The following is a 137,382-nucleotide window of genomic DNA, read 5'->3' as shown; positions in this document are numbered from 1 at the left end:
AAAAGACCATCATACACCAATCTCGATGCGTTAGGAAGATCATACACCAATCTTGTACTCAACCCATCGAAATGAATCACCAAAAGAAAAGCTTTTCCATCCAGCTGGTTGCACTGGAACAGTGTCTTTAGTTGGTTTGATGAGTACAGCCAATTTTGTGCTGCCTGCAAGTCGAGCCCCAGGTTTGATAAATTATGTCTTGCCTAAAGGTGTTTTTTTTAACACGTCGATCTTACTTTTCAATAAACTTAACTTGTTGGATACATAACTTGCCTAAATCAACCCCGTCTTAAGAATCTTGTGTGGCAATTCATGAAATCGACCCCAATGGAAATGTCCCTATAGGTCTCCTATTTACGGCCATGATCTTCTATACTATACGAGTAATGAGATTCTATCCCCCCCCACCCCCACCCCCACCCCCACCCCCAATATTATTCTATACTGTGTGGTATTGGGAGAAATGCTCGTTAGATCACCATGTTGAAACCGAAACGTGTACGTGTTCTGGAGGCATTTTACCCGATCAAAGCCAGCAAACCGCAAACGTGGTTATAGCAAGGAGATCGAACAACGCACAACAACGCACAATCGTCTACAGAGTTACGTTATTGATATCTCAGGGCTGGTACGGCTTTGAAGAAACAGAGAAAAAAAAAACTAAAAAAGTTCCACAAACTAATGTGTCATCTTCTCGTGTAACACCTTTTCATATTTATCTTCTTGACAAAAAATGAAAACAAGTGTGACATTATTATATTATTTATAAACCCTGTTCATAATACATTGTTCAAGGGAATTTCTCGTTACTTTTCATATCGACAGTCGCAATATCGATTACGAAACACTTACCATGTTGCTTCCAGTAATCTGCCATCGGATTGATCCACTCAGGTTCGGCTATCTCTGCTCTCTGATGTTTCAACTCATCGGTCGATATGTTGTACTTCTCATCTCTGATCTTAACCAACTCCGGCCTTAATACCCCTTGTGGTGACATCATCAGTTCCGGTGCACCCACTGGTAATTTGTCACCTACATAAACAGACACACAGATGATTGTTCAACCCAAAACCGGACAAATCCAACCTGATTCACAACTATAAATTTCGTGATTCTGAATAATGTTTGATTGCTTTAAATGGTTTAAACCGGATAGTTAACTGTTTAACCATAAGATTAATTGCTAATTGCTATACTAGCTTATAGAAACGTAACGTTCACATTGAATTGGTCTGGTTTAGAGAGACATATCATACCTCGGTCTATCTGCCAGGTGCACCAAAATTTACCGTACGTTTTGGCTATGTTCTTGAGCTCTGGAGTAGCTAAAATCTCAGGCAATCGTGGATAAGCCCACGAACCTGACTTAACCTCGTAAGCATGAGAGTGCCAAAGCTTTTGCTCATCTTGAGGCAGATTTTCATATAACCGGTCTGATATTACATATTCAATTCCTATAAAATAACAAATTTAGTATAACCCTTCAAAAGATTGAGCTTTAATCTGAGTAAAAAAAAACAGTACCGATGAGAGGTGCATCAGAACGGTCAGAGGCGTAAACCGCACACTGGAGGAACTCGTCGTTGACTCTGTGAACATAGTGGTGAGTCTCTATTTGCCTGGACATATCTCCACTGTAAATCGCAAACGTCGAAACATGACAGTTCATTTGCTTCACTGGTAATCTCCTCTGCATGATCGTAGTTCCGGCATCAATCATGCGTGTGGAAACCGTCACCGGATCTCCAGGAGCCACCTGATTTTCGTCGCCACTCGAGGCCATCTTTGCTTATTTTGTATTTGGTGTCACGCTTAGATAAGATTCTCTTCTTCTTTGTCACATGGTTAGATTAATTTATGATGATAATAAAATACAAGACATGCAAATATCATAGACGTGTCATGGAAAGGCCGTACATCGACCATGTGTTGAATTCTACTACAATTTACATTTCTGATTTAATAAATAAGTTTGCAAAACCAAACCGTATCCAAACTTAAAAATTAATCAGTACAAAACCAAACCGAACGATTCTTTTAAGCAACCAAGCATGTAAAAGAAGATTAGCTGTAACACAAAAATCATGTATATACACATGTAAATTAAGCTACTGTAAGGTTTCAGACATCTTACTTAATATAAGACAACTTACAAGCCTTTTGTCTCTCGTAAGACACAAGGCAACGCACACAGCTTTACAGTGACGAGGAAGAAAAGTCCACTGTGGAGTTTAAGATCATGGATTCAGGGTATAATGGGTAGAGATCACAACCAGAAACCGACGATTTCATTGTTGTTGCCGTTTGATCGGTTACAACAGACGTGCTCAAGCCACCATCTGTATCAATGTCCCTGAGGTTTGAGATGCTCCAGTTATGTCCATATAAACCAGGATCTGAAAGAACCTGTGTTATTTCTACCTCTCCTTCCAGCATTTGCACAACCTCTGACATGGTTGGTCTTAAGGAAGGAGACGAGTTTGTGCAAACAATAGCAACTTTGATCATCCTTGCTGCTTCTTTGGTGTTGAAATCACCTTGTAGAACTGGATCTACTATCTCCGTTATGTCCCCTTTCTGTTGCAGCTTCACTGCCTGAGATTTGTGGTAACATGTGGTTTAAGTAAAACAATAACACATCAAATGGGCTAAAGAGAAACAAAAACAATTTTCTCAGTTACCCAGTTGATAAGCGAGACGTGATCAGCACTTCCCTTTTGTTTCGTATTACTCTGTCCACTAACAATCTCCATTGACACAATCCCAAAGCTGTACACGTCTGCTTTCTCTGACAACTGGCCCCATAGTGCATATTCTGGAGCCATGTATCCGCTGCATAACGAAGACTGAGCTATATTTCTTTGGCCACTGTTTGAAATTTGTTTTATAATCTACACTTACATGGTTCCTGCAATCTTGGTGCTAATGTGACTATGTTCTTCTTCATGGAGCCTAGCCAATCCAAAGTCAGATATCTTTGCATTTAGGTCAGCGTCTAGAAGCACATTTGTGGTCTTTATGTCACGGTGAACCATTCTGATCATTGAACCTTCGTGAAGGAACTCAAGCCCTCTTGCAATTCCAACACATATTTTTTGTCTTGCCTTCCAGTCCAGGTTCAAGGAACTCTTTTCTGGAAATGAGTTTTAACCAAATAGAAATAATATCACTTTTAAATATGGGAACATATGTGTACACTTGAACTAGACTAAAAACATATTTTTTAAAAGAAAAGCTGTATGACTTTGATATACCATGGAGCATATGAGCAAGGGAGTTATTTTCCATGTACTCATAAACAAGCATCAATTGGTTCTTCTCGACACAACATCCATAAAGCTTGACAAGGTTGGGATGGTTCAGACCTGAGATCATTCCTATCTCATTCACAAACTCGCGGTTTCCTTGGTGTGACTTGGAAGAAAGCTGCTTCACTGCTATGATAGTTCCATCTGACAGCTCTCCCTACATTAAGTGTCTCATATCAGAAATCATATTTTCTCAGGTTTCTACATATTGAGAAGAACTTGACATTTATTTTAGCATACTTTGAATACGGATCCGAAACCTCCTTCTCCAAGTTTGTTGGCTTGATCAAAATTGTTTGTTGCAGCTTGCAGTTGCCTCCAAGTAAAGCAAACCGTTGGCAGACCCTGGACTCTTAGATCTATGTGATCATGTTCCCAACAGAAAATAATTACTAATAGCTGAAACGAATTGGTCATGTATCAGAAATGGATTCATACACTGTGAAAATATGATACCTTGTTCGCTTGTATTCTTGTCTCTTATGCATCTTCTCCAAGCATATATTCCCAAAGCCAAAAGAATAATTGTTACCAAGGCAGCTATTGTCCCAAAAATTAGGGGATAATTAGTGTGATGTCTTATTTTTTCCGCTGTAAATAAGACAAACAGAAGTGTAAATATATACATGATAGATCATATATACACCAAGCTACAAAAATATATTTTCAAGTCTTTTGACCTCCACATTGTGGCTCCATACCTGAAATTTTAAAAGAACCAGTGTCATTTAAAGTTATGGCCACTTGAGTGGGAAGAAAGCAATATGATAAAGAGCACTTACTGTGGTGGCACAAGGAGATTGCAGAGATAAGAGGACCATAGTTTCCTCTTTTAGGTATGAGGGTTGTCCCTTTCCCTGCCCAATACAGCTGAATCTCTAACATATGATTGGTCACATTTACAGCTTTCACTTCTTTTACAACAGGAGTCATAGTCCCATTAGACTCCTCTTTGATGTTAAAATCCTTCAAGAACAGTTCTCCCTAGAAATAGCAAAGAAAATGAACTTCAATCTTCCATGGTTGATTCAAGAAGACAATTATTAAGTGACAATTCACCTGAACATAGACATCAAATATGCGTCTGCCAAGACGACTGAATGGTTCTTCGTCTGAAAACTGAATCTCCATAAAATGGAGTTTCACATTGTAGGGTCCATTTTCCAAGCAAAACGCATAATAAACAAGTGAGAGAGCAGATCTACGTGCAGTCTTATAAAGATTAGGAGAATCTCCAGGTAATTTTGAACTAGCTGAAATGATGTATGTATCATTCTCACTATGTTCATCCGCGGCAAATACACCTGTGTTACTAATTCCCCATGTTTTGAAGTGTTGATTTGTCGTGGAATAGACAGTACTATCATCAGCTTCGTAGCTGATTTTATGAGAGGAGTTTTTAATGACTGTGTTTTGTCCACCACAATTTATATGTAGTGTTCGCTGATCTGCCAGCCATAATTGAAAGAGATAAATTAACATGCAAAACAGACAGCAACATAAACATGTTAGAGACGTTCTGTACTTACAGCTTGTGCAGTTGATTGGACCAGCACATGGAAGAATCCCAGTTCTGTATGAAAAGAATACCAAAATAATTAGACATCACAATGGCACAACATGTTCAAAATATTCTACTGATACGAGATAAAGCAGAAGAGTATATACTTACAAGTTGTTCTTCAAATATGAGCTCTGGTAGGTATTAATGTTACTGATTGAACACAAAGTGTAAATAGAAACTTCAACATGAGAATGCTATCAACAAAACAGAGAAGATGTATTACATCTACCAAGATTTCATATTGGTACCTCTTTTCCTGACAGCTAGACGACCAAGAGAAATTATTGTACGAGATATCACTGTGAGAAATAACCATAATAAAAAGATTAGTTGACATGACGAAAAATATCTTAAAAATAAAAAAAAATATAGACAAGGGAAAGCTTAAACGTACATATTAGATTTGCTATTGAGAAAAACACCTGATCCAGCATCTCCAGAAAGTCTATTTCTAGTCAAATAGCTGAACAAACATGTCCGAATGATACATACTTGATCATGATACTATGGTATTGACAATGTTCGGACTTCATCTCTTTAACATGTTTAGTCTCAGATTGTATACTACTTACGTGAATTTTGGTGCACTTTGTATTCCACGAACTTCGCCAGTCAAGCTGTTAAACGATAAATCCCTGCAGTAAACATGTAATAAAAAAGTAAACGTTTGCATATGAAGATCTACAGATTCTCTAATACTTGAATATCAGTTCACAAAGTGCGTACCCGTTAAGTCCATGACAATCTATATATACAAATAATATAGTCCATATATGAAAAATGTCATGAGTATACACATCTGATGATACTCTAATTCCTTTGTGGGTAATGCTGGGTATATTAAACTAGCTTTGACAGAAAGAACTTACAAAGTCTTTAGCTCAGGCAAACTCCATATGTAAGAAGGAATTGCACCAGACAAGCTCACATTCCTCAAAATCCTGGAACAGGGAAGGGGGATTTTAGTTCGAAATTTTCAGACAGAATCAATCCTCAAGACGATAAACTGATGACTGAAGTAAAGAAAAATACAGTTTCCTGATGGCTTTGCTGGACATATTTGGAAAGGAGTTTATCCCAGTTGTATCACTAATACTCCTGCATTTGGATATATCGCTTAAAACATTATTTTTGTTTCAATTGTCATTTTGTTAATACGTATAATGAAGGTAAGTTCATTACATATCAATAAGATTTTCTAGGCGAGTGACTGCATCAGGAATAGGACCTTTCAGTCCGCTTGCCAGTAGACCTCTGTTGATTATAAAGAACAAAGCTTAGATGGTAGATAAACAGAAACCATAAGAGAAATGAAAATTAATAATGAAGGACAAGCTTACAGCCTTTGAAGCCGAGACCAGTTGCCGATATATTCTGGGATGGTACCATTGAAGTTATTGTCACTTACCCTACTATATAATGAAAACGAACAATTATTTAAGAGTTTTGTAAAATTTATCTTCAAGGACTAGTTTATAGGTTCTTGACTAAGGTGAGAATTTTCGTGACTATATAAATCAATTTACAACCATGAAATTCATACTAGGGAAGAAAAAAAGCATATGAGAAGTCCTGGAAGAAGTTCAACAAGGAAGCTTTGAATCAAATAGGTTGTACTTCAATGTAGATGCCAATAAAACGAAACCTTAGGAAATTTTTAATTTTTAGTTACAGAAACAACTTACAAATCCTCAAGGTTCATCAGTTTAGCTAGAGAGTTAGGCAAGCTTCCTGTAAATTGATTGGAGGTAAGATGCCTGCAGAAACCAGTTTGAGAAGATTAAAAATAATACTCCCTCCGTTTTTTTATATAAGTCGTTTTACAGCTATGCACGTAGATTAAGAAAACCATCAATTTCTTATATTTTCTAAACAAAAACATCATTAATTATTTACCTAACCACAATTCAACCAATAGAAAAATAAAAAATATATTACCATTGGATACAACATTAATTACTAATAAATTTTACATAGAAAATCGAAAACGACATATAATTTGGAACAAAAACATTTCTCTACAACGACTTATATTAAAAAAAGGGAGGGAGTAATGGTTTCTTTTGGATAAAATCTGGTGCATAAAACTAAATATTCATGTGGTTTTGAAAAATGGTTAAGATGCAAAGGGTATTACAGTCGTATTAACTTGGTCAAGTTACCAAGCTCCTCAGGAATTGGACCAGAGAACTGATTGGCTTCGACCCCTCTGGAAATTTCGTCAAATCAATATATGGTCAAATCAAAATGAATATTTGGAATAAGAAACAGTTTGAGACGTACAAGACTGTGAGATTCTTGAAGTTCTGTAACCCAGTTGGTAAAGGCCCAGACAAGTTATTCGCGCAGAGCGAGCTGCAATAAAATTTCAGAAGCCACTCTGGTGAATTATGAATAGTATGCATCGGCAACAGAGAAAGAGATGGAACTAACATGGAAGTGAGGTATGGCAATGAAGCCCACTCCATTGGGATTGAGCCCGTAAGGTAATTTCTGCACAAGTCTCTGCAAAGTAAAGCAAAAACTCAGCACTCATGGCTCTCTTTGAAGATTATCTCGCTACATATTTGACAACATCTCCCATATATGAATTTGCGTGGTTGAACTCACTCACATCGATTGGAGATATGGAAGGTCAGCAAACTCTGATGGCAGTTTCCCTGGAAGGCCAAGGGTCTTGAGGTCTCTATTTTTGTCCAAATAGTGTAACCAGAAAATATATCAGGACAGAGAGGAACACATCTACTTAAAAAGAAAAAAAAACAGAATAAATTAGTAACACTCACATGCTTGTTATATGGCATGTGGTACTTTTGTTGAAGCTACAATCACAACGAATGGTGCTGTTTCCAGTGTCCGGATTCGAAATAACATCAACGTCTTGCATCATCTTTAGGGTTCCTAAACTGCAAGGGTCTCCATAACTTAGGTTCAGTCCCTTGATTCCAAGTGTAGTAGCTATCTTCTCTAGCGCATTCACTGCTTACAATTGATATATAAGCAAATAACAGATATACAAATGAGGATTTAGACCTTCATTTAAAAAAATGGAATAATTAGCAGTGGTTTATTCTCATACGCTCATCTGAATGGAGAGATGGTGAAACAGATGTTGTTGAACTTGCTAAGAAGCTTGTGATGATGATAAAGAAGAGAAGAACTGAGAACACGATCGACATATCTCATATAAGGCGATTCTTTGTATGTGAACTTGCTTTGTTATTCACAAATTACAATATTATCATCAGTGATCAGCCACATACAATATTGGTTATATAATTGTACATTTAGAGTTTTCGTCTGGTCGTCTTCGGTGGCTATATCCCTAAACATTGACTTTGGAACAATACCTGGCGGTCACGGTGACAGGTGAAGACTAATTAAAGATACGAAGGACTAAAAGTCAATATGTCCATGGCATCTTTCATTTGTTTTTATTTTAAATCAAGTATATTAGCGAATAGGAGACTGGTGCTATTTTTCCTGGGATCTTGTTTCCCATTACGCACCTGCTTCCAGGTTGTAGAAATTCAACTCCATTATAAATTGAAAAGAAAACATAAAAAAGGTCGACTTTATTTGCCTAAAAGTCACATGTCTTAATGTTTGATATGTCGAGTTTTTTTTTGTTTTTTTGACTAATATGTCGAGTTACTTAACCAAAGATGATAAAAATAGGATATGTGGCAAGTTCATGAATGATTGATGTTTCATGTCCCTTTATCAGATAACGCTTACGTATACCACTTGGACTTTTTTAATGCATGAGCCCCTCTCCACACAGTTAACGCTGTACGTATATCACTTTCAACTTTTCCCTTTTCTTGACGTCTCTCGCTCTCTTCCGTCGTAATTGCACGACCTACTGTTTCCTTATAGCATCTCCAATAGGACACAAAATTTTTCTCTATATTTTACATTAAAATAAAATAATTCTATTATAAAATTGAATTTACTTCAATAATTCACTTTATAAAACACTAGAGATGTACCATTAGAGATGGTATTAATAAAACACTATTATATCTATAACAGGAAAAACAGATTATGATAAATGAGCCAAAGTTTTTAGCTTAGTGATTTTTTTTTATGGTAAAAAAAGCTTAGTGATTTTCTAAGAACATCACACTTAAATTTGGCAATCCAATGAAAATAAAAATTCGGCAATGTTCGTATGTGAGTTGTAAACAAAATAATAATCCTACTATATATTAATTGAGAAGTCACTTTAGTTATTTTTGCTTACGTACCGATCATAGGTGAACTCTTACAAAATTGTTATAATTTGATTGTTCGATGATTTTTAATTTTTATTTATTTTAATTAGATATAAAAAGAAAAGGCAAGTCTATAACCAATTAATATCACTTGCCAAATATAAAAAAAATTAGTTACCATATGGTAACTCTTAAATATAAAAAATGATCAATTTATTTATTTTTCTATAATTTCAACAATTAGTTACCATAAGTTAACTATAATTTCAACAATTAGTTACCTTAAATCATTATTTGTAATATTACTATGTAATATTATTTAAAAGTAAGCAAAGTTATAATGTAATATAATTTCAACAATTAATCACTTATGATCGACACGTTAGCAAAATTCACTAAAGTGTTCAAAATACAGACGTAGGTAACCAATTGTTGAAATTATTACAACAATGATTTATGGTAACTAATTGTTGAAATTATAGAAAGAGAAATAAATTAGTCATTTTTTTATATTTAAAAATACATAAAATAATAAACGACAAACCGTTTATATAAATCAATATAATAATTTTATATTCTTATTTTAAAACATTATATTTTATATAAATTATCATAATAACTATGAACATCTCCTAAAGTTCATATTATATGCTTTATAAATTATCTATAAATTTTTTTTTATCAAATTATTTATCTTGGCTTATTGTATATTTTAAATTATTATAAGAATTTGTAAGTCATCTATAAGAGCTTAAAATCAAAGCTATATATCATATTATATATATTAATTGAAAAGTCATTTAAGAGATTTTTGGTTATGTGTTGATCATTTATGAAATCTTAAAAAACTGTTATAAATTGATTGTCGGTAATTTATAATTTCTATTTATTTCTATTTATTTTAATTAGATTTAAAATAAAAAAATAAGTCTATAAACAGTTAATAACACTTGCCAAAAATCTACATAATATTACAAATAATTATTTATGGTAACTAATTGTTGAAACTATAGAAAAAGTAATAATGTTTGATCATTTTTATATGTTTATAAACTACATAAAATAGTAAAAAAAAAGTTTATTAAAATCGATATAATGATTTTATATTCTTATATAAAGCCTTATATTTTATATGGCCTTATATATGTATATAAAGTATTATAATAACTATAAATATCGAATAAAATTCATACATGCTTTATAAATCATTTAAAAACATTTATAAATACGTTTATAAAATTATTTATCTTGGCTTATCATATGATTTAAATTATGATAAGATGTTTTAATTTATTTATACAAGCTCATAAATTAATTTATAAAATATATTTTAAAATTTTATTTTATGTTAAATGATAAATCACTTAATTGATTTTTTCTTAGGTGTCGATCATATATAGAGATTGAGAAAAAAATAATATAATTTGATTTGTTAAAAACATTAAATTTTTATTTATTTTATGAGTACAAAAGTTAGTTCTAGAAATAGTTTTATCAGTATCCAAACGACCTAAATATATTGCACAAAATAATTTATGGTAATTTAATATGTGATTTATATAATATATATAATGCTTCATAAAATCATTTTTAGCAATCAGGTATTTCTAAATTATATAAAATATTCCAAAAGGTTCAATATCATATACTTTCAAAAATTAAGTAATTTTATTAAAAACTGAATCATAAATATTATACATAACTAATTTTAGTATAATTATTAATACAAAATATCAAAAAATATTGGCAAATTACCACAAATAGCACATTTATAGTATTTTTTTCATGTTTACACTAACCACTTTTATCCTCACTTTTAATGAAGGGTAAAAGACACTTATACCCCTACGGTTAACTAATCTAGACTTAGGATTTAGAGTTGAGGGGTGGAGTAAGGCTTTTGGAATGTGAAATTTAGGATTCTAATAAATATATAAATAAATACTTAAAAATATATAAAAAATTTAAAAATAGTTTCAAACATAATTTTTGATTTTCAAAAATAAATTTGAAAAAAGATAAAAATAAAAAAGTTTTCGAAAAAAAATTCAAAAAAAAATTATTAAAAATTTCGAATTTGAAAAAGTATAATTCGAAAACATAAATTTATTTTTTTATTTATTTTATTTTATTTTATTTATTTATTTTATTTATTTATTTATTTTTTTCATTTAAGTAATGATTTATTATATATATAGATAACAAGGATATAAGAGTCTTTTACCACTTAATGAAAAAATACTTTTGAAAATGTTCGTTTAGTGATGTTAAAGATGAAAAGTGGTACCTTGAAAATGGTAAACATATAATTTTCCCAAAAATATTTAATTTAGTCATATTTATCCTTTTTAAACAATTATTCTTTGAAAAATATTTAACAAAAATATTTAATGATAAAAAGATATTTTAATTTGAAAAAATATAATAAATATATTGTTACAAAACATTCAAACTCGCGAACCCGCGGGCATCCACCAAGTGACAAATTAAAAAAAAAATCATTTAAAATACATTTGAAAAAGCAACAAATAAAAAAAAATCGAAAAAAACACATGTCATTCACACAATTGCTAACTGACTTATGTTTAGTGTGAAGGATGTTTTATAACTCGTCTTTTTTTCTACTGTAAATGATAATTTTTATAAGAGTAATTCCTCACCAACCAAATTTTATGAATGAAAAATATGTGATTAGTTTTCTTTCTCGGAAGTGTAACCCAATAAATTGAAATTGCCAAATTGACATGAAAAAATGACGTCGGTTAATATTTAGCCAGAGTGGAAAAAGAACCGGTTCGGTTTATGTTGGTATTGTAAGAATCCAGGACCGGTTCGATTACAAAATCCACCGACTCAAAATTAAAATATAACTGTTAGGAGAAACGCGTGTTTATCAAAGCACTTCCTGCTTTCCTTTTTTTTCCCCAAGAATGTGCTCGATCGAAGTCGACTCTATAAGAGACGCGAGTTCTCAAACGAAACTTTTTTTTTGGTCTCCTAATGTTTCTTCGAATAGTTTTATCGATCATCTCTTCCAGAAACAGAGAGCCCTCTACGTTCTCAGATATGTAAGTGTTTCGATCGCTGTAAATCGTGAATTTGTATCAAGATTTCTAAGTTTCCCATGAAATTTTTGATTTGCGATTCGGATTCTAGGGCTTCAAAGTTTGTCTAATCGGTTAATTTGATCTATTGATCTTGCTCAGAGTTTCTTTTTCTCGTTAGTCTATTTTAGGGTTTCTAAGTTTCGTGCAAATACTTTTGCGATTTACTTTTAAGTTGTTTTCGTTGGCTAGAGTTTAAGTTGTATTCTCCGTCTGTGCTAGAGTTTCCCGTTTTGTCTTGAAGCTTTATTTTGGTTTTCGTTTTGAGATTCTTTCTTTCTTTCATGTTCTGGGGATTTTGATCAAGCTTTGTTTTTTTTTGGTTTTGTTTTGTTTTTTTTTTCACTTGAAACCCAAAAAAGATCATAGGCAGACACTGATCTAATAGTGTTCTGCCAGATTCTTATTTGGGGACATTGTCCCGTTGCTGCCTCTATAAGACCATCCCCTAGCCAAGATTGTTAACTGGGATAATATGGGTTTGGTAGTGCATTGTATTAGGGGATGGCAAATAAGATCCACTCGGCTCTATAGTCTTTGAGAAAAAAGACTTTACTTACCCACGGCTTGACTCAGAATAATCTGTTTTCAGTTCTTTGAATGTGACGGTTGGAGAAAGTCTTAAGACAAAGACTTGAGAACTGAAAACAGATTCTTGAAGGATGTTAGGGAATGGAAAATAAGATCCACTCGGCTCTATAAAGTCTTTAAGGCAAAAGACTTTACTTACCCACGGCTTGGTTCAAATAAGTTTTCAGTTCTTTGTATGTGACGGTTTGATAAAGTCTTAAGACAAAGACTTAAGAACTGAAAACAGATTCTTGAAGGATGTTAGGGGATGGCAAATAAGATCCACTCGGCTCTATAATAGTCTTTAAGGCAAAAGACTTTACTTACCCACGGCTTGACTCAGAATAGTCTGTTTACTTACCCACGGCTTGGTTCAAATATGTTTTCAGTTCTCTGTATGTGACGGTTTGATAAAGTCTTAAGACAAAGACTTAAGAACTGAAAACATATTCTTGAAGGATGTTAGGGGATGGCAAATAAGATCCACTCGGCTCTTTAATTGTCTTTAAGACAAAAGACTTTACTTACCCACGGCTTGACTCAGAATAATCTGTTTTCAGTTCTTTGAATGTGACGATTGGAGAAAGTCTTAAGACACAGACTTAAGAACTGAAAACAGATTCTTGAAGGATGTTAGGGGATGGCAAATAAGATCCACTAGGCTCTATAATAGTCTTTAAGGCAAAAGACTTTACTTACCCACGGCTTGGTTCAAATATGTTTTCAGTTTGTATGTGACGGTTTGATAAAGTCTTAAGACAAAGACTTAAGAACTGAAAACAGATTCTTGACTTACCCACGGCTTATAAAAAGAGACAATGGATCGGCTCTATAGTCTTCAAGACAAAAGTCTTCACTACCCAAGGCTTGGTTCAAATCTGTTTTCAGTTCTTTGAATTGGATGGATTTTAACGACCAACGGTTTGAGAAAGTCTCAAGACAAATACTTTAAGAACTGAAAACAGATTCTTGACTGTATTACCCACGGCTTATAAAAGTTGACAGTTGATCAGTGAAAAGACTTTTTGGATGGAAACATTATAGGAAATACAATGACAATGGGGGCAGTTTTAAGGCTGGATGAATATTAACGACCAGTGGCTTAGAACATATCATTATGGTTGGCAAATAACACCATACGACTCTATTGTCTTAAAGACAAAAATACTTTACTTACCCACGGCTTGACTCAGAATAATCTGTTTTCAGATGTTAGAAGAGAATGGATTCAAAGACCCAACGGTTTGAGAAAGTCTTAAAGACAAAAACACTTTACTTACCCACGGCTTGACTCAAAATAATCTGTCTTCAGATGTTAGAAGAGAATGGATTCTAAGACCCAACGGTTTGAGAAAGTCTTAAAGACAAAAAGACTACAAACTGAAAACAGATTCTTGATTGTACCCACGGCTTATAAATTCTCTGTCTTTGACATATTCAATGACAATGGGACAGTTTGGAGGCTTCCCCGATTCTAAGAACAATGGCAAACAAAACACACGACTCAATAGTCTTAAAGACAAAAGACTATACTAAAGACCCATAGCTTGACTCTCAAAATCTGTTTTCAGATATAAGAAGGGAATGGAGTTAAAAGATTAACGGTTTGAGAAAGTCTTAAAGGTCCACACGGTTCAATAGTCTTAAAATAAAAGACCCACTCAAAATCTGCTTTCAGATATTACAGAAGGGAACCGAGTTAAAAGACCAAAAAGTGAGAAAAATCTGCAAACTGAAAACAGATTCTTTACTGTACTACCGACGGCTTATAAAATCTTTAGAGAAAGCAGGCATCTGTTAAAAGGCCAGACAGATTCAGTGACAATGACCAGTTTGGAGGTTTACTTGATGGAATAAACGAAAGCTTCTTAGAACAAGTGACTGAAGGCAAACAAACCCACACGACTTAAAAGTCACTAGACCCACGGCTTTACAAAAGTACACGATTGATCGGTTAAAAGACTTGCTGGTGTATGGAAACGTGATAGGGGCAGTTTCACGACTGGACCAGCTTCTTGGAACAAGTCATTAGGAGATGGCAAGGAGAACACCACACGACCCTTATGGTCTTTAAGACAAGACTTTACTTACCCACGGCTTGACTCAAATATGTTTTCAGTTGCTTGAATGAGATGGAGTTTAACGACAGTCGGTTTAAGTAAGTCTTAAGACAGAGACTTTAAACTGAAAACAGATTCTTGAAAGTAAGTACTTACTTACCCCCGTCATATAAGTCTATAGACAAAGACACCTATCGGTTAAGATTCTTTAGACAGATTCAGTGACAATGGGGGAGTTTGGAAGCTTGTTCGGTGGGAACAAACGAATAGCTTCTTAGAACAAGTCACTGAAGGATGGCTAATAAGACCCACACGGCTCTGTAGTCTTTAAGACAAAAGAGTTAACCCACGGCTTGACTCGACTCAAATCTGTTTTTTCAGTTACTTGAATGAGGTGGAGTTTAACGACAAGAAACGAAGACGACAAACTGAAAAACAGATTCTTGACTAAACTACCCACGGCTTATAAAATCTCTAGACAAAGACAATATCGGTTAAAAATCTTTAGACAGATTCAATGATATTGGGGAACTACCCACGGCTTATAAAATCTCTAGACAAAGACAATATCGGTTAAAAATCTTTAGACAGATTCAATGATATTGGGACCGTTTGGAGTCATTTGAGGATGGCAAATAAGACCCAGACGGCTCTCTGTAGTCTTTAAGAAACAAGACTTTACTATACCCACGGCTTGACAAAAAATTGTTTTTCAGTTATTTAAAGATCAATGGTTTGAGAAAGTCTCAAGACAAAGGCTTCAAACTGGAAACAGATTCTTGAATGTAAGTACTTACCTACAGCTTATACAGCCCTATAGGTGTTCAGCTTTCAGCTTGTTGGAAGGAACAAACAACCAAGGACAAAGATACAATCGTTTCTCTACCACAAGGCTTATAAGTGGGGTTTTGTTAGATGGAAAAAAAAAAAGAGAACGACCAAGAAAACTTCAAAATATTACGCATTAAATGTGTTTCTTACTGTACCACTTATGTCATGAAGACAGACTAATTCATGATCTGGGAGGTCAGCAAGGGGCATACTACTTGATCTAAAGACTAATTACATTTTTATTTCCTCAGGTTTGTGCTTCAGAAAGGTGTTCAAATCGTTAGAGATTCTGAGGACATTCCAAGTGTATCAGACTTCTGCAACAGGTATATGCTTTTCAAACCTCTTTGTAATTAGTTGAGTCTCATGTAGTTTGTAGTTTTTATTTGCTTAACTACAAAAACTCTCTGGGTTATCCATTTAACCCTTTGATTTCCTCTTGGCAGTTTTTTAATTAAAATTTTGGTTGTTGTATGAGCGCCTTACATTTTGCATTATGCATTAATTTTGGTTGTTGTATGTGTCATCTGCATCACCTCTTATACACTTCTGAATTTTTCATTTTACAATACATTTTACATTTTACAATACATTTTGCATTATGCATCATCTTCTTGCAATCTTATAGTTAAGTTTGGATGTTTGAGAAATTATGATATTTTAGTTTTATAAATTATTTTTCTTGTTGTATGAGCGTCTTACATTTTACATCATGCATAAACTTCGGTTGGTGCATGCACATTCTGCATTATGCATTAATTTTGGTTGTTGTATGTGCCATCTGCATCACCTCTTATACACTTCTGAATTTTGCATTTTACAATGCATTTTACATTTTACAATACATTTTGCATTATGCATTATGTTCTTGCAATCTTATAGTTAAGTTTGGATGTTTGAGAAATTATGACATTTTTGTTTTATAAATTATTTTTCTTGTTGTATGAGTGTCTTACATTTTACATCATGCATAAACTTTGGTTGGTGCATGCACACTCTGCATCACGTAATATATTCTGCATTTTGCATTTACAATATATTATGCATTATGCATCATGTTCTTGCAATTTTATTGTTAGATTTGGAATTGTGAGCAATTATGACATTATGCATCATGATTCATATATGATTTATGATCAGAACTTTGTAAATATGCTATCACGATGATCAAAAATCTCTTTTATATTATTTTAGAAAGATTTTAATAAATAACCTTAAATGTGTATCTTATTTACACCATGCCATTACTGAGTTGTCAGCACCACATGCATCCTCACATAAAATTTAAGTTAACCCATCCCTTTATATAACAATTACGAAAATTGCCACTCAAACATTACAACTTGGATCAATCTTTATATATAAAAGAGGGTTGTATCCCTCCTCCTTGTGCCACATGGGATGCCACATAGATAACTCGTGAGCTCTCGCGACGACACGTGGCAACGCAGCGTTTCATTAAACTTGAAATCTGGGCTTAATTCATTCGTCGTGTATTGGGCTATAGGTTTGTTGTTCCCGGCCCGATAGACGTTGCCAGCCTCGGTGACTTCTGATCTTCTTCACGTCTTCTGGAACGGAATGTGTTATGGCTTTTTTCCGTGATAAATCTCATTAATTCAGATGCCCACTACAAGTTCTTCAATGTGTTATTGCGTCGGCGAGGCTGTGGGATTTCGGGTATAAATATGTCAGTATTTCTCTTCTGGAAATCATCCTCTCTTCATCTCCCTTCTACTCATCTCTCTTATATAGTGTTCTTCTCCGATTTGAAGTCCCGCAAGTGTTCATCCGTTGAATAGCCAGAGAGAAGATTAAAAGTGAAGAGAGTAATAAGGATTCTGCTCTGATCGATGATAAGCCTCCTACTGCAGCCTCTGTGAACGTTTTTCTCAGACAGGCATTGCATGCTGATGTTCGGTCTCTTCTGCTTGATTGATTGTACAACCGAGATGAACAGGTTCCGAAAATAGCCTTCTACCTGTGTTTCTGTTTACCTTTTGTTTAATGGCTTATTCATCGATTTTTCTTACTGATTTGAAGGCTGGCAGCTATTCTCTCTCTTTCTCTTATGGGTTTTTGTTGTTCGCAGGAATCCAGATCGTAGCTCTATAGGTTCACATGATCCATCAAGACCCAAAATGTTCATATTCATCTGTACATCCAATTGTTCCCATAAAGGTTGGGTCTATCTAATTCTCTCCATCAGATTTCTGGAACAGATGATTCTGTTTTTTCTATTAATATAGATGATTTTTTCAGTCTGATTGAGATGTTAACTAGATGTATATATACTCTGGGAACAATTGCTTTTGCAGGAATATAATGAAATCATCTAAGCTGTTCGTCGGTCAGACTATCTTGGAAGACCACTGAATATCGAGAGTAGTTTCCACTGGCTGTGCTCATGGCTTTGGTTTCTTTTTCTTTGCTGGTCCCAGTGTTGGTGTGATAGCCATATTGCTCATTCACATCACTGATGTTAAAACTGTAAGTTTTCATCACATCCCTTTTGAGCGATTACTTCATTGCTTCAGTACAATCAATCTACTTCCTACAATATTTAGTTGTTTGGAACAGAGGTTACTACTACTGCTCTTCCAAGTAAAGCTATTCTTTTTATTCATTCTTTTTTTCCCCATGTCTTCTATATTGTCGCAAAAAGCATAAGCGATAGTCTCTTGAAAAATATTTCTCTTGATCTTGGTCAAAAGTTTTTGTCTTCCGGACAGAAATAATAAAGAGAATATTATAAGTTTTTGTCTTACTCTAACTCAGCTGCTTTCTTGAATTCATTGGTCTGATTTTATTCACAAGTATGACTATGCCTTTATCATACTCAAATAAATTGGTTGACATGATAACAAAATTCCAAACATATGAAACATCTGGAGTTTATTATGTATTAACAAAATACACTTTGGCCAATGATATTGTGCAGATAGTTTTACTCGCTAAAAAGTTAAATGTGGAATGGTTTGTCGACCAGTGACATGGAGACGATGGATCTGGGACTATTCTAAGGATCACCGCTATTCTATTTAACTAGAGCATGTGTCATTCAAGTTCATGGAACCTTGGTAACATTCGGAGTTGGTCATGTGCTCAAACTCTGGTATCCAAAAACAAAGTAGCGATGGACATTGCAGGTAGTGTGACGTGAGAGCACAGATTCCAATCTTATATTGCAAGGTTTGGCCCAAGTTGGATACAATAACATCTGCTAACTGAAGCTCTTGACTAGCATGGTCTGAAGGGATTAAGGGTGAATTTCCATTTTCATGTCCCTTATGCCATTGCCTAATTCGTTTTTTCTTTATATTTTTTTTTGTATGGAAACAGTTGAATTTATCAAAAGGAATCATTCAGTGTAAAAAAAAGAGCATGCGTCATTGGTATCAACAAATTTCAGGATTTGATTTTCGTATTTTTTATCATAGTTGTAAGAATATTTGTATCCGTTTGAGATTTAAGATTTCACATTTTGGTTTCAACCTTAAAAATCTCTGACCACAAACTCATACCAAAACATGGAGGACTTTTTTTACCAAATGACACTCTTTTTTTCCTACAAAAATATGCTTTGTTTTCTATACGTGCAGTGACTACAATTTCATTTTTGAGGTGTTTTACCTTTGTATTGGTTTGTTGATACTCCATTGATGGTAAACAGAATGCTCCGGAACGGAAAAGTAAATCTATACTAATACCAAAATATTTTGCGCACTAATATATTTTTGTTTACGATGGAATAATATTATAAGAAATAAGAGAATAAGTCATGAGAATAACAACATAAAAAGTATACACTAAACTAGGGATTAGAAAAATATCCAAAATCCCACCTAAAAATATCTACCAAACTCGAACGAAAATGGTAAAATATTGGAATGGTTTCGGAATTTTTATTCGAAGAACTGAAACTGAATCTCACACGAATCAAAATATTTTAGGTACCCAATTTTTTAAAATTATAATTATATATTTAAATATAATAATTAATTTAAAATATTATATCCAAAATATTTAAAATACTCAAAAATACTCGGAGATGTATAAACATTTTAAAATGTTTAAAATGTTTGACGCAGTAAAAAAAATCAAAACACTAAAATATTTAATGGTTTCCCACTCAATTACTCTAACGAACCATTTTTCATGATAGTTTTATGCATTTAGTTATACATAATTATAATATATATATATATATATATTACTTTTATTGTGTAATTTGAATATCTTAAAATATATTTGGGTTTCAATAAAATAAACATAATTTAAATGGGTAGCCAAGCCCGTTGAACCGAACCCGAACCAAAACTAATAAATATCAAAATAAATTTTAAATCTCTAGATCCTAAAACCTATAATCTGAAAAGACATGATCGGATACCTGAGTATCTACCCATGCATAAAATTAAATTTTAAAAATATCAGAACAATAATTACATTGTTTAACTGCACTTAAAAATAAATCAACAACATATCATTCTTATAGTCACAACCATTAAGATATCTCAAACAATATTATAATTTTTTTTTAAAAAATAAGAATTTAATAGTAAAAATTATGAAAACAATGGCGTTTCACGTCACTAATTCGAGTCTTAAGAAGCCGGCACGTATCCGCATCTAAAACATGGCGTTTCATTAACTTGGAGTTGGAGTTGGAGATTGTGTGGGCTTTTGGTGTAACTCATAAACATGCGGGAATATTGTTGTGTGGGTCTTAGATCAAATTAAAAATAATACTTTTAACATTATACTTTTATATTTTAGTAAACAAATAATGTCGTGTTCTTCGTTTTATGAATACGCCATAAAAAAGCTCTCATGTGATTGTTGATATTCAATCCGATCATACCGGTATGACAAATTAATGTAAATCAACAGAACCGAGTACGATGATTTTAATTGGATTTACATGTGTCGAAAATACAATAAAATTTTTTTATTTATTTGAATGTGTAAAATAGCCTGTAAAAACCAAAAAAAAAAAAACTAAATGAACTAATAGGTTTATAGTATATTAGTGAAAGTACATATAAAATGTATAATTTTATGTAGTGAATGCAAAATTGAATTTACTAATTTGATATACATATACTGAGCATTTAACATATGAATAATGTTTTAGCAAAATAAAAACATAGGAATAATTATTTGCTTTATCCATTTACATCAATTTATTTTTTAAGGTCCATGATTTCACGATAAATAGTGTTCCTAACTTCTTCTTTTTTCATACAATAGCGCAAACATATTATTATATATTACTCCTACTTAGCTATTTGAATAAACGAACACTCTGATATTTGAAAATTTTGAACGATTACTTTTGTACGGTAAACGGTTTTATTTCAAAGTATTAATACACCAATGCAAAAATATATTTTGCAAATAATTACACGCATCTGCAGCATAAGCTCTTTATTACATACGAGCATAGATTCTATAAAAATACGTATATGCAATATTATCATTTAATTTAAATATATTGTTAATTTATAACGCAAGTTTCCACAGTATTAATAACTTCTTAATTAATAGTAAAACATCTCTAATAAATTCTAAACTTATTTAATAACGATAGACCGTATTCAATTTAAAGAGTGGCAGAGAAGTTGAAGTATGACTTTCATTAATAGAAAACTATCACATTTTAATTAAAACATGCACAGACCAAGGTACTCACAGTAACAAAAGGTTGTTTTGGCTTAGATAATATAATATTTTCCTTAACATATTTCTGGCATGATCATTGCATAACGGTATGTGGACATTATTGATTTTATTTTATTAGTTCTTTCTTCATAGAATAATGAAAGTTACTATCATTTTAATTTAGTCTAAAAATATTTATTAAAAATAACAACATGATATCCAAATTCTATTTTTTATTGTTTATAATATCATTTTCAATCTACAATTTTTTTAAAAAAAATGCTTTATAAAATTAATGTAAATTCATATAAAATAGTTTTTTTTCTAACTTCCCGCCCGTAGGGCGGGCCGACCCTAGTATTTTATAAAGTGAAACCTACAAAACGTGGAAGTTGCTAGTCATTATTATTCGGTTTTGGTAAACCAGCTTCGACATATACGAGAAGAAAAACAGTTCCAGTTTCATTGATAACAAAAACCTGGTTCCATGTATCTGAAAAATACACACATTAATTTTCTTTTGATGCATAGTGCTTAGAATCCATGGTCTGCATGATTTTTATGATATGTAACCTCGATAAACCATGAAGAACAAAAAACTGATTTGTGTATCCGATTTAAATTGCTTATATATTTTTTGTAAAGCTACAGTTTATCGAATGATTTACAGAATGTTCTATCTGCTATATAATGAAGAGTAACCAATAAAAACACAACATGATTTGTCAGTACGGGATGAATTTCTTATATAGTTTTGTAAAACAACATATATATATATATATATTACAATGTATATTATCATATAATTATTACACATTTATTAGTTTTATAAAGCAACATTTGATTCAATTTTTTTATTCCAAATATTTATATATATTAAGTTTTATGAAAACCATATTATAATGTTAAGCATAGAACAAAAATTCAAGATCAAAACTATATGTTCGTTATATAGACTTTTTTAACCTATCTCAATGGGTTTATAGTTTGGCTTTGATTTAGCCAAGGATTTTAGGTAGTGAATATATATATTACTTCATCACAAAAGATAAATATGAAATATATAAGAGATATAAGAAATTTCATAGATATTTGAAAAAAGTAAAGTGTTATAAATTTAAACGAACGTTAGCTCCAATATTTATGCAAAAGTAGTTATTGTTTTAATAAATGGTGATGCAAAAGTGTATATATTGGTCTACGGTCAGTTACGGTATTGAATATTAATTGTTTTCCATAGTTAGGAACGATAATATAATACTTATCCAATTTGCTTAACATTTCTTGTGTGAATGTTGGGAAATCTAGCAATGAAACATATTTACACAATATTTGTTTATATTCAATTAATGTGTCCCTATACCTTAAGTTTGAGGACTATATATAACAAACTAAACTCATTCCTCCAGCATCACTACCAACCTAAATCTAAACTGCGACACCAAACAAAAACGAGTTCTATGAACTCCATCTTTGATTTGAGAACGTAAGCAGGTGGTTTTCAAATATGTGAGGAGCTATGAATGATGTTCTCACATTTTATTTCACCCTAAACTTCCAGAGAACGAAACTTTCAAAAAAGTAAGAAATAAGAACATTTTAATCCTTCTTAATTAATTCACTTTTATGGTTTAGGATATAGTTTTTTCCTGACGACATTAAAAATATTTTTTTTGTAATTACTATTATTTATTTATTTATTTTTTAATCTTTTATTTTAAAAATATAATATAACTTGACAATATTTTGTTTCTTTTTATAAAATATATCGGATAAAAAACAACACACTCCTATTGGTTGGTGAACCCAAGAATAAGTATTTTCTGAATAATTGAGTTTTTTTTTTTGCAATGTGGTGTTGATGTTTTCTGTTTTTATGATTCTGCGGTTTTTAGCCTTCTATCTTCGAGTTTAATTGAGGATTATCTACTGTTAAGTTATCTTGACAGAAATAAAGAACTAACCTAACTTAATCAATTTAAAAACATAACATATAAATCTAATTAACTTGAAACCGTTAGATACGATGTCGACTTATTTTGGTGCAGAATCATTTTATGTTTTGTGTTGATTATGCCTTCGGTGCAGAATCAATTTAGAACAGCACGTATTAATCCAGAAGACGAACCTGCGATTGGTTGATATGAGCTTAAAAGGCATAATCCATCTTCTGAGCTTCAGCTCTTGAGAAACATGAAACATGTAATAGTTTATATGTAATTTTCTTCAGTCGGAGGCTCAACCTCTCGGTAGTTTATAGGTTGTTATATTACATGCAAGCTTTTATAGGAGTGCATATAGTTTTGTCCTTTAATTTAAACTAGGATCGGCCCGCCCTACGGGCGGGATATACTTTACTTGTGATCTAGATCATTATTTTATGTATAATTTTGTGGTTTGTGTTTTAGGATTTTATTTGTAAGAAATGTATATGATAATGATTTTTTGATGCAAAAGTTAACATATGTTGTTAGAATAGCGAGTGCAAAACATTTGGTCGAAAACCAAACTACTAAATAAAAACAATTCGCGCGGGGGTGCTGTGTTTTTTTTTAATTGTGTGTAGTACGTTATGCAAAAAAAAATTGTGTAGTATGTGAAATTATTTTTGATTTGGTGATGAATGGGTTAGTTTGTCTTATTTATTTTGTAATTCGTGAATTATTTTTTTTTAAGTTAATCCCACGCGGGAATGTGAAAATGAATAGTCAGATGTATATTGTTGTTTTGTATTTTGTCTATACGCTTCTGTTTTAACTTTGTGTGTGTCGTGTCTATCGCTACCAATCATGTGATCTTTACCTTTTCGATGTTTTCTTCTGATGTGTAGGGAAACAGTGCTTTGATCTTTTTGTTTGCAGTTGAGGTTGTGTTGGCTTGAATTTTGTTTTCTTATTGATCTGATAGTGTGGGAATCATCATGGTTAAACTCTGTCTCGTAAATAATATATCATTAGACGCAGCTATTATATCAGGGTTAAGGGTCTAATTACAATTATTATCAGAATTAATAAACACAGAAAATATCATGCATCACGACGTCAACCCTATAAAATGAAAACACATTTGTTTTTGATGGTCTTGTATAACACTGATCCCTCAACAGCTCTTAGCAATTCCAAGCACCATTAGCTCTCCAAATCGTCAATTTAAGAAGAAAACCAAAGAACAAATCGGAAATAAAGATTCTACCAAGATAGAACATCTACTCATGGAAAACAAATCTAACAAACATTGACTTACAGAAATCAGAAACGTAAAATGAGGCAGCAGAAATTCATAAACTCACTGGCGTTAACTTTTTATGTAACCAATGGCCCGAAGTCTCTCATGAGCATAATTCAGTGTGTTCTCTAGCCTGAAAAATATGAAAGTAGAAATAACAAATCAAAAGAAAAAATAGAAAAAACAAACCAACTGTGAAAATGAATATAAGAAAGGATCTCATGTATCCAAGGCGCAGTTAAGTTAAATACCAAAAAAACATCATTGCTATGTTTATTGATAGAAGAAAGGTTTTAGATAAAACTCTCGTATGTCGTAGCGTGCCAAATGCCAACAGTGCCATCCTCAAAACCTGTGAGTATTATTGGAAGTTCCGGCTGGAAACATACTGCAGATACATTGTGGGTGTCAGATTCCTCATCTTCTCTTGGACCTTCATCTTGGTCAACAACCAACATAACAATCAATCTATAAACAAACACTTGATTGACAATTGGTTTATCACTTAATAACACAATTCTGAGTAAGTATGTACACCATATGTCAAGAATTTTCTTGTCTGCAACAGCTTTTCCAACTTGTTTATTCATTAAAAGTTAGTTTAACGTTAGTATACCTTTGAAGATGAAGAACCTGAGGTACATAATAACTTTTAAGGTGAGAAGGAGTAACTCACAGCAGCAACAGATTTGTTTTTGGGAAGCTCCTTCTTGAAAGTCTCACGGAAATTTTCACTTCAGATCATAAAAAGTCGTAAAAAGTCAGCGCCAATATTGACACACAAAGTTGAGCTAGAAACAATAATGAAAACCAAACAAATCATTACAATCAAATTAAAAAGAAGAATAATCGCAACACTGTTTAACATGTTCATGTAAACATTGTCAAATACCTTTGGCATTATAACAAAAAACACATGATTCTACCCATGTAAATGGTAACAAAATTCGCAGTAGCCAGATGAACCTTTGGTAGTGAGAAGTTTAATCCATAGTAAACTACTAAATTGAATAATATATAGGCAATGATTACATGAAAATGAAGAAGGCACTGGCTGGCTGGGCTTTTTGGTTTGTTTGGATTCTTTGTAGACGCTTTGCTACGGCATGCTCCTTCTTCGGCTTCTTGGTCACAGAAAGTATTACCTAAAAAGATCGAAAATCGAGAAGGTAAGAAGTGGCTCTGATAGATTGAGGAGGTAGGGAAGCTGAATTTAAAAACACTTACTGAGCGTAACTGAATCGATTAGTAACTTAGTCCCTTGGAAGCTGGGAGAGACGTGTCGACGACGGTTACGCAGCGTCATAGAAATAAGAATATGAGTCGCGAGAAGGCGTTACACATGGAAGCTGGGAAAAAAATAGCTGGCTGTACAACAGAATGATCTTCATCGGTGGTTTGATGAACATGCTATATTGCTATGCACTTCGGCGGCGACTTGGTCTTTGGATTGATTGTCGTAGATGGAGATTATACATTAGGGTTTAGATTAAAAGTATACGGAGCCGGAAATATATGAGAGGCTGTAATAAAATTAGTAGACATGTATGTAAGAAGCCCAAAACACGTAGCAAAAGCCCGTAACAATTAGATTCAAAGTTAAATGAAACTGTGCGTTTAGTAAAAAGGCCGCGTGTCACCGCGAGAGGAAGCGAATTATCTAGGTGGCAGCTGACGTGGCGCAACCAGGAGGGAGTAAACCATTCTTTATATATAAAGATATGTACGTTTTTGCGCGGGTCATCACCTAGTAATAATTAATTAACGAGGAATGCAAAAATGAAAGAGTATAAGTTAAAGCAAATAACTAAACAGACTAATATTTGTAATTAGGCTTGACTCTCTTGTGAACGCAAGGACTTTAGGTATCTATGTAAACGCAAGACAATTAAGGATTAAGAAAACAAGTGAAACTGTTAGAAGGAGCTTCTAGATTTCTTTTTCTTTTTAACTAAAATTGAAATGGTACTCGCACTGGCCACCAGGGAATTTACATGCGGACTTGCTCTGGCGCCCGAGACCGAAGACCATTGCCTGGCCATGACCCATCCACGGGTGTGCGTCCGCGCCGCTAAAGGGTTCGGTCTCTAGTCTGGACCACCACGGTGGAGCCAGGACACTCGGTTATCAAAAAAAAAAAAAAATTGAAATGGTGCAAGTGTTGGAATTTAACCTTTGATTAAACATATAAAGAGTAGAAGAATCAAGCGAGAAGAAGTGGCCCTTGCCAGACAAGAAAAAGAACAAGAAGAAGTGACCAAGGAGTCACGTAGAAGAAGAAAGTCAAAGTGGGAGAAGATGCCACTTGATACTGGTTACAAACCAAAGAGGAGTTGAGCTGTGATTTGGTCACAACAAACAAAGTCAAGATGCAACTAACCATTTGTTTAGACAAAGCCTTCAAGTCTACAATAAGGAGTGTTGGTGTTGGTTAAAGTCGACCTAAGATATAGTTGTTAGAGTTGTTAAGAGTGGTTAGTAGAAGTAAAGCCTAGAGTTGTACTAGTTAAAGTGTACAAGTCTAAGTAGGCGAGTGTGGAGTTGTTAGTGAGAAAACAACTATATGTATGTGTAAGTTTGTATGTAATGAAGAAAAAGGGTTAACAATGTAGACATACAAAGTGTTCTCTCTTCCCTCTACAAGAAGAAAAAAACGTGAGAGAGTCAAGAGAGTATGAGTGTGTGCTTGTGCATTGTTACACAAGTACGAAACAGATAGTGAGTGAGTTAACAAGAACAAATCCTAGCGCACGGAGAGAGCACTTGTTTAAAGAGAGAGACATAATGGAATGGTCAAGTATAATGGACTCGTTACTTAGTATGTACAGATCATAAGCAGACACAGAGACTTGGTGTATTCTGATTTCATTGTTATTTGCTTCAGGCGAGCACTAGGGACATTCCAGTGATGAGGAAGGATACTGGTAGAGATCAAAACCAGAAACAGAGGATTTCATTGATGTTTCTGTTTGATCTGTCACACCAGAGGTGCTCGAGCGCCCACGTGTATCAATGTGCATGAGCTTTGACATGCTCCAGTCGTGTCCATATAAACCAGAATCTGGCATAACCTCTTTTATTTCAATCACTCCCTCCAGCATTTGCACGGTTTCTGACATTGTTGGCCTCATCGAAGGAGATGAGTTTGTGCAAACAAGAGCAACATTTATCATCCTCACAGCTTCTTTACTGTTAAATTCACCTTCCAGCATTGGATCTACAATCTCCAGTATGTCCCCTTTCTGTTGCAGCGTCAGTGCCTGACATTTGATGTATAAAAAAATATACATTTCATTACACTTTATAAGTTTTGAATCAAATGGGATAAAGAGAAAGGAAAGCTCCAAGATTTTACCCAATTGATAAGGGAGACTTGATCATCATCACTTCCCTTGTGTTTAGTATTACTCTGTCCACTGACAATCTCCATTACCACAACCCCAAAGCTATACACGTCTACTTTCTCTGTTAACTGACCCCATAGTACATATTCTGGAGCCATATATCCCCTGCATTACAAGATATACCAACACTGAGCTAATGGTGCAGCTTTTTGTTTTTGTTTCATGTTCTAAACTTACATGGTTCCGGCGACTTTGGTACTAATGTGAGTGTTTTCTTCTTCATGGAGCCTAGCCAATCCAAAGTCCGATATCTTTGCATTAAGGTCGGCATCTAGAAGCACGTTGCTGGTTTTTATGTCACGGTGAACCATCCGGATCATCGATCCTTCATGGAGGAACTCAAGGCCTTTTGCAATTCCAACACATATTTTTTTCCTAGCTACCCAATCCAGTTTCAGGGAGCTCTTTGCTGGAAATGAATTTAAACCAAAGAGAAATGATGTGATTATATAAACTTGAAAAAAAACAAGCAGAAAAGCTGAATGATTGTGTTACTTACCATGCAGCACAAGAGCAAGTGAGTTATTTTCCATGTACTCATAGACCAGCAACAACTGATTCTTCTCAACACAACATCCATAAAGCTTGACAAGGTTTGGATGATTCAGGCCTGAGATCATTCCTATCTCATTCACAAACTCACGGTTTCCTTGGTGTGACTTGGAAGAAAGTTGTTTGACTGCTATGATAGTTCCATCTGGCAGCTCTCCCTGCATTAAAATTCTCATATCATAAACCAAAAACAGCTTTGCATTCTCAGATATTGGCATATAATTAAGCATACTTTGAATACAGCTCCGAACCCTCCTTCTCCAAGTTTGTTGGCTTGATTAAAATTGTTTGTTGCAGCTTTCAGTTGCCTCCAAGTATAGCAAACCGTTTGCAGACTCTGGGATCTCAGATCTATGTGATCAGGTTCAAAAGAGAAATTATCAGTACTGCTAAAGGGTTCATATTATTTGTGAACTCTGATACCTCTTTCTCTTCTAATATTGTCTCCTCTGCGTCTTCTCCAAGCATATATTCCCAATGCCAAAAGTGTGGTTGTTACAAACGCCCCCGTTGCCCCCAGAACTAGGGGATAATTAATGTGATGTTTTATTTTCTCCGCTGCAAATATTAACACTAAGAGTGTAAATATATACATCTACATCATATATAAGTCATTCTAACAAAAGACAATGTTTTAACAAAGTAGTTTTTGTTTTGTCTAAGAACCTCCGCATAGTGGATCATGACCTGAAATTTGAAAGATGAAAAATTATCATTAGAATCAGTGTCAAGAAGATGAAGGTTACGAAACTCAATCTGAAGAAAGCCACAAAAGGAAATACTTACTGTGACACAAGGAGATAGCAGAGATAAGAGGACCATAGTATCCTCTGTTGGGGATGAAAGTTGTCCCTTTACCCGCCCAATACAACCGAATCTCTAACATATGATCAGTCACATTAACAGCCTTCAATTCTTTTACAACAGGATTCAGAGTCCCGTTAGCGTCATCTTTAATGTTAAAATCCTTCAAGAACAGTTCTCCCTAGAGAAAGGACAAAACATTTCAATCTTCCATGCATGATTGAAAACATATATATTCTTACGTGTAACAAGTAGTGACGCTTTACCTGAACATAAACATCAAATATGCGTCTGCCTATACGACTGTATACTTCTTTGTCTGAAAACTGGATTTCCATAAAATGGAGTTTCACATTGTATGCTCCATTTTCCAAACAAAACGCATAATAAACTAGAGAGAGTGCAGATCGACGTGCGGTCTTATATATATCAGGAGAACCTCCAGATATTCTTAAACTAGTTGAAATGATAAACGTGTCATCATCACTTGTATCATCGGTAAAGTCACCTGTGTTGCTGATTCCCCATCCTTCCATGTGAAGATTTGTTGCCGCCAAGACCTTATTGTTATCAGCTTGATAGGTGATTCTACGAGAGGAGTTTGTAATCTGTACAGTTCCTCCACCGCAATTTATATGTAGTGATCTCTGATCTACAATAAGAAAAAATATGAGTATATCAACCATTAATAAAAAGTGAAAAAGCTCAAAAAGTGTCTATATTAAGCTCAATATGTACTAACAGCTCTTGCAGGTGATTGGACCAGCGCATGGAAGAAGACCAGTTCTGTATGAGAAAGAGATCAGAATATTAAGCTATATCATATAAGCACAAACATTGAAACATGTTCTTTGCTGTATACAAAAGCAAGAAATACAAGAATTTAAACCATTCTTGTTCTTACAAATTGTTCTTCCAGTTTGAGCTCCGGTATGTGTTAATGTTACTGATTCATCAACAAAAACTTCAAAATGAGCAGGATGTACTATATTAGATATATAAAAAATGTTCCATTTCATGTTGATACCTTTTATTATGACAGCTCGACGACCACGTTAAATTGTTGTAAGAAAGATCGCTGTGAAAACTCGCCAAATTATTTTTTTTTTAAAACACAAGAATATTAGTTGGGATAATTGCAACTTTCTCAAGCCATGCAGGTAGGAGGAAACATACATATTAGGTTTGTTGTTGAAGAAGAAGGCAGATTCAAAGTTTCCGGTAAGCATGTTGCCAGCCAGGTAGCTGAAAGTCAACCAATAAATCTGACTCTCGGATTAAAATATCCAACATGGATTGTAACTACTTACGTAAATTTTGGTGCTTTATGTATATCTTGCACTTCACCAGTCAGCTTGTTAAACGATAAATCTCTGCATAAGACAAGTTGTATAATATCCTTTCATACTTGCATACAAACTCTCACGCTCTAATTAAACTCTTTCCACATAACATTAGAAAGAACTCACAGTCTCTTTAGGTTTGGCAAGTTCCAGATGTAAGAAGGAATTGGACCAGACAAATTCAAATTCCTCAAAATCCTGGAACAGAAAAGAAGACATTATTAGTTTGAAATGTTGGGATAAAAATGAAAACAGAAGAAACCTTGAGATTCAGTGGAAAAAAAATAAGTACAGGGTGTCGATGACTTTGCTGGATAGGATTGGAAATGAGTCTATTCCTGTCGTGTCACTAATTCTCCTGCGCATATGAATGTGTGTATAGCTTAAAACATGAGTGTTGTTTCAGTTGTCCTCTAGCTAATCTATTTAGAGATAAGTCAATTTACAGATCAGTAAGATTTTCTAGGCTGGCCACTGCATCAGGAATAGGTCCTTTTAGTCCACTCGCGTATAGATATCTGCTGACCACAAATGATACAGGTTAGACTGTTCATAAGCACAAACAATATAGGGAGACTTTAAATTAGCAAGTGATCCAAGCTTACGTACAGCCTTTTAAGCTGAGACCAGTTGCCCATATATGCTGGGAAAGTTCCACTAAAGTTATTGTCACATATCCAACTACAAAATAAAAACAATCAACTTGTTTAGAGATTCAAAAACTATTTTTTATAGGTTTTCTGGACTATCTTTCCACACATGTAACTAAGTAGAAAGTGTCAAAATCAATTTCACAACCAAACTACACATACTAGTACGAAGTAATAAAGCTTGTATATAAAATGTGCTCAGCAAAAAAATGGTTTAAATACGTTTCAGTTCTATCTAGGTGGTCATAAAACAACTTTTACAAAAGAGGCAAAAAGCTTTTGAATTTTTTTAATTTCAAAGGATAGCAACAACTTACAACCGCTCCAGGTTTACTAGTTTAGCGAGAGTGATAGGTAAGCTTCCTGTAAATTGATTGGATGAAAGATACCTGCAATACCAAGATTTAGAAACGATCAAACTCTTTACACATTTTTTTCATAAAATCAAAGATTTGGGTGCAATCTAACAAAACTGATTAGATGCCTAGAAAGCCAAAGATTGTCTTACAATCGTTCAAGGTTGGTCAAGTTACCAAGCTCATCAGGAATGGGACCAGAGAACTGGTTTCCTTCAAGCCCTCTGAAAATTTCAACACGTCACCGCAATATCAGTTCAGATGAAAAGGCACATAAGTGGAAAAACTATAGAGACGTACAGGAACTTCAGATTCTTCAAGTTTTGCAACCAAGTTGGTAAACTCCCAGACAAACTATTCCCGGAGAGCGAGCTGCGAGGATATTCAAAGTTACTAGTAAATCATGAAGATGAAGCATCAGAGAGGGAGGAAGCTAACATGAGAATGAGGTGTGACATTGAAGCCCACTCCACTGGAATCGTGCCAGTAAGGTAGTTTGCGGATAAGTCGCTGCAAATAAGAGAAAAACAAAACTCTTCTTATGGTGGTTCTCTTTGCAGTTCGTCTCTAAACTGTAAGTGTGACACATCCAACAAGTCTCTCTTTAATCCTATCGCATATAAGACCTTTTTACATCTCTGTTTCCCTCTTTACTTCTACTTTAAGTTCAAAAAAGTGTTTGTTAAATGTATCAAACCTTGGACTAGTCATCGATTTGATTAAAACTTGTGCGTGGTAGAACTTACATTGACTGGAGATATCGAAGCTTGGCCAAGTCAGGTGGAAGTTTCCCCTCGAGAGTAAAATTCCTGAGAACTCTGTATTTGTCGAAATTAATGCAAGTAAAGAAAAAATTTAATAGATAAGAGAAAAAAAAGGAAGAAGTAAATGAAAAACAACACTCACAATTCTGTAATATGACATGTCGTGTTGTTGTTAAAGCTACAATCACAAGCAATGGTGTTGTTCACCTCCGGATTCCAAACAAAATCAACTTGTTGTGTTATCATTAGAGTTCCGGAACTACATGGGTCTTCATGACTTAGATTCACTCTCTTTATACCAAGTGTAGTAGCTATCTTCTCAAGCGCGTTCACTGCACAGATTATCGAGTATATATATATGGAAACGTTATGGATGTTGTCCACTGATATTATAGAAAGTAAGCTTATATGATTTAATTACATTCATCTGAATAGAGAGCCGGTGAAGTGGAGGTTGTCTGAATCTGAATCACGGAGAAGCTTGTAATGATGGTGAAGCACAGGAGAGCCGAGAAGAAGATCCCCATTATCGACATTAGATTAGTCACAGTAGTAAGAAGAGATTGTCAATTATATATTTTAAAAATGGGGTATTATATAACTTCGGGGTCTTCTTAGTTTGTCGGCTAGTAGAAAGTAGCCCGTACATACATTATTTTGACTAAAAGTTAAGATCGAATTATGGATTGAATTATTGTGCAAGTTGCCAAAGCGAATACTTACAGATTCATGAATGTCACATGTTTCATATCCCTTTATGTGTTTTTTTTTTTTGACAAACCCTTTATGTGTTTCGTCGCTATATTTAATCTGACCAGGATTCTTTAAAGGAAACAAAATTGTAATTGTAATTGTAATTGTAATTGTCATCTGTTTAAACGTTGATCAACTATTCTTGCGTGTGCAGTTGAAGCTACCCAAATCAACTCTGAGAGAGAGAGAGAAAAAAAAACCAATACGAATATCTTTAAATTTCTGGTATTTATGTTCTGTCCGGATCAATATTTTTTCTGAATCCAAACACTCCATAAAATTATTGGACTATCCTGTAAAATCTAATTTTTAATTGGACTGCTCTATATTTTTTTAATAAATAAAATTTTAAAAATCAAGATTTCGTAAAGAAAATACATATAAATTTTATAGAAAAAGTTGACAGTAAAAGAATTAATTCAATAAATTTGTGTATTAGGTGAAGATATATATGAATATATAAGTATTTATATTTATTATAATAAGAGCTTTTAATGATTTAAACCTTCAAGTATTTATATTCTTCTTTTTCAAGAACCATCGAAAATAAGATAAGTTAAAAAGTTCTCTTGTCTCTAATCCTAATTTTTTTTCTCTCCTATCACCTTTTTAATAAATTTTAGGTAAAATTTTTAATGTGAAAAGATGTATAACCTAGATTACTTAACATTCCAAAATTCACCTTTCCGATAAATAAACAAACATGAGAAAAAATAGTATTAGAAACAACATGAGAGAAAAATAAGATTTTCGTGTCGTTTATGTCATTAAATAAACCGTTGCGTTCCAATTAACCGGTCATGTTCAGAAAAGACGATTTTTTTTATGGAGGGTTAAAGGCATTACAGATTCGATAGTTAATGGTTTAAAAATACAAAGTCTTAGTTGAAGGTTTTCCATCTGATTTAAAAATAGTTGGGGATTTAAATTACTAAAATATCCTAAGGATCTCGTGTCCTTTCTATGATTATATGAAATGATGCGTTTCAATTTAACGAGTCTGTGACGACTTTGTTAACGGAAGGTTAACGAAATTAACAGTTTAATAATTAAAAGTTTTAAAATATAAAAGTTTAGCTTGAAGTTTTTTATCCGTGGTTTAAATCACTAAAAATCTTTATAATAATAGTATATATATATATATTGACTTTTGTACGAAAGAAGAAGAGCAACGACAAGGAAAGGGAGAGAGTGATTTTATATGTTTCTTTCTTCTTGTTACTAGTTTCATAGAAATGAGTGAGTTTACTCACTTATATAGTACATGAAAGTCTTTGACCAAAAAAAAAAATAGTACATGAAAGTCAAATATCTTTGCCGACATCAAGGAAATGAGTTGAAGATTGTGTATTTTATCTTTCCAAGAATCAAAATTTTTCCAGCCTTTCTCTGAAACAGAAACAGAGGCTTTGAAGCTGAGAAAACTTCCATTTTGGTAAACTCTCTTTGAAAAAATTGCGATCAATTAAAAAAAAGATAAGTCTTATCATCTATTTTACCAAAGAAAAAGGTCCTATCATCTAAAAGAATCATTATTCTAATATTGTTCTTGATTATCTATTTTATATTACTTACTGTTTCATTAAAATCTAGAACCTAATTATAGAAAACTAATGAGATAAAAAATTATAACATGAGAACAAGAATATAGTGATGTAATTTTCCTCTAAAAATGCTAAACATGATTTTTTTTTCTTTATAGGTTATGTAGATGGTGCATTCCAATACCATAAACATATTTTTTAGAATGTATAGTGAAAAGCTTTTTGTAAACAAATATCTGGAATGAGCGACTGAGCGTATATATTCGATGTATATTTCTTAGGGTGTAACTGGTTATTCATAGAAGGAATATTATGAATTAAAGGAATGATTATTTTTGGAATAAGAAAAAATGGAATGATAGATTAAATGGAATAAAAACTGAAAATATTTTTGGAATGGCTTTCCACTCATTCACGAAGGATTATGATCCTGAATAAAAGGAACAACATTTACAAAGGATTTACTTTTTTGTTCCATTCCAAAAATGGAATATATGGAATTGTTTTTAAAAAGTTTTCATGGTAACTGGTAAACATTTTATGGAAACATGTGGAATGACCCATTCCAAAGAGTTTTATTCCACAAAATAGCATTCCAGTTACACCCTTAGTTTTTCTCTAACTTTCGTATGTAGAAAAAAATATTTGAAGAAAATTCTTTGTTCTGTTGCTCTTGATTATTGATAATGACAATTTAAAATATCTGAAATAAGTTTGTAGCACAAATCATTCAAACTAGAAAATACCAATTACATGGGAACACTTTGGATTAGATTTAGAGGCTTCAAAAGTGTGACTGAGAAACATCACTGGTCATTTCATATCTTTTAATTTTTTGAATTTCCTCAAGATAGCTAATCAAGTTTCAATAGATGCTAGCATAAAAGACAAGGAAATGTTTTCATGATGTAAAACTGAAAGGCTTCAAATGTATGAATGCAAAAGATAACTGATTTCATTACATTCTGGCTTCAATTGGTGACACCATTTTAGGAAAAAAAAATGATGAATTTGTTATTCCTTCGAATTGTTACCAATTGAGTTGAATGTTTAGTCAAATTGTTAATACATGGGTCCCATTATATTCATTTGTTTTCCTCATAAACGTGGGAATTCTTTAACAAATATTTCCTCCTCTAATCTTGATGAGGAACAAGTGGAAAACAATAATTAAAGTTTTAAAAATTAAGAAAAAACAAAAACAAAATATAGATAATTCAAAAAATGGCGCAAGACACTACTAAAGTATTAACTCATCGTCATCCAAGATCAATTAACTGCATCATATACCCCAAAAGAAGGAAACAAAAAAAAGTTTGAACTTATCTTCTTAATCTTATGATTATCCTACTAACTCTATAAATACTTAAGTATTCTTCCTCCTTAGAAAATCTCATTGACGAAAGCAGAAGCAGAGTTAATAGATTTATGCTCTATATTTTCTTTTAGAAAAAGTGAATTTCTAATAGTTTGAGCAGCATCAAAGGTATTATTATAGAGCTATAAAGTAAATAGCGATCAAATTGTTACAATTTTCTTTTTGATTTGAGTTTTTGTTTACTATATTTTTGTTTTTAGGATCATGACAAGTTCTCGAGGAAATAATGCATCACGCTTAAGAGACGATGGTCTCGAAGCTGATGGTGAAAGCGATCGCGAAGGATCGGTAAATTAATTTATGTACTTTTTAAACAAGTTAATATGATGAAAACAAAAATTTTGATCCTTAAAACATGTATTTTTAGTATATTTGGAAGGATGAGAATTGTCAAATTCTGCTTGAACTCATTATTGGGGAGTTAAAAGCAAATGATTACTCTAGTAGAATGCCTAATGTTGCTGGTAGAAAAAGAGTTGAAAACAAATTGCTTGAGTTGACTGGAGACAAGAACGTCTTTTGGGATCCTGAGATAAAGAGCAAGATCGCTTACTTGCGTAAACTTTGGCAAACAAATAATCAGTTGATGAACCGTACTGGTGTTGCGGTTGATCCGTCTAGTGGACAGATAGTGATGCCTTCATCTTGGTGGACAGATCTGATTGCGGTGATTACTTTTTTCTTTACCATATAAAGAAATATTTACATGATATACAGAATTTATACTAATGTTTTGTTTAATCTACAGGAGTATGGAAAATCTGGAAAGTTCTTTAGTGTTTTGCCATTCAAAGATTTATTGGATAAAATATATGATGAACATGATGTTGAGCAAGATTAACGTTATTCTCCATTTACATATTCGGCACACCTGAAAGAGACACAATCCCAAACACAAGAAGGCAATCAAGAAGGTACACAACCAGTTTCAGATGCGAGCAACTTGTCCGCATCTCATGATGAAGTACCCAAACAAGCAAAACGGAGAATATCAAGCAGCCGTCCTCCAAAGAAGAAAAGCTAACTTTGAGGCGCAAGTCGAGAGTGGATTTCGACATGTGATAGATAGCCGTAAAGATTTGCTAGAAGAATTACGCTCACGCAAAATTCAAAAACTATCATATGGTGATGCAACAGCTATCTTGGAAAAGTTACCGATTCAATAATATAGGAAGGATCGAAAAGAAGGTACACGATATCATCTCCAAGAATTTATAGGTGGTGAACCACCAAGAAACAGTAAGGAAATGTTTACCAGATGGCTGATAGGACTGTATTATATAGTCTACGGAGAACTGAGTATTGTAAAAAATAAAATTGATAAAATTATACCAAAGATTAAGAAAAGAATGATACAACTGCAGAGGCGAGATATTATATCTTTTCTTAACTCAAAATATGTTTCGTAGTGTGACGGTTCGATAACGTAATGAATCCCAAGATACAACTGCAAAAATCTTCTGATTTGCGTCACTCTATCAGAAGCCTGGCGAAACAAGTTTTGTGTATACTCTCAGACTCAAAAGAAGATCAAAGAAAAAAAATCAAATAAATAAGGAGGATTGTATATTTTTCTGTATATTCTTTGCTACACAAGTGCTCATATTTAAATGGAGAAAGTATAACACCTTGTGAAATCATGGAGACCACTAACGTACCAATGCTTTCAATTGTAGTAAAGGAATTTAATTCCCATGACTCATTGTACATTAGATATCAAAGTCATAATGCATATTTGACCAAATCAAATACACCAATATACTTTACTAGGTTTATATTTTTATATTTAAGAAACATAAAAATATTTTATGAATAAGATTTAAAACAGGTTAATTGATATAATATCTAATTAACCTATTAAATCTAAATTCAAACCCAAATATCCAAAGTGACTCATTTGCTAAAATTCTATATTAGCCAAACTAAAAGCTTTGCAAGCTTTGTATGTTATTCACTTTGGACCTTCATTTCTCATTCAATACAACTCTGATTTTGACCAACAAATATACTAACTTTTAGTGTTCACGGTGACGATTACATCGTACCCAAATTCTGGTTATTCCGACAGACATCTCCGTCGTAAATTCCATCGGAAAATGGTCTACACCACTTTGCCAAAAACGAGTTCCAACAATCCCCCACATGAATAAAAATGATTCTATACTCATGAAAAAGAGGATTGAGAGTATGAGCGAAAAATCCAGTGCATGATGAGTTGGTAGCAATTTTTCAGCCTTGAACCAGTCATTGTTAATATATAGCTATCGGATTTACTCGAACATAAGGTGGCCATGATGTCTTGAAACCCCCAGACTTTGGTGTAAACCGAGAGAATAGCTATAACACAGCTTCATTCTCTCACAAAACTAATTTCTCTATTGTGTTCATTTTGGTGGTGAACATTCTTGGTAATCATGAGTGAACTTGGAGAATATAGCATTTCCTTCATTCTCTTAGAAACGGCTCTATTTCACACTCACAAGGTGATTTGCCATTAGTTTTGTTTAGAGGAGTATCATGTACTACTCCATTCATATTTCAAAACAATGGACACAAATCATTAAAAACTAATGCTTATCATGTATTCCTTACATGTAGCACTGTTTAATCATCATAGGAACTGGGTATAGACCAATGTCTTACCGTGCTTTGGACAGATTTAGTTTGACTTAGTTGTCTCCTTGAACCTATTTCTTGGGATCTCCAGTCAGTTAGGTAGATTTACCGCCAAACCTCATCTTAATTCACAGGCTACCCATTTCTTTTGATGATATAACAATTTGATCTCATGACATACCTTTAATAAAAGGATCCTAGGTTGTCATCACAATGAACATAATCTCTTGAGATTAGTCGAGATCAATTGTCTAATGAGTTTTTTCATCTCTTTTCAAGATACAATCAATCCTTGTACACAAAACTCAGTGCGTGACACTAGTTTTTTTTTAAGATCATATTGTAATAACTATCACTAAGTTTATTTGGCCTCTTGCCAATAACTTTATATGGTAAGCAAAGCTTCCTCCACATTTCTTGAGATAGCTAAAAAAAAATGCATATTTACATTTACCATTTCTTAAGAGTTTAGAAAGTTAATCTACAATTTCTTTAGATTTAAATGAAAAAGCAATTTTCAAAAATTATTATAATTTTCTTTAAAATGTATTTCAATGTTAGAAATTCACATTTTACATACAACTGTATCATCGTTTTCTCAAGTTGATTAATAAATCCAACTTGAATGTTTTGGATTTTTCCAAGAACATATTTTGCTTTTTAGCAAATATACTTATCAGATATTATTGTGCCATCAAAGCCACCATTTTATATGGTTATTTTCAACCATATTGACTTTAGAAACTACAATATACATGTTAGTTTCAGTTATACTGGTCTAAAAATTCTCATTGGTTTTGCATGATAAATCTTTTTACAACTTGTATTTAAGCATTGACGAAATATAAATGTTTTGATCACTATCAACAAACATTTTATTTTTTATGGCAAATGATTTATATATTTTTTAAGACTTTTAACCAAATCTGATTGAAATACCGTTTAGAAATATCAATACAGAAGCGTAAATTGCAGAACTATATAAAAATAATCCAATAGGTCCTGCAAAAAATAACAAACGTAATAGTATCAACTTTACGCAAAACCAAATTTCTAGATGAAGGAGACACGAATCCGATTCCAACACCCTTATAAAAATATGGATCAACACCTTTTCTTAAAAAAAGTAACTTTTACAATAATAAGTCTGGTTAGTGCAAAGCAATAAATGGATATTTTGAGTTAAGACTAATAGGACCGTATTATATAATCTACGGAGAACTGAATATTGTAAAGAATAAAATTGATAAAATTATACCAAAGATTAAGAAAATGATGATACAACTGCAGAGACGAGATATTATTTCTTTCCTTAACTCAAAATACGTCATGTAGTGCGACGGTTCGATAACATAATGAGTCTCCATATACAACTGCAAAAGTCTTTTGATTTGCGTCACTCTATCAGAAACCTGGTGAAACTAGTTTTGTATATATTCTCAGACTCAAAAAAAAAGATAAAAGAAAAAAAAATCAAATAAATATGGAGGATTGTATATTTTTTTGTATGGTCGTTGCTACACAAGTGGTCCTATTTAAATGGAGAAAGTGTAACACCTTGTGAAATCATGGAGACCACTAACGTACCAATGCTTTCAATTGTAGTAAATGAATTTAATTCCCATGACTCATTGTACGTTAGATATCAAAGTCATAATGCATATTTGACCAAATCAAATACACCAATATACTTTACTAGGTTTATATTTTTATATTTAAGAAACATAAAAATATTTTATGAATAAGATTTAAAACATGTTAATTGATATAATATCTAATTAACCTATTAAATTTAAATTCAAACTCAAATATCCAAAGTGACTCATTTGCTAAAATTCTATATTAGCCAAACTAAAAACTTTGTATGTCATTCACTTCGGACTCCATTTCTCATTCAATACAACTCCGATTTTGACCAACAAATACATTAACTCTTAGTGTTCACGGTGACGATTATATCGTACCCAAATTCTGGTCTTTCTGACAGATATCTCCGTCAAAAAACTTATCGGAAAATGGTCTACACCACTTTGTCAAAAACGAATTCCAACAATGGCATGCGTCATTGCGTTCGGTGATTGAACGTACGTTTGGTGTATGAAAAAAAATTGGAGAGTTTTGAATGAGTTTCCAAGATATGATATCTCTACACAAATACAAGTAATTTTTGCTACAATGAGATTGCATAATTTTATTCGTTGGAATAAAATTAGAGATTTTAATTTTGAGGAAGTTGAGAGGGGCAGTAACTTTGTGCAAAACAACAGTGATCAGTCATATGAAGATGACGGGGGTACAAGTAGATGAAGATGACGCTCAAGGAGTGTATATGAAAATCGTTCGAGACCAGATAGCTGACCAGTTATGGCGTGCAAATAGACGTGGTACACGACGCCTATAGTTGTTAATTCTTTATTGTGCTTTAATATTAGTTTGTGTTTTACTGTGTGGTGAGCAAAGGTCGGTCAGTTTTCAATACGTGGAGTTAACTTGTATTAGAAGTTTAAAACTTGGTTTTATTGTGCGTGTATTTTAATACTAGTTATATCCACTTTAAAATATGAAAACACATGTTCATCTCATTTTTTACCATTCATGTTTACTTTTTGTTCAATTCTTTTTTTTTCCTCTTTATTCAATTTTTTTTCAATTCAATTCATGAAATTTTGTTCAACTTTTTTTTCATTCATTTCATTTTTTACACGGTCACCAATTGAAGTTGGTTTTCCACAAACACTCAGTCCCTAACTAATCAACAATTAATATGATGCAAGAAAAAAAAAAGTTACAGTAACTGGACTCTAGTTGTGTAATAGACTTCCAAAACATATTACAAATTAACAGTCAGATAATTTAATTAAAAAAAAAAAAAAAAAAGAACAGGAACTATAAACCTCTTGATCAGCTCCTTGGCTCTTCTTGCTTTGTTTCTTGTCCAGCCACATTAGTATCCACATTATTAGTGGAAGAAAAAGAAGAAGAAGGATAACTGTTAACAGAACACTGCGTCTTACTGTCGTTATCCATGCCTTTCCTTACATCTTTGAACGCCTTAAACCTTATATCCCCTGATTTCTTGCTTGTTCCAGGGGTTGAATCAGGCACTGGATAGAAACCTTCGAGCATTGCAACGACCTCTGACATTATAGGACGATCTGTCGGAGAAGCGTTCGTGCACACGAGAGCCACTTTTATTACAGCCTCTGCTTCCTTTTTGTTGACTTCAGGTCTCAGTCTCTCATCCACAACTTGCATCAAGTGTCCTGACTCTTCACACTGAGTAGCCTGCATATATAAACCAAAAGTGCTTATCAAGAAAACACATTCAAAAGCAACTAAAAACTTGGAATCAGATTATAATTACCCATTCTAAGAGGCAGACTTCATCTCCTGCCGCCATAAAACTACTGTTGTTAATGCCAGCGACGATCTCTAGAACCAAAACACCGTAGCTGTAGACATCTGCTTTGAAAGATAAGTAACCCCAAAGTGCGTATTCTGGTGCCATGTATCCTCTGCATAGAGTTTCCTATGGTTAGCAAACAAACCATAACTATAAAGAAGCAAAAAGAGAGCCTCTTACATAGTCCCAGCGACTTTGGTGCTAACGTGTGTATTCTCCTCCTCATCTAGCCTAGCCAATCCAAAGTCAGATATCTTGGGAGTTAAGTCCTTGTCCAGTAATATATTAGTGGCCTTGATGTCTCTGTGCACAAACTTCAACGGTGATTCCTCATGGAGAAACGCGAGACCTTTTGCAACCCCACAGCAAATGTTAAACCTCGTAGTCCAGTCCATTGGAATCTGTTTATCTTTTGGACCTAAAACATTACCAAAAAAAAAGGACACATTTTGTTTTAGAGATGAGAAGCTTTCAACTTAGCCATTTTGGTGGAAACAAAAAAAAACACTCACTGAATAACGCTTGAGCTAAACTGTTGTTCTCCATGCATTCATACACAAGCAACATCTGAGCCCGCTCGACGCAGAAGCCATGAAGTTTGACAAGATTTGGATGTTGAAGACAAGATATTGCACCTATCTCGTTTAGAAACTCTCTGTTCCCTTGTCTTGATTTAGATGAGAGCTGCTTAACTGCTACAACTCTTCCATCTGATAACACACCCTGCACAATGAAACTCTACTATCAGCATGCATGCACTGCACTCTTCAAAGAACAAGAATCATTCTTTACCTTAAAGACAGGACCAAAACCACCTTCTCCAATCTTGTTAGCTGGACTGAAGTCATTAGTAGCGGCTTTGATTTGCCGTAACGTAAAAGTTCCAGATGGCAACTCTTCTTCATTAGGATCTGTGGGAAAAACTCATACTCAATAAACAAAGAAACACTTTCTTGTGGCTAAGATGCAAGTTAGCTACTTCATATTCATAATAAGCAGACTGGTCTATGTTATCAAGTCCATATCAAAAGCAAAAGAGAATGCTAAAAGAGGCAATGATCACCTTTTCGTCGCCCGAAACATGGAAGGCAGCCACAAAACCAAAGAAGTCCTAGTAGAAAGATAATAAGACATGCGACTCCAATTCCAAGTCCAACAGATGCTCCAGTGCTCATTCCACTTCCAGCGAGTGCGCACGGCTTAGAATCTGTACATTGAAGGTGTTACTATTAATAGAAACTACTGTAGTGATCATAACTGGTTTCTACTATAAAAGAAAGCTACCTGAAAGTATGGAAATAGCCGATATGATAGGACCATAAACTCCTCTTTCTGGAATCCTGGTGGTTCCTTTACCGGCCCAACCCAACCGGATAGCTAAAAAATGGTTAGTCACATCAACAGTAAATGATTTGGTTATAGGTTTTTGAGCTTCCTTTGCTTCAGCCATGATGTTAAAGTCTTTTAAAACAAGTTTCTCCTGCCAAAAAAAGAAAGGCTTAAAAACATACCGGATCTGAGATTTACGGAGCCTTAAACAATTTTTATGTTAATTTTAATAAAAAGAACATTTTGACAATTTGGAGGTCAATAGCTTTCTAAAACTTGGGGGTTAAGACGACTGTTTCACCCGGTTATGCTCGAAACTGGCCTTGCAACTTAGTGAATTCAATTTCAACAGCTGAGGGCAAAAACTAACCTGAATATAGATGTCGAAAATACGCCTTCCAAGATGGCTATAAGTATCATCATTGGTGAATCTCATCTCAGCGAAGTCTAGGTTCACAGTGTATTTTCCATTTTCCAAGCAGGCATGGAAGTAAGTGAGAGATGTTGGAGCTATTCGTGCGGTTTTGTACCGTTCAGACAGGTTAGATGTGGGGACAAACATGGTGAATCTTGTGTTTTGGAAATTGTTGTCGTCCATGTAGTCCCCTGTGCTGCTGAATCCCCAGTAAGACTCAGGATTCAGATAGTACTTAGCAGCACCGCCTTCAACTTCTCCATCTCCTTCATATATTATTTTGCTATTGTTTGCTTCTACTGTTACATCGTTTCCACCACAGTTTATATTGAGGCAGCTATAATCTACCAGATAAAACAAAATTTGCATAAATGAGAGAGAACAAACGAGTCAACTTTCTATATCAATATGTTGTATTATATAATAAGAGACTTTTGTTAGACGAGCTACCATCACTAGCTTTTTTAAGTAGGCAAGTGTACTTACATTTAGGACATACAAAATCTTTGATGCATGGCAGAAACTTGCTCCTACAAAAACATCAATTGTGGAATGTTTTTTTTTTTTTTGGAAATGTTCAAATAATTTCAACTGCATCTAGATGCTAAAGATGATCAAAAGAAAGAACCTTACGATTTTTTTGTGGAAGTACTCTGAAACAAGTTTAGATTCAGATTCCTAAACACAATAAAATTAGTTAAAATTCCAATGACGTTAACCGAAGAAGAAAACATGACGGTATCCTCACATGTGTGGTCGACAAGAACTACTTTCAGGACTTTGCCACTTGAGGTTATTATAAGAAAGATCTCTGCAGCAACAAAGTGAATCGGCATCAAAATGGATTCATATTCTTCTGAGAAAGCAATTTAGAAAACTGAATAAATATACATACACAGTGATTCCATCTCTTAGTAATCCATCTGGAGCCTCTCCCTCGAGCTTGTTTCCAGTCAACATTCTGCAAACAAAAATAAGATTAAATCAACTCAAAGTAAGGTAGAACATTAAAAGTATGTGACAACAGATTCTTTTCACTCACATAAACCGTAGATCTTCTGCCTGCGCAAACGCGGGAATTGTCCCAGCCAACTTGTTAAAACTCAAGTCCCTATCAACAAAACATACAATGAACTCATCACTTCTATCACTGTTTATATGTACAAGCCTAAATGAGACTTGATAAAAATGTCGGACGGCATGCTTACAATGTCTCCAGATTTTTCAATGATGAAAGATAGGTAGGTATTTGTCCAGCAATGTTACAGTTCTTCAGTATCCTACAATGTAGTATAAACAAAACTCAAGAGATGAATGGAATAAAACAGCTTCGAGAAGGAATATAACTTACAGCTTAGAGAACTCTGTTGAGTTCTTTAAGGAAGGGAATGGTTGGACTGGTCCACCTATATCAGTGATCCTCCTGATAAAAAATTTAGGTCACTGTAAGAATTGCTTGTTTGCATTAACTAAGTTTGTGGAGAACATCAAAAGAGTTGTGTTTACTAACAGATTTTTCATTTTGTCGAAAGTTGAGATGACCGATGGGATTGGACCGGTAAGACCAGATGCAATCATTTCACTACAACATATTAAAAAGGATTAACATCATTGAGTGCTAAGCTAAGAACAAGAAAGAAGAGTTCAAAAGAAGGATCTTACAGTCTCTTGAGTCCCTTCCAATTTTGTATGTAACTAGGTATCCTTCCAGTGAGTTGGAGATCATTAATCCTGCTGCATGGTGCAAAAACCAAACAGGCATATGAACAAAGGAGGAGACCAACATTATATAAGAAGTTAAGTTAGGAGAAAACAGAACAAAAGTTTTACAAATCTTCCAACTTCTCTAGTTTAGCTAATGAATCTGGCAAACCACCCGTCAATTTGTTGGAGGAAAGTAACCTGTGAAACCCCAAGAAACATCTCATCTTTCAGACAAAATAACATCTTCGTAAGAAACGGGAAGGGAATCAAAGAAACTCTCACAGTTTTTCCAAGTTGGCTAAGTTGCCTAGCTCCTCAGGAATGGTTCCAGTAAACGCATTTGACTCTAGATCTCTGAACAAGAAATACAAAAGTAATATGTAACCAAACAAATGTTCCAGGACAAAGAAGGTTGACCAATGCTCGAAACTTACAAGGAAGTTAGTGAAGTCATGTCTCCGACCTCCTTTGGAATTGGCCCTGACAACCGATTTACAAGAAGAGAGCTGCATGCAGAGACATTCTACAACTGTTACAAGAGAATTTAGACACATAAAGCTAAAACATTAAGAAGGAATATTCTTACATAGTTGTTAAATTTGTCATAGTCCATTCCAGTGGTATTGTCCCATTGAGGTAGTTGTAGGCGAAGTCTCTAATGTATATCAAGAAACGGTGGTCAAAATTTTCAGCTTACTAAGAATTGGTAAAGTAAGGTTGAGGTACTTTTATGAAAACACTTACATCTCCTGGAGGTAGGGAAGTTTTTGTATTTCAGGTGGAAGAGTTCCTGGAAGATTATGATCCTTGAATGCACTAAAGAACAAGTCAAATAGCCATTTTAAGACAAGGTCACATACCATATTCAGACGTTATGCATATGTACAGACCCCAAAAAAGAAAGAAAGTTATGAAGAGTGACTGAGTATTCTTACACTTTGATAATATGACAATCAGTTTCGTTAGTAGGACTACATTCGCATTCTATTTCTTGCTTAGCTGTCGGAGGAGGAGTCTCTGTTAGCCCCACTGTTTCGACTTTACAATTTTCAGCATCAAATTTCCAGAACTTAGAGCCCAGCGTTTTGGCGATTTGCTGCAGAGCATCCACTAAATCACAGAAGCAAACACACAGCATAATACATGAGTGCAGTTACTTGAGCAAAAAACAAAGATTATACTTTTGGCCACAACAAAGAGTAGAACATTAATAAAAGCAAGATAAACAATTTATCTAAACCTTTTTCTAACCTAGAACCAAAAAACATATATGATGATCCATCTATCCAACAATTTAAATGATTTTTGAAGAAATTACCGTTTTACATGTTACTATCGTCGTATGAAAAACATAACTAAGAGTTTAACTCAACGGTCAAAGTGACCTAATCAATGCCTGGAGATTTCGGATTAGCTACTTCAACAACGTCACCATTAGAAAAAACTATGGTAAGCAATCAGAAAAAAAAACTCATGTTCAACGGAATTGAAGCAAATAATGGAAATCAAGAAAATTTATCAAATAAAACTTTGCAAAAAATCTGTAAACACAGAATCCAGAAGGGAAAAAAAACTATACAAATATGAAAGGGAAATAACGTAAACTAACCTTCACTCTTTGGTAACTTGACAGCATTTACACTGTAAAACTTGAAGCAAAAGATGGCAAAAACAGAAAATGCAAAGATATTAACACCCTTCTTGTTTTTCTTATCGGCAAACATTTCATGCAGAAGCGATGCAACCCAAAATCTCTTAAGAAAATGCAGACGAGAGACTACGTAAAATCAGAGTCCCATCAAAAACGATAAAAATCGTGTGGAAGATCTGAAACGTCTGGGTTAGTTTGGGTAAGTGTGATGATGATTAGTGTTTTCTTTGTCGAATTATGAAAAAAAACTACATACAAACAGTGTTTTTTCGTCCCTTCGTTTTTTTCTGGTTTTTCTCTTTTTACAAATCTTTATTCTTACAACCATAAATTATTGTCAGATTTGAAATTACGGAGAAGAAAGAAGAAAAAGAATGGTACAATCCCCACAAAGCGAAAAAGCAGTGACCCTATAAAAGTTGAATGGTCTCCCATGGTCTCTGTGTGTGTTATTGACGAGATGACCACAATAGTCGCGCAAAAACAAAATCCAAAAATAGGAAAGACACCATTTTATGTTCTTAATGGAAGTAGACCAATTAAAATTCATTAAGTGTGACAGTGACTAATGGTTTAAACTTTAATCGATGTTCTAATTGGCCAAATATAAAATAGTTCAACTAGGATATAACTTTAATTGATGTTGTAATTGGCGAAATACAGTACAAAATAGTTCAGCTAGGATATAACTAAAACTCATTCCTCTAGTAACTGGCCAAATATAAAATAGTTTAGGTAGGATATACTCCACCCGTTTCATTTTAGTTGCCGTTTTAGACTTGTGCACAATATACTTCGTCCATTCATTTTAGTTGTCGTTTTATACTTGTGCACACTAATTAAAAATAATAATTTTTATATTTACTAAATAAAAATATTATTACCAATATACCTAATAATATTTCAACCAATGGAAAAATATATTAGAAGATATAAAGTCAATAAATTTTGTATTGAAATTGTAAAACGATATTTATTTTGAAATAATTTTTTTTCTCTACAACGACAAATAAACTGAAACTGAGGGAGTAAAATAGTTCCAGCGGATTTTCATGTTGGAAACTAAGAATGTCACTTCGGTTCATTCGGATTAATCGATTTGGTTTATTCGGCTAATCAGATAAATTGAGTTCGACATTCTTTACTACCGAGTTAAACCTTGGTTCTGTTATCAAATATTCCAACTATACAAAATTAAACAAAAGTTTCCAAAAAACAACTTAAAATGAAATTCAGTTAAATTTAAATAAATGTTGGTTAATTTTGTGTATTCATCTTTTGATTTAACATTTTTATATGTTTCTAGTATAATTTGTTGTACATAAGTTTATAAATCTTACTTATTAAAACAGAATCATTCTCGTGGACCCAACTTTTTTTTTTGTAATTTTTTTAATTAAATAGACATTTTTATTACATAGTTAAATACATTCTTCTAGAAAATAAGATTATAGAACTAAATGTGTTTCCAAACAGCACAATAACTAACCGTATTTCCAAACAATATATGAAACATTAGGTCATACCTTTTTAATAATTTTTTTATTTATCTTCTATTAAACTATTTGATTAAAAACTACTTAAATAATTTATAAAAAGTTGAAAATAAGTGTAACTATTTTTGCAGGTTTATATACTACAAAACAATCATTTAGTATGAATTAATTAAATTAATATGCGAGAACATATGTGACTGGTAACCATCATAGGAACAATAAGAACGGATAGGAAAAGAATGAGTAGGAATAAAATTTTAGGAATGATGAAAAATGATGGTTCTTTATCAAAATTAGCGAGGAATTGATTTGTTCTATAATTCTCTACAAACAAAGGAATGACGGAGAATTAAAAGGTAAACTTATTCCTCATGAATGGTAAAAAGTTTAAGGAATATTAAAGAACATAGTGTTTCTTCTCATTTCCTTGGTCACCAGTCACACCCTAAGGGTCTGACTGATGACCATTCGGGAATCTGATATCTTGCATATTTGCATTGTTTTATCCATTCATCCATGAGCATTTTCATCATATAGATTAGGTTTCAGACATGTTTAGGTTGCATTTTGCATACATGAGTCTCTATTAGGTACTGGAATACCACATGAGGCTATTTGGAGCTCAAAAGAGGTGAAAAGGTGACCATTGAACGAACCGAGCATGGGAGCGACCTCCCGGAGCGACATCCCGAAGTCGCTGTGTCCCACTTCTCAGAGCGACCTTCCTAAAGCGACGCCACGAAGTCGCTCGCGTTCTCATTACTCCGAACAGTCTTAGATGACCCTGGAGCGACCTCTCAGAGCGACCTACCAAGGTCGCTCCCGATCCAGAGCGACCCGTTGGAGTGACTGCACAAAGTCGCTCGCGTTTTCACGTCCGGAGACACACAACTCGCTCTCGGAGCGACCTCTCGCAGCGACCCAGCGAGGTCGCTCCCGAAGCTTGGAGCGACCTGTCCAGAGCGACAGGGAGAAGTCGCTCGCCATCTTGGTTCCCGGAGATAAGAAATCGCTCTCGGAGCGACCTCTCGCAGCGACCCAGCGAGGTCGCTCCCGAAGCCTGGAGCGACTTGTCGGAGCGACGAGCCGAGGTCGCTCCGTGTTTTGGTTTCTGCTCGAACTTGTGATTTTTCAAGGGCATTTTGGTCATTTCATTATGCACGTTTTTATTTTCTAAACCTATGTTTTATTACTCTGTAAGCCACCAGGAGGCAGATCATCTTTGTTCTTAGAAAAACCACCAAAAACCTTTGGAAAGGGATCTTTTTGAATGAATTGATCAGTTTATTATTGAGAATTCTGTGTTCTTATCTATTTCCTGTGTTTCTCTACATGATTAATCTGAAATCCAATATGGGTTTAAGAGGAATCATGGAGATTAGTGAGTAATCACCTTTTGAATTCATGGGTTAGGGAGATTAAGGGTGATTAGGTTAGAGCTAGGATGTTTTAGTGTAGATCATTCATATTTCCTTGCTAGTAGAGTAATCATAATGCATCTTCTGAGTTGGCCACTCAGTTGTTGATCCTTAGGCATTTCTCACCCGAAAGGTGTTCGATGAAATGCCCGAGACAACTCTCCTAGGCTTTTAGTATACTTTGCCAAAGACATTTGTTGTTAAAGGTACTAAGATAGCTAATAGACTTGTTAGTAATGATTGCTTTCATATTATTCAACCAAAGACATTTGATGTTTGAGATATGTTAGCAAATGAGCATTCATCTAGACATAGAGCTTGCTTAGAATTGTGTCTAGGCTTAAGGTTGATAGTTTGATTGATCATTTGCCATCCTTAGTTCGATACTTGATCACCCAAGGTCTAATCCCTATACCCATGAGTTCTCTTTTCCTTTAGTCAAGAAAGTATCATTCTGTTATTGCTTTCTAGTTTTAGTCATAGTTTAAAACCCTTCTAAATCATTGGTTGCACTTAGATTAAGTGAGTACTTGCATTCTCAGTGCTTTGATATCCCTCAGAACTGGTTCGACAATCTTCTATACTACAACATTTGTCTTAGGAGCCTTGAAAACTCCTAACATCAAATTGGCGCCGTTGCCAAATTCTGAGTAGATTTGAACATTGAGATTTAGTCACTTGCTTGAGACTAAGTCATTTTTATTTTCTTTTGTTACTGATTCTCTTTCTTCACCTCCCTTTAATCTACAGGTGTATGAACTTGAGGAGCAGGGGTCCATCAAAACTAGTTCCAATAGCTGCAGACATCAGAGCTTTAGAGAGAGAGTGTGCTAGAAATAGAAGAGAAGAAGAACACCAGGCTCAATTGCAGAGACTGAACACTGACATGGGAGACGTTCATCAAGAAGATGCAGGCGTCAATGGCGCTAACAACAATGGCCCACCTAACCAACAGCGAGCAGCTCGCCCCATTGGCACTTACGACCGTCCCAACATTCATGGTCATAGATTGGGAATCCGAGCACCCGCCGTGGCAGCCAACAACTTCGAGATCAAGTCAGGACTCCTCAACGTGATTGAGAACAACAAGTATCATGGCTTGGCTCTAGAGGATCCATTTGATCACTTGGACAGGTTCGACAGCTACTGTGGGTTGTCAAAAACCAATGGTGTGTCCGAAGATGCCTTAAAGCTCAAGCTATTCCCTTTCTCTTTGGGGATAAGGCACGTCAGTGGGAGAAGTCTCTACCCAGCGACTCCATTACCACTTGGGATGACTGCAAGAAAGCATTCTTGGAGAAGTTCTTCTCTACTTCAAGAACTGCTAAGCTGAGAAACGAGATCTCGAGCTTTCAACAGAAGGGCTTGGAAGGTTTCAGTGAAGCCTGGGAGAGATTCAAGGGCTATCAAGCTCAATGCCCACACCATGGTTTCTCTAAGGAGAGCTTGCTGAGCACATTCTACCGTGGTGCTCTCCCTAAGTACAGAGCCAGACTGGATACAGCTAGTAATGGGTTCTTCTTGGGGAGAACTGAGGAGGATGCAGAGGAGCTGGTTGACAACATGGTTAAGAGTGATGCAGTCTACAGTGGAGACCACGACAGAAGCAGTAGAACTGAGGATAAGCAAACGAGGAAGGAGTTGAAAGCTCTACAGGATAAGATAGACATCCTCCTTGCTGATAAAGCTACCCAAGAGCAGCTGCACTTTGTCGGTAACCCAAGCCAAGAGACACCAGCTATTGTCCATGAAGTTGAGGGTTTGGAAGGTCAGGAAGAGCTGTGTTTCATCAACAACAATGGTAGCTGGTACAAGAAAGAACCCAACTTTCAGTACAACAACTACCAACAGAAGTCCTATTCCAACAACCAGCAGAGTAGCTATCCGCCAAGAAACAACCAGCAAAGCAGCTATCAGCCTCAGCAAAACCCCTCGTCTGGTTCCTCTGCTCCTCAAGAGAGCAGCACTGATACCTTACTGAAGCAAATCTTGGAGTCTCAGACTAGAAGTGAGAAGCAAGTTGGTTATGAGTTGAAGAACCTTCATTCCAAGATTGATGGGAGCTACAATGAGCTCAACAACAAATTCTCACACCTTGCTTCTACAGTCAGGAATTTAGAGAATCAATTTGCTTCCATGAACACTCACCAGAATCGCCAGCAAGGATCTCTACCTGGAAAGTCTGACCAAAATCCCAAGGAGGCCAAAGCTATCACCCTTAGGAGCGGTAAGCAGTTACCTCCTAGAACCCTCACCAAGGATGCTGAGAAATTAGGTGAGGGGGTTGCCATCAACATAGATGATGAAGTGGTGATTGTTGATGAGAAGATCAATGACGAGATTTTGGAGAAGATAGTGGAAGCCAAAGGTAAAGGAAAGGTTGGAGAGGAGAAGAAGACAGTAAAGGATGGTGAAGTTGTTACTCCAGCAAGTGAAAGTTCTTTTGTTCCTCCTCCCTATGAACCCAAACTTCCATTCCCTGGTAGATTCAAGAAGCAGCTGCTAGAGAAATACAAAGCTCTGTTTGAGAAGCAAATGAGTGAAGCTCAGGTTGCAATGCCCATCATCGATGCTTTCATGTTGATTCCTCAATACAACAATTTCCTGAAAGATGTTGTAGCTGCAAAGAAGAAGGAGATGGAAAGCATGATGAATCTTACCCATGAGTGCAATGCCATCATCCAGAGGCTTGATGTTCCAGAGAAATTAGAGGATCCAGGAAGCTTCACACTACCTTGTGCTCTTGGACCTATGGTATTTGAGAAAAGTCTCTGCGATTTGGGAGCTAGTGTCAGCTTGATGCCTTTGTCTGTTGCAAAGAAGCTTGGATTCACTCAGTACAAGAAGTGTAGACTCTCTCTGGTGTTAGCTGATCGTTCAGTGAAGTATCCTGTGGGCATCTTAGAGGACCTCCCTGTGAAGATTGGAAGGTATGAGATACCTACAGATTTTGTGGTGCTTGAGATGGGTGAGGAGGCTCAAGATCCATTGATTCTAGGAAGGCCATTCTTAGCTACAGCAGGAGCTATTGTTAATGTGAAGGAGGGCACGATTGATCTCCATTTGGGTAAAGAGAACATCCTCCACTTTGACATCAAGAGGAAAATGAGGAAACCAACTGTGTTCGGGCAAGCCTTCTACATTGAAGAGATGGACACCCCTGCTGATGAGCACCTTGAAGAGTTACCACCTGAGGACGACGAGGAGGGAGCATCTCCCTCTACTCATTCCCTATAGAAGGTAACCCACCACACTCCCTTGTATATACCATTTCATTTTTGCATATTAGTCTTCTTTTCGGTATCTCTCTCTACTTGACGACACAGAGACTGTGTAACTCAAGTTTGGGGGAGGTACCAAGTATTTGATCATGTTTGCTTTGATGTTGTTTCATTGAGTCATGCATGGCATACCTATTTGCATAGATAAAAAAAAAAAAATCAATCATTTAGTTTGCATCATTTGCATTTTTAGGAGAGTCTAGAGCATATAGGTTGCATTCACTTGCATTGGGAGCAATGATTTGAATGCCTTGTAAAGAACACTACGTTGCACTTGACTAGCTTTTGCACCTCTCAAAAAGACTTGTATGTTTCGAGCCTTGAAAACTCTTCCTGAAACTTGTTGATTGCTGAAACTCAGTCTTTGAAGCCAACTACAACCTTATTAGAAATGAATGAACTTAATGCTTCTTGCTTAAGGTCCCTTGTGTACTGAGTCATGGCTATACACACTGGAGTTGTCACATCTTTTATGCCAATCTTTTTGACAAACTCTAGTGGTAGACCACTCCCAAAACCTTTCCTTCCTTTTAAGCTTTCATTGTTTGATGAGTGAGACCTCCTTCGGAAAGTCTTACATGCGCATAATGTTGAGAGTATCGGGAACGACAATGCTTGATCTTCATTTTTGCTAGATTGGACACTCTTTTGTCTAGCTATAGGTGGGAGGGTGAGTGTTGTGATCATGATTTGGGAGAAATGAAAAATAAAAAGGATAGACTCTTTGTGCTTAAGTGAATTGATTTTCTGGGATAAGTAGAGAACCTCTAGCTCTAGTTTTGAAAAGTCTTGGCCCCCAACCTAAAAAAAAAAAATATATATATAAAAAAAAAAAAAAAGAAATCGAAAAAAAAAAGAAAAGAAAGAAAAGGGGGCTAGCAAAGTTGTTAGGAGCTAAGAAATGTTTTGAGGTTGTAGAAAAATCCCTTGTAGATTTCAAAAAGAAAGAGTTAAAGTTCTTAAGATCTTTTGGTGAGAGATGTGAGTTGGGTTTGACATTTGGGAATGATTGTGTAATTGTATGTTTGGGAAAAGGGTAGAACAATGGAGATTAAGCATTGTATGCATGAGTTGGTCCCTTTCTTAGATATATTATGTGCAATGTCAAGGCTACTTGTTTTGAGAGTAAACCACCTTAAAGATCATATGTTTTGAACCTCTTGAATCACTTGAATAAAAGCCTTCCTTTACCCAACCAAATGACTTGGACCAACTGACCATTTGCAAGAATTCACCTGATGTTTTGTCCTTAATGAATGTGAGAGTTGGTTGATTTGAATGTGTGGATGCTTGATGATGAGTGTAAGAACAAAAAGAGTTAAGATAGACCTAGAGAAGCTAGAGTGTAATAAGAGAGTGTGCTAGTTGTGTTTCTTTTGGCTATGTGCTCCCTCCTTCAACCTCTCTCCCTATGAGTTCTAGAAAGTTCACTTGTGGACAAGTAAAAGAACAAGTTTGGGGGAGTTGATATCTTGCATATTTGCATTGTTTTATCCATTCATCCATGAGCATTTTCATCATATAGATTAGGTTTCAGACATGTTTAGGTTGCATTTTGCATACATGAGTCTCTATTAGGTACTGGAATACCACATGAGGCTATTTGGAGCTCAAAAGAGGTGAAAAGGTGACCATTGAACGAACCGAGCATGGGAGCGACCTCCCGGAGCGACATCACGAAGTCGCTGTGTCCCACTTCTCAGAGCGACCTTCCTAAAGCGACGCCACGAAGTCGCTCGCGTTCTCATTACTCCGAACAGTCTTAGATGACCCTGGAGCGACCTCTCAGAGCGACCTACCAAGGTCGCTCCCGATCCAGAGCGACCCGTTGGAGTGACTGCACAAAGTCGCTCGCGTTTTCACGTCCGGAGACACACAACTCGCTCTCGGAGCGACCTCTCGCAGCGACCCAGCGAGGTCGCTCCCGAAGCTTGGAGCGACCTGTCCAGAGCGACAGGGAGAAGTCGCTCGCCATCTTGGTTCCCGGAGATAAGAAATCGCTCTCGGAGCGACCTCTCGCAGCGACCCAGCGAGGTCGCTCCCGAAGCCTGGAGCGACTTGTCGGAGCGACGAGCCGAGGTCGCTCCGTGTTTTGGTTTCTGCTCGAACTTGTGATTTTTCAAGGGCATTTTGGTCATTTCATTATGCACGTTTTTATTTTCTAAACCTATGTTTTATTACTCTGTAAGCCACCAGGAGGCAGATCATCTTTGTTCTTAGAAAAACCACCAAAAACCTTTGGAAAGGGATCTTTTTGAATGAATTGATCAGTTTATTATTGAGAATTCTGTGTTCTTATCTATTTCCTGTGTTTCTCTACATGATTAATCTGAAATCCAATATGGGTTTAAGAGGAATCATGGAGATTAGTGAGTAATTACCTTTTGAATTCATGGGTTAGGGAGATTAAGGGTGATTAGGTTAGAGCTAGGATGTTTTAGTGTAGATCATTCATATTTCCTTGCTAGTAGAGTAATCATAATGCATCTTCTGAGTTGGCCATTCAGTTGTTGATCCTTAGGCATTTCTCACCCGAAAGGTGTTCGATGAAATGCCCGAGACAACTCTCCTAGGCTTTTAGTATACTTTGCCAAAGACATTTGTTGTTAAAGGTACTAAGATAGCTAATAGACTTGTTAGTAATGATTGCTTTCATATTATTCAACCAAAGACATTTGATGTTTGAGATATGTTAGCAAATGAGCATTCATCTAGACATAGAGCTTGCTTAGAATTGTGTCTAGGCTTAAGGTTGATAGTTTGATTGATCATCTGCCATCCTTAGTTCGATACTTGATCACCCAAGGTCTAATCCCTATACCCATGAGTTCTCTTTTCCTTTAGTCAAGAAAGTATCATTCTGTTATTGCTTTCTAGTTTTAGTCATAGTTTAAAACCCTTCTAAATCATTGGTTGCACTTAGATTAAGTGAGTACTTGCATTCTCAGTGCTTTGATATCCCTCAGAACTGGTTCGACAATCTTCTATACTACAACATTTGTCTTAGGAGCCTTGAAAACTCCTAACATCAGAATCAAGAGGAACGAATAAAAAAGGAATGTACGGGAACAAAATATCAGGAATGAAAAGGAATGGTTGTTCCTTATCAAATTTAACAAGGAATATTTTTGTTCTTAAATTCTCTACAAAAAAGTGAATGAAAGGGAATGAGAAGGAATTATTATTCCTTGTGAATGATGATTTTTTTTAGAAACGTTAGAGAATGCATTATTCCTCACCGTTCCCTGGTCACCATTCATACCCTAAATTTTTTTATTTTTAAAAACATATAACTATATATGTGATATTATAGTTGGTTAGAGACAATAAATTAAAATCAAGTAAGTTTTATAACTAAAAATTTATCAAAAAAATATATATCACAAATTTAATCAAACAAATACCATAGATTTTATTAATCGTAGTGAAACAAGTTGAAATAATTAAAAGTAAAATCAAATAATATTTTAAATATTGTTCTATTTAATATAAATATAAAATAATATAATTATATATTTTCAAATATGCTAAAATAAAAATGTTAAAACATTACTTATCAAAAAAATGTTAAAATCCAATGATATTACAAATTAGATTTTGTTACAAAAATATTTCCATAGCTTTTAAGGACGGATCATTATTTAGTTTTTATTTTGAAACAAAAGGTTGATACGATGTCAAAAAAAAGAAAAAAAAAACAAAAGGTTGATATCCGGTATAATTTGTGGCGCCACCGAACTGCAAAGAAAACGAATAAAAGTTTATAAAGATCAGTTCGTAACTAAACCTAAATCAAACCGAGCTGAACCATTAATATCCGGTTATCAGATAATCCGGTTTGATGGCCCGCTCGGTTAGGATCCCGCCGATTAAAAAAAAAAACAAAAAAAAAGAAAAAAAAATATAGTTGGGTCATGCCATTTGTCAAGTATCATGCTTATCGGCACCGAGACCTTGAAACCCGTCACCTTCCCCATCATCCTCTTCTTCTAACTTAACCATCGATGCACCACTCCTTCGATCCATTCCTCGGCGCCTCAGACGAATTGCATCCCAATGACCCGTCGCTTCCCCCTCCGTAAACCCTCCGCCTTGGGTCTCCGTCGACGAAGGTCGGCACCCCGCCGCAAGTTCATTTGCTCCGATGTAGAAACGGACTCGTCTTCTTCCTCCTCCTCCTCCTCCTCCTCCTCTTCCAATGGGTTAGCGAAACCCACCTACGAAGAGCTCGCAAGCGAGATAGACAGCGAGGCGATTGATTCAACAGAGAAAGAGACCGACTTGGTTGTGATTATGGATATGAATGGAGTTGTAACCGATTCGGGTCGGGTTGACCCGGTTCAGGAAAGTGGAGAATCCACCGTGAGCGATGCAGTATCTCCACCACCACCACCACCGAAGAAGAAGCTCTCAACAGATGGGTCTCTCCTCGGGCTAGTGTTCAAAGCAATCGGGTTTCAATTCAAACTGATGAGCAGCCTCGTAAAGTCTTCTCCTTTCTTGCTCAACTGCTGCTTCCTCTTCCCTTTCGACCCCTTCACCACTTTCAAGCTCGTCAGACGATTCTTGCTCACGCAAGTTTCCGTCTTTAGTGAAATTTTATTTCGAACCCTTAAGCTGAGTGGGTTCAAAGATACCAAACGTGCGGTGAACGTTGCTTGCAAGTTCGGATGGGGTTTGTTTAGAGCTGCTTATGTAGGCGTTTTGTTGTTTGGACTCTTGGTTTTGGCTTTTGTGCTTGGTGGGTTTGCGATAACCCGTGTAGCCGATAGACCGTTTGTGATCAAGGAGGTTTTGAATTTCGATTACACCAAGAGTAGTCCTGAGGCGTTTGTGCCTATTACGTCATGTGCTGGTGTTGCGTGCGATGGAAGCTGTAAGGAGAGTAATGAGATGATGAAGATCAGGGGATTGCGAGCTATCCCTCGTGGCCACAAGCTAGAGATCACTCTTTCCTTGACGTTGCCTGAGTCCTATTACAATAAAAACCTCGGCATGTTTCAGGTTATTAACGTTATCTAGTAACATTCTAAGTATTGCATTAGGTATTGACTTATGTGTTTGAAGGTTCGGGTGGATTTGTTATCTGCGGATGGTCAAATGCTTGATACTATAAGGCGTCCGTGCATGTTAAGATTCAGAAGCGAGCCTATCCGTCTCGTCCAGACATTTTTCAAAGTGGTTCCGTTGGTCACAGGATACGTCTCTGAGATCCAAACCTTGACCTTGAAGTTGAAAGGCTTTGCGGAAAAGGATACTCCCACCGCTTGCTTAAAGGTGATGATCGAACAACGTGCAGAGTTTCGACCAGGGGCAGGTATTCCAGAGCTGTACGACGCGTCCCTCTCGCTTGAATCAGATCTTCCTTTCTTCAAAAGAGTTGTTTGGAAATGGCGGAGAACTTTGTTCGTCTGGATCAGCATGAGCTTGTTCTTTACGGAACTGCTTTTCGCGTTGGTTTTTTGCAGATCTCTCATCATCCCAAGAACACGACTTAGAGACATACCGGCTTCAAATCGGACCGGAAGTAGATGATGATGATGATGATGAGGATGAAGCAATAGTTGGTGCACATCATGTTTTCTAACACTCTGAAACGGTATTCTCACTTCCTGTTTACTTTAGCTCCTGAGAGTTCTTTGAGTAAATTGTAAAATATTATAGTATATAGTTTGGTTCAAGATATGTTCTTAAAAACGAGTGTTAAAATGTTTATTTAATATCATAGAGGAGAAAAAAACTGAAAACCAATGTTCATTTCATTTTATAAAGATATATATTAAAGTGCCCAATTTAGTTTATGTAACACAAAATTAATAAGCATTGATACTTCAACTGTAATCCCATGAAAATCTCTCAACCTCTTTTAGTTGAAACACTTTTCTCAACTGTCTTCACATTTACATATTGCTGTCCATTGAGAGAACAAACACATGGAGACACAATCAAACCTCAGATATGTGTCGGTTTCCAAAACTGTTATTTTTGCTATAAATAACTCAAGAGCCTCTAATCACAACCTGAACAAACTAAACTAATACCAAATCAAGTACCTTTCAGTTCCAAAGCCAATGTCATGGAAGTTAATAGTTAAAACCATTAGAGCTTTTATATACATATCACCATTTCTCCAAAGTTTCCAAGAACAAAAAAAATCAGGAATCCTTCTCACTATTTCTAAACTCTCTTCTCTTGATAAATGGTGTGCCATGGAATTATAGAGAAACCAAACCAGAGACCACATGGATGTCATAAACATGGAAGGAGGAACCTGCATCAACGTCAACAATCCAGATGTTCGGCTATTGCTGTTGCAGCAGCCCTCAACATGTCAATCTTCACATTCCACAACCGCCTCTTGCGTTGCGTCTCCAGGCTTTTCCGTCTATCCACCAAAGGTAGCGCAACTCCTAGCCGCCGAGCCACCATGAAACATGGCTACAAAAAGATCAAGAAACACGAGCATCATCATCAGCACCTTCTGAGAAAACGCCATGACAAGAAGAGGACCATCTTTCTTGATCTCGATGAAACATTGGTGCACTCGTCCATGGAACCACCTCTCCGGGTTAATGTCGACTTCATGTTGAGGATAAAGATCGAAGGAGTTGTCACACCGATGTATGTGGTGAAACGACCAGGAGTTACCGAGTTTCTTGACAGGATCGGTAAGAATTACCGAGTGGCGGTTTTCACAGCCGGTTTGCCTGAATATGCTTCGCAGGTTTTGGATAAACTTGACAAGAACCGTGTGATCTCGCAGCGGCTGTATAGAGATTCATGCACGGAAGTGAACGGGAGATATGCCAAAGACTTATCGTTGGTGGCGAGGAGAGACCTCGGGAGTGTTTTGCTAGTTGATGATAATCCTTTCTCCTACTCTTTGCAGCCTGATAATGGAGTTCACATTAAGCCGTTTGTGGATGACATGGAAGATCAAGAACTGATGAAGCTTGCTGACTTCTTCGATGGATGTTATCAGTACGAAGATCTAAGGGATGCTGCATCAGAACTTCTATACAAGTACAACAAAATGATTTGATGAACATATATATATTGCTTCTATTTGCACTCTGCTTTCTTTTTTCTTTTATATATTTCTTTGGCTATTGGTATTTTTTGCGTTGGAAAAGGAATGCTTCATTCCTTTTCAGCGTTTTTACTTGCATAAATATGTGATTGTAAATTGTACTATAACCAAAAAAATTGTAAAAAGAAAAAAGGAATAGTTTTGGACTAGCAGATTATCAGTAACAAGAGATGATGCTATCATCTCAAGTATAATGAGCTCCCTGAGGCTATTAACTTCATGTGCTTTGAGACATATCACAGAGGATTCACCCTTGAAGCTCTGAGTTGTCCATGCTTAACCCATAGAAAACCATTTCAGATATTTGTTCAATATAATAGTGTAGATCTTGTTTCTTTTTTTTTTTAACTAAATAGTGTAGATCTTGGCTTTAGTCCCTTTGGACTTGACACTAAAGAAGAATGGTTTTAATAAATGAAGACCTGAACCATTATACTTTGATTAAATTATCAGTAAGTGATTGGTATTGGATAGTCCCATTCTAAATTATTTAATGGGTTACTTTAAAAGGATTATGTCAAACGTGAAACAACTTTAAGTTAGAAACAAAAACTGACAGGTTTTCTTGTTTAAGTAGTTCACCAGGTTCCCCCAAGCCATATCTATACCTCAACTTGTTGGAACTCGTTTTTTGACAAAGTGGTGTGGATCATTTTCCGATGGATTTTTCGACGGAGACGTCTGTCGGAAAAACTGGAATTTGGGCACGATGTAATCGTCACCATGAACACTATGAGTTAGTGTATTTGATTGTTAAAACCCAAGTTATTTTGAATGAAAAATGGAGGTCCAAAAATAAATATATAAAAAGCTTATAAAGCATTTTATTTGGCTAAATTTAGCATATGTTTTATTTTGGATATTTGGGTTTGAATTTGGATTTGAATTTGTTGATTGAACAATATATCAATTAACTTATTCTTTCAAAGTTTATTAGTGATAATCTTTTATGTTTTATTAAAGCATAAAAATGCAAACCCACAAAAGTAATTCATTGGCTTTGAATTGATTTGGTCAAAAAAGCAATAATTACTTTGTCAACGTAAGTGAGTCATGGAGAATCAATTTCCATTACTGCACTACAATATAAACGTTGGTTGACTCCATAATATGTAACGTAGCTTTAACTTTTGAAGTTAAATATCAAACGTGTAAGGCTCATTCAGAGACGAATAGAAAAAACAAATCCCTCACATTATTTTTTTTCTCTCTTCTTTCTCTTTGATATTTTCCTTGAGTCTGAGAGTATACACAAAACTAGTTTCGCCAGGCTTCTGATAGAGTGACGCAAATCAGAAGATTTTTGCAGTTGTATCTTGGGACTCATTACGTTATCAAACCGTCGCACTACGGGACGTATTTTGAGTTAAGGAAAGAGATAATATCTCGCCTCTGCAGTTGTATCATCCTTTTCTTAATCTTTGGTATACTTTTATCAATTTTATTCTTTACAATATTCAGCTCTCCGTAGTTTATATAATACGGTCCCATCACAACTGTAATAATCCCATTATAATCTTCAAACCTCTTAATCCTAACTAAGCTTATAAGGTATATCTTGTTGGTTCATGTTGTATGTGCATTGTTGTCCATGAGTACATAAAACAGCAAACATATGCTCTAATTGTCTTAACTGAAACTTTCTAAAATTAGGCATCTGCTTTACCTCACCTTTAATATTCCCATAAACAAAACAAAACTAAGCCAAATGTTGCACTTCGATTCTAAATATTATCGTATATAAAGCTAGCAGATGATAAATTCAGAAACATTTAACAGTACCAAGCTTTCCATCTGAAGAGATGCAAGTTTGTTTTGTCGACTTCTTTGGAGAATTAAAGAAGTTTTCTTGACGGCACTATGAGCTGCAAGTTTGCATGTCGTCTACATTGCAATAATTTTTTCCAGAGTTCAAGCATTTCTCCAGCCTTTTTACAAGGTTTATTAAAGAAACAACACACACACTGGTATGACCAAGGTTACCATTTAGTTAAAACACAATGTTCACATTCTAATGAAAATACCAACATTACTCGAGTTTTAGAAACTAATAATCCCTCTCGGTCTTCTACGAATAGAAAGATGAGAGAAAGTACAGTACTTGGTATATTCAGCACCTTCCACAATCGTCAATCTCTACCAGGGTTCCAAGGTTAGGAAGCATACAATGTGCTCGCATATTCATACGAGCTTAATAGAAAAATTAGGCGTGGACGTTCGGGTATCCATCCGGGTTCGGTTCGGATCTAATCGGGTTTCGAGTTTTCGGGTTTAAAGATTTCAGCCCCGTTCGGATATTTCTAAATGTCGATTCGGGTTCGGTTCGAATCTTTGCGGGTTCAGTTTGGGTTCGGATAACCCATTTAAATTATTTTTAAAATTTTAATATTCATTATATGCTTAAAATTTCTCAAAATCTATAAATCAAATTAATATATTACATATAAATTTGTATAATATATGTGAAAATACCTAAAATTAACATATAAATTGGTTTAATTTAAATATTTGGATAGAACATCAATAGATATTTCAAGCATTTTGGTGTTTTGAATATTTTTTAGCTATTTGGACATTTACTTTGACTATTTATGTATATTTTCAAGTATTTTAGATAATTTTAAAGTATCTTATATATTTTGGATGTTTTTAATATATATTAAATATAAAAATAAGTAATATATTTAGGTATATAAATCTATTTCGGTTACATTTGGGTACTCTAGATACTTCGGTTCGGGTCGGGTTCGATTTTGCTTCTTTAAATACCAAAATTTTGAATCCGTTTGGATATTTAATCAATTTCGGTTTGGGTTTGGTATTACTTTTTTCGGATCGGGTTCGGTTCGATTTTTCGGATCCGGGTTTTCTGCCCAGCCCTCGGCAAAATCATATTATGACATTTTATCACGATAAAAGGACATAGCTAGCGTCTGAAAAGGTAAGTAAAAGACATGTGTTAAATTTTCCTACGTGCCTTTAAGATCATTTTAATTACTAGTACAACTTTTCACCAGGATTATTTACTTTTTCTATGCAAATTTTGGGAAATCAATAATGACACTGGATCCGAATAAATGCCTTTTTCCATTGTAAAATTAGTTACATATTTGACAAAAAGAAAAAATAAAATCAGATCTATGTTTGTATCTTACTACTACAAGACTTTGACTTCAAAGGTCTCCTCTTTGATGGAAAGCTTATCTCACTTAAGTGTCACTAACTCCAAGAATCCAGCCTGAAAAAAACCCAGAAATCTTGGCTTTAAGACACCATTAAAGCCCAAGAATCAGGTTCTCTCTCAGGAAAAAAATAACCAAGAATCTGTGTGACGAAACAGAGATTCAAGAACTTGAATCCGAGAGCTAGGAGAAGGAAGCTCTTGAGACAACAATGGCGGGATTCACAATGAGCTTGAATCTGCTTCTACTAGTAGCTATGGTAGCTACCAACATCCTCTCTCTCTACCATCTCTCCTCCACCACCAGCTTCTTCGAATCCACCCTCAAATCCTCACCGTCCTCTGTCCCCACTGTCCCCGACCACCTCCTCCGTCAGCTCCACACTATCCGCTCCGCCATCAACCACCTCACAACCCACCACCAGCCGGACAAATCTACTTCAACTTCATCAACCATTTCCTCCTCCGCGCCGCCGAAAGATCTCCTCCTCTACTCTAAGCTCTCTCCCATAGCTTCCGCCTGCCACAACTACCCCGACCTCCTCCACGAGTACATGAACTACACTCCTTTCTTTACTTGCCCTTCCGACACCGATCTCGCCGAGAAACTCATCCTCCGCGGCTGCCACCCGCTCCCTCGCCGTCGCTGCTTCTCCCGTACGCCGCGAAACCCGACCGATTCCAAACCGGAGTCGAACGTTATCTGGTCTTACTACTCGTGCAAGACTTTCGATTGCTTGACGACGAAGTTCCCCGGTCTAGGTTTCGATCTCTCCCTCCACAAATCCAAATCTCAATTCTCTTCTTACAAGTCCGAGCTCGATCTCCCCATCTCTCAGCTCCTCCAGATCGCCAAAACCGCCAACTCCGTCCTCCGGCTCGGGATCGACGTCGGCGGTGGGACCGGATCTTTCGCCGCGGCGATGAAGGCTCGCAATGTAACCGTCCTGACCACGACGATGAACTTCAACGCGCCGTATAGCGAGGCGGTGGCGTTGAGAGGGCTCGTGCCGCTCCACGTGCCTCTCCAGCAGAGGCTTCCGGTGTTTGACGGTGTGGTGGATTTGGTTAGGTGTGGACGGGCGGTGAACCGGTGGATTCCGGTTACGGTTATGGAGTTTTTCTTGTTTGATTTGGACCGGGTTCTTCGAGGTGGTGGTTATCTATGGTTGGACCGGTTTTTTAGCAAAAAGGTTGATCTTGAGAATGTGTATGCGCCGATGATCGGGAAGTTGGGTTATAAGAAGGTGAAGTGGGCGGTGGCGAACAAAGTTGATTCGAAACATGGTGAAGTTTTCTTGACAGCTCTGCTTCAAAAACCTGTTGCAAGATAATGATGATTAAGGTAAACTGTGCATCTTCTTGATCACATGGTTTAGCTTTGGAGAATTAACGTAGTCACAGATTCACAATCCAGAAACGTTGGTTTTGAGTTGTTGCTTTGAACAGTGCAATTTTCTAGCTCAGTCACGTTGTGTCTTTGTTTCTGGTTTCACGTCTGATCAAAAGTTGTGGTTTGTTTTGCAGGCACTTTCCTCGAGAGTTTCAGAACGTGCATGTTTGAAGAAAACAGCATACTGTTGTTGAAGGTTTGGAAGAACATGAAGTCTTTTTTTTCCAGCTGGAAGCACACAAGCAACAATATTGTCTTGGATCAAGTAGGGGGGGCAAAGATTTGATGTATTGTTTGTTAGAGGGACTGATAAGTGGTGGTATACATAATTTTATGGCTTCTTCCGTTTGCTTCTGTCATGGCTTATATATATACATATGTTTTATTTTTTTGTGAAGGCAGATTGCAGTTGCAGATAAGAACCGTTAAGAAGTTTTAGGATTGAATTTAAGCTTCTGAAAGTTTTTTTTTTTTCTTTTTTTTGGCTAAAGCTTCTCAGAGTTTATGACGATTTTATTATTTTTCCATAATCCCTTACCAACCTGACATAGGCACAAGTATGTTATCCAAGCCCACAATACATGGTCTGAGAGCATGAGATTGACCACAAATTCGAACTTAATCTGAGCCTGACTTGCTTAACCTTTTCTAGTTTCTCTTGTGCACTTGGTTTTGCTTCATTTGTGAGAGTTCTTTTGTGCTAGCAATGCTCAACCAAGATAAGCTCCCACTCTTCATTTGCCTACTAATTTACTCTATACAAACAAATCCAGACAACCAAAAGAAGAATTAAGACAGTTTCTTTGTGGGTTCTGTTGCACTTTCCTTTCTAAAATGTGGAGTAAATTATCAAAAACGAATGTTTGGGGTCCAAATATAAAAAAGGTATAAAATATGAGGACTTAAATGTAAAACAGAGTAATAAAATAGAAGTAAAATCGTATGAGAAAGGTGTTAACTTGTAATCGTTTCCCTCTGGATGAAGTCGCGTGTTTGTGTTTGCTGAGTTTTTTCCCCAAACGAAAGGAACTCAAAATCGTAAGAATCCAAGTCGAGAGAAGGAAGGAAGGAAGGATCAAATCTAAAAAAGATGGTGAGTCGAATCGATTTTGTTCGGCTTTTTACGCGATCATAATACTAGGGTTAATTTTGATAATGATCGTCATCTCATAGACATCGCACATGTGTTTGGTGTTTTTAGTTTTTAGTTTCGATGTGTCGGTGGCTTAATCAAATGGAATTACTAGGGTTTGGGTTTAAAGGTCTAAACTTTAACACGAAATGCTTTGGTTAATTTTTCGTTTCTGTCTCATTGTTTATACCTTAGGATAAAGGAGTTCATGGTGATGCTGATGCTGGTAACGTCGTAAGGCAACGCATCAGGGAGACTAAAGAAGAAGAAGATTCTACCTTGGATGAAGGCTTTGTAGACGAGAGCAAAAGACTTGAACCAGATCATCAGAATATGAAGCTCCAAATGGTTTGTTCTTTTCATCTTTTGAATCCTTGTCTTAAACCAAACTAAATCTATACTAGGGTTGAGCTCAAAGGTCTAAACTTTAAGCTCGAAATGGTTTGTTGAAGTTCTTTTCTCTGATTGCTGATCATAGGATGACAGTGTTCGAGATCATCATGGTGATTCTGATGCTGGTAATGTCGTAAGTCAAAGCATCAGGGAGACTATACAAGAACATTATACCTTACGTGAAGACGATAGCAAAAGACTTGAATCAGATTATCAAAATTTGAAGCTCGGAATGGTATGTTGTTTAAATTCTTTTATTTTTCCTTCTCTAGATCAAACGAAATCTATACTAGGTTGATTTAAAAGTTCTAACTTTCTCCGTCTCTGATTGTTGATCATAGGATGTCAATCTTGGTGATTCTAATGCTGGTAATGTTGCAAGTCAAACCATCAGGGAGGCTAGACAAGAAGATTCTACCTTACGTAAAGACGAGAGCAACAAACTTGAACCAGATCAGCAGAAGCGTGGTAAATACTTTTTCTATGACACACCACTTTCTGAAGAAACCGGTGTTTGGATACCAGTTTCAGTCCCACCAATGCTGGAGCCTGATCATGAGGAATGGTCAAGAGGGCTTAGCTTCAACGGTGGTTACTTCCCCGAGGGAGAGATGGGATGGAACCAGATCCTTGATGAAGACAAGGAGCTAACAATGTGGGATGTGATAGTCGATATGTTACTCGCAGCACGTGGTAAAGCAACCGCTCTTACTTCAGGCAACCTCGAGAGCGGCATTTCATTTTTCGCGGGACAACATCTTCTCGAACAAGCTTGGCAAGAGATGGCTCACACTCTCACCGAAGCCAACTTTGGCAACGCGAGAGAGATTCTCGAAACAGAACCACCAAAGTGGCTGCCAGATAGCGCTGCTTCCGCTTGTATGCTTTGTAGCGTGAGGTTTCACCCGATCATGTGTTCGCGTCATCACTGTCGGTACTGCGGAGGATTGTTCTGTAGAGACTGTTCTAGAGGAAGAAGCTTGCTTCCTGTGAAGTTCCGCGTTTCGGATCCCCAAAGAGTTTGTGATGTGTGTTTTGTGAGGTTGGAGACTGTGCAGCCTTATCTGATGGACCAAGTGAGTCCTGCTGCTCAGTTGCCGACTCATGACTTGACGGATCTTAGTACGTTGAGGTCTTGGGTGAATTTTCCGTGGGGACAGTCAATGGAGTATGAGATTTATAAAGCAACAAACACTATCCGGGGTTATATATCCAAGGTGAGATCTTTGGCTCCTTTTAGTTCACTTTATTAATGGCTCTAAAAGCATTTTTTATATTTGAAAATCTCTAATCAGGTTGGTTCTTCGAGGACCGAGAGGTCCATTCCAGATGCCATTCTAAGACAAGCAAAAGGTCTTGCAGTAATCACTGTTGCCAGAGTGGGAGTGATGGTTACATATAGAATCGGGACTGGACTTGTGGTTGCTCGTAGAGATGATGGCTCCTGGTCTCCACCTTCTGCTATCTCTTCCTTTGGTTTGGGATGGGGTGCTCAGGTAACGCAGCTCGTTTGGTGCTTACTAGATGTTGAAACGATGCTTGTCTATTTGCTAATAAGAACTCACCTGCAGGCAGGAGGAGAGTTCATAGACTTTATTATTGTCTTAAGAACTCGCGAGGCCATCCGAACGTTTGGGAGTAACACCCATTTTGTTGTTGGAGCTGGTTTAAGTGCTGCGGTTGGTGTGACTGGACGAGCTGTTGAAGCAGATATCCGAGCAGGTAGTGGTGGTTATGCCGCTTGCTATACCTATAGCTGCAGCAAAGGTACATGTTTTTGTCTTGAGCTGAAATAGATTTTAGCAGATTACTTTATTCTCTTGGTAGATGGGTTCTTAGACTTCTCTGCTTCCGTGTGCCACTAACCTTAACGCAATTATATGAATAGGTGCATTTGTTGGATGCTCGCTTGAAGGAAGCATCTTCACAACACGTACAAGTGAGAATTCACGGTTCTATGGGAGCCAGTCGCTAGCTGCGTCAGACATCCTCCTTGGCTCTTTGCCAAAGCCACCCGCTGCTGCTCCGCTCTACCGTGCGCTTGGTGATCTCTTTCAGAAGATGGGGAGGTGATTTTAAACACAGTTGAAGGGTTATTTGTAATTCTTAATTAATGGATGAAAAGGAAGTTGACCTGAAAAATTTCTTGATGGTTTGCAGTGAAACTACTCGGTCATCAACAACTTCATCGTTTTCTGAAGACTGAACTTGTTGAACTGTCTTTTATCTGTTTGGACGTATAACAGTGCCTTTTGTATAGATTCATGCAAATTCTTGAATGTAAATATGTTATGGAGATTTGGTTGGATAGTTTGTGGTTTGTAAATAAACAAACATACTTTATTGTAGATATGAAAGTATTAATTTGTTATGGAATAAACGGTGCTTGCTTCCATACTTATAGCTACACTACCTTATTTGTGGGTTTTGAAATTGTAAGAACATATAAACAGCTTTACAAGAACCATAAACGCTGACGAAACATCAAAATTAACTCTAGCTCACTTTTTATTCTCATCTTGCATAGATCTAAAGATTGTGTTTGACAGAGTTTGTATACCAAAACATCCCTCATTTGGCAACTTTCTTCTTCCTCAAAAGATCTTCCACTTGGAGCTCGTTGATCTTAGCAGCAAGAATGAAGTCATTCTCGGTCAGACCACCTGTTGCACGAATCAGACATCACTTGACACTTGCGACTCATAATGTCCACCAACAATACGATCAGAAATCAGAATGATATTTGGAAGATGTTTATCTTCATATGAACAACAGACTATGATTCTCACCTATGGCATGTGTCCATATATCGATCTTCACATTATTCCAGCCTACCAGATGCAAATCTGGGTGATGACCTGCAATAAAACGATCCTTGCTTCAGATACAATAATAGTAATAGATCTTTCCACACGCTCTCTCTTTTTGTTTCAAATTCTTTTTACAGAACGGTTACAAAGCATGTGTGCTGAATTGATGATGATATTACCTTCTGATTCAGCGATATCAGCTACACGTTTGAAGAAGTCTAGTCCTTTTGTAAAACTTTTCACCACCCACGACCGATGCAGCTTTAATGTACCATTGTCATTAGCCATATCCCATCCAGGAACCTGTTGTTAAAGGAATAATTCAGGAGGTTTAACATACTTAAGTATTCATTTGGCATAGTAAATATAATAATACCTTTTGAAGTAGTTCTTGAGCACTTTGTTCAGTCATGGCGCGCAGATCCTTAGCGTTGCATGGGACACACTTTTTGGCTGATAAATCTAAACAAGAGCAAAAAGAATACCATAATTAATAAAGTAAGATACATGAAGTATCTTGGTTACAAATCCTGAAGTATATAAGCACCAATTGTATCATTCAACCAATTAGGTAAAGAAGTGGTTTATAAGCGCAGTGACATGGAAAATCATAACAATACTCTTCAGACATTCATTGATCAGTGAAAATTTCATTTGAAATATCGAAATATAGAGCAGGGACTAATAGTACCTTGTAAGGAGCAAAATGGTGTAGCTACAGAAGCAGAGGAGCCACCAGTTGCACGCGACATAGCAGCACTCGTCCAATGAACAAAGCTGCAAGGAAAATTGCAAAAGAAAAAAAAAAGCTTTCACCTTTACATCCAACTAGAGAAGCTTAGCCTCCCTACTGAACTCCATTAAACGGATAATAACAGCAAATACACCAAGAAACTCTAATTATTATCAAAAATAAATCAGGGATCACGATTTCATTTCTCTCGACTCAGACATATCAAACCCAGTTTATCAAAATCCGTTCTTTGCAAACCATTACCTCCTGTGACGTCCGTCGTACTGATTGCGGAACGATGACGCAGCTAGAACCTAAAAACATGAGAGAGAGGCAATGGAAGATATGTATTTATAGATACACATGCACATACACATACACGAAGCTAGAGAGAGATTAGTTTGGTTTTTACCTGTTTTCTAGAGATCGAGAAAAGCCTAGGCAGCAAGAGCCGACTCATCGGTCTGTCGCAGGCAGCTGTTGCGGAACTGGCTTCTTTCTTGGGTCATTTGTTTTTATTTTTCTCTCAAGGCCCGTAGAGGTGTGGGGCCAAATGACAATTATCATAAGTGTACAGTTAAATTTGTTATAACCCGTATTTATGGGCCTGATAGGTAAAGAAACTATAATTTGTGCGGTAGATTACGGATATGAAACAAGCAAATTGTCTTATCTATCTATATAAATAAAGTTGGATTGCCTCTCTTCTCCTGCATCCACGTTATCAGTTTGATATGGGCATTTTTTGACACCTGGTACTAATTAAACCATCATGCGTCTAAATTAAATTTCGTGTTATTCCGGTTTAATGATGCACATCTCCAGAACTGTGTTTCTATTACAGAATTGCGATTGCCTCTTTGGAAACCATTATGCAAAACCCATCATAATATTAGGTTGCTTTTTCCTCTCCACGCATGCGAGCTTCTTCGAGTAGCTGACGAAATTCTCAGAAGCTAAATCGTTAATCCAATCTCCATAACGTCTCAACCTTCCATTACTACGTGCTTAACTCCAATTTTTTCGTGATTATCCCTCTTCGCACACCACAGCAAACGGCCGAAGCTTCAAGTCTAAATATCTCAGCCTTCAACGATGGACAGCATAACTCAAACATGATCCAGAAGAATACTTTGTTCTAACACCCGATTCCGACGATGGCGACTTCATACACTCTCCTTGCCGATTTAAAAGCCGGTTGCTGCTCTAACACTGCGGAGATTCGTTCATATTTGTTATTATCATTAATTTTAAGTTAGTACTCTCATTGTTGTATTTTTTGGAATGTAACATTGTAATTGAGTTGTTTGTGTGTGTCTAAAGTTAGTAGATTGTGGTTTAGTGGATCAATATGGATTTGCAAGGAACAAAATCTGGGTAATCGATGACAATATACCTCCTCTATACTCAAACGAGTTCTTAAAACAATCATTAGTTTATCTTTCTCTCAAACAATCAGAGTAGGACTTAAATCAATGGCCTGACATGTATAGGTAAACCATCATCATGCCTTTTATGCTCTTTATCTTTATATATTCTGAATTATGTGTGTGTTTCTTTTTTTTGTTTCAGGTTTCACTTGCTATAAATGGCGACTCAACATTGATTTCTTTAGAAACATCAAAGGCAAGCTCTCAGATTGAAGGGTTTAGAAACATTTGACTACTCAATAATTTTATTTTCTCTTAAGGTCCATAGAGGTGTGGGGCCAAATGGCTATTATCATAAGTGTAGAGTTAAATTTGTAATAACCCGTACTTATAGGCCTAATAAGTACGAAATTTGTGTGGTAGATTACAGATATGAAACAACCAAAGTGTCTTATTCTAATATAAATTCTAGGCCCTCGACTAAACAAGCAATTCCAAGTCTTAAAATTACTAGTCACCACTGCCTAACCTGACATAAAAAATGGCAGTTGCAACATATCATACTGCATCATCTTCATTGATCATCAAGCTCGAGCGGAGTAGTGATTACAATGTTTTAATAATGTATCTTTCTTCTAACAATAGTGAAAGAAATTAGAACAAAATATTCTATTTATTGAAGTGTTTAAGCTAAACTTAGAATAGAAATACAAAGTTAAACTCTCAAAAAAAAACAACATGTAGTCAATAGCTTTAGGCTGCAACTGGATGTATATTTTTTAGAATAAAATTGTGTAGAATGAGTCATTCACAAAGATTCCATTAAAATGTTACCATTTGAGTTGAATAAAAAATGTTTATCCCACTAATTCCAAATGAAATATGTAGAAAGAGATGGAACATAGTTAAAAAGTATTTAGGAACAAAAAATCTCATGAATAGATGGAATTGAAGGAATGAAAGATAAATTATGAGTTTTATATCATTTTAAAAATTTTATTTAGTTTAAATTCAATTTATTTCCATTCCACTACGCAGGTATTGCAAAGATTTTCGACTTTTTGAATCTCCGAATAGATTTGGGGCGAGGTGGTAAATTTAAAAATCTTAAGTGCACGGGGTGAATTCGTAATACAATAAAACAGATGGGACGAATATATAAAAAAACGATGGAGCGCGTCTTAAAAACGCAACGTTTGGGCTTAATGCATTTTCCTTTGGAGCTTTATTACTCTGTTGTGTTGGTTTTTGAGGTGTTTGTTTTGTGAGCTGCGGAGTATCGATTTGGCATCCAGAGAAAAGCAAAGACTGCTTCTATGGTGAGATTTCTTCTCGAAGTCATTAGTTTGTGTTCTCGATTGAAAAGTAGGTTCCTTTGAATGAGATGAGATTTCAATCTCTGTCTCGCACCCAGTATTCTTTCATGTGTAACAAACAGATGCAAAGTATCAGTTTTTGGTTCAGATAGCCTTTTTTTTTAGTTTTGAGAATATGTGATTATTAGTTAGTATTTGAATCAGTAATGAGTTATATGGGTGGATCTGTCTGAAGTCAATCTAGTAAAGAACAAATGAGTTATGTTCGGTGTTGAATGAAAAAGAATGGAACTTTGTGAACAATCATGGCACTGTATCATGTTAAAAGTCTGCTTCTTTAACTTCCTTCCTTGTGTGTATACTGTGTAGGCTGATCCAGAACTAGAAGCTATTAGACAGAGGAGGATGCAAGAGCTGATGGCTCAACATGGCACTGTAAATCCTTTTAATAACAGCCTTTACTTATATACCTCGTTTTGTTCAAAAGAAAAAGAAATTGCAACTTTGTGGTGGCTCATTGTACTGATGACCAACAATTTTAAATAGCAGGGGAAGCAGGGCAGTCAGCAGAATCCAGATCAAGAGAGAGCACAAGAAGATGCTAAAAGGTATTTGTTGTCTTTTTTAGCTGAATATATATTTGGATTTTGGAGGTAACCCTAGTCTTTGATTGGAACATATATATGTTTAGGGAAGCTGATGAACGTAGACAAATGATGCTTAGTCAAATATTGTCTTCCCAAGCCCGTGAGAGAAGTAAGTCCCCATCTAAAATGCTCTTGAGTTCATCTACTTTCTCATTTGCTTGTATTTTTTCCCTATAGTTGCACGAATTGCACTGGTGAAACCTGAGAAAGCTAGAGGCGTAGAGGATGTTATTTTGAGGGCTGCTCAAATGGGACAGATTGTTGAGAAGGTAATATATATATAATCCACTCTCCGTTGGTTGTACTCAGTTTATGTTGACACTATACATCTAAAGAGTTATTGAACTACTTTGATTTTCTTTTACAGGTTTCTGAGGAACGGCTTATAACGCTGCTGGAACAAATAAACAGCCAAACTAGCAAACAAACAAAAGTCACGGTACTCTATCACACACACGATATTAAAGCAAAAAGCTTTGTTCTTAGTTTATTTAAGTGTTGTTTATCTTTTACAGATCCAGAGGCGTCGTGGGGTGTTCGACGATTAGGAAAGATGAAAGGAGATGTTTATGATGTGCTTTGTACATCTCTTTGGAGATCTCCCTGTTAAGTTGTTGAGTTCAGTTGTGAAATATGTTTATTGTGAGTGAATAATCTTAATAATCTTCCAGATGCTTGGGTTTGAGATAAAAGAGTAATCTGAAACTGAAACTTCGCATTTTATACATTTTGCCATTTCTTCTATTTTCAACTTCCTCTTCTAACATCTACCTTTCATATGCTCATGATTTGCTCGAAGTCATTTGCTTCTTTTTCTGACTAATTTTACTTTCTTGAATTATTCTTGATAATTAATCCAACTATCAATGATTCAAATAAATATTTTCAATTCTCTCGGCGGGTGAAGGTGACTAAAGCCAACTCAGTCACCGAGACTGTAACGCGATCATTTTTCAAGTAAGTGACGCCATAGTTCAACTTTTATCATTATTTTTAGGATCATAGTATTGTTTATGAAAGCAATCATCCCTTATATACTAAAGCACAAGTCACTCAACAAATAAATTTTTGACATCTGGAAAATGTTAAAAAAACAAAAAAAATAACTAATTGAAAAGAAAAATCTTCGATCCCTAATTATCAGCACATATTGCCTATGTTTTCTTATAATATTTCAGCCACGTTCAAAATCAGTTGACCACAATTTTCAAACTGTTTTTTTTTTTCATATATATAATTTTGATCTATTAATTTACTCTTTGTTTGTTTTTTCAATCTTCTCTGCACGGATGTTTTTTCTTTCTTAAAGATTTTATGTTTTGGTTGGTTTTTTCTTTCTTTGCAAAAAAAGGAGAGATTGAGTATTAGTTTTTTTTTTTGCCAAAAAAAGAGATTGACTACACGATTTGTTTGAATTAAACAGGTTACTTCCTGTTTTTTTTTCCGTGGCAATTCAAATTTTATTTATTCATCACCTGAATTGATACCCAATCGATAAATACAGTAGAATTATGGAAGAAATTGATACTGGTATGGTATTTTTGAAGAGATTTCAATTTTAGTTAACTCCTGTATATAACTTAAAAACTTCTTCTATCTATTGATTTACAGGTACTGTAGGTTACGGTTTGGAGATGTGGCATGGAGCATAATCAAAATTATTTGTGAAAGGGGATTCCAGAGACAAATGATGTACCATTATTCCTATAACAATTGCGAAAGAGCCAACAGAAAGCCAAAGAGTTGCGAAAGAGGCAAAGAGCCAACGCTTCCAATACTATGTGCCATCATTATTCATCTAATATTTTTAGAGAAATTTATTTTGTGTGAAATTATGATAATGTTCAAATAATTTTTAAAACGGTAAATTGACCCGTGCGAAGCCGGGCAGTAATACTAGTTTGTCAAATAAATGACGCCATAGTTCAACTTTCTAACAAACGTTTCCTAGCTATATTTATTTATAACGTTTCCAGAAATACTATGTAATTTTACCAAAAAATACAATGCTATTAGTTAGGTTTGGCACTCAAAGTTGTTAGTTATTACCTGAAATAATCAAAGAGAAAGGAGGCATTGTGTTTTTCTCTTCTTAAGAAAGTTTCTTTTTGAAATAATTTTATTTTTCTTGTATCGAAGTTAGCTTGTCAAATTCAGATTACTCAACGTCTCAAACTCACATGTTTGATTGTTCTGGTTAAACGTTATAGCATAAGTCTCAAATGTAATAATTACTATCAAATCGTTTTGAGTTTATTAAGAATGATCACAATCACATATACTTTAATTCACCTTGTATGTTCTTGTTCTTCATTTGCTTAAGTACAATTTTTTTTTTGAACAATTGCTTAAGTAATAACTATGATTCGATAAACCATCTTTTGCGTAGATCCACTATGCCAATAAATTGTGACTCGGTTTTTAATGATAAACTAAATCTTCACACGTGCGTCCGCACAGATGTTTGCTTAAATTTGTAAGAACATTATAAATTCATAACTAATTGATAATTGTTGGATTTTAAAAATTATGGTCCCGTTATATATATTATTGTTTGGCTATTATTGTATTTGAAATACAAATAAAAGATTACTAATACATTCATATATTATTATTTTTTATTGTTTATTTGATATTATAAATTAAATATTATAGTTATTTCTAGTATTGTATATCTAATTCTATTTCGGTGGTCCACAAAAAAATAGAAAGAAGGTTTACTCAATCTATTAGTTCCTTTGTATATTATTTTTTTTATATATATTGAAAACAATTTTATAATGGTTATTGGAAAATACATTAGTAAAAATCAATTTTTGAATACATGTATTTTTTGAATCAATTTTTGTTTTAAATTTTGTTTAATGATTAATTTAGGCAAAATATGTTTTTAGTTAATTAGATTGGACCAAATGCACAAAAAAATAATTAGATTGAGTCATTTTTGTATATTTTAAATCTGGTCCAAACAAATAATTTATAAAAAATATAATGGACCTCAATTTGTTTTAATACCATAAGCATTTTTTTTTAATATACTGCTATCTATATTTTCAAACAACAATATATATATTTTTAATTATGTTATTCTTGTTTCCAAACATTCTCAAAAGTATTTCTACTTTAATAAGATATAAGATATAATATTGCAAAAATATGTTGTTATTCATTTGTTCATGTCACTATTAAATATCATATATGTGTCATCATATAATTAATCGTGTTTTTTACCTACCATCATATAAATAATCATATAATTAATAGTATTTTATATGTACCATCATATAAATAATCATATAGATTATATTTTTAAAACTTAATATGAAATATAAAAATCATAACTTACGTTGGTGTTTGAAATTGCTTTGTATTGTATTTTTAAATATATTTTAACCATTTTTATAATGGTTATAAAAAAATATTTAGTAAAATCAATTTTTGAATATATGTATATTTTGAAACAATTTTTATATAAATCAATTTTAAATTAATATTTTTATTTGAATTATTTATATAAAATTTAAATTTTGTTTTATGATTATTTTAGACAAATATGTTTTTAGGTAATTAAATTGGCCAGCCATTTTTTCGTATATTTTAAAGCTTGTCCATATATATAGTTTTCATAATATAATAAATTTCTATTTTTTCTTATAGCATAAGCTCTTTTTTTCTTTAATATATTGTTATTCATGAATCTAAACAACACTATTTTTTTAATTGTTATCTATGTTTTCAAACAATATTTTTTTTTTCTTAATATAAAAGCCGTACAATAATCCGTTTACTAGAATGATGATTTTCTTCGTTATAGTAATGGAAATGTCACTAGTGGAGTGGATACTGAACTTGAAATATCGAATTCAATTGAGCCTAGACGTTGAGTTTTGACTTTTACATTTTCCAGTCATTGTTTTTTTTAGAATTATTATGCTTTTCTCTTTTGACATTTGACTTTTAGATCATTGTTATTATAATTGATGCTTAATAAATTAATACTAGATAAATTAATAAACATGATAACTGAATAAATTTCCACGGTTCCAAATTGGACTAATTTAAAATATGACACAGATCAATAAAATAATAAGATAACATTTAAAAAAATCAAATGTAAATATGTAGTCCCATTAAAATCGTAAATGAATCATTTATATGTATATGCATTTTATATAAGTTTAAACAAACCATTGTATTATTATTTTTATTCATAATAGAATTATTTTTATATTTTCTTAATACTACAATATATTTTGAAGATATTTAGTAAATTATATCTACAACCATATTTAAATTCTATGAAATGTATTTTATATACACCAAATCATATAATAAAAACCATATTAAAGTCGCATTTCAAAATTTTAATTAATTTAAATATGGTAATCTCAAATATATATTTTTTATAAAAAATATATTTTAAATAGAAAAATCTAAAAAAAGGAAACTTTTATAAATTAATAAAATACAATACTCCTAACATTAGTAATTTACAGAGTTTTTTACTGTATCTTTCAATGATATAATTAGCTAAATGAAGATTTTGGTACTAGTTAAATAACTAACATATTATTAAAATTAGTTTCTTATTTCAGATATTGCCATTTACCAACGCGCCAAACACAATACCTGCTCCGAACATGACTTAGCGACGTCGAAGTTTGCTAAATCAGTAAATCTCTTTAATTTTCACTCTCCATGTAGACAAAATAAATGAAAAAAGGAAAGCATTCATAACCTTTGTCAGTGTCACACTCAACTAGAAATTATAATTGACAGGAGTGGTTCAAAGTCACACTTTAATGTTTTTCTTGAAACCCTATGAAATCTAAATTAAATTGTGTGGTTTTGAGTTTTGATTATAGAGCTTTACAAGTTAAACTACTTGTGAAAGTAAATGTATCTAATCTTATAACCATGTCTCTTCCTTTGAAAGGAGATGACTTTAATTCTAGGGTTTTCAACTGAATGTTTGCTTTAACTTACTGCTTTGTCACCTTGCTTATCGGTCTGCGTAGATCGACTAAAAAATAATGTATAGTGCTACGAAGCTGATCAATTGATAAATTTATCATCAGAAATTAATAATTGTTTTAAAAATAAGCTATTTATATTGAGCAATTTTCTCAAATAGATATTTTTAAGTTTTTGTTATAAAAATAGCTTCCAGAGAGAAAAATTATCAAAATAGCCCTTTTTAATTTGAAATTTTAATATATCTTTTTTTACTTTTTAAAATTTGAAACTTTATCTTCAAAACCATACCCCTTAACTTTAAAACATAACTCTAGATTATATATTTTTACCCTTTAAAAAAATTATTTTGGTCATTTTCTTTTTTGATTATTATTTTTGTGAAAATAAACTAAAAATGCTATCCTAAAAAAGTCTCATATATATTTGTCATTGCAGAACTAGTAACATTTTAGCAAAATTATGATATATGTTTCTTTTGTTGACAATTATGATTCATATTAAGCAGTTATTTTCTAAAAGAACTAACAGCTTACATTGTTTTGGTAGTGACAACAATGATGTAGTTCAAAGAACCATTAAAGATTAATTTACTTACGACTGTTGAACATTTGAACTAGCAAATATCGATAAAGAAAACAACAGATTAGAAAAATGATGCACAGTGGTTACATTTTCTTTGAAATTTATCTACCAACTTTCTAATCTGTTGGTAGCTCATGCATTGTTAGAAATGTAGTCACTGACCTTTGCTTTATTAGCTTATCTTAGATGCAATAGGTTTTGATTCTTCAAAAGCAAATGTATCTCATGCATCGTTATTCAGTAATGAAAATTCACATACTTATCAAAAAAAAAAAAAAAATTGATAGGTTAAGTACCAAAAAGATAGATTTTCAACTGATTATTTTCCAATCAATTAAATTTGATCAATGATATTTCAGAAATCTTTCGAAAATCCATTTCTAACAAATATTCAGACATGAATCTTTTTACCAGGACTGTTTTCTTGTCTGTATAACTTTACATTCGGTTCCTGGTGAAACGAAAAGTGAGTAAATGAAACTTTGGCTCCTTTTTTTTTTGTTTGTCACTGACTTTGGCTCCTTAATTTTTAAGATATAGTGTTGTTGACCTATTCTTACGTTCAACATTTAAGGGTTTAAAATAGATGTACAAAAACAAATATACATATAGTTATGAATTTTTTCCAACTTTAAGAACCGCTACAATTTTATTACGAGGCAAAAGCACGCAAATTTTTAATTTAAAAGAAATTGTTAAATGACATAGGGCTTGGGTCATCACAGCCAGAAGAAACGAGGAAGACACGTTACATGCATGACTTCAATGACGCTGTCTCTAACAATCAAAGAACATTGCCATTTTCCACCACGCCTCTTATTCAACTTTTATGTTTTTAGATGCTTTTGATCGTTATGGTCATTAAACATGCAACCATAATATTATAGTTAGTTTAGGTGCATACGTATTACTAAACACACAAACTCGACTAATCCATAATATTAATGTGTCCGGACCGGAAGTTCAAATAATAATTTAAAAAAATCTTCTTTAACGTTTTGTATATATTTTTTGTATTTTTTATATGATATGATAAGATTATTTTTAAATCTGTGAGTACAATGTAGACGCTTATCTTATCGAGGTAAATATAAAGCTAAAGAAAGTGAAGCCTTTTTAAAGAAGTGAGGCTATTGCGTAGAAGGATCAAGGATGTTGACTGTTCACAAATCAAGTGGTTTCCGTTGACTTTGAATCAACACACACCAATAATGCAGCTAAAAAGTAACGAGTATATATATATTTTTTTTGTCACAAACGAGTATATATATAAACCTCTTTTAAAGATAATTGATGGAGGTTTTTTTTGTATTAATAAACACAAAATTTTTATACAAAAAGTTCAGGAGAGAGGTAAGTCGGAGACTATTAATTAATTATTCACTTGATGGTTTGTGTATATGCATATAAAATGTATATAATTCGGTATCGCTCACCAAGAAAGTTCTCGTTTGACTAGTGCAAAGATAATGGAAGTAGATGCATAATGTTTGCATTGCTTTATATGTTTGACCTCCATTTTATCTTTATTTTTCAATTTTCTTCTTCAGGACTTATGTACGTAGATGAATAAACTCTTAAGGACACTGACTGTCTAGTTTGGTTAGACAGATAGAGAATTGATGTTGTCTTGACTCTTCAACTATGTATTTGATAGATAACATCATAACACTATACTGTGATGATCATTACTAGTATGACATATCTGCGAAGATGTACGTATGTTTTTCAAACGGGGATTTTTTATATCTTACTTCTACTTTTGAAGTCAATGACATTCATAGCAGTATAGCACCAACCGCCATACTTATTATGTTATATAATCCAAGAAAAAATATTATTAATAGTCTGAACCAAAATGTATGTTTACACGAAAAGTAAATAAGTTAACTAAATCATTATTTTGTTATTTTTATCCTTACATGTACGATGCGTGCGATAATTGTACCTAAACTTCTATGTTTATTAAAAAATAGTAAATCAAAATGCTATCCATTATATAAAAAAATTATAAGTGAATTCATAAAGTTCAAAACTGGAAGAAAAAAGTGCAAAGCATAGTGTGGTAGATAGAACTAGAGATATAAACCACTTTTGTTTCAGTAGCTTTCTAGCTAATTAATTTGAAGTTGAAATTGTCAAACCTTTCTTTTTCACAAATACATATATTTTAGCAATATTTATACTCGTTAAAGTCTTTAAAGATTATGACCATTTTAAACTTTTAAACTTTTCCCTCTTGTGTTCTTTCAATCTTGTTTGATTTCCCATTGTAGAGAAACTATATTTCCAAATTACATACCATTTTTAATATTTCGGTTGGCAAATTTTCTTCTTTTTTCGGGAAAAAACGATTGTTGCAGGGTAGTAAATCAGACACACCTTCGTAATTCGGTTAACATATGTTAGAAATGTGGACGGCCGTTATTAGTTGGTAAAATCATTTTAAACACACTTCAAAAAATACTTAAACCTATTAGCACTTTCCAGAAAAAAACATTTACAACTAGAAGAAAATTAGGAAACATGGTCTTAGTTAAGATGATAATGCCTATAAAGTTTTGCTTAAACATTGAAGCCAAAGCTTGTTTGTTGATACAGAATAATGCGCTTTCGGGTGAACTAAGGCCAAGGTGTCTTGAGGCGTGGAAGGTGCCGTTTACAGAATGCAAGGTAGCTTGACTGCTAAATATGCTAAACGGCAAAATGGTCGACTGGTATGCTAAACTAGGAATTCTGAATCGAAAATTTAAAGGTTGTCGCCTTTAAAGCGGTTTAAGATACATAACTAATTCGATTTCATGTGGTACGTAGCCCCAACTGCACACGAGTGAAGATTACAGTGTAATTTTGTCTACAAAAAATAGAAACGTTAGCTTAGCTTAGACAGTATATTCCATACACTATATTACATTGATTTTGTATGGAAGCTCAATAATTTACAGGCCCCTTTGTTAATAAAAGTATCTATATTGTCCAAAAAGATTTAAATAAGATCTTAACTGAATATTCAAAACTAAAGACCACATATCCAATCAAATAAAGTAAGGTTGAATGGACTTGTACGTATTTATAAGACTTGATCGCCCAAAGTCCACATAGAGCCTAACAACTAAGCTTAAAAGAACCAATTCTCTTCCTCTTCCCCTTCCCCTTCCTCTTCCTTCTCCTCGTCTTCAACTAATGGCTGATCACAAGAACACTTCTTTCGAGGAAAAATCTTTCACAAGCTTAACCAATTGCTTACAAAGTTCATTAGTAATGGATTATAACTCACTAGAAAAAGTCTTCAATAATAGTTCCCCTTTCCAACCGATTTCACCGTCCAGTATGGGACAAATAGCGAATTACCCTTACTTAAACCTCAATCCGTATTCTCCAATAGTCCCTTCTTCCTCCAATGAAGCCGACCCTAAAGAAAGCCTCGGAGATAAGATCTCAATGGAGGATAATGAAGGAGACCAACGTGGTGTTGGTGAAAGCTCCAAGCAGTTGTGAGTTTTTTTCTTCTTTCATTTCACCTATCAAATGTGAACTAAGGGTGGATTATGAGTCCAAAAAACAATCCGTCAGACACGCTAAAAATTATTATAGTTGTTTAACCTTTGAAACCCTAGAGACTAATATGCTTTGTGGATGATGAGTATGGTTAGGACAAAACAAGGTAAAGGAAAAGGAGAGAAGAAGGAAAGAGAAGCTAGGGTTGCTTTTATGACCAAAAGCGACATTGATCATCTTGAAGATGGTTATAGATGGAGAAAATACGGACAAAAAGCCGTCAAGGACAGCCCTTATCCAAGGTTCACTTCCTCACTACATCCCAATTTAAATATTTTACTTGTTCATTTATATAGAAGTATATATAAATAATATGAATGCAAGAGTTATGTATGCGTTTTCAGGAGTTACTATAGGTGCACAACGCAAATATGTAACGTGAAGAAACGCGTAGAGAGATCGTTTCAAGATCCCTCGATCGTAATCACAACCTACGAAGGCAAACACAATCATCCGATCCCATCGAGTTTGAGAGGTCCTGTCGTCGCGGAACATCTATTAGGTAACCGTGAAAATGGTCTGCTCCGTAGCTTCCCACGTCACCATCAAGAGTTTCTTATGATGAATCATCCTCCGGTCAATTATCAGTCGGTGGGATCTGTACCGTACGAACATAGTCGTCTTAACTCTAGTAATCTACGAGAAGTTGTTGGCTATGGTCTTCTTCAAGACATTGTTCCTTCAATGCTTTTGAAACACGAATCTTGAAAGAGACAGAGAGAGATATCGAAATACTTATTTGGGTCATATATGTGGTGGGTATAATATGATGCATTTATGAATACATTTATATAGGTAGATATATTTACTATACATGTATGTGTATATATTTCACACACAAGACAACCTACTAATTATTTGGACTTTAATTAGTTCAGAAAATAGTTATGCTTCGTGAAGGTGACTGTGTTTTAAAATTCTTGATTAATTTGTCTTTAGATCAAGTCTCTGCCATTTTTGGTTGTTCACTTAGAAAAGCAAACGTTGTTGACTTATTGTTTAAGGAAAAACGTTCAAAAGTTCGTCTTCTGATTTTGCTACAACGACCGACAATATAAATATGATTCGACCAATTTTAAACGATGGTCCACTTACTGACAGAGTGAAAACCCATTGGGTCCTCTTTCACCTTCTCCATTGAGATTGACACCATGTTCTTCCTTGATGATCATGTTTTTCCCGAGGGTACACACTTTAAATTGAACTTTCCCTTTGTATGGACAATCAACTTCCACTATGTTCCCTGCTTCAATACAATGATGTATACGAGTCGAGGTTTTAAATATGATGGGGTACTCTGGGCTCAGACTATCACATCTCTTTGATACGTTTAACCAGTTAAGTAACTTATGTTTCTACAAATCTGGTATCGAAATATATTCCGAGGCAGTATAAAAAAAACATCAAAATGGGCAGATCCAACAAACGATTTTCACAAAACAAAAGAAAACTATAAGAAACATTTGGTGGGAGGAGCTAAAGCTACTCGTCTGCAGTAGCAGAAGAGTGGTGAGGGAACCTAGCCCAGACGTCTTGCCATGTCATCTTCCCCTCCGCGACTGAGCTCACCACAGAGGCTGCCTCCTCCAAGCTAACTCTGACTTGGTCTTTGCTGTCTCTTTCTCTGATCGTCACTGATGTATCCGAGTCCACTGTTATTGCAAATGGCACTCCCAGCTCATCAGTTCTCGCATATCTTTTCCCTATCGATGTACCTGTTCACATCCAACCCACACATATCTTCAGTTAGTTTCGAGATTCTATACAACTTCCAATCTTTTTCAGAACTGATTTTTACTTACCAGTGATGTCAATCTTATGGGAGATGCCAACAGAAGTGAGTTCCTTAGAGATCACTTTGGTTGCTTCCTCGAACTGTTGGTTCTGAACAAGCGGGAAAACCGTGCACTTGATGGGAGCCACAAGAGGAGGGAAACGGAACACGTTCAACTGCTCGTCCCCTGCCTTGCTTGGCCTTGTGCTGAAGCAATGCTCGTACAGACAATATATGATCCGACCAATCCCGAAAGATGGTTCAATCACTGAAGGTGTGAACACCCGCTGGTGCTCTTTCTTCTTCTCCTTTGAGATTGACACCATGTTCTTCTTGATGATCACGTTTTTCTCGAGGGTACACACGTAGAACTCCACTTCCCCTTTTGATTCCAGGCTTGCTTTCATCTCCATAGCTTCTTTCTCATTCATCGCCTACAACACATTTCACGAAACATGTTTCTTTAATAAAAACCAGTACCATGAGGCAAATAAGCTTTTTAGAAAAAATGATGAAGTAATTTTATACTACCTCCAAAGATTCAACTACATTCTTTTGATTTCCTTTGAATGCAAGACCCAGCTCTTTCTTCACAGGATTAATCACAAGTTTCTGAAAGAAAACAGAAACATATTAACAGTCAAGTTATAGAAACAGAGAGATGGGAAATGTTGACTCGAATAAATATATACCTCTACTTCTTTAGGTTCTGCATACTTCTCTTCAGCCACAAGAGCAACGCCACTTTTTTCCTGACATACAGCAATGTGTCAACATAACAATCTACCTTAGCAAATAGCTGACAAACGAGATAATCCTAAAGGAAGTTAGAGGTAAGTTTTATACCGAGTGAGCACGTAGGTCGTAGGCAGACCTATCTGCAATCCCAACACACTCGATCCACCCATAAGAGCTCTCAATTTCAGCATCCCAGCAGTCTGCTGCATAGTGGGCCATTTCATTTGCTAGATGTTGGCGGAAACGCAGACGTTCCTTGTCTATGCCAAGGCGGGTAAGGAACAGATAAACTCTCCCAATGAAATAACCTAAAGTTTCGTTGTTCACAGTTCCCTATTCAAATACAGTTTCAGACATCAATGAGAAATTCTTGAAACAGGGATCTGTGTGAGCGCATTATAGAATTACAAATTCTAACCCTGTGTTTAAAATGGCGCTCGCCATTGCCGCCATGGCGCGAGGCGCAGTCAAGCGATGGCTCTGTCGCCACGTACCACCTAGGCGAGGGTGGGTTCCGTAAGGCGCGCGCCATGGGTGCCTTGTCGAGAAGGCGAGCAAGTCGAAGGCGTGCGACATGGCGAGATTTACGTAAACCGTATCTAAACCATGTAAGCCTTAATTAATAATTAAATTCTAAGACTTAAAAAAAAAACTTGACCGTCGGGATAACCTAAACGTCTAAAAAACAATGAGAACCCTAGCTTTATAAAATAAAAGTTACGTAAAACATAAACATAGATCTCAAGGTTTTTTGCTTAAGGTTAGAACTCTCTAGTCTCTACTCTTTTGAATCTCGTTTATGCTTATTCTTCTTATAGATTCTAGTGTTCCTTTGTCACAGATTAGAACGTACTGCGGTTGCTTTGGTCGGAGTTTAACACACACGGTTAGTCTTTTATTCTCTGCATTTTTTCTGTTCTCTTTTTTTGTCTTCATTCTGTCTCATTTTTGGTCAATGATCACAGTCTAGTTATGGATAATAACTTATGATCAGTATGGTTATTTTTACTTTGATCACAGTTTTAATGTCTGATGAGGCTGGGGGTAGTGCTACACGTCGTGAAGTTGATCCAGGAAGAAAATATGGGATCATGTTGAATAACAATTCCAACTCTTGGAAGTGTATCTTCTGTAAGAACAACTTCAACGCTGGAATTTCACGTCTCAAGCAACACTTGAGAGGGGATCATAGGAATGCCAAAGCTTGTACTTTATGTCCACCACATGTGAGAGAGGCGTTAATCAAACACAAGCAGATGAAGGATGATGAGATAGCTGCTCGTAACTTGGCTCTCCAAGAAGAAGAAGAAGGTCTTGACGAGTATGATGAAGAATGCGGGAAAGAAAGTCAGCCGCGACGGTCTGTCCATGCTAAGAAGAGGAGAGTTAGAGGTCCACTGGACAGGTATGTGATTGTTCCTCCTCCTGATGTTTTGCAAGGAAGGAAAGATAGAAAGAGTACTCTTGGAGCTGCTTGTGATAAAGAGGCAAGGGAAAATGTATGTGGAGATATAACTAGGTGGTTTTTGGATGCTGGTCTTGCGTTCAATGCAGTCAACTATCCTAGTTTTGACAAGATGATTCAATCAATTGGGCTATATGGACCAGGATGTAACTAAAATATTAGTTTTAACTAAAATAACGTAACGTAAATGTTCTTCAAGGCGAGCGCCATATTGCGCCATGGCGCGCGAGGCGCAAGGCTCGGCACGTCTCGCCTTGGTGCGCCATGCGCCATTTTAAACACAGTTCTAACCTTAGCAACAGCTTCGCCAATGCAAAGTTTTTTCGCAGATTGGCCGGACATCTGTTCTTCTCTTGGAAACATGAGGAACTCCAACTTTGATACATCAGGGAATTTAGGATGCGACTTATTCTCAGGATCAACAAAGTGCTCAATTTCTGCCAGAGTGAATTCACGAACTCTAAGAAGACCTTGACGAGGAGATATCTGCGAGTAAAATATGCTACTTATTGAGAAACAGAGTCCAGGCTGATAAAACACATCCAATATATCAAGCAAAGAAGTAAGCAAATCACACCTCGTTTCTGAAGGCTTGACCAATTTGAGCAGCAGCAAAGGGAAGTTTTCTCCCATTGTAATAATACAAGTCCTTAAAGTTCACAAATATGCCTTGTGCCGTTTCAGGACGCATGTAACTGAGACACAACAACAGAACTGGTTGAACAAAACACCACTCAGTAAAGAAGGAAGTTCATGAACAATCATAAAATGAGGAACACTCACCCAGGAATCAAACCAGACGGACCGATGGATGTCTGAAACATCAAGTTAAACGGGTAAGGATCAGAGAGCGGGTTCTTGGTGTCGGGAGCAGTGATCCCATACTCCTTAAGCTTGGCACCAAGCTCTTCAGGGGAATAATCTTCCATAACAGCAAGAACATCCTTAAATTCAGCAGCTTTCTCAGCAGAGATGGTGAGATCTTTCTCCACCTTATCAGTACAATAGTCCTTGAGCAAATGATCCGCACGGTAACAAGTTCCAGTTTTCTCATCCTTGACCATGAGATCAGTGAACTTATCCACATGACCAGATGCCTTGAGTACAACCTCTGGTGTCACGCATGGACAATCTACTTCAAGCATGTTCTCCTCCAGAATGAAATGCTACAAACAAAAACAAGATCAACATCCATATAAGAATAAAGCTATCACATACTCAATCGGGTTTTGGTTCGGTTCACATTAACCGATCAGTTAGATTTGAAAATTAAATCGGTTTTGGTTCGGTACGCCTTAACCGATCAGTTAGATTTGACAATTCAATCGTTTTTGGTTCAGTTCGCATTAACCAATCAGTTAGATTTAAAAATTAAATCGGTTTTGGTTCGGTACGCCTTAACCGATCAGTTAGATTTGACAATTCAATCGTTTTTGGTTCAGTTCGCATTAACCGATCAGTTAGATTTGAAAATTAAATCGGTTTTGGTTCGATACACATAACCGGTTCGGTACGCATAAACGGATCAGTTAGATTTGAAAATTCAATCGTTTTTTAGTTAGGTATTCCTAAACCGAACGGTTTGATAAATGCGGATTTGAGAGTCTTTACCTGACGCCAGAAGCTGAGGACATTGGATTTGACGGCGCAGCCAGGAGGGCCGTAATCGAACAGCCCAGCTACGCCACGGTAGATCTTGAAGGCAGGAATGTAGAACAAGCGACGCTCTAGCGTGTTGACGACGGCTTGTCGAAAAGCCTCGCGGTTGAGGGAGCCGTTTCCGGAGCTTGTGATGATTGATTGGAGCTGCTTCTCGACGGTGGATTTCTCGAGCTTGAGTTTGTTGAGGAGGTCGATTGCGGCGTCGATCTCAGGCTTCGCTGCGCGGGAGGCCTTGAGAGCGCGTACGGCGTTACCTTGGGATTCGACGGAGGAGGATTTCTCGGAGAGAGATTGACGGAGAGATTGTTCGGTGGCGTCCATTGGGAATCTGGATAGTGGTGAAGCGTGAGACAAAAAGCAGACAAGGCGTATGCAGTAGAGTATAGCCTAGGAGGGTTTATGAAAAGATGAGATAACCTTTGGACTTAGCAAGCTGGTTTGTTCGGATCCACTCAATTTTTTTTGGGGCTTCTTCACAATTGTTTTAAAATCGATTACCATTAGGTATTTATAAGAACTTCGGTTTTTAGAGATATATGAAACCAGTCAGATTCTTTTCAAAATTAGTTTCGGTTTTGGTTCGATTCTTTCTAATTTTGATTCAATTCTGAAAAAAAAGTATTGAAAACTGGCTAACATTTTTAAAAAATTCAAATCATGTTAAGCTCCGATATACAGTTATGGTTTTCAGATAATTTTAGATGATCTTAAATCAATTAAATGAAAATATCGGATGATACAGGTTTTTAAATAAAATATTAGATAATTACATGGATCAGATTAAAATATTATATAATTTGAATAATTTCACATGGTTCAGTTTCAAGTAATTCAAATATTTTATCATATTATATATCAGCAGATATAATTTTCACTTTATAATTTATATTAGATATGTAATTATTTTAAAAAACGAAGGCGGATAAACTAGCACGCAGTGTCAGGATACAGCCGTCTTTCGTCGTTCACATGGATCAACATCTTCCAGTTTGGTTTACAGGATCAATATGAGTCTGTAATGTTGTTGACAAAAAAAAAAATAGAGCAATTCCCCTAAATAGACCATTTTCAAGTTTTTATCACAAAAATAGACCATAAGGAGGAAAATGACCTAAGTGTTTTATTTAATAGGTAAAAAACCTTTATATCCTAGATATATAAATACAAATAAGTAAAAGATTAAATAAAAAATAACTTTTTTATTGTTTCATATTATATGTTTTCAAATTCGATTTTTTTTATAAATTTCTTTTTTTTGGAATTTTGTTTTTTGAAATTTTCTTTTTGTAATTCGAAATACTTTTTGAAATTATTTTTCAAATTTTTATTTTCAAATTTTTAATATTTGTTTTTAATTTTATAAAAATTTTAAAACTTAATCTTAAATCCTCATCCCTTAATTCTAAGTAGGGGGGTTATTGGTTGTTGTATTTTAATGGATTGGAAAATCCGAACTAAATCTAGTGTTATTGGTTTTGTGATTTTCAAATATGTATTAAAATCATGTGTTATTGGTTTAACGATTCATAAATTTTATATCAAATCAAGTGTTATTCAATCGTACGGATTTACGAATATATTTGATTTTATAATGGATTTGTTTGGATTTTCTAGTTAAAAAATACAAAGACTCAAATCCGAGGGAAAACCTCCCGATTTGCATATTTTACTTGGATTTATAAATACTATATGGATTTTTAAATCAATCAAAGTGCTATTCTATGGTATTTCTCTATTAACTATATATAAATTATATTTCAAGTATTCTGGGATACTCATCCGATGGTTTGGGTTTAATTTAGTTTCAGCGTTTTGGATATAGGAAAACAAAAAATATTTGAATTCCTAGAGCACCTTTAACCAAAATGGGTTTCTGCATGAAATAAGGATGTGGGTCCCATGTTTTTTTTTTTAAAACGGTCACCAAAGTCGCCAATTACGGATACGTGGCGGCCCGCGATTGGTTCCGTTTTAATTTTTTTTTTTAAAAATCAGATAAAACAAAACAAACAAAAAAATTTAGAAACCCAAAATGGGTTTCACCCGATAATCATACTCTTATGAGTTCAAAACTAATTTTTATTCGGTTCGTTTCTTTGAATTTCAGATAAATACTAAAAGGCTTAATTACTATAGTGGAGTGTTGTAGTTAATCTTTTTGTGTTATAAAGGGATAATATGACCTAAATCGATTCAAAACTACTTTTTTTTAACTGGCTTTCATATTGAAATAAAAATGAAAAACTACTTTGATGGCTAAACAGAGAAAGCTCCAGAGAATGAAGACCATGAACCAAACAATCTCTGAGAAAGTCGTCGCTTTCCAAAGAGAGAGTTGACAACAAAGCTCGGGTAGAGGGCAAATGAAGGAATGGAGGATGCTCAGCAACAATACAACATAGCCATAGACGACTAAATGTATCTGCAGCTAGAGGTGTCAAATGGGCGGGCCGTCCAATGGTTGCCCATGTCCATATACAAACGGGCTTAATATGGACAAACCCATTTTTTCCATTAGTTTTCATTGGACAAAATGTGGAAGACCATTAAGAAAATGGTCTTTATTGGTTTTGGGCTTTATGGACGTGGACTGTCCAATGGTCACAAAACATAAGGCTTATAAAATTTAAGTTTTTCCGCTGAACTCGTAAAATCGATTTTTTCGCTTAAATTTTAATATCAAATTTTCCCGTCAGAACCAGAAAATCGAGTTTTTCTTCAAAACGCAAAATCGAATTTTCCCGCCAAAACCGGAAAATCGAGTTTTTCTGCCAAAACCGCAAAATCGATTTTTCTCGCCAAAACCAAAATTGTTGTACTTATGAACTTATGTATTATTGTACTTATGAATTTATGGATGAATTTTAATTTTATGAACTTGTATATGTAATTGTATGCTTATAAATTAAAATTTTCTTATATGGTCATTATAGACCCCATGGCAAAACCGAAAAATCGAGTTTCTCTGCCAAAATCAGAAAATCGAGTTTTCCGCCAAAACCGCAAAAATGAGTTTTTTCCGCCAAAACTGAAAAATCGAATTTTTCCGTCAAAACTGCAAAATCGAGTTTTTCCGTCAAAACTGCAAAATCGAGTTTTTCCGCCAAAACTGCAAAATCAATTTTTCCCACCAAAACCGTAATTGTTGTATTTATGAACTTATGTATTGTTGTACTTTTGAATTTATGGATGAATTTTAATTTTATGAACTTTTATATATAATTGTATGCTTATAAATTAAAATTTAAAATTTTCTTATATGGTCATTATGGATCCCATGGCAGCCCATAAAAATATGGGTGTTAGTGGGTATGGTCTTTAATGGACATGGTTCTTAATGGACATAGTCACTTTGCTGTCCACAAACAATGAATGGACAAATGGATATGGGCTAATGGACATGGGCTCGCCCAGTTTACAGCTCTATCTGCAGCTTTACAAACCTTCACGCGAAGAGCTCAGAAAACAATCACCCCAGAGCGTCGTGCATATCGGAGGCCCAAGATCAGAGAAGAAGGAGCTAAAAAAAAGAAAAGAGGAAGAGAGGAAAGGAGAGCCTCCGGCACCGGCTAGAGATTTCCGGTCACCGAAGCAAACTGGTTACTGCTTTGCTTTGTTTTTAGATCAGGGAGAGAAAGAGATAAGGTCTTAGGTCTTATTTACAAAATTTTCCCAAATCGATTCAAAACTACTACTTGTAAGAAATAAAACAATTGAAATGATTATTGTGAAAAAATGAAATCATATGTATATGTCTGCGTCGATAATTTTTATTTTATTGAATGAAAAATAAGAGTATTACAGTCTATGTTATTGATAATTCATGGTGCATGGATAGTTTTTATTTTATTGAATGAACATTAAGAGAATTCCATAGTAGTTCTCAAAAACAAACCAAAAAGTTATTTAAACTGAAACTATTATTTAGGTGATGATTGTTTACATGGTTTTTGGAATTTATTTTTTAGTTTTTAGATTTGGTTTTTACATTTTAGTTTCTGGTTTTTGAATTTTGCTTTTGCTATAGATTTTAGTTTTTCAAAAAAACTTGAATGGTGATTCTAGATTTTGCTTTTTGGTTTTTAATTTTTTTTTAATTAATTTCTTTTAAATATATTGGAATCTAAAGTTTAATAACTAATTTATTTAATTTTAAAGTTATTTATTTTTTTAAAGAACTTCACTCATAAGTTAATTTTCTTTTAAACAAACTTAAAATTACTAAAATAAATATCATTTTAAATAAGTAATACCAATAGAACTCTTAACAAATATGCAAAATTTACATAAACTAATTAACCAAATTTTAAATTTATTTTATCCAAATGCCTAAAGCACAGAAATTTAATAAAATGTTTTATTCTTGAAATAATACGAACAGTTTATTTTAATTCATGTTTGAACTTTGAAGTCATAGCTTTGTACTGTCATAGAAGAATTTTTTCAAAAATAATATCTAACTAGATTTTGACCCGCGCAGGCGCGCGGGTGTACATTTTGAAAAATATGTTGATATTTGTTTTTCATGTAATTATTAAGGTTTTACAAAATGAATCCAAAGAACAGAACCAATACCGATCCGAAAATATAGTACCAAACCCGAACATAAATTGATTAAAATATTCGAATTATTCAAAATTTTGTTATTTAGAGAACCAAATCTGATCCGAACCGAAGTATTCGGGTACCCGAATTTATCTAAAAATAGATTTATATACTTATATATATATTAATTATTTTTAGATTTAACGTATATAAAACATTAAGAATGATACTTTTAAATTGGTTTAAATACTTGAAAATATATATATAGATAGTCAAAAGTAAATATCTGCAATAGTTAAAGTATACTCAAATCACCAAAAATACTTAAAATAATTATTGATTCCGTATCCAAAACTTTAAATCAAACCAATTGATATGTTAAGCTTAGGTATTCTGACATATGTTATTCAAATTTATAGGTAATATATTATTTTATTTATAGATTTTGAGAAATTTAAAATAGATAATGATTTAAAACTTTAAAAATAATTTAAATGGGTTATCCAAACGCGAACCAAACCCGCAAAGATCAGAATCAAACTCAAACCAAAATTTAGAAACATCCTAACAGGGCTTAAATCTTTGACTCCGAAAACCCGAAACACAAACCGATCAGAACCAAACCCGTATGGGTGCCCGAAATCTCATCCCTATTCATTATTATATATTGTATACTGTCATCATATAATTAATTGTATTTTATACGTACCATCATATAAGTAATCATATAATTAATAGTATTTTATACGTACCATCATATAAATAATTACATATATTATATTTATAAAACTTAATAGGATATAAAAACGATAATTTGAGTTGGTATTTCAAATTGGGCTTTGTATTGTATTTTTATTATATATATTGACAACATTTTTGTATAATGGTTATTGAAAAATAGTTTAGTAAAAATCCATTTTTGAATATATGTATTAGTTTTTAATCAATTTTTGATATAAATCAACTTTAAATTATTATTTTGATTTGAAATATGTGTATAAAGTTTAAATTTTGTTTTATGGTTAGTTTAGAAAAGAAAAAGTTTTAGGCGATTAGATTGACCCGTTTTCGTATATTTTAAATCTCGTCCAGATAGATAGTTTTTTATAATATGATGGACTTTTAATTTTTCTTAAAAACATAAGTCCATTACTTTTTTTTTCTTAATACTACTATCCTTGTTTCCAAACAAAATTATTTTTTTTTTAAAAGACTACAATTTATGTTTCCAAACACTCCAAATTTTTTTAATAGTCTTATTCAAGTCTCCAAACACTTCAATTTTGTACTTGAGTTTTAATAAGGTAGATTATAAAAAATATAACTAAAGTTTATGAATTCTTACATAAGTGTTAAACTATAGGCTAATACACAAGATTCTTGCATTTCAACCCTTCCAATCATATCTAGAAACGTTACCAAAAAAAGCAAAAAATGTTGTTGGTTTTCGTTTTCGTTTTCTTTTGTCTTTCGGATACTGTGGTCTCATGTGATAAAGCATATATAGAGAGGTCAAAAGAATCAAAACAAATAAGATATGCTATGATTGTTTTTTCTTGATAATGTTGATTATTAGCGGTGATCTCATGAAAAGTGCAGTGTTACTCTAGATTTAGCACTTGATAATATTTCGATAAAAGTCTTCAATAACTTTATGGCGTTATGACGAAGCTTTGAACATTATTTACTGCAGCTAATCTCTAATCTTGATATATAATTCGTCTTTTCTAGTTCGCGCACGCCTTCCATATATAAATGCTGCATGGCACCACTGGTCGACGGATCAATTTGAAGATGTGACACAATTCAATTCGTCTTCCAAGTCGTACGTCTTCCAAGTCGTACGTGTTCCAAGTCGTACGTGTTCCCGTAATTTGAAGATGGAACACAACTATGTGCTATGTAACAAAAAAAAAATTATTTGCAATAGATAATGAAAAACTAAAAAGTGGAAGCAAACAAGAAATTTAAGCAAAATCGGTGAACACTGAGCTAAAGTAAGTGAACCCACGGGACTCATGATCCCACCTAAACCTCCCCAAAATGTCGAGATACTAAGACAAGAAAATGTATGTGTCACTCTTCTTTAGGAAGGGCTATATAAACCGTAGATGGACACAAGGTTCCATACAACACAACACATACATCAACATATTAACTATGAAGCTTCTTGGGCTCGCTTTAGTTTTTCTGTTAGCTTCTGCGAGTTGCAAAGCTGACGAAGAAATTACTTGTGAAGAGAACAATCCATTCACATGTAGTAACACTGATATTTTAAGCAGTAAAAACTTCGGAAAAGACTTCATCTTCGGTGTTGCATCTTCTGCTTACCAGGCATGTAACAAATGTTGACATACCATACTTTTTGACGTATAGAAAACACTATTCAAAAATGATAATATCTAACTTTGCATGGTTGTTTCTTTTCATTTCAGATCGAAGGAGGGAGAGGTCGTGGTGTTAACATTTGGGATGGCTTCAGTCACCGATACCCAGGTATGTCGTTTGCACGGTGACATCTATATATATCATATATGACAGGAATGTTGGTTATAAGTACTCATATTAATGTATTTGTAATTACTATCAGAGAAATCAGGGTCAGATTTGAAGAATGGAGACACTACTTGTGAGTCATATACGAGATGGCAGGTTAATTCTTCAGTACATTTCTAGATACTCATGACTGAACTATGTATACAAACTACGTGCCGATTGAGATGCAATCAAAATATGAAACTGCAGAAAGATGTAGACGTTATGGGCGAACTAAATGCTACTGGCTACAGATTTTCCTTTGCGTGGTCGAGAATCATTCCAAGTACGTACAGATTATCGATCAGTACATGTATATATATAGTTGGACGTGTTTTAAATGTACGATTTATATATACATGAGCAGAAGGAAAGGTGAGTAGGGGAGTGAACCAAGGAGGTCTTGATTACTACCACAAACTCATAGACGCCCTCCTCGAAAAGAATATAACTCCTTTCGTTACCCTCTTTCACTGGGACCTTCCTCAAACACTCCAAGATGAGTACGAAGGTTTCTTGGACCGCCAGATCATGTATGTTTATATTTGTGACATGCTTCTTATATTATTAATAAGAGAAGAAAAAGATGGTTAATTTTAGTTACATGCATTACTGAAATGATTCTATATTAATATGCACAGACAAGATTTCAAAGATTATGCCGATCTATGTTTCAAAGAATTTGGTGGAAAGGTAAAGCACTGGATCACGATCAACCAGCTATACACAGTCCCTACGAGAGGCTATGCAGTCGGAACAGATGCACCCGGTCGATGTTCTCCTATGGTTGATACTAAGCACAGGTGTTACGGCGGAAATTCTTCAACAGAACCCTATATCGTTGCACATAACCAGCTTCTTGCTCATGCCACGGTCGTCGATCTTTACAGGACCAAATATAAGGTGAATGCTGTCTCCATATGTGAAAATTAAGGTGGTGTCTAACATATCTGATTCTAATGTAAATATCACGTGACCAACAGTTCCAAAAAGGGAAGATTGGACCTGTGATGATAACAAGATGGTTTCTTCCATTTGATGAGTCTGATCCGGCCTCCATAGAAGCAGCTGAGAGGATGAACCAATTCTTCCATGGATGGTATATATATATATTACCAAAAATGTAACAGTATCTACTGTATTTGTATGTATGTATAATGGAAAAATATACATGGATCAGGTACATGGAGCCGCTAACAAAGGGTAGATACCCAGACATCATGAGGCAGATTGTGGGTAGTAGGCTTCCCAACTTTACCGAGGAAGAAGCCCAACTCGTTGCCGGTTCATATGATTTTCTTGGTCTCAACTATTACGTCACTCAGTACGCCCAGCCGAAACCTAACCCATATCCTTCAGAGACACACACTGCCATGATGGACGCTGGTGTAAAGCTCACATGTAAGTACCACACAATATTACTACTTAGTTACGACCTTTCTATATATTTTTTTTCTTCTTTTTGTTAACATACTTTGTGAGAGTATCAATTATTTCATCCTTGTGTTTACAGATGATAATTCGCGTGGTGAATTTCTTGGTCCACTGGTATATATGAATGAACCACCCCTATGATATCTCTTTCATTTTTTATTCTATTTGCAATATATAGAACACCACTGATTATGTTCTCGTGATTGATATGTATATTTGTTTGCTTCCCTTGCTCAGTTCGTTGAAGACAAAGATAACGGAAACAGCTATTACTATCCAAAAGGAATTTATTACGTGATGGACTACTTCAAAACCAACTACGGCAACCCTTTAATCTATGTCACCGAGAACGGTGAGTTCTACATACTACTACTCCTCTATTTTCATTTATACCACGCATAATATTATGTAACCACAAAAGTAGACCCATATTCAATCTACCGCAGGGTGAATAGTAATGAAAATAATTGTAAAAGTTATTTTACAATTATTGTATTTTCGAAATTGGTCCAAGAAACTAACTTACAAATATTGTGTAATATTTTTCATGCAATGGCGGCTTAATTAGGATTTAGTACGCCCAGTTCAGAAAACCGTGAGCAGGCTATTGCGGATTACAAGCGAATTGATTATCTCTGCAGTCATCTATGTTTTCTCCGTAAGGTCATCAAGTAAGTAATGCTACTATATGGATGCTTTTCTTCCAATGTTTATCAACTTCTTCTCTTTTTGGTAATATATATATATATATGATTGTTCTTGTTTTCAGGGAGAAGGGTGTCAACGTGAGAGGTTATTTTGCATGGGCTCTTGGAGACAATTACGAATTCTGTAAAGGCTTTACCGTCAGATTTGGACTCAGTTACGTTAATTGGGACGATCTCGATGATAGAAACCTCAAAGAATCTGGCAAATGGTACCAGAGATTCATTAACGGGACAGTCAAGAACCTTGCCAAACAAGATTTCCTCCGCTCAAGCCTCTCTTCCCAGAGTCAGAAGAAGAGGCTGTCTGATGCATGAAACACTTCCCCCCCTTCAAGATCATCTCCATGTCTCTCACTCTTTATACTTGCTCAACCGATAAAGAGCTTCTTCTACCTATAGTAATGTACTAAATAAATATTCTCAATAAAAAGATGATCAGTTACTAATGAATAAAAAATTTATCTACCACTACATTATGTCAAGTCAAGAAGATCGAGAGAGGGAGACAGAGGGAAATAACACAATTTAAACCAAAAACGTCACCCATACAAAAAAAAAAAAAAATACACGGTTTATGCGAGAAACTTAAGAGCAACCTTATGGTTGATACTAAATTTAGATATCTCAAACCAAAAATATTGTTAGTTTAATCTGTTTTTACCTAAAGTTCAATTTTATTTTTTATTTTTTAAGTCAATCTAATTGGTGAAAGACAATATGCGGCCATATGAGATTTGTTAAAAACTTAAAATCGTGTTAAAAGTTCTCGCATGCGAACCTGCTTCTCTTCTCTTTCGTGTTTTTTGTATTTTTGAATTTTTTTAATCTAAGATACTCTATCTAAAACGTATCCATTTTGTTTATCAATGTTATCAAGGTCTTATTTTTTTCGAGATTCCACATTGATATGTAAGACCATCCACTACAAGAAAACACGCCGAATTCCGACGGAGATTCCGACGGACGTCACAGGCGTCGGACAATTTGGACGAAATTCTGACCGATTTCCGACAAAAACAAAAAATCTGAAGTCGTCGGAATTCCGTCGCTAATTCCGACGAACTTCCGAGAAAACAAGGGTCGTCGGAATATTCCGACGACTTTTCAACGACATCCGATAAACAATATAACCGTTGTAGTCGTCGAAAAGTCGTCGGAATATCCGACGATTTTGGCCATCAGAATCCCCCTGTTTTCTTGTAGTGATCTCAACTCTATTTTATTTTTCACTTTTTTGCTTCATTTTGAAAGAACTTTTGTTCCAATTCTACCTCATTTCTTGCTTCAACAAAGCAATAAACAATATATCTTCAAATTTAAAAATATATCGTTCACGTTTTCAATTTTATAAGATAAAATTTTAACTATAAATTGATTCTTAATTTTTAGTTATTTTTATTTTGTCACCATAAATTATATAATATTAATTACCCAATCAATTTCAAAATTTTTGACTATTGTTTTCATCTAATATTAATTACCCAATAAATTTTGACTATTTAGCTTGATTAAGAAAAATCAAAGATAAATAGTCTCATATTTTTATTTCAAAACACTTTTGTTAACTCATAGAAAAATATTTTCTTTCTAAAATATGATATTCTTTGTTTGTTTCTTGTGTTATGTAATAATTTTATTAAATGATAATGTTTAATATATATTAAACTCTAATTGTGATAGATTATTGGTAAAATAATAATTGAGTAACATTTATAAATATGAAAAAGTACAAAATGTAATTAATAACTAATAATTATTGGAGATAGAATATAGTTAGAATATTCTTTTTACAGAAAATAAAAAAAAAACCATTGAAATAAATGTTATTTCATTTTTTTTTTATAAAAGTGAACTCTGAAAAATAAAAATGAAACCAATCTTAAGAGATGCCCTAAATCCATGAGTCTTTTTTTAATAAGAAAAATATATTTCATCAATATGTTGGAAGCTGAAGTAATATAAATAGTATCTCCTAACGAGAATTGAACTCAAATGGTGATATGTCTACTAGACAGATTTTTACTGCTAAACCAACATATAGTTGGTTCCATGAATCTCTTCAATCTTATTTTCCATATACAAAAAGAAAATAAATAATTTTAAAACTAACTCATGCACATTCGTGAATGTTTATTTTACGATAGATATATAGATATTTCTAAACACAACAATTTAGTAGTTGCATTTGTATTACTTTAGTGTATCGTTGAGACCATATATTGTATTACTGGATCATGTGATATATTTTTCTTATTAGATATGTGTTGGATGAGTTATGTAATTATAAATATGATTAGATCTATGTATTGATATGCTATATTGGGTCAAATTACATTTTGGGGCAAATTTAAAATCAGTTAAATAAGTGACCAGCTTGCAAATTTAATATTGTATTTAATAGATTGATATGGGGAGATTGTAACCTTAAAATATTTAATAGTTGTAAGTATTTCTTTTATATACTTAAAATTGATAGCACTGTTTTAAAAATTATAAAGAAAGATGGTTATTTAGGAGTGAATCTGGTGCATCATATGCAAAATCTTTCATTTCATCAGTTAAAGAATATTAAGGAGTATGTTCTGAATAAGATAGATAATTAATGATAATTTTAAATAGATAGTTATTAATTTATTATTAAGGCAATGGCAGGAGTTTGTAAATATTTAGATGAATTAAAGGGTATTTAAATAATAAGACAGATTTTTTTTCCAGTAAATTGAAATATATTGTCAACAAAATAGAGAAATATCTTCCAAATTTGAAAATAAAAACTACATATTAATAAATTAAAAAAAACTAGGAAAACATTACTCAATATGTCGGAGTGTAATAGGTGATTAGGTGGATAAACAAATGTCATAATAATAATAATCTGACTGACTATAAAAAGGACCATTTGTCTAATAAATTTATTTCTTTCCCCAAAAATATATATATTCCCATTAAAGCAGTCAGTAAAGTATTCGACTGATTGTTCCGTTGCCGAAATCGTGGATAATCAATAAAAAGAAATTAAAAAATAAAAGTAAAAAAAATCGGAGAAACCCTAAAACCCTTTCACGTCTTCACTCTCTCCACTGCAGAAGCCGACACCAACCAAAAGCAGGCAGAGAAGAGAGGAAGAAGAAGATAGCGAAAATGAGCAGCAACCATTGCTTACACCTCTCCCCCAATCACTCCTCCATCTTCACCTCCTCCAAGCTCTCCAACCCCAGACTCCTCTCCCGCTCCGCCTTCAACTACAGAGCCAAACCGAGACTCACCTCCTCCCCCTTCCTCCTCCCATGCCTCAATCGAAAAGCCTCCTCCGTCGTCACCCGGGTCCTCAACTCATCCACCCCCGACGAAAAGACCCAACCTTTCTCCCCTGAGATCGTCGGGAAGCGCACCGATCTGAAGAAAATCATGATCCTCGGCGCGGGCCCGATCGTAATCGGACAAGCCTGCGAGTTCGATTACTCGGGAACCCAAGCTTGTAAAGCCCTAAGAGAAGAGGGCTACGAAGTCATCCTCATCAACTCCAATCCCGCCACCATCATGACCGACCCGGAAACAGCTAACCGCACTTACATCGCCCCCATGACTCCCGACCTCGTCGAGCAGGTCATCGCCAAGGAGAGGCCCGACGCTCTCTTACCGACCATGGGCGGCCAGACAGCGTTAAACCTCGCGGTTGCTTTAGCAGAGAGCGGGGCCTTGGAGAGATACGGCGTCGAGCTGATCGGAGCCAAGCTTGACGCCATCAAGAAGGCGGAGGATCGCGAGCTGTTCAAGGAGGCGATGAAGAGCATCGGGCTAAAGACTCCGCCTTCCGGGATTGGCAACACTCTCGACGAGTGTTTCGACATCGCCGAGAGGATCGGTGAGTTCCCTTTGATTATCAGGCCCGCGTTTACCTTAGGTGGGACAGGTGGCGGCATTGCGTATAACAGAGAGGAGTTTGAGTCCATCTGTAAAGCCGGTTTGGCCGCGAGCGTGACGAGTCAGGTTCTTGTGGAGAAGTCTTTGCTTGGTTGGAAAGAGTATGAGCTTGAGGTTATGAGAGACTTGGCTGACAATGTTGTTATTATATGCTCCATTGAGAATATTGACCCTATGGGTGTGCACACTGGTGACTCCATCACCGTGGCGCCTGCGCAGACCCTGACGGATAGGGAGTACCAGCGGCTGAGGGATTACTCCATTGCGATTATTAGGGAGATTGGTGTTGAGTGCGGTGGGTCTAACGTGCAGTTTGCTGTGAACCCTGCTGATGGTGAAGTGATGATCATTGAGATGAACCCTAGGGTCTCGAGGTCCTCTGCTCTTGCTTCCAAGGCTACAGGGTTCCCCATTGCTAAGATGGCGGCGAAGCTGTCTGTTGGGTATACGTTGGATCAGATTCCTAATGACATCACTAGGAAAACGCCTGCGAGTTTTGAGCCTTCCATCGATTATGTTGTCACAAAGGTTTGCTGTCTCTTTCTTGTGCTTGCTTTTAGCTGTTTCTATGTTTGCGTAATGAGAGATGCTCTTTACTTTGAAGATTTACACAGTAATTATCCAGTTCAAAGTCAATACTTATTTTGCTCGGTTCTTTTTTTGGTCTGTTTCTTTGTAATGCAGATTCCTAGATTTGCATTTGAGAAGTTTCCAGGATCTCAACCCTTGCTGACGACACAGATGAAGTCTGTTGGGGAATCCATGGCTCTAGGTCGCACATTCCAAGAATCATTCCAGAAAGCTCTGAGATCTCTTGAGACCGGATTCTCAGGATGGGGCTGTGCAAAGATTAAAGAGCTAAACTGGGACTGGGATCAGCTAAAATACAGCCTTAGAGTTCCAAATCCGGACAGGATCCATGCCATATACGCTGCCATGAAGAAGGGTATGAAGGTTGATGAAATCCATGAGTTGAGCATGGTAGACAAGTGGTTCCTGACCCAGCTTAAAGAGCTCGTGGACGTGGAACAGTATCTAATGTCTGGACCACCCTTGGCGGAGATCACAAAGGCAGACCTCTACGAAGTCAAGAAGCGAGGGTTTAGTGATAAGCAAATCGCCTTTGCTACAAAGGCAACAGAGGAAGAAGTCCGTAGCAAGAGGATCTCTCTAGGAGTTGTTCCATCTTACAAGAGAGTGGATACATGTGCAGCAGAGTTTGAAGCGCACACACCTTACATGTACTCGTCGTATGATTTTGAGTGCGAGTCAGCACCAAACACCAAGAAGAAGGTTTTGATTTTGGGCGGAGGGCCAAACCGTATTGGCCAAGGGATTGAATTTGATTACTGCTGTTGCCACACATCTTTTGCCTTACAGGTCTGTCTTGTCTCTAGATGATCGATCTAAGCGTCCTGTTTTGCTGGAAATTACTTACAGATTGTTTTAAACTTTTTAATTGCAGGATGCTGGATATGAGACTATCATGTTGAACTCAAATCCTGAGACGGTATCAACCGATTATGATACAAGCGACAGGCTCTACTTTGAACCCCTCACGATCGAGGACGTTCTCAATGTTATTGACCTTGAGAAACCTGATGGCATAATCGTGCAGTTCGGTGGTCAAACGCCTCTGAAGCTTGCTCTCCCAATCAAAAACTATCTGGACAAGCACAAGCCCATGAGCTTGAGTGGTGAGGGGCCCGTTCGCATCTGGGGTACGTCACCCGACTCCATTGACGCTGCTGAAGACAGAGAGAGGTTCAATGCGATTCTCAACGAGCTGAAAATTGAGCAGCCCAAGGGAGGCATTGCGAAGAGCGAAGCTGATGCATTAGCCATAGCAAAGGAGATAGGCTACCCGGTTGTGGTGAGGCCTTCTTATGTTCTTGGTGGACGAGCAATGGAGATTGTGTATGATGACAGTAAACTTATAACCTATTTGGAGAATGCTGTTGAAGTTGACCCAGAGAGACCTGTTTTGGTAGATAGGTATCTCTCTGATGCCATTGAGATCGATGTTGATACTCTCACTGATTCCTATGGAAACGTTGTGATTGGTGGGATCATGGAGCATATCGAGCAAGCTGGTGTGCACTCTGGTGACTCTGCTTGTATGCTTCCAACGCAGACCATCCCTTCTTCTTGTTTGGAAACGATCAGGTCATGGACCACCAAGTTGGCGAAGAAGCTAAATGTTTGTGGGCTGATGAACTGTCAGTACGCAATCACATCATCTGGGGATGTGTTCTTGCTCGAAGCCAATCCACGAGCTTCACGTACTGTCCCTTTTGTCTCAAAGGCCATTGGACACCCTCTTGCCAAGTATGCAGCTCTGGTCATGTCCGGAAAATCACTCAAAGATCTCAACTTTGAAGAAGAAGTCATCCCTAAACACATCTCTGTGAAAGAAGCTGTGTTCCCATTCGAGAAGTTCCAAGGTTGTGATGTGATACTCGGGCCAGAGATGAGAAGCACGGGGGAAGTGATGAGCATCAGTTCCGAGTTCCCAAGCGCCTTTGCGATGGCTCAGATCGCTGCAGGTCAGAAGCTGCCTTTAACTGGTACAGTCTTCCTCAGCTTAAACGATATGACCAAACCCCACCTGGAGAAAATCGCGGTGTCCTTCCTCGACCTCGGGTTCAAGATCGTTGCTACCTCGGGGACAGCTCATTTCCTGGAACTGAAAGGCATTCCTGTGGAGAGAGTGTTGAAGTTGCATGAAGGAAGGCCACATGCTGCTGATATGGTGGCTAATGGTCAGATTCATCTGATGTTGATCACAAGCTCAGGCGATGCTCTTGATCAGAAGGATGGGAGGCAGCTGAGACAAATGGCTCTAGCCTACAAGGTCCCGGTTATCACCACTGTGGCTGGAGCATTGGCCACTGCTGAGGGAATCAAGAGCTTGAAGTCGAGTGCTATTAAAATGACTGCCCTTCAGGACTTCTTCGAGGTTAAGAATGAATCTTCTTTGCTCGTCTGAGTTGAGTTTTTTATTTCTATGTTTGATCGTTTGTGTGTGGAACCATTGCGATTTCAGTTAAATGTTTAACGGATTTTGTTTACTTATGAGCATTTCTATGAATAATCTTCAAAGGTCAATTTGTGAAATGCTATGTTAGGTGTCATTTGTTAGTCAGCTTCGTCCTTGTGACATGCAGGTCTTTGTTTTTATCAGATTCATCTAAAATTCAATAATGCTGCACGAAATATATTCGTTGAATATGTAAAATTTGTTAAACATTTAGTTTGAGTTTGTTGCCAACAAGAGTCGCATTTTCTGTAGGCTCACGCCATTTTAGTTTATTACAGAACACAAGGACATAATGCTCGTACCCATCAAGGCTTTAAACTTGTGTATTTTTGCATCAATTTGCTTAATGGCTGCAGTTGAATGAACATAAACCATTTTGGTTATCACACAACACAAGTTAAGAGAAACGAGTTATTTAATTAATGACAGAATCAAACAGACTGGCAAATTTTACATCTGAAAGTCTTAACCATCCATCACAAACACAAACCCTTTCCTCACTCTCACTCGAATTCAAAAAGACTGAAGCAAATTACAAAATAAAACTTCGCTCACTTTCCGGGAACGAAGTTGGTGGCGAAGGCCCAAGCGTTGTTGTTGACTGGATCAGCCAAATGGTCAGCAAGGTTCTCCAACGGTCCCTTACCTGTGACAATGGCTTGAACAAAGAATCCAAACATAGAGAACATAGCCAACCTTCCGTTCTTGATCTCCTTCACCTTCAACTCGGCGAAGGCCTCTGGGTCGGTAGCAAGGCCCAATGGGTCGAAGCTGCCTCCTGGGTAAAGCAAGTCCTCTGCTTCTCCCAATGGTCCCTCTCCGGCGACTCTGTAACCCTCTACAGCTCCCATGAGGATCACCTGAGTGGCCCAAATGGCTAAGATGCTCTGAGCGTGGACCAAGCTCGGGTTGCCCAAGTAGTCAAGTCCTCCCTCGCTGAAGATTTGTGAGCCGGCCTTGAACCAAACCGCCTCTCCGAACTTGACTCCGTTCCTGGCCAACAACTCCGGGAAGACACAGCCTAGGGCTCCAAGCATGGCCCATCTGCAGTGGATAACTTCTAGCTCACGGTTCCTTGCGAATGTCTCGGGATCGGCTGAAAGGCCGGCGGTGTCCCATCCGTAGTCTCCTGGGAACTCCCCGGTAAGGTAGCTTGGTGGCTCGCCAGAGAATGGACCCAAGTACTTGACTCTTTCGGAACCGTACCATGGGCTGCCTGATGGTCCCTTTGGCTTGGCGACGGTCTTCCTCATTGTCACACGGCCGCTTCCAAGGACTTCTGATGCTGCAGGAGAAAGCTTCACGGCCTTTCCGGCGAAGGCAGGGGAGGAGAGAGCCATTGTTGAAGAGGCCATTGACGTTTTTTTTTGTTTTTTTTATTTGGCGACTAACTTGTGAGTGAGAGTGATTGAAAACGTTAGGATATGTTTGGATTAAATAGAGATATTGTGAGTAAGGTTTGTTATCTGTGAAGTAATATTTATCTCTTTACTCATTGGGTATTGAGATTCTTGTTTATCGTTTTATTGATCTTATGTGGCAGCCTCTCTAGTCCACTAGATTTTGCTTTGATTCTTTCATATCGCAGCCAAAACATTTTTAGACCACAAGTTGTATGAGTTGTCGTATACTTTTATAACGGTAACACTACTACCATTGGGACTTTGCAAAAATAACTTCAGTTTGTGTAAATTATTAACACCGATATTTCAATTGTAAGTCCTTGACTTTTACCAATTTACAGCGTCCAGAAGCATCGTTTCCGTTGATACATTATTCAGTTACTTGAAAATTCTAATGGATATCTTGAAACTCTTGGATCTTTTAATGTTCTATCGAAATGTAAAGACCCAAGAAATACTAATATGTTCGAGTATCAAATGTCGACCAATAATTCTTCAAAACCTTGAAGTATCTTCGGCATGATTGTTTTTTTTTTTAACACAACTTAATTTCATTAAATTTCAATGTTTTTGGGTACAACCGTACTACTAGAGGGAATCAAACATCCTCTTTGATTATAAGCATAAACTACATAAACAAACGAAGCTAAAATAGATAGGTCTTCGTAAGAAGATGACAACGAATTCAAAGCAAAGCTTGAATGCGTCGATAAAAGCTTCACGACAAAGTCGGACAACTGAAAGTTAGTCACAAGTAACGTTGAAACCCAGTTTTCACCAACGAGATAAACCGAAGTAGTCTCGCTTGCATCTTCGGCATAATTGTTCACACCAATATTTATACATAAAAGGTATATACATATCTTGAAATGACTAATGATATTTACACTTTCGACAAATCCTAGAGATCTATGTGGTGCTTTTGTTGACGACGCATCTGCACAAACGACAAATAGACATTTAGTTCAAAAAATTGATTCTCACATAACATAGGTAATTATAAAAGCAATTACTTTTTTAACACCTCTCAAAAGCGCGTTATTGAGTAGATCATGCTCCAAGTCAATTTTGAATGTTTCCATTGCACTATTACAATCTTCCATGAGCATCAAACATTACTCTTGCTGGAAAAAAACAAAGAAGTGAGTTGTCATACATATGAAATTATACATTTCTCATTTTCAAATGCACTAACTTTGAGTAAAAACTGTGGTTTAAGTCATTTTCAAGACAATATTGATACGGTTTCATAGTATTATAATTCCTCTTTTAAGAATTACAATGTTGTTACACAACTTTCATGTTTAGTGTAACGTGTTACGATATATAATTACATGTTATAATGTTTAATGAATACTTCACTTAAAAGTTTTATTGCATCATGGTATTTGTGCAATATTGTATATCAGTCTAAGTTTACCTCATTGATGTTTGTTTTTTTCTCTTATTTTAAAAGCAAAATCATTTTTTATTTATTCATCATTTTTTTCTTTTTCTGCCTCATTGAATGTCTTGCTATTTCAAAAATATGATACAACTAGACTCTACTCGATACAAAGGTGGAAACTGATTAATACTTATTCAACTACTTTCCAAGTTACTCCCCCATTGGAATTACTCATCCTTCTTTGCCACAACCTCAGATTTCTCCTCAGCCATTTCCCAAGATTTTTTGTAAGCCGTTTCCTCAGCTTTAGATTTCTTCTCCTCAGCTAGAACTTTGTTGTATGTATACCCAATTAACAACATATCCTTCACGTTTTTGGGAGAGAACTCTTTCACCTTCAAGTGGCCCTGTAGAAGAACCACCAACCCAAGACCACACCTATGACAATAATGTCTAGTTGGTTGAAAGCTTCTTGGTCAGGAGCAGGTGACAGAAGAGGAGAAACCCTTACTGCTACGTTTCTGAGCCAAACTAATTTTCTACCAATTCATAGCCTAACAGCTCATGCTGTGCGTCTTAGCAGATGAGAGACAATTTGAGTAGCAACATTTGTTTTTTTGCCTGCTTCCAAGACTACTGGATTCAGAGCCAGTGTGTTACTGAGGTCTCTGAACCTAGTGTGCCAGGTAAAGCACCATCAACCACTGCTTTGCTTAACCTACGAGAAGAGTAGATAAAGCTCAAACTCTTATGTCTTGACTCAACAACCATCATATGGCCTCTAATAGCGACCTCTGCTTCATTGGAGACCTCGACTGCTTTTGACACGTCAGATCTCAGTTCTTCCTGATGAGATAAAGATAACTTCCTCAAATTCAACAATCTTCTTGCTCCAAACATAACTTCTGGGATGAAAGGATTTGGGTTTGGAAATTAGGGTTCTTCTTTTCCTGCAAATGTGCTTTGTATTGCGAGTCTACTGTTTTGGTTTGATTAAAATTTGAAATCAATCAAACCCTCGGTTTCCATAAATCGAACCTACTTGAAACCTCTCCCTAATAATCACCCTTCCAGTACGTAATATTTTAGTTAGCAAACAAAACAAAATGAGTGAAAATTATAACGATATTTTTTTCTATAAAAATTTGTCTGATCATAATTTTATTGTAATAATGATGAAGAAGACACAATCTTGGAGGTAACTAAGATTTTCTTCTAATTTTATTTTAAATATACGATATTCAATATCATATATATAATTTTCAAACTTTATATAATTTTATAAACTCCATCCCACCTACAAAATATTAAACTTTCAAAATAATCAATAAATTATAAACGAAAATATTATGGTATTTTTTAAGGTAGTATTAAAAATGGTATCCAAGTTATAGTAATTCAAGCAATTCTACTTTTTCCATTTTAGATTTGTAGTTTTTCCTGTGTGTGCTTTTATTATTTTCAAATTACTTGCTTCACATTTTCTAGTAACAATAAGGCCGTTTTATTAAACTAATCCAATGTTAAATAATTTTCTTCATCCATTACTTTTTAATGATATATTTCCATAATAATATTTTAATTAAAATGAATTAGAAAAAATACTACATAGTAAAGAAATGTAATAAGATGATGAAGCTTGATTTGTTTTTGATCAAACACATATAGAGATCACTTACAGTAACAATAATAATAATCTATTTTTGTGATGAAACACAAAAATATATATCAAACATGTGTTTGATTTTTGCTAATTTATTATAAATAATTTTTAAAAAAATAATAGGATTAAAAAAAAATGAAAATGTTCAATTTTATAATTATTTAGAATTTAAAAAAATAAAATTACTACCAAATACTCTTTTACATTTTTTTAATGATTTTAGGAAAGAAAAATTACTATCATAAAATCTCATAAAATTATCTTCTTTTTAGAATTTCAGAAAATTAAATTACTATCAAAATAGTAATTTATAGTTACTATTAAAAAATTAAATTACAATTTTTACAATTTGTATCACTACTATTTTTACAATTTCTTTTAATTAAAAATTTTTTAGTATCATGTTTATCAAATAACTTTTCATAATTCTCTTTTGGTTAGGGGCTTTAACCATATGTGGACTCCATTTTATGCTAACACTCATACACTAACCTTATAAAAAGCTGTTAATAAAATATATAACATTCATTATTTCGTCTTCTTTTGATGAATATCTCAACACCGGATGTGATGATGGTATTATTTCTTTTGTGAATGTATTAATGTAATGTTTTTGAGGTTTTCTGCATGTGCTGAGATAAATATCTTGCTTTTACTTTATCTACTCTTTTTTCATTCGTCTGTCTCTCTAGCCAAGTGTCGTCATTTAATCTTATAAATTGTTATATGAAAGATTCAATAACAATGTGATGATATACATGTGGTATTTCATAAGTGATTCTCTCAGGATTTCAACAAGATAGAGAGATCAAGCCTTATACGTGTCATTTTATGAATGGATGCTTAACCATCTCCTCAAACGTTACAAGATTTTTTACAACGGACCCACAGTTACCACGTAAGCGAACAAAAAATCTAAGCACCAGAAAAATATGTCAACAGCCAATAGAAACACCAGACACTGATATTCTAAGATGAGATATTATTCTGACATTATATTATATGCTCTCCTGTTAGTTTAAAAAGTAAAACATTTTTTTTAACACTGTTTAATTCAAACATTTCCTGGACAAAGTTCCGAGAGTACAAACTCAAAACAGGAGTAACAGACACTCACCAGTAGGTGATATAAGTAAAGCTCAACCAAGCAAAAAACAACAATCCATATTAGAAAAAGATCCAACCAACATACTGGTTTTTGTGGACCAATTCCATGGCATCTCGGCTTCAAATCCAGCTTGCTCAAAGCTGTAACCAAAGGAGACATTACTTGTTATCTCCATAGCATAGTACACTACCAGATTACTGAGACAATTTCAAAGGTCTCGGGAATATTTCATGGAGTAAAGAGTTGCTTCCCAGTCAGCACAAACTGATGGGAGAAAAGGTAAATATGAATCTCTTGTTTAACCCTCATCCCAAGATAATCATAGATCTCGGTGAAGCCACAAGTGCAATTCATATAACCTACAACAACAAACGGTTGACGTATAATATCGAACAAGCTTGAACCAATAAGAGACTGGACCTAGCACGAAGCAGCGGAGCAGAACGAGAGCACCACCAGCCTGTCGAACAATCTTGAACCAAGAAGAACCACCAAACAATCTTTCAAACGAAAGTAGAGGGAATACCCGAGATGAAACGAACATGAGCACAACCCGGATAGAACACATCAACGAAGACTAGCATCATTTTAGTGAACCCATCAGAAGGCTCGATTAAACACAAATCCATAAATATAAGGCCCTAACCAAAGAGACGACGAATCACCACAGCCATGATCAGGTTCACCATGGTACGCAACAATGACGAACACCAGCAGCGAACAAACCCGCTATTGCAAAAAGAAAATCAAAGCCGGAAAGACTAGAAGACAAACCACGAGATATGAGGAAGCAAGGATAGAGATCTGAAGAGACTCAACCCGGTTGCACCCGCCGAGCTTCACGGGTCCCCACGAGGAAGATGCAAGCTTCGAGACTCCATCCCTTTCAGATGAGTCCGAAACAGAGAGAGTGGGGACGACGTCGGCAAGAAAAAATGATTGCACCAATCTACAACAAATCAGCTCCAAGCTCGCAACCTCTATCTCTACATCTCAAAAACACATAACCGAGATTGTAGATCAAAAGGGAGGGAGAGAGCGACACTCCCGGTGGTGGCGAGGAGCGCCAACCGCCGGAAAAGCGAAAAGATTAAGCGGCGGTGGTCTTTAGTCGAGAAAGAATATGAAACAAAATCAAGCTCTAAAGGTTTGAGTTTTCTTTTTCTTTGAAAAAAAAAAGTAAAACATTAACTTACAAGTTTAAAGATAAACGCTTAGACTGTTAGACAGGTAATTCACAGAAGTGCCTGCGGCAAAAACGAAAGCAACATCATCTCAAAGGGATACAAAGACCGTTTCCATGATGTTGACATTAAACTCTCTTAATTTCTGAGGAGAGAATAGCTTAGGATATTCTAACCAAAGTATCATGTTCATGAAGGAAATCAGACAGAACACAACTTAACATCGTCCATGGGTCTGAATTTGACAATATTAATCATGAAAAGCGATTAAAAGAGATATTTCTCCATTTGTTCGCGGTGGATGGATCGTAAACCGTAACGGGGCTAATTCGATTGAATACAACTTCGAGTCTTTTCTGCGCCATGTAATATGATGCGTGACGAGATTGCGAAGCTAGCTCCCTAATGTCTTCGGCTTTTGGAACCGTGTCTTTCCCTCTGACCACCATGATTAGGGTTTGGTTGAAACCAAAGCTGGTTCTTAGAGGACATTGGAACTAATAAACCCATTTATAAAATTTTATTTAAATTTTATTTTTTAAAATAAGGCGCGTGTAAAAAAGGCCGCTAAAAATTTTTGGACAAATGATATAGCTAAAGTTGGAGACAAAGTTCACTAATGTCCATTTAATATTTTTTACAGAAAAGTGATAATTCTCATATAAATTAAAAAAATTATCCTTCGTTATGCATGAGTTTTATATCAAATACACAAGACATTCTAATATATACTTTTCAATTTTAGTGGTCATATAGAACAAATCTTATAAACACAAAGTATAAAAGTAACCATAGGTAATAACTTGAAGATCATAGTGCAAAGAATATAAAATTTGTTATCCCCTTTCTATTAATTGGGAAGCATTTTTTAAGTTGTAACTTAAAGTACAAAGCTGACATGTCAGCCTGACAGTCTTCCTCAGAGTACACATTAAATGTTTTTTTTTACTAGAGATTACATTTTTTGGTCGTATGGACCAACCTATATTTAAACTACCGACAAGTTATTCTATATTAATATACGTAAAATGAATGATTACGAAAGTTACGCCCCCATCAATGAATCTGGTTCTACTTTAAACCAGTTACACTAATAACTCTATTTCTTTTTAAACTTTTTGACAGGTGGTGTCCGTTACAACTATACGAAAAACTGAATGAACATATGAAATGGGGCAAGATCAGTGAACATTATAATTTAACATCCTAAACTTAAACATGAGCCTGTCATTGAACATTCGAAATTCAAAAAAATGTTTATATATGTTTATCAGAAAGTGTAACACATGGATCAAAACTTGATCTTAGTTCAACTGATGTACGATCAATAAAACCATCGATACTCAACAAACTTTTGTAGCAAATATTTATTTGTTCCTGTATAATTAATAAAGTTTTCGCAAGTTTTTTACTTTTTTTCTCAAGTTCTACTAAACTTAGTTATAACGTAACATACACATGTTACATGATGGCATTTTTGCATTTGTTTAAAATTATATGTATATTTCATAATATGTACACTGATTTAAATGCAAATAGTGGATTAAATTGTAATTGTGTCTTGTATGATAGTTTTTAATTTTTTAAACTCTAAAAAATCGTTAACCACTGGATAGCTTAACCGAAAAACATTGTTAACATACCTCGAAGAAAAACCGGAATTGGATGTGGTTTCGATTTGCTTTGCCGACACGTTTTCCTGTAAAAGTCAAAGGAAATATTTGTTAGGAGCTTATTTCTATAATGTTCCTCTTCAGAGCATTTAATTCAATATATTCACGTTCGTACATTAACTTGATATGCACTCAAAGAACTATACTTCCAATATATCATATCTTTCTTATACAAGGTAATATTGTCAAACAAATATTACAGTAAATAACGATTTGATTGAACAAAGGAAATTGTTTGGTTGCCAAGCGAAACATTAAATTGTGCTCATAAATTTATAATATATTGAAATAACATATGCACGACCCTAACGTTCTCTTATATATAAAGGGGATTCACACTAGGTATACCATCATCAGTTAACACCATCGACACTAAACCCTTTCACACATTTGTTAAGATAAACGAACCCTCGCTGAAGAAAGCGAACCAGTTTAAGCCATCGAATCTGAAAACAAAAAAACGACAACATTACATTCGACAAATATTCTGCAATCTTACATCTAGATTTAGGTTACAATTTGATTAAGTTCAACGGAACATCACCTTTTTCGCTGGTTGGGTGCAATCCGAATTGAGAAACCCTTATCCCCTTTCTATTCCGACCATCGAAACACCGTGGAGATTTTTTTTTTTCTGTCGCTTCTCTTGAGTAAATAGAGAACAAAACAAAAACATAGCCCATTTGATATTGTAAGCCCAATAAATTAGATACAATACAATATGGTTTACAATCTTTTCGCGGCCTTATACCTTAATTTTATAATACGGCTCAATCCGTTTGAGTTATAATTTGAATTGTAATTATTATGCGTAGAGACAAAATTATATTTTTTCAATATTTTAGACGTTCAATAACCACTAATCACCGTAATATAAACTCTATACATAATTCAAATCAAAATTCATTTATAGATTTTACACCCCGCGCACGGCGCAGATTATCACCTAGTTATTATGTATTTGTGGTAGGTAGATGTCGATCATTTGGACGGCCGGACCTCTGTTATGTTGTGTATATGATTAATGTAAGTACAAAAATTATAAAAAAAATTGTTCCATGTTTGGTAACCATGTAATATACATGTGAAAGTATTTCATTTGATTGAATGTTGTAACAATTAAACTGCATATCTGATGCGTATATGGTTTATGTAAATATGAAAGAGCAATTGCATTCTATAGACACATTTCAAACATTATTTAGCTAAATGACTCAATATGAAATGTATTTACTTTAAAATATAGAATTCCTGAGTTTAAAATTATGTGTTATTCTATAAAAATTAATATAGAATAGAACTAAAAGTTCTTGTTAAGAAAAAAAAATAGAATGTGAAATTTATGTCTGTTTGAATTTTTCTAAATATGTCATATGTAAGTGATGTATATGTTTTTAACATAGTTGGTTGACTTAATCATATTGGTATATGAAATTTAGATCAAATAAAAAGTGATGGAGTTGAAAACAAAAAGAAGAACAAAAGAGAAAGATGAAGAGGTACAATGGTTAGGATTGTATAAAGATAGAAATTGTAATATAACTTTATATACATAATATTCTAGCCACGGTTTTTTTTTGTCTATATATTAAATTATCTTTTTATAGTTATACAATACAGTATTCAATCTTTAATGAATCAAATAAACTACAAACTCAATTACTATGTAATCGGATGATCCACTCAAACTTAGATCTCCACAATTTTTACCTATTTTTATATTAACAAACGACATTCTTCTTCTCACTATTTGCTCATTATCTGCTCATTATTTGCTTATTATATGATGATACGGCTGAAAGGTATCCGTAAAATCATCTTCTTTAATTTAAGATGCATACTTCAAAGTTTAAATAATTAGATGGTTAAAAATAACATTCATTTTTGCATGTAAAATGTGCAAATATTCATATATAACATAATATATATAAAATATGGGATATTCGTATAAATGTGATCAATAGATGTAACCAACAATACAAAATAAGTTTCAGAAAACATGAAGCAAACAACCGTAGCAAACATAGACAGAAATAAGGTCTTAACACATCACAAAACGTCATCAAAAGATACGTAGATCCAAGCAAGAGTGAATAATCACGAAACCGGCTTCAATGATGCGCTCTTTGCCACCACCTTAAAACGTGTTGCTGTCTTGATGGGAGGGTCCACAATCATTCCGCGTTTTGATGGAGGAGGCATTAGTGTCCAAGTTTGGTGCTCAAACTCTGCTGATCTCCAATGGTGGTGTAAGTAAACCAAGCTCAGTTTCTCTCCACTGACACCCAATGGCTTTGCTGACACTTCGGATAATGCACTCACTGGACTCCAATTGTGAGTCTTGAAGAAGACATTATGAAAGAACTTTTTTGCTTTTGCTTTATTTCTATTTGAGAATGAAGAGGTGTAAAGAAATTTGTGTGGATCGGTAGTATTTATATTAGTTTTATTGAAGATTGAGGAAGAAATGTTAAATTTTCTAATGTACAAAGAGATAAAATTTAAGTACAAGCAGAAGTTACCATCGACTACTTCAGTCAAGGAATAAAACATGAAGTAAGACTTTGAGTATTTACTATTATGTCCAACATAAGTCACCATAGACTACTTCAATATCACACAGTATGAATGCTAAAGAAGACTCCATACATTAAAGTATACACTGGGTCCAAATTAAGGACCGGTTCATGCGTTACTCAAAACAAAACTTCAAGATTGCATCTGGAATTTACTGGACAAGTATGAAGAGCTTGAGACACAAGTCGACACGAGAAAAATGGAAGAGCTTTAGGTGCTTATTGAGTTTGATTTAAATGATGTTATATGTTTTAAGTTTATTACAAATAAAGCTATTATCTTTCAAATTATAAAATTTTGAGTCTCTAACTTGTCTATTTTATTAACTAGCTAGGTGCGGAGACCCCGCGCAAGCGCGGGGCTGGTTACTTTGGATATCGGTGGGGCGGTATGATTTACGGGATGTTGATGTTGTTTAAGATTTGTGCAAATTAAAAAATAAAATTTATCGGAAGTAAGACAACAAAATTGATCTTAGCTTTTGACGATTAACTCAAGTTAGAGACATCTCCCAAAACAGAAGGAAAATTCAAAAAGTATAATTAAGGTAAAATATATAGAATGTAAAAAGGCCTAAACATGAAACAGAGAGCGTGGAACAACGGAAAGGGAAAGAGAAGAAGATGAAGAAGCTTACGTCAGGTATATGAAACTAAAAAGACAGATATTGTGACAGCGCAGCACCAACTTATTTGAGGGTCCATATCAAGTTATCAACTCTGTATATATCCGTTGTTTGAATAAATACTCAAAGTTTCAAACTACTTGCATTACAAAATTTTTTCTTTTTTTCAAAATACACATTGTTTGCTAGTAATTGTTAGGGAGCTCAAGGACCGTAGTAGCATATATTAAAGCTACACAAATCTTCATCGCTAAGAGCACACATTGTCTACATCCTCAACGTTAGGATATTCCATGTAACACTTCTCCTCGTCTTCCTCGTCACGGGTTCCATCTTCATCTTGTAAACTCCAAGTAACCATCTTCCAAAACGCAGCACTCCACTTCTCTTCCCTCTTCAGGCTTAGCGGTGGTCTGTGACAAAATCCAGCCGTTGGATTGAAACAGAGCTCTTATATTGGCTCTGTGGTTCATAAGAGTTTCAAGAATGGTGAAACTGGAAGCATCGTGGCGAGTGGCTCCCCTTCTAAGGAGATCTGCCCCCTGTGTGAAATTTTTTAACAAAACATAAAGACTAAAATAGTTTAACAAAACATAAACGAAGGTTGACGTTTTTACATTATGAAAAAGTAATTGTGGGTTTAAAATCTTTGGGCTCAAATTATGTTGGGTTCCATGTCTAAAACATGATTTGAACTTAAAAACTGAAAATAAAATAAAAAACGTTAAGTTATCTTTCTTTTTTTTTCTCCGTCGTCGGGACAACATCACATGTGGGATCCCTGACATGATGAGCTTAAGTTTGTGAGATTGGGGAGCGATAATAGTGTGATGCGTTATTGAAGAGGAGTTTACTTACATCAGTTAGGCTTCGTCCGCATCATTCCATTGTCGTTGGTCCTCGGATGCTTCGTCGTTGCTGGAATCTGCAAAAGAAAAGGTTTTAATTTGTTAAGTAAGATGTCTTTTATTTCTTTTAGATTCGGTTGCTAAAAACATAATTCATTCAGTTTTCCTTTTTGTTAGGAGATTGCAGGGATGAAACCGTAGATCACAGAATCCTGTAAGAAAAACAGAGAAAAATCATTAGTTGTTCATAAAAAAACCCATATACAAAACCAAAACAAAAAGATGAAAACACGTATCATATATGAACAAAGAATAAGCAAAGCAGAGTTAAAGTGATAAAAAATAAGTTAGAAACAATCATCACCAGTTCATCAAGGAGGAGAATGGTGATGCCCATAAACTCTTCATTCTTGTTAATATTCCTGGAATCCTAGAATCGGATGAGCCAACCAACAATGGACTGAATGGACCTTCCAAGGCGGAGAGAGTTGAAGGTGGAGTAGGGAACGACGGCTGAAGCGGCTGGAGCAGCTGGATAAGTCATTTTCGTGACGGATGTGAGAAAGTAAAGCGATCGGAAAACTGAGAAAGAAAAGTTTGAAACAAGATGGAGCTTTTACCTCGAGGGATTCTATATATATGAGAGCTCTGAAGGCGTTAGAGGAGAAACTAAGCGTTTGGTAGGCGCAAAACGTGCGTAGAGCCTTAAAAATCGACCATAATAGTTGATTGCCGGAAGGAGAATCGCAAGCGACGAAGGAGATGGTGAAGATGGCGGCTTCCCAAATCTTCTTAGCTTTGTCCGTATCACCACTTTGGGCAGATACAAAGCCTAATAAACAGAAAATCAATAAGCCCAAAACCCATTTTTTGTCGAAGTACATTCATTACCCATTAATTAAAAAAAATAAGAGGTGGGGTCCATAATGTTATATTAGTTTCCGACCTTTATAATATATATTAGTTTCGACTATCAATGTACAAATTATCCTTTAGTGCAATGGTATAGTTATGGGTGCTTATATCTTAATAACCTGGGTTCGAGCCACATATTTGACATTTTTTCACATTTTTAAAAAGTGGGACCCACAGATCGCTGACGTGTCGCATCAGGAGGAGAGAAACTCTCCTATTATATAATAGATTTAGAAGTATAATATAATAGTAATTTATTTATGTGTTATTTACTGTTTATAACATTGAAATTTTATATTATCTACAACTCATATACAATATATATGATTTTAAAGTAAAAATATCACAATTCCAAATCATGTTGTTATCCAAATGTTAACATGCGAGTTCCCTTTTTCACTTATGGTCCAAAATTGATATAAACACTACAATTGTTTTCATTTTGATTTTTAAAAATTGAGTATAGATGTTTTTATTATTTGCTTTTTTCAAGTGTGGTATTTGTTCGATATAGATTTAAAGATTTTATATGTGATTTAATAGTATATATATTCTATATTGAAGAAACTCATTATTGAAATGTCGTAACGATATGAATTGTCGATTTTAAATTTGGAAATGTGTTTTCTTGTCATGCATTTGTATCATAATTTTAACCATCAATATACATTATTTTTAATCATATTCTATTTAGAAGCTACTACTATTTTTGGCCCGTTCTTTCAAAGCGTGTGTGTCTTTTTTTTGTTTTCCATTTTGATAAAATATGGATGAATTTATAACTTTTTATTAGATAACAAATAATTTAAAAGTTTTTCTATTATAATGGTTGAGTTTGAAGCAGTTTTTTTGTATGTAACCCAGACCCGTGGTCGAATCGGTAGACATGACACTTTGTATATAATCCAGTTCAGATTAGTTGAAAAAATATTTAATTTAAAATCTTCGAACCCGGTAAAAACCCACAAAACGTTATTAACTAGTTGGAGGTAGTCTTTTTAAAAATGATTTGAATCTAAAGAAACTAAAAGAACAAACACGTGGACTCAAATGAATGAATCTGATTTCTTAGAAAATAATATATCACGTGGTCGAATTTGATATGTCTCGATGGGCTATAGTCATATTGTTGTAGTACATTGTTATATTGTAATGTTGAGTAATTATGATTTTAAAGAATAAAAAAATGTGGTTAAAGCTGTTTCCTACTGGTGTGTGTATAATAAAAGTATTGTTTGTGTATAATGAGTTTAATAAAGATGTAATTCTTAATGAATTTTATGTGTATAAAAAGTATGACCACTAAAATTTTGATTTATGGACTATATTTAAGACTAAATTTCATTCGTGTATGATAAAATGTTTTTCTCAAATGATACTGATGAGTTTTCAAATTTGAACATTTATTTAATGAATAATGTTTGACTATTATAACCCAAACTCATGATTTGTTTGAGCTGTATTGTTATATGCCAAAACCAAAAGATTAAAATGCCACTAGTGAGAATTAATATTTCTTTGGAAAAGTATAGACATTTTAGATAAAATTGAGTTTTTCATTAAAGAGAAAAAAATGAGTGATCATGTTTTAATAGTATAGATTATTTACTCGTAATTAAAATTTTCGAACCATCAAATTTAACTATTGCATGAAAATTAGTTAATGATTCGGTTTTTGTTTTTGAAATTTTGGCATTTTCTTGTAAATTAACTTAAGGTAACATTGTGAGTGAGTCTTTTTTTTTTGACAGCAAACATTCACACACTCATGTTGACTCTGATGTGAGTGAGTCATGTCATCATATTTTTAGGTACCATAATGGATTGATTTTTTTTACTGGTGTAGTCAAAAAGAAAAAAAACAATTAATTAGCATCTAAGACTATCATAGATGACATAACTCTCATTCACAAGATTACCTTACAAAAATCAAATTTTCAAAAAAAAAAAACTTCAGCATTGACTAATTTCATGCAATATAATAATTACTACCACATTTTTGTCTATAATCATCTTCACATTTTTTTTAAATTTTACAGGGATATTCTGGCCCCACATAAATGGTCCTGACTAGTCACGTGTTGCCAAGTGTCGGTCTTTTGTCCCTGGGGATGACGAGATATTAATTTCCCAGTGGCCGAGACTCGAACTCTGGTGGTTTCACCATATTGGGCTTTTGCCCTCATGTTAATCACCTCCAGGTCACACGCCCGGTTTTAAGATGCATACTTTAAAGTTAAAAAACTTAGAAGGTAAAAAATAACATTCATTTTTGCAAGTAAAATCTGTAAAATGTGAAAGTATACATATATAACATAATAGATATAAAATATGGGATATCCTTATAAATGTGATCGACGATACAAAATAAGTTCCAAAAAAACATGAAGCAAAGCAAACATAGATGGATAGATAAAAGGTCTTAGACATCAGAAAAAGATAAGCAGACCCTAAAGCAAAAGGGAATATTCACAATGCCGCTCTTTGCCACCACCTTAAACATGTTGTTGTCTTGACCGGAGACTCCACAGTCATTCCACGTTTGGGTGGAAGAGGCATTGGTGTCAAAGTTTGGAGCTCAATCTCAGCTGATCTCTAATGGTTATTTAACTATACAATCTATATGATTCTAAAGTAAAAATATCGCAACTCCAAATTATATTGTTATCCAAATGTTAATGTTCGTAGTTTTATTCAATTATTGATCGAAAATTGATTTAGAAATTGCCATATTTGTTTTTTTGTTTTGAATCTTAACTATTGAGTTTTTATGTTTTTATCATTTGTTTTTTCAAAGTGTGGTATTTGTTCAAAATAAAATTTAAAGATGCTATGTGTGATCTAATAGTATAGATCTTCTATACTGAAGAACAATATGTTCTCATTATTGAAATGTAGTAACGATATGAATTTTCTATTATAAATTGAAAATGAATTTCTCGTGTCATGTATTTGTATAATACTTTTAACCATCAAAATACACTATTTTTATCCATATTCGATTTAGAAGCTACTATTATTTTTGACATGTTCTTTTAAAGCTGGATATCTTGTTTGTTGACCATTTTGATAAAATTTGCATGAATTTCTAATTTTTTATTAGAAAATAATAATTTAAAAGTTTTTCTATTATATTTGAGTTTTGAGTACTGTTCTAATATCTAACCTAGAACAATGGTCGAATCGGTAGACCCGGCGGACGCCTTGTATATAATCTAGTTCATATTTAATGAAAAAATTGTTAATTAAAAATTTGATTAAACCAGGTAAAAATCCAAACCATTTCGAAGTAGTCTTTATTAAAAATGATTTGAATCTAAAAGAATAAAAGAAACAAACACATGGCCGCAAATAAATGAATCTGATTTTTTAGAAAATGATATATCACGTGGTCGAATCTGATACGATCTTGATGGATTGTAGTCATAGTATTGTAGTACATTGTTATATTGTAATTTTGAGTAATTATGTTTTAAAAATAAACACATATGACTAAAGCTGTTTCCTACTGATTTGTGTATGATAAAATATTGTTTGTATATAATGAATTTTCAAAAAGATATAATTCTTTATGAATTTTATGTGTATAATAAAGATGACCACTAAAATTTTGATTTTTTATTTAAGGTTAAATTTTATTTGTGTGTAGTAAAATGTTATTCTCAAATGATACTACTGAGTTTTTGAATTTGGGCATTTAATTAATGAATCATCTTGATTATTATGACTCAAACTCATGATATGTTTGAGCTTTATTTATAGTTACTAGGTAATATGGATGAGATTGTTAATTTAGTTATTTTTGTAGATAAAAATACATTGGCCATGTTTAATTTGGATATTGGTTCGGTTTTAGGTTTTTTTTTGGTTTTTAATGTATTAAAATATAAATATCATTATAATCCTTATTTATTTTTGTTTTGTTCGGATAAGCCTTCTTGAATTTTCCGTTTCTGTTGATAGAAAAACTATTATTATTTGTTTGGTTCCATGTTATATGAATTTTAGACAATGGTTTCGTTTTATAATTTCTAAATACATGCAAAATCAAATGAAATGTAAATAATAGTTAAAGAAAAAGAATGTTCATCGGTATGAGCTAAATGATGAATGCTTGTGTTTAGTTTAAGCAAAATAAGAAACTTTTTGTCTTTAAAACACCAAAGTTTTGTGAGAAACTATATTAAAACAATACGTTCTTGTTCTTATTTTCAAAGTAATGCGATAATGTAACGTGGCCAATATAGTGTGAACGCAATAAAACCAAATGCTTCTATTTTAATATATATGTCATATGCTCAAAAACCAAAACACTAAAATGCCACTAGTGGGACTTAAAATTTCTTTGGAAAAATAGAAACATTTTAGATAAAATTGAGTTTTTCATTAAAGAGAAAGAAAAAGTATAATAATTTTTCATACTATAGATTATTTCACTAGTAATTAAAAATTTCAAACCATCAAGTTTAACTATTGCATGAAAGTTAGTTAGTGATTCAACTTTTTTTTTGTTTTAAAGTTTGACATTTTCTTGTAAATTAAATAGAGGTAACATTGTGAGTGATAGTCATGTCATCATAGTTTTAGGAGGTACGATAATTAATTGATTTGTTGACCGGTGTAGTATAAAAGAAGAACAATTAATTTGCATCTAAGACTGTCACAGATGACATAACTCTCGTTCACAAGATTACCTTACAGAAATCAAATTTTCAAAAACAAAAACTGAAGCATTGACTAAATTTCATGCAATACAATAATTACTACCACATTTTTTTATCTATAAAACATAGTTTTGCTCTCAGAAAACAGTAACAAAATATTTTCTTGACTAAAACAAGAAGAAGAAAATTCATTCAAAATTTTTTTTTTGTAACAACAATTCATTCTAAATTATCTATTTTCCATTTTGTGTAATTTCATATTCTTTGCCAAAAAGATGGGAGGGAAAAAGACAAGAGGAAGACAAAAGATAGATATTAAAAAAGTGACGAAAAACGAAGACAGAATCATCACATTTTCAAAGCGTAAAAACGGAATTTACACAAAGCTCAGTGAGCTCTCCATTCTCTGCGGCGCCGACGTCGGATTTCTCATCTACTCCGGCTCAGGAAAACCGTTCACGTTTGGCAGCCCTTCCTTCGATGACGTGGCACAGCGGTTTCTCCACGGAAACCATCACTCAGGAATCATCAACGGCGAGGGAAACTCGTCGGCATCGTTGATCGTGGATGCTCATAAGAAAGTGAAGATGGACGAGTTCTGCAAAAACCTCAACAATCTGATGGAGATCAAAACAGATGCGGAAGAAGAGAAACTGAAGATGGCTGAGCCTGCTTATGCACCGTCGTTGCCGGTGAAGAGTACTGACGAAGAGGAGAAACAGTTGTTGCGGAGGTATGAGGAGTATTATGAGGAACTGTGTGAGGTTGCTGCTGCGAAAATCCGTGGAAGATATGATGCCGCAGCATCGTCGTCGTTTCCTCAACATGGCTAATGGTCGAGTTGAGATTTTAAATTTAGGTTTTTTTAACAAAAATAATAGAGAGATCATTTGTTTAGAAAATTAATAGACATATGTTTTCTACTGGGCGACTATTTTTTTGTTTTTTTTCCTGAATTTTTGAACTTCAAATCTTGTTTAATGCAGACATATTTTATGCTAATTATTAGTATTTTATGCTTGTAGTGATCTGTTTGAACATTATGGTAATTTCAATAATGATCATCGAAAAAAAAATTATCATAAACACACGTAGGGGTGTCAAAATGGGTCAAATGGATCAACCCAACCCAAAACCCAAATGGGTTTACTGTTAATGGGTCATGGGTCAACCCAACCCATTTATTAAATAGGTTGGATTGACCCATGACTCATTAAATTAAATAGGTTAGATGGGTTAATGGTTGACCCATGGACCCAATATCAACAAAAACGTATTTTGCGGTTTTGGCGGGAAACACATTTTACCACTGAATAAATGATTGGATTTTAGAGAAATTCATGATTTTCCAATTTTATCAAACCTTAGAATTGAGTTTACTCATGGTTTTTTTTAATTGAAAACAAAATGGGTCAGAGTTGACCCAACCCAATAAACCCATTAACTTGTTAACCCATTAACTTGTTAACCCATTAACCTGTTAACTCATTAACCTTTTAACCCATTAACCCATTGGATCAAAAATAAACAGTTCATTTGGGTTAATGGATCAAATTGGGTTGGGTCAACCCATGGGTCATGACCCATTTTGACACCCCTAAACACACGCAAAATAGCGAGCTACTTTGAATTGCTCAAAAAGTATGAAACTTTGAGTCTCTCTCAAGGGAACCTGACTCTGTGTTTACTCGCCATCTCGGTGTCCTAGTACATGTTGTGGTGTATCCTATTGGAAATAATAATCCTGTTCTAGGAATATACGACCAAATACGTTCTTTTCTTGTAGCTTAATAATTTTTTCATTTCACTAGGCTTTATTTTCCCATGATCTAGCTTGATTTTTTTTCCATTTCACTAGACTTTGAAACACGTCCAATCCAACTTCAATGGAACTTGTATAGTTGTATACTGTAAATATTAACAAAGCAGATCACAAAAATATATTACATGAAGATGCCATCAAAGGAATCAAGAACATATTCATCATTGTTGTAAACGAATAAATACAACACAAAATAACAACATTTGCTTTTGTAAATTATTATGGTTATGATGATGCATATACGTTATTGAAATGTGATATGTAAGGGAGTATCTATCACCAGATGATGTTAATATTCCCAGCCATCCCGAGCATGACGGCAATCAAATAGACAACGGACTGGAAAAGACATGAGACAGCAAAATAACATGTATAAGAGACTAAAGTCGTGTATCTGCAGCAAAGGTAATGAAAGAGACAGGAGATCGAGAAACTCACAGCGATAGAACATGCAACGTAACCAGCCTTCTCGCGATGATCAACAGATGTGAAAAGAATAATAACAGCACCGAGATACCAAGGGATCCCACCGAACAAGAAGCCCATAATAAACCTAGGAACAAAGCCAAAACACCTTAACAATTCAAGTCACAAGTATATGAGAGAATGACAAAGTTTTAAAACTACAAAAGTATCCCACAATAGTCAGATCAGAAGCAAGTTCCACAACAAACGGGCAGTTTTCTTTGTAACAACTAGATATAAATGATAATATTCTAAAATCTACTAACCAAGAACCGAGATTCCACAAGTTCAAGCTTAATGTTTGTTTAGATCTTATTCACGAAATAATGAATCAAGAGGATCAAGTGAATTTCGAATTAGGCAACACTTGTAAAGTAGAATTCATAACGAGAAGATACATAAGATGCGAAAGAAATGAAGAAGGAACTCACAAGAACCAGCCCATGCCAAAGCCACAGCAAGGAACAGGAACGTCATGCTCTCTCACCGGTCTCACTTCAACCACTGTATATTCTAAATACACCAAAAACCAAAAACAATATCAAATTCAAAAAAGTAACAAAACCAACCCTCATTATCTGATCATAATACAATAAAATTATACATAGCAATGTGTAATGTTTCATTCAAAATTCAGAAATGAATAAAAAAGTTAAGAATAAGATATGAAGTATACGAGGAACAACAGGGTATCCTTGAGCATAATTCACAAAACCACCACCACCACCATGACCTATATCAATATCAAACAGGAAACGATCACAAAACAACAAAGACACAAGAGATCATATAGTAATCAATCACACACCAACAAAATGATAAAGGGAACCTGGGAGATTCTGATAACCATGTACAGGAGGAAGCAAGGGACTCGTGGCAATAGGTTGTCGTGGAAGCGGTAGTAATTGCGGTGGCGGAGCGGGAGGAGGATAATTGGCAACGCCTTGAAACGTTCCGTAATAGTATTGTTGTTGTTGATTCACGGTGGTCTCTCTAGTTTTTGCTGACTCCTCGTCCATCATTCAGACAGATCCGATCAATCTAATTTCCCCCAACACGAGCGTGAAGCGGAGACCTGAGGATTATCCGATTATTCCGCCGCTTTTGCCGACGGCTAACGGCGGATAGATCGGCGATGAAAAGAAAAAGACTTGAGGAAGAGAGACGAGACGAGACGAGACGAGTGAAAGGGATCAAAAGACAAGGATTGAGTCGATTGACAAACCAAACCTTTAACCGGCTTCACTAACCAAATCTTTAACCGGGTCGCCGCAAATCAATTGAACGAGAACAACTTATTGGTTGCTTAGAAGCTTATACATCCGGTTACTTCAATTTTTAGTTTGGTTTGGATAATTTAAATTTTGGAAACTAATGTCTGATAAAAATCATAAAATGTTGGTCTTAAAATTCGATTTCGGTTTTCAAATAATTTAAGTTAAAAATAGATTTCTCAATAATTGTATTTCAATTTTTTGATAATTTTAAATTTAATATAATTAATATTTTTAGATATATAAACTATGTTTATTTATCCATCTTATTCTCGTTCAGTTTCCTTATAGTTTTAACTTTTTGGTTCAAAAGACAGATTGTCAGGTTATTCGATTCAGTTTTGAATTGTTGTTTTTTACTCCGTTCCGGTTCGATTTTCGATTTATATGTCCAGCACTAGTTGCTTACGTCGAGTAAACATATTCTTCTATTGTTTTGTTTCTCTCGCTCTGAAACTACTGAACCTTTGAATGTTGGTGACAGGCTGGTGGTATAATAAGCAACGGTGACCTTCTCAGAATATTTCCTCTGATGTACAGTATATAATATTCACCGACTCACATAAACCCAAGTCATAAGCCCCTTGCTTTTGATTCATGGTGCCTCTTATTGCTCAACAAAACGCAGTTATCTCTGTGTCATATGTCACTCTGCGGCCTATTGTTAAGGAATATATGCTTCTTCAATCTTGCTTTCTCATCCTTATCCACACAAACCCTTTTGTTTTGTATACAAGTTCGGACGTATTTGTCAATGGCAAAAATCACAGTGGGTAGGAGGTTGATGAGAGCAGGAAGCTCGTTGCCTTTTATCACAATTAGCTCTCTTTCTCATCTCTTCCATCTATTTATCAACCCTCCATAATAAATAGTTAAAAGACACTTTCTTTTATCATGGATTTGATTCTAAGTTACTAAGAACAAGAACTCACGCTCCTGACAACCCAAGATAAACAAAGTGAAAGAACTCAATAACTTCAATAATAACCCAAAATAAAAAAATCTCATATACAACAAAAAAAAATTGGATTTCTTTGAAACAGAAAGTAATCCGCATTTGTAAATGATGGAGACGGAATATGTCAATCTACACAAATCAATGATTAACAAACCAATCATCAATAAAAGAAACTCATATTCTAATCAAAAACATTACCAAAACCTACATCGAGTGCTAAACAGAACTTGCAAAAAAAAAAAAACAGATTTGTTTTATAAAGACCATAGAATCAATGATACAGCATAAGAAAAAGAAATCTTTTATGGTGCAGATATCAAAAGAGAAGCCGAGAAACAAAGAAAATTGGAACAAGGGAAGTAGAAGATGACTGAATCAGAAAGAAGCTCATTTGAAAAGTCACTCAGACTGAGTATCCGGAAGATTCGGCATAGCAGAGTTAAAAGCTGCTGCACCAAGAAACATTCCAAAGGATACAACAGACTGATCTTAAGTACCTGCTATATCTCATCATCTTCATCATCTAATACTCCCGAAACGAATAAAACAAAGCTACAGTACAACACTAACTCTAATCTCTAAGTCTCTAACGTTCATGAAAGCTAAGAATGGGAAAAAGAACAGCTACGAGAATCTACTCATGAAATCGCCGTGAGCATTGCGGAATATAGAGTTAAGAAGTGTATTTGTGAATCGGAGACAGCGGCTGCGGCTGAAAGAGAAGCAGAGCCAATTTTTATATTTTCAGAGCCGACCATTGTTGTTGTTCTATAACGAGCGGACAAGTATATAAACCCTATTCTTTATACCAAACCAAACCAAACCAAACCGAAATGTATAAAATCTCCGGTACGGTTTTTTAATTGACCTTGGTCACATGTTATGAATATCTTTATGCAAAAATAAATCAAAATTTTTAACAAGAGAAGTTTCTTATTTTACATCAGAACAATGATTTTGCAGTGGAAGCACCATAGTCTATAGTCTATTAGTTGATCTTTAAAAGTTTATAGAGAAAATGTGTATTTAAATACCAAACTATCTCAAATTCTCTAAAAAAAATACAAACTTTCCATCAACCCAAATAAATCACAAACTTATATTGACTGGGTTATATTAGGTACACCTTTGGTCAACTTAATTTGCCGTTAAATCTCCATCTAATATTCCGTTTGTTGATATGATGTCATTTGAGAATAGACCAAAAAGCTAAAAAATTCAAATTGATACTTTTAATCCATTTTAGAACCATGTCTTCTTTGTCTTCTCTTTCGTTCTGCAAATAATCTCCCATCTAAACTAATTATCTCTTCTTTCTTTTCTCTTTGGACATTGCTAGATATGAAATAGATTTTTGTTTATAATTTTATTTCCTGCAACAGTTTAAGGATTTTATATATGTTCGAGTGGTTTTTACTGGTCACAATCCGAAAACCATACTTTGAGGAGACTTTGAACTACATCAGATACGTGGACACCAAGGAATCTCTAGTAGAAGAGATGAATGAGGAAGCTCAAGAAGCAGTGTTTCCCGGCACGAGCAAATTGACTTTTATTTTCTTTTAAAAGTTTTTCTGTCATTTTTGGACATGCACGAATTGTATTTGTTAATTTCAGTGTGACATTTTTCTCGTAATGACAAACTGACATGCAATAACAATAGCTTTCTGGTTTGTTTTTGTTCTTGTTTAACGATTATGCTCTGAGAATAAGAAGAAGATGCAAAAGAAAATAAGAAACTCAAAACTTGTTACGCAAGCCAACCTTACAACTGATACAAAGAAAGACCATCACAAAGGGCAGCAACAAAAGGAGACATAAATAGTTTTCATAAAACATAAGGAATCCAACTTTGACAAGATAAGTAACGATCTCTTGGAAACAGGAATATCTCAGCAACACATGATAGTTTGAAACAGATAAAAACAACAACGAAAGAAAAAAACAGATGCATCATACGACCATCAATCTTGTGAACCAATTTGTGATCCACCTTGTGATCCTCCCTAATAGAAAACATAAAAATTTGAGATTTTCTAGAATCGATATTGATATAAAATCAGACAGACAATAAAAGGGCACCTGATCATTCTTTGGCCGGCCCCTTGGACGTTTAGGTTCAGGTTGAACGCTTGGTTTTGAACATCTCGGCTTGGTATGTCCTTCTTCTCTACAATTGGAGCATGTCATGACACGCTTCTCACGGCTTAACTTGGTTTTACTAGAGGAAGAGGATGATTCGTTCGCACTTTTCCGTCTGGCATAATTGCTTGGTCTTCCTCTGTTACCTAACCTATTTGGTGGAGGCAAGACTGGTAACCTGTTCAGCATAGGCCATAACTTCATCCCTTCCACAGGCCTAATACTACACTCATAAGTTTTTCTCCATCTTATGGTAGTGTAATAATCAGAAACATAGTCATCTACTTTCTGTTTCTTTGCTGTTATCACACAAGCAGCATGGTTACAAGGAATTCCATTCAATTGCCACATCCCACAACCACATGTTTTCAGACCCATGTCAACGCTATACGAGCAGTTATGATAGTCAATTTCGTAAACATCCCCCGTAGCCATGTATCGAATACAATCTTGAGACTTAGCTATAGCAGTTTCTATCGCAATATGTGCCCTCTTTGTGTATCTAGTCTTCAATCTATTAGCCATGATAGATCTTTTTGCTGTGCGTACCATACATTGTCGCCTAATATCTTCTAACATGTCAAGTAGTGGTTTTCTCCTAGCCTCGCGAATGGTTTTGTTAAAAGATTCATTCAGGTTGTTCAAATTATCATTGCAACAAGAACCAACCTTAAAGTAAGCTCGAGACCATGTATGTGGATTGGTGGCTTGTAGAGTTTGATGTGCTAGCTGATTGTAGCTCTTCAATGCATTCATATGCTCTGTAAAGTCTCCTAAGGTGTAGCTACGGGCTATTTTCCAGAACAGTTTCTCTAGTTGTGGGTCGTGGCTGTCTCTCTTCCAGTTTCCTAGAATGTGTCGCGCACACATACGATGTTCTGCATTGGGAAGTTCGAGGTTAACAGCTTTCACCAAACCCTTTCAAACAAAAAAAACATGTAAGATACGAGTTTACCAAAACAATCAAAGTACACCAAGATCTTTACCTTTTGCTTATCGGATATGAATGTGAAGTTGCTCCCATCACCGAGTTGTAAATCCACTTTTAGGTGATTCACAAACCATGCCCAACTAATATCATTTTCAATCTCTACAACTGCCCACGCAATCGGCACAATTCTGTTATCTCCATCTCTTCCCACAGCAGCAATCAATTGGCCTTTCACATCCCATTTTAGAAATGCACCATCTAGTCCTATGATCGGTCTACAAGTCGACTTCCAAGCTGCACGTTGTGCTTCAAAACAAATGTAGATACGATCAAACCTTTGCTTGCTTCTTGGTGTTTGCCCAGGAATGGTCACTATCTCAGTTATGGTTCCCGGATTAGTCTTTTGAAGCTCTGCTTCATAATCCCAGATTCGAGAAAAGTGTTTTTCATGGCTTGCTCTTCTTTCTCTTGTGACTTTAGTCTTAGCTTTTTGACATTGGTCTTCAGTAACAATCAAGTTGTATGTTCTCTTGATATCTTCACCAATTTCCTTAGCTGTAAGCTTAGGATTCACCCTCAACCTTTCCGCAAACAGCTGCGCAATTGATGAAGGCTTCAACATCTTCGAGTAACCAGAACGTATACAAGCGTGTTCATTAACATAAACATTTATCTGCAGTTTATGTTTCCTCTTCTCATATGAACAATACACTCTCCAAGGACAATCATACTCAGTGTCAGAACAAACAGCGCCAAGCTTCATTTGTGTTGATATGTATAGCTTGATATCATATCTTGTTTTCAGAGAATACCTAAGAAGAGCTTGCTTGAACTCTGATGCAGATGAAAACGTCTTCCCCAATGCTAAGACCTCATCGGCTGATGCTGCATCCTCACAAGCTTCCCTTCGCGCATCTTCTTCCTCATCATCAGATGATAGAGGATCAGGCGTATTATCCTCATTCCAGCAATCATCATCTCCACTGTCATCGTTTTCGTCTCCATCATTACTTGCGACATCTCCAAAGTGGGATGAGAAAACTTCACAAGCTTCTTCTTCAGTTTGTACGCCACATCCTTCTTCTTCTGAAACCTCATTCTCATATTCTTCGATCTCATCAGCAGGATCATCAACAATAGCCTCACAATCATCACCGGGTACAGGTTCACACTCATCTCCGTCATAGTCTATAAATACAGCCGACCGTATTTCATCACCTTCGGCAACAGGTTGAGGTTCAGGTTCTCTTCGACGTAGTGGAAGCTTTTTCCTTATCACCATGATAGTAAAAAATGAATTGCAGTTTTAAAATGAAGGAGAGGAAGAAGAAGAGATGATAACAATTTGGAGAAGAGATAGATATGGAGTTTTAGCATGAATGAAAAGAGAAAGACGAGATGAGTTAGGGTTTTACAATGAGCAGAGAAAGAAGAGTACGTGTATATTAGAAGTATCGTTTTTGATTCTTTAGGTTTTTGTTCTATTCTTAAAACGACACCACATCATTAACCGTTAATATCAAACGGAGGTTAGATGATAAATTAAAGTGAGAAAACTTGTACTCAATATGGCTCAATAATTATAAATTTGTGATTTATTTGGGTTAATGAAAAGTTTGTATTTGTTTTGGAGAATCTGAGATAGTTTGGTATTTAATTACACATTTTCTCAAAGTTTATATACATAGATTTTATTGCAGATTACAAGAAATCTAAGTTTTAAATTCCGGAGAAAAACGGTTTATTAAACAATTATGCAGACTTAAAAAAAAAACAACGCATAAAAATAAAAACTTTCGAATTTCTAGAATGCTTAACCGGATAGATAAACATACAAAATCCTGGACGAATTCTTGGTTTTGCAATAACATGGGTGAAAACCGGGAAATTTAAATCCCGACTTACTAAACTAAACCGATAACCAGAAGAACAAAAACCGAAACTCCAAACCCAAAACCAGCTCCGGTTTTCTTCGACCCGGCGAACCAAACTCTGACGTCATCGATCACAGGTCCACATAAGGAGCTCATATCATCAGTCCTAGTGTTATAATAAACGCTGTAGAACGCGACTCTGGTTCGGTCAGCCTTTGCCGTGAAATTCAAACCGACCTTTTCGAAAGTGGAGTTTGCTTGCGCCATGTAATGAAAGTTCTGCGCCTGATCGCCTGCGAATGCCATTATAGCCAATGGTTCCTTGCATTTATCACCTGCGTGGCCGAGGGAGAAGGACAATAAGTACGGCTTATCTGCTTTGGTCTCGACCATTTGCGAAATAATCCCTTCTTTCCCTGAGAGAAGCTCCACGGCTCGTTTGCCCCCTGGAACCGAGAAGTGATCTGAGTCCACGAACCGGACCGCCCGGTTCGATTCAACATTCCAACCCGGAAGTGACGACGTTTCTTCGTCGAGATTCGTCGGAAGTAAGACACCAAGTGACGTGTTCCTGAACATCCATGGACCTTCTTCAAAATCTCCATTTATAACCGCGTTATCTGCAAATGTTTTAAGTAAAGGCCAAAATGATCAATCGCAGAACTTGGGGTCCATAATAAACAAAACAAATAAATTCGAGCTTAAAAGGGAAATGATAAGGTTTCTTTGGTGTAGGTAAGAGTGAACAATTTAAAAACTTAAGTGACAAAATAGTAAATATAGAGAAACTAAGGATTAATTTTGGTAAAAAGAGAGTTTACCTTTGGGTTTATCAGGGGTGAAGAGCTTCTTGATAGCAATGTCATCGATAATGGGCCCACAAGTGGGGTCATCCTCCATGCCAGGGTTCTTGAAAACCAACCGAACATGATCCTCTTCGGCTTCAAACGCCCACGCGTATGGGTCCCACCCCTGGACGTTGTACAGGGTCTGCAAATCCACATCCCGTGACGCCAACGTGTCACCCTCGTTTGCGTTCACTGACGCCACCGACACGTTTATGGACTCGAGCTGAGCGCACGTGCGAGCCGCGCTGAACGTGACTGAGTAGACAGAACCTTTCTCCACCGTCAGTTCTTGGCTGATCTCTGCGTCGTTGCCTAATCGTACGGCGTGACGGCCTTGTGGGACGATGAGGATCATCCCTCCTTGTTTCTGACCGGAGTTGATTAGCTCCACCGTGCCGTTGGATTTCCAGCTTGGAATCTCGCCGGGACCGTCGACTATTCCGTCGTCAGAGAAACCACTTGACGGTGACGTTTCGAAGTCGCCGTTTATCACCAAACCTACAATAACAATTTATTACAGATAAATCAATAATTAACTCAGTGTTAAACTGGAATATCTGATCAGTGGCATAGAAAAAATCTGCGCAAAATGCCAAGCTATCACGTTCAAGTTTGTTTTTAAGTTAGCTAGCTGTGTGAAAAGAGACATCTTTTCTGTCTTTCTCAAATTGATAGTCGATTAGACATAACACTTTAATTTACTTGAGAGAAGATGATAGGTACATGAAAATAAGGAGAAGACATGAGGCTCGAAACGTCTTATACGTGCCCGCCCATAGGGCCCGTGTCGTCTCGCTAAATGCTATAACTTGCGGGACCACACATTGTCCGAGTTGGGTCTACCTATTTCAAGACTCCTTTTGACTATATTACCAACAATTTTTTATGTCTACACACAACACAAAATCCCAATTTACTTCCCAATCCAAATAGTGAAAACAGAGACAAATGTAACTTTCGGTGGAAAAAATAAAGAAAGCGTGTTGAAAAACTCAAACAAGTGTTACGTGACTTGGGTCATTTAGATGTCGTTTTATGCAGCACTCTGTCGTTTCAACACTACAGCCCAAAAGACCACCTTTTAATGGGCGGGAACCCTTCCCCTTTTCTTATTGATTTTGACATTTTCTCTCATTGTCCCCTTTTCAGCTTTACAACTTGAAGTAGTAGCATTCAAGAACTTCAAACTTATAAATCTTATCTTAAAATGTTAAAATCAACATTCTCACACACACAAAAAGAGTTTCCAAGACAGTTTATTTGCGGATGTGAATTAGAGAATAATCTCGTAAGCCTTGATTGAAGCACAAGGGCTTCTTTTCTAATTGGTTTTCCGCCGCCGAAAGAATGAATGGTTTATTTTATTATTAATTGACAATTAGATCCAGAACTTTCGTTTCTTTTCAAATGCGACGGACTGAATTAGAAATACCAGATTTCCCCAGAATATATATTAATACTACTTGCTTAACTGGAACTGTAAAATGGGGATTCTTCTAGATAGAATGTAGCTTGTTTACTGCTTTTACTCGACATCATAAGTTCTACTTTGACTTTTAATCTTAATCAGTACATAAACTTTACTTAAAGCTTAGCAACAGTAAAGAAAAGAATTAAAGCAAAACCCTAGAGCCTAACTCTCTATTTAGTTCCTTAGCTCCATTCAATATTTTTTTTTGCCTAAATCAATACTCTGAAAGTAATCTCTTTCAGTTAATATCCTATGTTTTCGGGACAGAGAGATGAATCTGTTTGAGAAATGATAAATCGAATCTACTAAGCTAATTGAATAAGTCATTCTTTGGAAACCCATAAACGATGTAAAAAAGAACTATCACACAAATACCGAAAAGAAAATAAAAAACAGAGGTAAGTGAAAGCGTACCATCTTCTACCAGAGGAGCCTTGTCGGTGGCGACGGCGACCGAGACGGCGAGGGAGAGACTAAGAAGAAGCATGAAAATGGAACTCCATTTGCATCTACTGTTGTTCGGAGCCATTATCTCTCCGATTTTTCTTTGTTCTTTCTCACCCTCCAGTGTTCTCTCTTTTATCTCCCACTTCTTTCTCTTTCTATTAGTGTGAAACGAGAAAGTGTGTTTCTGTATGTTCTTTTCGGGCAGCGAGCAAAGACAGGGAAGGGTAGTGTCCTTTTATCCAAGATTCCGCACTCCTTGTCTTTCTTTCCCATTATTTTTGTATTTTCACATTTAATTTTTCCTTTATATTCAAAGCTACTTACAGATGTTTTAGACAACATGCACGCATAACAAAAAAAAATTAAAGAAAACGGTAAGAAATGTTTCTTTTAACTCTATTATCTAAGTAAACATTTGTAATTATTGTTATAAATATCAGAGACATGGTGGAATCATGGAACTAAACTTAGATAATTTTATTCACATTTGCTTATCTTTCTTTTTGTCGTTGGATGTGTAAAGATGTAAGATTAAAGTGAGACACTTTACATTTGATCCAACTCTATTTCTTTCTTTTTTCATCAAATAAAACTCTATTTCTTTTTTTTTTTAACAAAAAATTCTATTTCTTTTAGGCTGTGGAGTGAATTATTAGTTTGAAACTAAATGTTTCTTTAGCATCTTTACTTTATCACTATTTTAGATTGACCTATAGAGAAAGAAAGAAAGAAAGATAAATAGAAACCCAAACGGCCAAACCACTACACGTAGCATATATATTCTGTATAAACTTACAGTATGAATTATGTAAACAATGTAACCGGTTTAAAGCTCCAGAACTAACCTTTGATTTTTTTTTTTTTTTGTAACACAACTAACCTTTGATTAATTTCAGACTTTCTGTATACTTTCGAACTAATTAAACCCAGTTCCAGAGTTCAACCAGTGTCTAACGCAATCTCACAATCGTGTATAACTAAAATAAAACATTTTTAATTTTTTTAAAAATAATTTATTAAATGTGATATGTGACAGAAAATAAAGAGAGATTGGGAAACAACGGTGTTTTTACTTCTTCGAAATCCAAAGCTACAAAGATCTAAACTGGATCTAAACCGAAGTTTATAAATTTCCTAATAAAGATTTAAATATTTAACTATAAAATCTAAAATTCGAACAGACAGGTACCCAAACGTCTATTTTTAGTATGTTCTTCTCACCGTCCAAAAATACATTACACCTAAAGCATACCTTAAATGACGTGTATGTATAAAAATTAAAATTTATAAATAATATACAAAATTATAACTTACTTAAAAATAATTTATGAATGAAAATGATTCCAAATCTAGTATTTGTTTTATCAAAAAACTCTAGTATTTGTTTAAGGCATGAGCACATTGCTAAATAATCTCTATTATTAAAAGAGAAGTACTCATTATAAAATACCTCTTAGTTTTTAAAGTTAATTACACTTTCATGTAGGGGTGTTCAATCCGGATATCGGTTCGGTTTTCGGTATTTCGGTTAGTAAAATATAACTACCATTCTAAATCCATATTTACTTCGGTTCGGTTCGGTTTATATACCGTTGGTTTTAGGTTTACTCGGTTTTATACCAGAAAACATAATTATTTTGTTTGAGATCATATTATATGAATTTTAGAGTCATATTGTCAATACCGTCATTTATTAAAAATATATTACATGTTCAAATAAATGAACAAAAAAATAAAAATGCTTCTACCATCAAATAAAATAATCAAATCTATAACTAAAATCAAAACTTTAAATTTTGAAAATAAAAATATGAAACAAAACAAAAACATGAAAGAAATTTTTTTTCACTCTTCCATATTTAGTGTTCATTAAAGTCATGCTTTTTTAATTGAAAAATTTCCATTAATTATTATCCATCAAATTTATAATCTTCATATTAATTTATTGAAGACTAAAATAAAGCAAAAATATCAAAAAAGACTTAGAAAATAAGATGTCTGAATTGTGATGTATTGTTATTTAGTTATAGTTCAAGTGTTTTACAAATTAAGGTTTTTTATTACTATAAAATTATGGTAATAGTTATTAACACAAATTTAACTTATGTAAGAAATAGATTTTCATGTATCGTTATAAAATAAATACATATTTACATGTTTCTACTTTTAATCGGTTTTGTTCGGTTTATTCGGTTTAATCGGTTATATACCAAACCATATCCAAATCCTACGGTTTTTATAAAGTTATATCCATTCGGTTTATATGATATATACCAAAACCAAACATTATTGTCTATTTCGGTTCGGTTCGGTTCGGTACGGTTCGGTTTTACCATATTGAACAGCCCTACTAAAAATTAAATTGAATTTCCTATTTTAATGTTTGTTTTTTTAATTAGATTAATGTGTTTTCCTTATTCAAATATAAACTTAATGTCATTAAATGAACATACATATTTTAATGCTTGTCTTTTCCAGTTAAATTAATGAGTTTTTCTTAATCAAATTTAGACTTAATGTCATTAAATAAACCTAAAAATATATCATATTTAACGTAGTTTATTACGGACGAGTACAACCCAATAATGAACTTAAATTTTATATTTACAAAAACGTGAATCACTTGACATATGTAATATTTAAAATATATTAACTGCAATATAACAAATGCATATAACCTAACTATACTT

The 137,382-nt window shown here is 34.9% G+C and overlaps 21 protein-coding genes, 1 long non-coding RNA gene and 1 other non-coding gene across 40 annotated transcripts; 12 read left to right on the top strand and 11 right to left on the bottom strand.

Moving 5' to 3' along the window:
* Positions 1-691: 691 nt before the first annotated feature.
* Positions 692-1,849, bottom strand: BNAA09G26710D (oil body-associated protein 2C). Its single transcript, XM_013804212.2, has 3 exons — positions 1,528-1,849; positions 1,260-1,457; positions 692-1,035 (listed from the first exon to the last, which is right to left on the bottom strand). Exons 1-3 carry the CDS (start codon positions 1,784-1,786, stop codon positions 791-793), a joined length of 702 nt encoding a protein of 233 aa, XP_013659666.1. The 5' UTR covers positions 1,787-1,849; the 3' UTR covers positions 692-790.
* A 104-nt stretch (positions 1,850-1,953) lies between these two features.
* On the bottom strand, positions 1,954-8,182 carry LOC106367389 (probable LRR receptor-like serine/threonine-protein kinase At1g29720). The gene is made up of 25 exons (XM_013807152.3): positions 7,955-8,182; positions 7,662-7,854; positions 7,490-7,561; positions 7,309-7,380; positions 7,159-7,230; positions 7,013-7,084; positions 6,561-6,632; positions 6,216-6,287; positions 6,058-6,129; positions 5,908-5,973; positions 5,745-5,816; positions 5,448-5,510; positions 5,270-5,338; positions 5,124-5,174; positions 4,984-5,025; positions 4,841-4,884; positions 4,371-4,759; positions 4,094-4,295; positions 3,992-4,012; positions 3,768-3,902; positions 3,552-3,670; positions 3,258-3,468; positions 2,905-3,136; positions 2,685-2,835; positions 1,954-2,598 (listed from the first exon to the last, which is right to left on the bottom strand). The coding sequence occupies exons 1-25, from the start codon at positions 8,052-8,054 to the stop codon at positions 2,200-2,202; spliced, it is 3,063 nt and encodes a 1,020-aa protein (XP_013662606.1). The 5' UTR covers positions 8,055-8,182; the 3' UTR covers positions 1,954-2,199.
* Positions 8,183-17,145: 8,963 nt separating this feature from the next.
* On the top strand, positions 17,146-19,151 carry LOC106351047. Of its 2 annotated transcripts, XR_001271192.3 has the most exons (5): positions 17,146-17,347; positions 17,433-17,617; positions 17,750-17,838; positions 17,976-18,147; positions 18,599-19,151. It is a non-coding gene; the product is annotated as an uncharacterized LOC106351047 (long non-coding RNA). The 2 variants fall into 2 exon arrangements; XR_001271191.3 differs by having other exon boundaries at positions 17,147-17,617.
* Positions 19,152-24,242: 5,091 nt separating this feature from the next.
* LOC106367385 (probable LRR receptor-like serine/threonine-protein kinase At1g29720) lies at positions 24,243-33,009 on the bottom strand. Of its 13 annotated transcripts, none has more exons than XM_048740071.1 (30): positions 32,841-33,009; positions 32,562-32,751; positions 32,402-32,473; positions 32,094-32,165; positions 31,956-32,027; positions 31,808-31,879; positions 31,617-31,688; positions 31,259-31,330; positions 31,096-31,167; positions 30,942-31,007; positions 30,776-30,847; positions 30,617-30,679; positions 30,483-30,551; positions 30,334-30,384; positions 30,211-30,252; positions 30,049-30,092; positions 29,573-29,958; positions 29,289-29,487; positions 29,169-29,189; positions 28,926-29,060; positions 28,735-28,853; positions 28,450-28,660; positions 28,128-28,359; positions 27,902-28,055; positions 25,774-27,806; positions 25,579-25,691; positions 25,163-25,280; positions 24,798-24,934; positions 24,565-24,679; positions 24,243-24,455 (listed from the first exon to the last, which is right to left on the bottom strand). In XM_048740071.1, exons 1-25 carry the CDS (start codon positions 32,953-32,955, stop codon positions 27,438-27,440), a joined length of 3,042 nt encoding a protein of 1,013 aa, XP_048596028.1. In that variant the 5' UTR covers positions 32,956-33,009; the 3' UTR covers positions 24,243-24,455; positions 24,565-24,679; positions 24,798-24,934; positions 25,163-25,280; positions 25,579-25,691; positions 25,774-27,437. The 13 variants fall into 13 exon arrangements, with proteins under 13 accessions (XP_048596028.1, XP_048596029.1, XP_048596018.1 ...); XM_048740072.1 differs by having other exon boundaries at positions 25,223-25,280; XM_048740061.1 differs by having other exon boundaries at positions 24,798-25,280.
* Positions 33,010-35,351: 2,342 nt separating this feature from the next.
* LOC106367386 lies at positions 35,352-38,702 on the top strand. The gene is made up of 3 exons (XM_048740058.1): positions 35,352-36,382; positions 36,462-36,761; positions 36,843-38,702. Exons 1-3 carry the CDS (start codon positions 36,299-36,301, stop codon positions 36,933-36,935), a joined length of 477 nt encoding a protein of 158 aa, XP_048596015.1. The 5' UTR covers positions 35,352-36,298; the 3' UTR covers positions 36,936-38,702.
* A 1,340-nt stretch (positions 38,703-40,042) lies between these two features.
* Positions 40,043-48,038, bottom strand: LOC106363245 (probable LRR receptor-like serine/threonine-protein kinase RFK1). Its single transcript, XM_048740057.1, has 24 exons — positions 47,171-48,038; positions 46,497-46,671; positions 46,306-46,377; positions 46,148-46,216; positions 45,996-46,067; positions 45,844-45,915; positions 45,688-45,759; positions 45,520-45,591; positions 45,368-45,439; positions 45,209-45,280; positions 45,066-45,137; positions 44,900-44,968; positions 44,753-44,818; positions 44,606-44,668; positions 44,491-44,535; positions 44,344-44,387; positions 43,813-44,201; positions 43,398-43,593; positions 43,177-43,320; positions 42,906-43,024; positions 42,626-42,836; positions 42,294-42,531; positions 42,075-42,225; positions 40,043-41,995 (listed from the first exon to the last, which is right to left on the bottom strand). Exons 1-24 carry the CDS (start codon positions 47,283-47,285, stop codon positions 41,612-41,614), a joined length of 3,054 nt encoding a protein of 1,017 aa, XP_048596014.1. The 5' UTR covers positions 47,286-48,038; the 3' UTR covers positions 40,043-41,611.
* Positions 48,039-51,452: 3,414 nt separating this feature from the next.
* On the bottom strand, positions 51,453-51,559 carry LOC125578707. Its single transcript, XR_007316790.1, has one exon. It is a non-coding gene; the product is annotated as a small nucleolar RNA R71 (small nucleolar RNA).
* A 5,766-nt stretch (positions 51,560-57,325) lies between these two features.
* Positions 57,326-59,208, top strand: LOC111200969 (seipin-2-like). The gene is made up of 2 exons (XM_022692656.2): positions 57,326-58,411; positions 58,475-59,208. Exons 1-2 carry the CDS (start codon positions 57,464-57,466, stop codon positions 58,940-58,942), a joined length of 1,416 nt encoding a protein of 471 aa, XP_022548377.1. The 5' UTR covers positions 57,326-57,463; the 3' UTR covers positions 58,943-59,208.
* A 398-nt stretch (positions 59,209-59,606) lies between these two features.
* LOC125577925 (probable C-terminal domain small phosphatase) lies at positions 59,607-62,383 on the top strand. The gene has a single exon (XM_048740055.1). The coding sequence runs from the start codon at positions 59,607-59,609 to the stop codon at positions 60,447-60,449; it is 843 nt and encodes a 280-aa protein (XP_048596012.1). The 3' UTR covers positions 60,450-62,383.
* A 1,153-nt stretch (positions 62,384-63,536) lies between these two features.
* On the top strand, positions 63,537-65,525 carry BNAA09G26650D (probable methyltransferase At1g29790). The gene is made up of 2 exons (XM_013807149.3): positions 63,537-65,023; positions 65,206-65,525. The coding sequence occupies exon 1, from the start codon at positions 63,891-63,893 to the stop codon at positions 65,010-65,012; it is 1,122 nt and encodes a 373-aa protein (XP_013662603.1). The 5' UTR covers positions 63,537-63,890; the 3' UTR covers positions 65,013-65,023; positions 65,206-65,525.
* A 475-nt stretch (positions 65,526-66,000) lies between these two features.
* LOC106367379 lies at positions 66,001-68,991 on the top strand. The gene is made up of 8 exons (XM_013807146.3): positions 66,001-66,164; positions 66,399-66,551; positions 66,682-66,831; positions 66,938-67,813; positions 67,892-68,092; positions 68,168-68,363; positions 68,485-68,665; positions 68,757-68,991. Exons 1-8 carry the CDS (start codon positions 66,162-66,164, stop codon positions 68,800-68,802), a joined length of 1,806 nt encoding a protein of 601 aa, XP_013662600.1. The 5' UTR covers positions 66,001-66,161; the 3' UTR covers positions 68,803-68,991.
* LOC106367380 (pterin-4-alpha-carbinolamine dehydratase 2, mitochondrial) lies at positions 68,923-70,700 on the bottom strand. 2 transcript variants are annotated; one of them, XM_022692655.2, is made up of 7 exons: positions 70,552-70,700; positions 70,404-70,453; positions 70,098-70,183; positions 69,783-69,868; positions 69,586-69,709; positions 69,386-69,454; positions 68,923-69,288 (listed from the first exon to the last, which is right to left on the bottom strand). In XM_022692655.2, exons 1-7 carry the CDS (start codon positions 70,597-70,599, stop codon positions 69,272-69,274), a joined length of 480 nt encoding a protein of 159 aa, XP_022548376.1. In that variant the 5' UTR covers positions 70,600-70,700; the 3' UTR covers positions 68,923-69,271. The 2 variants fall into 2 exon arrangements, with proteins under 2 accessions (XP_022548376.1, XP_013662601.1); XM_013807147.3 differs by having other exon boundaries at positions 68,923-69,259.
* A 1,970-nt stretch (positions 70,701-72,670) lies between these two features.
* On the top strand, positions 72,671-74,216 carry LOC106364685 (DNA-binding protein DDB_G0278111). Of its 2 annotated transcripts, none has more exons than XM_013804210.3 (7): positions 72,671-72,828; positions 73,195-73,260; positions 73,372-73,433; positions 73,517-73,581; positions 73,650-73,741; positions 73,840-73,911; positions 73,988-74,216. In XM_013804210.3, exons 1-7 carry the CDS (start codon positions 72,826-72,828, stop codon positions 74,018-74,020), a joined length of 393 nt encoding a protein of 130 aa, XP_013659664.1. In that variant the 5' UTR covers positions 72,671-72,825; the 3' UTR covers positions 74,021-74,216. The 2 variants fall into 2 exon arrangements, with proteins under 2 accessions (XP_013659664.1, XP_013659665.1); XM_013804211.3 differs by having other exon boundaries at positions 72,687-72,828; positions 73,375-73,433.
* A 7,798-nt stretch (positions 74,217-82,014) lies between these two features.
* Positions 82,015-83,611, top strand: LOC106364684 (WRKY transcription factor 71-like). Its single transcript, XM_013804209.3, has 3 exons — positions 82,015-82,525; positions 82,685-82,831; positions 82,934-83,611. Exons 1-3 carry the CDS (start codon positions 82,215-82,217, stop codon positions 83,295-83,297), a joined length of 822 nt encoding a protein of 273 aa, XP_013659663.2. The 5' UTR covers positions 82,015-82,214; the 3' UTR covers positions 83,298-83,611.
* Positions 83,612-83,887: 276 nt separating this feature from the next.
* On the bottom strand, positions 83,888-88,778 carry LOC106367376 (glycine--tRNA ligase, mitochondrial 1). The gene is made up of 9 exons (XM_022692654.2): positions 88,178-88,778; positions 87,350-87,732; positions 87,144-87,261; positions 86,858-87,052; positions 85,210-85,434; positions 85,056-85,115; positions 84,895-84,975; positions 84,392-84,797; positions 83,888-84,304 (listed from the first exon to the last, which is right to left on the bottom strand). Exons 1-9 carry the CDS (start codon positions 88,547-88,549, stop codon positions 84,072-84,074), a joined length of 2,073 nt encoding a protein of 690 aa, XP_022548375.1. The 5' UTR covers positions 88,550-88,778; the 3' UTR covers positions 83,888-84,071.
* On the top strand, positions 85,491-86,851 carry LOC106367377. Of its 2 annotated transcripts, none has more exons than XM_013807144.3 (3): positions 85,491-85,709; positions 85,943-85,987; positions 86,122-86,851. In XM_013807144.3, exon 3 carries the CDS (start codon positions 86,127-86,129, stop codon positions 86,718-86,720), a length of 594 nt encoding a protein of 197 aa, XP_013662598.1. In that variant the 5' UTR covers positions 85,491-85,709; positions 85,943-85,987; positions 86,122-86,126; the 3' UTR covers positions 86,721-86,851. The 2 variants fall into 2 exon arrangements, with proteins under 2 accessions (XP_013662598.1, XP_013662597.1); XM_013807143.3 differs by having other exon boundaries at positions 85,500-85,709; positions 85,948-85,987.
* Positions 88,779-94,856: 6,078 nt separating the features above from the next.
* LOC106367375 (myrosinase-like) lies at positions 94,857-97,917 on the top strand. The gene is made up of 12 exons (XM_013807141.3): positions 94,857-95,107; positions 95,209-95,269; positions 95,364-95,425; positions 95,519-95,594; positions 95,676-95,841; positions 95,950-96,211; positions 96,292-96,407; positions 96,489-96,709; positions 96,822-96,856; positions 96,980-97,094; positions 97,311-97,413; positions 97,512-97,917. The coding sequence occupies exons 1-12, from the start codon at positions 94,934-94,936 to the stop codon at positions 97,762-97,764; spliced, it is 1,644 nt and encodes a 547-aa protein (XP_013662595.2). The 5' UTR covers positions 94,857-94,933; the 3' UTR covers positions 97,765-97,917.
* Positions 97,918-100,447: 2,530 nt separating this feature from the next.
* On the top strand, positions 100,448-104,481 carry LOC106367373 (carbamoyl-phosphate synthase large chain, chloroplastic). The gene is made up of 3 exons (XM_048740054.1): positions 100,448-101,901; positions 102,058-102,753; positions 102,839-104,481. Exons 1-3 carry the CDS (start codon positions 100,591-100,593, stop codon positions 104,360-104,362), a joined length of 3,531 nt encoding a protein of 1,176 aa, XP_048596011.1. The 5' UTR covers positions 100,448-100,590; the 3' UTR covers positions 104,363-104,481.
* A 329-nt stretch (positions 104,482-104,810) lies between these two features.
* Positions 104,811-105,904, bottom strand: LOC106367374 (chlorophyll a-b binding protein 1, chloroplastic). Its single transcript, XM_013807139.2, has one exon. The coding sequence runs from the start codon at positions 105,766-105,768 to the stop codon at positions 104,965-104,967; it is 804 nt and encodes a 267-aa protein (XP_013662593.1). The 5' UTR covers positions 105,769-105,904; the 3' UTR covers positions 104,811-104,964.
* A 13,494-nt stretch (positions 105,905-119,398) lies between these two features.
* LOC106363241 (agamous-like MADS-box protein AGL29) lies at positions 119,399-124,621 on the top strand. Its single transcript, XM_048740053.1, has one exon. It carries the CDS (start codon positions 122,736-122,738, stop codon positions 123,291-123,293), a length of 558 nt encoding a protein of 185 aa, XP_048596010.1. The 5' UTR covers positions 119,399-122,735; the 3' UTR covers positions 123,294-124,621.
* On the bottom strand, positions 124,378-125,963 carry LOC106367372 (60S ribosomal protein L18a-like protein). Of its 2 annotated transcripts, none has more exons than XM_013807136.3 (5): positions 125,577-125,963; positions 125,424-125,480; positions 125,179-125,260; positions 124,721-124,835; positions 124,378-124,621 (listed from the first exon to the last, which is right to left on the bottom strand). In XM_013807136.3, exons 1-5 carry the CDS (start codon positions 125,767-125,769, stop codon positions 124,559-124,561), a joined length of 510 nt encoding a protein of 169 aa, XP_013662590.1. In that variant the 5' UTR covers positions 125,770-125,963; the 3' UTR covers positions 124,378-124,558. The 2 variants fall into 2 exon arrangements, with proteins under 2 accessions (XP_013662590.1, XP_013662589.1); XM_013807135.3 differs by having other exon boundaries at positions 125,556-125,944.
* Positions 125,964-128,943: 2,980 nt separating this feature from the next.
* LOC106453596 lies at positions 128,944-131,334 on the bottom strand. Its single transcript, XM_048740486.1, has 3 exons — positions 130,108-131,334; positions 129,062-130,039; positions 128,944-128,985 (listed from the first exon to the last, which is right to left on the bottom strand). The coding sequence occupies exons 1-3, from the start codon at positions 131,332-131,334 to the stop codon at positions 128,944-128,946; spliced, it is 2,247 nt and encodes a 748-aa protein (XP_048596443.1).
* Positions 131,335-131,833: 499 nt separating this feature from the next.
* On the bottom strand, positions 131,834-134,961 carry BNAA09G26530D. The gene is made up of 3 exons (XM_013807134.3): positions 134,660-134,961; positions 132,748-133,272; positions 131,834-132,546 (listed from the first exon to the last, which is right to left on the bottom strand). The coding sequence occupies exons 1-3, from the start codon at positions 134,772-134,774 to the stop codon at positions 131,957-131,959; spliced, it is 1,230 nt and encodes a 409-aa protein (XP_013662588.1). The 5' UTR covers positions 134,775-134,961; the 3' UTR covers positions 131,834-131,956.
* Positions 134,962-137,382: the final 2,421 nt, after the last annotated feature.

The sequence above is a fragment of the Brassica napus genome, chromosome A9, assembly GCF_020379485.1.
Source record: "Brassica napus cultivar Da-Ae chromosome A9, Da-Ae, whole genome shotgun sequence".
NCBI lineage: Eukaryota > Viridiplantae > Streptophyta > Magnoliopsida > Brassicales > Brassicaceae > Brassica > Brassica napus.
This window is presented reverse-complemented; position numbering and strand designations above follow the sequence as displayed.

Excerpts from the sequence above, each read along its gene's own strand:
- BNAA09G26710D (XM_013804212.2), bottom strand. The coding sequence starts at position 1,786 with ATGGCCTCGAGTGGCGACGAAAATCAGGTGGCTCCTGGAGATCCGGTG. Across the intron at positions 1,458-1,527 it reads TTCTGATGCACCTCTCATCG|GAATTGAATATGTAATATCA; the intron begins GTACTGTTTTTT and ends GTTATTTTATAG. Across the intron at positions 1,036-1,259 it reads CACCTGGCAGATAGACCGAG|GTGACAAATTACCAGTGGGT; the intron begins GTATGATATGTC and ends CTGTTTATGTAG.
- LOC106367389 (XM_013807152.3), bottom strand. The coding sequence starts at position 8,054 with ATGTCGATCGTGTTCTCAGTTCTTCTCTTCTTTATCATCATCACAAGC. Across the intron at positions 7,231-7,308 it reads TTGCCATACCTCACTTCCAT|CTCGCTCTGCGCGAATAACT; the intron begins GTTAGTTCCATC and ends ATTTTATTGCAG. Across the intron at positions 4,013-4,093 it reads AATCTCCTTGTGCCACCACA|GTATGGAGCCACAATGTGGA; the intron begins GTAAGTGCTCTT and ends TTAAAATTTCAG.
- LOC106367385 (XM_048740059.1), bottom strand. The coding sequence starts at position 32,955 with ATGTCGATAATGGGGATCTTCTTCTCGGCTCTCCTGTGCTTCACCATC. Across the intron at positions 29,488-29,572 it reads TATTTGATGTTTATGTTCAG|GGAGAACTGTTCTTGAAGGA; the intron begins GTAAAGCGTCAC and ends TCCTTTCTCTAG. Across the intron at positions 28,056-28,127 it reads ACCAAAGTCGCCGGAACCAT|GGGATATATGGCTCCAGAAT; the intron begins GTAAGTTTAGAA and ends CTTGTAATGCAG.
- LOC106367386 (XM_048740058.1), top strand. The coding sequence starts at position 36,299 with ATGACAAGTTCTCGAGGAAATAATGCATCACGCTTAAGAGACGATGGT. Across the intron at positions 36,383-36,461 it reads AAAGCGATCGCGAAGGATCG|TATATTTGGAAGGATGAGAA; the intron begins GTAAATTAATTT and ends ATGTATTTTTAG. Across the intron at positions 36,762-36,842 it reads GGTGGACAGATCTGATTGCG|GAGTATGGAAAATCTGGAAA; the intron begins GTGATTACTTTT and ends TTTAATCTACAG.
- LOC106363245 (XM_048740057.1), bottom strand. The coding sequence starts at position 47,285 with ATGTTTGCCGATAAGAAAAACAAGAAGGGTGTTAATATCTTTGCATTT. Across the intron at positions 44,536-44,605 it reads AGTTCTTGTCGACCACACAT|GAATCTGAATCTAAACTTGT; the intron begins GTGAGGATACCG and ends TATTGTGTTTAG. Across the intron at positions 43,321-43,397 it reads GGCTATTTCCATACTTTCAG|ATTCTAAGCCGTGCGCACTC; the intron begins GTAGCTTTCTTT and ends TTCAATGTACAG.
- LOC111200969 (XM_022692656.2), top strand. The coding sequence starts at position 57,464 with ATGACCCGTCGCTTCCCCCTCCGTAAACCCTCCGCCTTGGGTCTCCGT. Across the intron at positions 58,412-58,474 it reads AAAACCTCGGCATGTTTCAG|GTTCGGGTGGATTTGTTATC; the intron begins GTTATTAACGTT and ends ATGTGTTTGAAG.
- LOC125577925 (XM_048740055.1), top strand. The coding sequence starts at position 59,607 with ATGGTGTGCCATGGAATTATAGAGAAACCAAACCAGAGACCACATGGA.
- BNAA09G26650D (XM_013807149.3), top strand. The coding sequence starts at position 63,891 with ATGGCGGGATTCACAATGAGCTTGAATCTGCTTCTACTAGTAGCTATG.
- LOC106367379 (XM_013807146.3), top strand. Across the intron at positions 66,552-66,681 it reads AGAATATGAAGCTCCAAATG|GATGACAGTGTTCGAGATCA; the intron begins GTTTGTTCTTTT and ends TGCTGATCATAG. Across the intron at positions 67,814-67,891 it reads TCCGGGGTTATATATCCAAG|GTTGGTTCTTCGAGGACCGA; the intron begins GTGAGATCTTTG and ends ATCTCTAATCAG.
- LOC106367380 (XM_013807147.3), bottom strand. The coding sequence starts at position 70,599 with ATGAGTCGGCTCTTGCTGCCTAGGCTTTTCTCGATCTCTAGAAAACAG. Across the intron at positions 70,454-70,551 it reads TCTCGATCTCTAGAAAACAG|GTTCTAGCTGCGTCATCGTT; the intron begins GTAAAAACCAAA and ends TCATGTTTTTAG. Across the intron at positions 69,260-69,385 it reads TATATGGACACATGCCATAG|GTGGTCTGACCGAGAATGAC; the intron begins GTGAGAATCATA and ends TTCGTGCAACAG.
- LOC106364685 (XM_013804210.3), top strand. Across the intron at positions 73,261-73,371 it reads TGATGGCTCAACATGGCACT|CAGGGGAAGCAGGGCAGTCA; the intron begins GTAAATCCTTTT and ends AATTTTAAATAG. Across the intron at positions 73,912-73,987 it reads GCAAACAAACAAAAGTCACG|ATCCAGAGGCGTCGTGGGGT; the intron begins GTACTCTATCAC and ends TATCTTTTACAG.
- LOC106364684 (XM_013804209.3), top strand. The coding sequence starts at position 82,215 with ATGGCTGATCACAAGAACACTTCTTTCGAGGAAAAATCTTTCACAAGC. Across the intron at positions 82,526-82,684 it reads GGTGAAAGCTCCAAGCAGTT|GACAAAACAAGGTAAAGGAA; the intron begins GTGAGTTTTTTT and ends GAGTATGGTTAG. Across the intron at positions 82,832-82,933 it reads AAGGACAGCCCTTATCCAAG|GAGTTACTATAGGTGCACAA; the intron begins GTTCACTTCCTC and ends ATGCGTTTTCAG.
- LOC106367377 (XM_013807143.3), top strand. The coding sequence starts at position 85,632 with ATGGGTGCCTTGTCGAGAAGGCGAGCAAGTCGAAGGCGTGCGACATGG. Across the intron at positions 85,710-85,947 it reads GTAAACCGTATCTAAACCAT|AACGTACTGCGGTTGCTTTG; the intron begins GTAAGCCTTAAT and ends GTCACAGATTAG. Across the intron at positions 85,988-86,121 it reads GTCGGAGTTTAACACACACG|TTTTAATGTCTGATGAGGCT; the intron begins GTTAGTCTTTTA and ends CTTTGATCACAG.
- LOC106367376 (XM_022692654.2), bottom strand. The coding sequence starts at position 88,549 with ATGGACGCCACCGAACAATCTCTCCGTCAATCTCTCTCCGAGAAATCC. Across the intron at positions 87,733-88,177 it reads TCCTCAGCTTCTGGCGTCAG|CATTTCATTCTGGAGGAGAA; the intron begins GTAAAGACTCTC and ends TTTTGTTTGTAG. Across the intron at positions 85,435-86,857 it reads TTGGCGAAGCTGTTGCTAAG|GGAACTGTGAACAACGAAAC; the intron begins GTTAGAACTGTG and ends GTATTTGAATAG.
- LOC106367375 (XM_013807141.3), top strand. The coding sequence starts at position 94,934 with ATGAAGCTTCTTGGGCTCGCTTTAGTTTTTCTGTTAGCTTCTGCGAGT. Across the intron at positions 95,270-95,363 it reads CTTCAGTCACCGATACCCAG|AGAAATCAGGGTCAGATTTG; the intron begins GTATGTCGTTTG and ends AATTACTATCAG. Across the intron at positions 96,408-96,488 it reads AACCAATTCTTCCATGGATG|GTACATGGAGCCGCTAACAA; the intron begins GTATATATATAT and ends TACATGGATCAG.
- LOC106367373 (XM_048740054.1), top strand. The coding sequence starts at position 100,591 with ATGAGCAGCAACCATTGCTTACACCTCTCCCCCAATCACTCCTCCATC. Across the intron at positions 101,902-102,057 it reads TCGATTATGTTGTCACAAAG|ATTCCTAGATTTGCATTTGA; the intron begins GTTTGCTGTCTC and ends TTTGTAATGCAG. Across the intron at positions 102,754-102,838 it reads ACACATCTTTTGCCTTACAG|GATGCTGGATATGAGACTAT; the intron begins GTCTGTCTTGTC and ends TTTTAATTGCAG.
- LOC106367374 (XM_013807139.2), bottom strand. The coding sequence starts at position 105,768 with ATGGCCTCTTCAACAATGGCTCTCTCCTCCCCTGCCTTCGCCGGAAAG.
- LOC106363241 (XM_048740053.1), top strand. The coding sequence starts at position 122,736 with ATGGGAGGGAAAAAGACAAGAGGAAGACAAAAGATAGATATTAAAAAA.
- LOC106367372 (XM_013807135.3), bottom strand. The coding sequence starts at position 125,769 with ATGATGGACGAGGAGTCAGCAAAAACTAGAGAGACCACCGTGAATCAA. Across the intron at positions 125,481-125,555 it reads TTCCCTTTATCATTTTGTTG|GTCATGGTGGTGGTGGTGGT; the intron begins GTGTGTGATTGA and ends ATATTGATATAG. Across the intron at positions 124,622-124,720 it reads ACGTTGCATGTTCTATCGCT|TCCGTTGTCTATTTGATTGC; the intron begins GTGAGTTTCTCG and ends TGTCTTTTCCAG.
- LOC106453596 (XM_048740486.1), bottom strand. The coding sequence starts at position 131,334 with ATGGTGATAAGGAAAAAGCTTCCACTACGTCGAAGAGAACCTGAACCT. Across the intron at positions 130,040-130,107 it reads TCATATCCGATAAGCAAAAG|GGTTTGGTGAAAGCTGTTAA; the intron begins GTAAAGATCTTG and ends TTTGTTTGAAAG. Across the intron at positions 128,986-129,061 it reads GCCGGCCAAAGAATGATCAG|GGAGGATCACAAGGTGGATC; the intron begins GTGCCCTTTTAT and ends GTTTTCTATTAG.
- BNAA09G26530D (XM_013807134.3), bottom strand. The coding sequence starts at position 134,774 with ATGGCTCCGAACAACAGTAGATGCAAATGGAGTTCCATTTTCATGCTT. Across the intron at positions 133,273-134,659 it reads GGCTCCTCTGGTAGAAGATG|GTTTGGTGATAAACGGCGAC; the intron begins GTACGCTTTCAC and ends TTGTTATTGTAG. Across the intron at positions 132,547-132,747 it reads CACCCCTGATAAACCCAAAG|ATAACGCGGTTATAAATGGA; the intron begins GTAAACTCTCTT and ends AAACATTTGCAG.